General features: G+C 39.0%; 1 protein-coding gene and 2 non-coding genes across 3 annotated transcripts; 1 reads left to right on the forward strand and 2 right to left on the reverse strand.

Moving 5' to 3' along the window:
* Nucleotides 1–7,537: 7,537 nt before the first annotated feature.
* LOC129076090 (U6 spliceosomal RNA) lies at nt 7,538–7,640 on the reverse strand. The gene has a single exon (XR_008529704.1). It is a non-coding gene; the product is annotated as a U6 spliceosomal RNA (small nuclear RNA).
* Nucleotides 7,641–15,598: 7,958 nt separating this feature from the next.
* Nucleotides 15,599–118,553, forward strand: LGR5 (leucine rich repeat containing G protein-coupled receptor 5). Its single transcript, XM_054580233.1, has 18 exons — nt 15,599–15,810; nt 26,674–26,745; nt 46,107–46,178; nt 54,273–54,344; nt 72,740–72,955; nt 74,972–75,043; nt 77,771–77,839; nt 79,242–79,313; nt 82,594–82,665; nt 82,812–82,880; nt 83,022–83,093; nt 86,443–86,508; nt 87,432–87,503; nt 111,945–112,016; nt 112,782–112,907; nt 114,140–114,285; nt 115,832–115,915; nt 116,905–118,553. Exons 1-18 carry the CDS (start codon nt 15,599–15,601, stop codon nt 117,990–117,992), a joined length of 2,724 nt encoding a protein of 907 aa, XP_054436208.1. The 3' UTR covers nt 117,993–118,553.
* A 4,003-nt stretch (nt 118,554–122,556) lies between these two features.
* LOC129076070 (U1 spliceosomal RNA) lies at nt 122,557–122,717 on the reverse strand. The gene has a single exon (XR_008529691.1). It is a non-coding gene; the product is annotated as a U1 spliceosomal RNA (small nuclear RNA).
* Nucleotides 122,718–132,514: the final 9,797 nt, after the last annotated feature.

Raw genomic sequence — 132,514 nt, forward strand, 5'->3', positions numbered from 1 at the left:
ACCCAGAGCCAGAGTGGCATTCATTGCACAGAACACACACCTGCAAAGATGGCCAGCCCCCTTCGGTTCCTCCTTTCTCACCCAGATTATTGGAATGGCTCCCCTCAACTGACCGTCTTCCAGCTCATTCTCCAGGTTGTCACCCGGGCAATCTTTTTAGAAATTTCCTTCTACTGCCATGCATGTTTCTGCCAAAAAACCTTCAGTGTCTCCTGGGGTACCCATAACACCAGCAGTAGCTGAGTATGGGTACTTGGTCACGGAATCTAGAACATCTCTGCACATGGTGGCAAAGTTACTCCCTTTTCAATTCCCTTTCAGCCCTTCAGGCTTTATCAATGAGAAAGTCTCAGTGAAGACGACTTTGTCCTCAACACCTCTCTTACCCCCACTAAACTCCCTTCTTATCAAAGGGCAAACAGGCTTCAGACTCAGTTTGACTCGGCAGCTCTAACAAGGAATCTGACTAGAATTCAATAACATCTTTCCATTTATGACAGAGGACAAACTGGTTTTTTACTTATAGGTAATGATAAAAATTTTTCATTTTTTATTGAACTTACCTAGGTAATTTCAGTTAATTACTATATATCTATGTATCTAAAGGTATCTATATATATACATATATACACACATATATATGTATATATGAAGATACATAAAAGAATATAAAATAATAGTTCAGTTACTGTCCTTATATGGCAAAATAAGGAGTGGGTAGTTTGGGAAACGTGGAGTTCTGAAATAAAATCCAAACTCTTTACATGGCCTATAAAACCCACTATAATCTTTCTTCCACTCCTTTCTCCAGGCAGGTTCAACTCCCTCCACTGCTTCATGTGCACCTTGCACAGCCATGCTGGACTCCCTTGGAGGGCAGGTGCTGTCCCTATTACCTAGATTGTCTTCCTCAGCCTTCTCATCTAGATCATTCCTATTCATCTTCTCAAGTTTCAGCGCTAAGCCACCCTTCAAGGAAGTCCTTCTGTCCCGTTATTTTACCCACCTTTCCCATTCTCCCCTGGGCTAAATTAAGGTCCCTCCACTGAAGTCTCACAGCATCTTGACTGCATCTTTATTAGAGTGCATCTCACTTCTGTACGTCAAATTGTTTATCTCTCTTCCTAGTCTATAAACCCCATAGGGACAGGAATTTTGTTCAGCTCTCTGACACACCTGTCTGGAATACAGTATTTGTTCAATAAATGCTTGATGAATGAACACATTCTTTTTACCAGGAAGGCAAATAGCAGGATAGCTAATAACCAAAACCTTAAAAATAGCATAGTAAATGATATATAAATAATGCAGTCTGCATTGATTGATAAGACTAAGGGCTCTACCAAAATGTGAAAATAACCCAAATGTCCATTTGGATAAATACAACATGCTATAGCCACACAATGGAACATTATTTGTTGATAAAAAGAAATGCAGTACTGATATATAGCACAACACAAATAAACTTTGTCTATGAAATGTCCACAAGAGGCAAACTTATAAAGACAGAAGTAGATTAGTGGTCGCTTATGGTTAAGGGTATGGGAGGGTATTGGTTAATGACTGCTAATGGGCACAGGGTTTCTTTGCTGGGTGATGAAAATGTTCTAAAATTATGTTTTGGTAATAGTTGCACAACTCTGCAGGTGTACAAAAAATCATTGAATTGTACACTTTAAGTGGATGAATTGTATGGTATGTGAATTAAATATCAATAGCTGTTTGTTGTTGCGTTTTTTTTTTTTAAGAATTAGGTGCCCTAGCTGGATGGTTCCGTTCGTTAGACCATGTTTCCAAAAGGTTGTGGGTTCGATCCCCAGTCAGGATACATATCTAAGTTGCACATTAGATCCCCAAAAAGGGCGTGTAAGGGAGGCAACTGATCGATGTTTTTCTCATATCGATGTTTCTCTCTCACTCCCTTTATTGCCTTTAAAATCAAAAAATATATCCTTGGGTGAGGATTGAAAAAAAAAAAAAGAGTAAGGGCTCTAAGTCACATTACGTGACTTTGAGTCTTCCACAATTTATCAGCTAGTGATCATGGGCAAGGTATTTAGTTTCTCTGTGATTCATTTTCTTTTCTGTAAAAGAAAGGTAATAAGTGTGCTCATCACAGAGGATTGTGAAGATTCAATATGCCTACCACAGTGCCTGTGAAATAGTAGCACTCCAAAACACTAGATGTCATTATTGCTAGAAGATTACATAGCACATTCTAAACCATGGGGAAAATGTTACATATTTTAATGTACTTACAGTATTACCTTAGTTACTTCACAAAGGCGACATGCCTATACCATGTACAATATTTTTGGTTAATAAGCCAGCCTATATGTATTATGGAAAATTCATAATAAAATGCATGGATATACACACATTATGTTGCGATTTAATTCTCAGAACAACCCTGTAACTGTTAATATCCCCATTTTATAAGCAGAACAATGGATACAGATGGATAACTTGCCTTATCAGTGGCAGAATGGAAAGCTGCCGACCCCCCAGGCAGCGCCCTCCCGGCACACCAGGCTCTCCTCTGTGCAAGTGCGTCCATGTAAAAACTGCCTGCGCGGAGACGACGGGCTCCACATTGCTTTCCTATTTAAACACATCTCCCACATCAAACTGTCACAACAAGCCCTCCTGTCTTGTCTGAGTCTTTACAATAAGAAATATCCTTTTGAAATGGAAAATAGGCAGAGCCTTTGTCTCAAGAATGCTGTTAAATAAATATAACCTAAGAAAGGATAGGCCTGGGGGGTCTGTACCGCAAGGGTATGATCCTTGTCTCTCAACACCAGCATTACGATACTATTAAGGATACTGGCTAAACGAGTGCTTATAACATCTGACTTCAATCATTGTAGTCAGTAGCAAAAAATGTGTTACACATGGCATATGCATACCACAGCACGAGTTGATTGTATGAGGCACATCCTATGATCAAAAAGGACAATGCAAAACTAATCCTAAGTGGATAGCATAATTCACTTGGAACATCTGGGCACAAACGTCATGGTTTCAGGTTAAATTTTCTCTCCTAGAGTATTCAACGTATCCATAGGTTGAAGCTTCAACCCACATATACTATATTATAAATAATTCATATATGAGCATAATCATATTTGAATATTTAATTCTCACTAAATCTCTGCCATCAAAGAGATTACAATCTGGTCTGAAAGATTTTAATAGTGTCCATATTGGATTTTGCATTCCTGGTACTTTTTATGCATCTGGAACATAGAAGCTTCTCAATAAAGGTTGGCTGAGTCAATAAATGAGTGAATACATGTGAATTATGATTTGAGGGAAAATTAGATAACATGGTTATAAAGTAACACTTATTCAACATTTTAAAAAGTGTTCATTATAAATTCACCAACTAATGAATGAATGGACTTTAAATGAATCAATATGGCAAGCTGAATTTTCAGAAAGAGACTGCAAAACGAATGATTTCTTTTTTTATTACTTTCCCTTACCCTTTAAGATTTGGTTAAAAAAGAAGGGTAAATTTGGGGTGATAACCTAAAGCACTCTTAATTTTCAGAATATGATTATTCCATTGAACAGATTACTGGTGTTATGATATGAAACAAATGAAATTATAAAAGTTATATATAGGCCTCCAGACCCTAAAGTGATGCACTTTGTGTTCATCTGCACCCATAAAAGAGTCCGTGTCATACCCGGAAGATGAGTAATGCCTCCCTTTTGCCGGAGTCAGTCTTCCAGCAACCTCAGCCTCTTAAAAGTGAGCCAAGAAATGTAATAGGGCTCTAAGTGTCAGATATTATTGCACAAATCCCATACACTAAAGCCTCTTGAAAGAGAGGCCTTTGACTCTCTTCCATATCCTATTTGTTTTCTTGATAAGCTTGGTAATTTATCTTCTGAATGCACATTGAGTATAAATTGCACTTACATAAAAGCTACACATGAAGAAGTCTTTCACTTTTCCTTGATAACTGTCGGATTTATGAACTAATAACCCAATCATTGTGGAGGAGAAAGAAATCCCAAATTAGACCCCCAAATTAGAACAAATCTATCTGCCTTCATTTGGTGTGCAGATGAGGAGTCCTACAGATGACATTTTCAGTAGTTTCAGAAGATGTCCCAGTGCAGGTACTGGTATTTTTATAATGGCAGCCATGAATAACCAAGAAAAATTTAAATTCTTTTTAAAAGGCATTAAAGTACAGAATAAATTTTTTTAATATTTCTGTATGAAATTTTAGCATTGAAAAAATTGATGCATTTTAAAGATAAGATTGAATTTAGATGGGCAATCTACTCTAAAATAGATCCAATAAGTGGGGAAAAATTGTTTTTGTATTTAAGATATGTGAATGAGTGGTTTACTTCCAAAAATTTTTAAGACAGTAGATTAGCAAAAATATTACAAAGCAACATGTGTTACCAGACTCTAGATTATGTCCTTGTCTATATTCAGTTTTCACACGACAATATGTGGAAAAATTAATTTACTTTAACCTCGTAAGGTTTATTTTAGATGATGTTAAAAACTATAAACAATGTGGCAACTGCCCATCTACGAGAATGAGGCTGATAGAAAGTGAATTATATAATGGTTGAACTTGGAAAAGGAGGAAAATACATCATAGCATAGAGTTACTTTAAAGCTTTAATGTTAGCCAAGGGAGATTAAATTGCCTTTGGGGTGTGCAGATGCAGAAGATTCCATTGGTGTGCTTTTCAAAGCAAAGACAGATGATATTAGGAAATAAAGCATGAGGGCTTCTGCTTTAATCTGTCCACATTATTGTTTTGATCTATGACTAATTGGAATTGCAAGAGGGTTCAAGAAGATTCTTACAGCCAGTCTGAGACTAGCAGACATGTAAGTCTCCTAAAAATGCAACTAGGAAGATTGCTTGACCACAAAGGAAAGAACGTGTGAAGAATTGTTCTAATTTAAGCCTATTGGTGTCTAATTCAAAGTTAATATGGATATGCACAAAATGACCAAAAAAATCCAAAATGACAAAAAAAATTCAATGCTTGCTACCAAGAGAGAGAGAAAATGAACTAAAATATACTATACGATCACCAAAAATGATACATCACTCCCTGTTTATGCCTTTAAATAAAAAGAAAAAAAAAAAAAACCCAAGAGATTTACTAAATCCAAAGATGATGTCATATCTCTGCTAAAAATCCTACAGTGGCTCTTAGAGCCTCCAGAATAGTCTGAGCTTCTCAACATGACATAAGAAGCCAGCTTGGTCTGGTTCTGGCCCTTGATGCTTTTCTGGCCTTGTGTTGGGTCGTGTTGCAACACAAACAATTCCCATCCAACTATGCCAACCTATGTGTAGTTTCCGAAGAACAGCCTGCCCTCATGTCCTGATGCTTTTGTGCATGGTGTTCTTCCTCCAGAAATGCTCTTTCGTCTTTCACCCCTCCCTTTATCTTATCCAACCCATCTCTCTAAGGCTCATTTTACATAGCAGATCCTTCTTGGAATACTGTGATAGTGGAAACATTGTGATTAACTATTTAATGTACATAAAATGAACATTCTTTGTAAGTTTGGTAGAAAAAGAGATTAACTCCCAACCAGCTAAGATCTGGAAGGGATTTTTATGAGAAAATTGGTCTTATACTGGACCTTATAGGACTAAGGAAACTTTGCCATTTTTATCTCACTTAGAAAAGGAAGACTTTTATTCTGCACATCTCATTTCTTTCTTCATCATTTTAGTCCCACCTTGAGACATTAAGAGTTATGCTAATAAGATAGAAAAATCACCAGTATGTCCATGATTGAAACACAGGGTTCTCCTACTTAGGAAAGTTGTTCTCTTTGAGCACCAGGTCAGGTGGGGCTCACATATTAATGAGGGAATAATAGGACACTGTCACCAGCCAGATAGTAGGTGGAGAGCAAAGTTACCCAAACTCACCAGTTAGTTGGAACTCCCAACCATTCCCTCTAAACACCCTCCTTACCTCACTATGCTTCTTTTGATACTACTGAAATCTCATCTCTTTCAAGACACCCTCCCCAACTAATAATGGAAAATGTGTTGACATCTTTCTGGTTGTACAGTATTTAAAGACATACTCTTTGGAGGCATACGGACTTACAGGTGGGATCACCCTGGGTAAATCACTTAACTTGCACCCAAGCTGTCTCTACACTGGGATTCAAGCATGACTGAGGAAGGGTTTGTTTACATGGAGGACCCAGAACCCTTCTAAGGAGTATCTAAAGTGCCCAACTGCAAAATTGGGATCAAGAGCAGTGGCATCGCTAATTGTGGTGGCACTGGTGATAGTGGTACCAAGAAAGCACTGGACACATTTTAGTGTCTCTCAGGTGGAAAATGCCTGGTTTGAGCATCTGAAGCACCATTAACTGATCATTGATAGCATCTTAGCACAGAAGTCAAGGCAACAGCAAGAAGAAGATGTCAGCAGCAGATGCCATACTATGATCAAAGGAACTAGTTCTCGGCATACAGACGAGTCATCCCAGCCAAGGCTAGAACTTCCAGAATAGTTTGGGAAGGAAATTTATTGCAGACTAAAGTTCCTCAGTGTGACTAGGAACAATGCCATGCAAAAAAAATCACAGCTATTTTTACTCAGGCTGGTATGGATTGGAAAAATAAAGCATCGTACCTAAAACAAGTAGATATTTGAATGATTGGTATTGTAGTTTTAGCTTAAGAAAAATATCAGAAACACTTAGCAGATTAAACATGTGTTTATCTCAAGTGGCGGAAAAGTAATTTAAATAGCAAAAACCTACAAAGAGAAGGGGAATAGGAGAGTCAATTATAATAGACAGGATGTGTTAACAAATTTGTGAAGTGACTTAGCCAGGAAAAAATACAATAAAGGTTAAATAAAAAAAAGAAGTGACTAGCAGAGAAATGGCATGGGGGTAAGTCAAGAAGCAAGCCAATTCCAATGCAAAGCCCTAGAAAGGGGTACTTTTGAAGGTTCAAGTATTATTGAAAATAGAGAGAGTCGCTAAAAATCCTAATAATAAGCAATTAAACATCTCCCTTAACTCACAAAGCCAGACAGCTGTCTCCTCACCACCAAAACTCCCGCCACCAATATTAACCCTGGTAGAAGACTAGAAAGTTACAGTCGAAAAAAAGCAGCCCCTGAGAGAGTCTGGACCAGCAATTTTCAACCAGTGGCTGCAAGAATTTTTAAGACATGCTACTTGACCACTTAGTCAGGGGCACTGACCTCTTTTCCCTTAAATTGTCAAGTGAAAAAATGATAACAGTCAACCAACAATAGCCATCCAGTCTGAATAAATCAAAATTAAACCTTTTTTTTTTTTTTTTGTCAGATGGTCAAAAAATATAATATATATTTTGGTGTGCTGCAAAATTTTAGTAAGTAGTTTATGTGTGCCATGAGATAGAAAAGGTTGAAAATTGTTACTCTGGACTAAGAAGTGCAAATGGTTGCCTTTGGGAAGTAGGAGTCAGACATGGAAGGGTGGGGCATGGGCCTGGTGACTTCGTTTTGTTTTGTTTGTTTAAATATGGGACACTTCACAAATTTGCACATCATCCTCATGCAGGCTCCACGCTAATCTTCTCTATGTGATTCCAATTTTAGTCTATATGCTGCTGAAGCAAGAACTAGTTTTTGTGTTTGTATTTGTTCTTCATTATAAAACTATAGTCTTTTAAAGTTTATTTAATAGGTAATATAGTACACATATGTATATAAATACAAATGTAAGTATATATATACATATGCAATAACTTTGACGTAAAATAAGATTTCACTCTTAAAAAGTTAAAAAAAAAGAATAAAAAGTTTCTAGTCATGAAAATCAATTTAAAACTAACTACTATTTTATTAGTGGATAAATCCTTATCTTATCACTGATAATTAATTCAACTATCTTTCCTGAGAATTTTTGTTTAAATAATGGCCTCCTTTCATGAAAATAAACTGCCAAGAGCATAGTCAGCAGGACTGCCACGCACAGCCACACAAGGTATGAGTGCCCCAACACCAGGGCAGCAGGAGTTGGCAAGGTGACCATTTAAGTAAGTTTCCATGAGTGTCAGAGCTCTCTCTTTCTTACTGTTTAATTTGTAGTAAGATTTGTAAACTCACTTCCTCATGGCTGGTACAGCTCCTTGCCTTTGTTACTCTTTCAGCTTCATCAATACGCACTTGTCCAGTTCCCACACATGACTCAGTTCCTTAAGCATGATTCATGGTAAACATACAAGCATGGACTTGCCCTTTTGGCCGTTTCCCCATTTTTCTTCTCTTCCATCCTTTCTCAGTTAACAATTACAGATTTGCTATAGCTTACACTGATATTTTGAATTTCTGATTCTATATGTAGTCAGACTTGGTCTAAAAGACTCTAAATGTTATACTTTTTTGCGGCTCCTTAAGCTTTGTAACTCATTAACCAATAATAATGAATGATTACCCCTCTGGTTGTTTTTAGAAATTCATCAGTGACTTATTGGCTCTTCAGGCACTCATAATTGCATAAATGAATGTTTCCTAGCAGATGTTAAAGACATGCAAACAATTGCCTTTATGACAACAATAATTTGGAAGACAGATAAACCATGTTATTGGCACTAAAATTACGTTTTTCTCAAATCAATTCAGCATTCACTCCTTTCACTGTTGAATGTCTGAGTTTTTAAAATCGCTCTTTTAATTGTTGACTCTGCTCCCTCTACTGGAATCTTGGTTAAATTGAATAGGAAAACAGTTATCTGAAATTGAATAGTGTCTATCAGCCCCAGAATGAAATGAAGACAATAAGCTGCAAATCGTTCCCATAGCATAACTGAAAAGTGCTACTGCAATATGGAGAAATTTTGTGTCTCTCAGCTTTCCAGTGCAAGCCAGTGTTCATAGGATTATTTTAGTTTAAAGAAGAGTGTTTAAATCAAACTCTTGGGTGACTGAATTCAACTCAGGGTCCATCTCGTAGCATTTTGTTCTTTTGGATAATTACATTTCTGTTTTCACTAGTTTGTTTTGAGTTTAAAATGCTTAAAAGCATTGCAAAAATAACAAGAGCTCATTAAGTACATTGTAGGCACTTCAAAGGATCTCAGAATATACTTCATAAATATTGCATCCACAATCCCCATACAGCTGACTTAACAACAGTAAAGATTCTCACATTTAATGGAGAAAAAAAGTTGATTTAGGGAGAAGTTTACTTATCTATGAAGGCTCACATACTATTCCATAGCAAAATAGAAATAAAGTCCATGCTCTTCTATTTAATTTGGAAATACTATCATGTTTCTACATTTTCCACATTCAACTAGAAATTAACTCAAAAATTAATCAATGAGATTTGTTAGGTTTCTTTTTATTTCTTTCTATCCATTAGTATCTTTTTGATAGTTTAGCACTTACACTAGTTATTTTTTGTTTGTTTTTATTATTTATTTATTTAATCCTGTTTATTCTGTTATGGTTGTTTCGATTTTTCCCCCTTTGCCCTCTTCCACCCACCCCACCCCCAGCCCCAACTCCCAGTCAATTCCCACTCTATTGCCCATGTCCATGGGTCATTCATACAGGCTCTTTCTTTAGTTTCTTCCCCTTCTTTCTACCACTGTCCTCCTTCCCCATCCTCTCTGGTCACTTTCAGTCTGCTCCATGTTTCTATGCCTGTGGTTTATTTTGTTCATTAGTTTATTTTGTTGAATAGATTCCACTTATAGGTAAGATCATATGATATCTGTTTTTCACTGACTGGCTTATTTCACTTAGCACAATATTTTCCGGTTCCATCCATGTTGTTGCAAAAGGTGGGAGTTCCTTCTTTCTTTCTTTTTTTAAATGCCGATTGATTTTATTTTTTTAAATGTCAAAATCCATTATAAAATATTAAAAATTTTAAATCTATTCTAAAGTCTCAGAGATTAAAAAAAATGACACCAGCACAGAAATAATCAAGTACATCAATGAAATAAAATGAGCATTTTAGAAACAAACATACATATCTGTCTAACAATGTAATATATGATTCAATTGATATTTCAAATCAGTGCGGAAAATAAGGCTTATTCAACAAATAAGGTGCATGGACCACTCTTACTGGAAATAAAACAAATATAGAGCCCTATTTCACACAATATACAAACAATATTCAGGTGAATTAAAAATCAATATATAAAATCTAAGGAGTTTTAGGAGAAAATACAAAATAATATTTTTCTTACCCTGAAGTAAAATACTCAAACCCAGAAGCTATAAAGTAAAATATTGACAATATGACTATATTAATCATTTAAGACTATATAGTAATATACATATAAAAAATGTTAAAGGACAAGTAATAGAATAGGAAAGTATTTGCAACATGTCTAAAAAAGGGTTAATAGTTTTGGGGGTTTTTTTTTTAAGGGAAAAAGTTCTACAAACATTTAATCAAAAGATGGATAAAGAATACCAAAAGGTCATTTAAAATTTTTTAAAAATAATAGAAATAGGCAAGAAATACACAAAACAGGTTTAGTTTCAACAAATAATAAAGGAACAATTAAAGTACCACATCATTGTCACAATCAGATTAATAAATATTAAAAATATTGGTTATATCAACTATTGGTGACTGTGAAAGAAACTGGGTATTCATAACTCTTTTTCTTCATCTTCTTAAAGCAGTCCCTTTAGCATATTTTGCAGTGCCGTTTTGGTAGAGCTGTATTCTTTCAGCCTTTTTTCATCTGGGAAACTCCTTATTTCACCTTCCATTTTAATTGAGAGCCTTGCTGGGTAGAGCAGTCTTGGTTGCAGGCCTTTGCTTTCCATGACTTGGAATATTTCTTGCCCCTCCCGTCTGGCTTGCAGTGTTTCTGTTGAGAAGTCAGCTTCTAGCTGTACTGGGGCTCCTTTATGTGTGACTACTTCTTTTCCCCTTGTTGCCTTTAGGATTCTCTCTTTGTCTGATATTTGCCATTTTAATGACGACGTGTCTTGGAGTGGGCCTCATTGGGTTCTTCTTGAATGGGACCCTCTGTGTATCCTGGACTTGTATGACTTTTTCTCTCCTCCAATTAGGGAAGTTTTCCATTATTACTTTTTCAAACAGGTTCTCTATCCCTTGCTGCTCTTCTTCTCCTTCTGGTGTCCCTATTATATGGATATTATGATGTTTCAGGTTGTCCTGCATTTCCCTCCATGCCTCTTGGTGCTTTTGGAGTCTTTTTTCATTTTCTTGCTTTTCTGGGAGCTTTTTTCTACCTCATCATCCAGCTTGCTGATTTGTTCCTCTGCTTCATCTAGTCTGCTTTTGATTCCTTCTACTGTGTTCTTCAGTTCAGAAATTGTATTCTTCATTTCCTCTTGTCTCTTCTTGGTAGTTTCTATGACCTTGTTCATGCTGATATAGTTTGCAGTAAATTCCTCGTAGTTTTTCTGTAGTTTTTTGTAATTCTCTCTGAGCTCACTGAGCTTCCTTAGAACCATTGTTTGGAACTCAGTATCTGATAGTTTACTTGCCTCTCTTTCACTTGGTTCTCTTTCTGGGGATTCCTCCTTTCCCTTCGACTGGGGGGTGTTTCTTTGTCTTCCCAATATTTGTGAGACTCTTCTTTTTTGCTTCTGCTCCTTAAATGGATCTGCCTTGATTTCCTGACTTTGTGGTGTGAATTTCTATGGTAGGAGACATATGTTTTTTCTTTCTGGATCTGCCTCTGATGATGTCAGATGTTGACCCTGTGTGACCTCAGGCAGTCTGTTCGAGACTTCTAGGAATCGACTGTCTGTGGCTGTCTCCTTCAGCTGTTAATCTAGTCACTCTGCACTCAGCAGGTTTGCTTAGATGGGGGGGGAAGTGTCCTTCCTGGGGGCAGAGTTATTGGGTCCTTGTCCGCTATTGCCACTCAGGAGAGTGGTCTGCCTGAGCAAGATGGCTGCTGCCGCATGGGGGATGAGTCAGCTTGGGATCCCGCCAGCTACTTTCTGAGTTCTCTCCCCAAAGCCTCCTTCCCTAGTATCTCCTCTGGGGGCTCCAACTCACTCTATCCCACCTTTGCTAGAGACCATGGTAAGTGCCAGTCAGGGCAGTCTGGTTGTGCTAATGCTGATTTTTATGTCTGTCCAAGGTTATAAGGCTCCTATCTTGTGATTGTTCAGTTTTATTTGTTTCAGGTGATTTCTCCATGATTTAATTGTAATTCCTGATTGGTCCTGGTAGGAGGTCAGTGTGACTTCCACTCACTCCTCCATCATCTTGATTTCTCCTTGTAGAGTTATTTTTAAAGGTACATTTTAGCCAACTGTTTAAAGGAAACACAAAGAAGACACAGTATTTTTCTCATCTGCTTTCTATACTATCCTCTGAAACCAACGAAAATATACATAGTGAAAATAATCCTCCCAGAAATACAAAAGAAAGGGAATAATGTCAGAGAAGGCAGCATTCATTCAGCTGAACTGTCACTCAACAAAAGAATTTATTGATTCTTTTGTCAATCATGTGCCCAATGCCATGCTGAAAGCTGGCGATTGCGCACAAACCTGCCCTCATGGCATTCAAGAAAGGAAGGCAGAACAGCAAATGAAGATGTGACCACAAACTCTTGTAAGTGAAATTAATGGTGCTGGCAAGTTGGGCTAAGGAGGGAAGGAGGCAGGAGGAGGCAGAAGGAAAAGCAAGGAAAGGTGGAGAAAGACCTATTCTGGGTTGGAAGTTCAAGAGGACTTATCTGACAAAGTGATATTTAAGAATAATGACAAACTCTAGCTGGGTTGCACAGTTGGCTGAAGCATCATCCCATGCATCAAAAGAAAGCAGGTTCGATGCCTGGTCAGGGCACAAACCTAGGTTGTGGGTTGAATCCCTGGTCAGACATCTACAGGAGGCAACCTATTGATGTTTCGTTCTCACACCAATGTTTCTCTTTCTGTCCCTTCTTCTCTAAAATCAATAAACATATCTCGGGTGAGAATTATTTTTTAAATAGGATAAAGAGGAGCTGGCCTTTGGAAGGGAGGGTGAGGTGCAGTGGAGTGCTGTGGGCATGGGTAAATGGCACAGAAAAGGTCCCAGGAGGGAAAGCACTTGGGTGTGTGAGGAACTGCATGGCAGTAGGTATCACTGGTGAGCCAGGGACAGCAAGTCTGGGCAAGGATTGAGGGTTAGGCAGGAGCCAAATCAGGCAGGGTCTGTCAGCCGCACTAAGGCATTTGGATTTAATCTAGAGGCAAACAGGAATCCATTGGTGGATTTCAGACAGTGCTAGGGAATTATCTAATTCTGTTTTGAAAAGCTACGTTTGGCTGCCATGTGGAGCGTCGATGGAGGGGGCCAGGAGTGGAAGCAGGAAGTGGGAGAACACTTAGGAATGAGGAATGAGTGGGATCTAGGCAGGCAGATGTGACTAGGAGCAGATGAGGGCTGCTTCCTCTGGACCAGGCCCAGTGCCAGGCACTCGATGTGCAGTTTCACTAGTCTACGCAGCTCTAGCAAAGTCTGGGAGCAGGAAACCACAGCACAGGTCTCCTCCAAATCCCTTCCCTTGAACAGAAAGTTCATTGTAAATAAACTTCTTGTGTCAGTCTCAAAGACAAAACCCCAGGACACATCAGGAGAATCAAAGGCACTTCGGTGTGACTGGAATATAGACTACTTGGAAAAGTTTAGAGAGAGGTAAACCTAAGCCAGTGAATTAGGGCTGGACCATGGGAACTTCAGCCAACAAACCAGCGAAGCACTTTCCAGTGTCAGACACTGAGCTATGGGCATGCACCCACATTATCTGATTTAATCCTTACTGTGGCAGCATGAAATAGGTATTATGATACAACCTTAGGAAGTTCAGGCCACAAAAGCATAAAAAGGAAAAGTTCTGACAGCAACAAAGTAACAGAACCATCGTTTGAAACACTGGCCCCTTTTCCAAATCTAGAATCTATTCTCTTTTGCTCATTCTACAGCTAGATAACATCTAGGCTCCATCTTGCAGAAGTTGAGTAACCAGAAAACGCCTTTTGAACCTATAGGATAGGGTAGGATAATGGATCATATTCACCATTTTTAATAATAACTCAGTGCCTTTACATGTGCTTCAGGATATTAGATGGAATGTGGGTGGGAGAGAATGATTTCAACCTGTTGGCATGAAAGAGTCCCATAGTCACAGTGTTAACTGCAAGATATTTCAGCAACTTGCTTATCACACAGGGCAGGGAAAACAATGGGAATTTCTCTCTGAGAGAAATAAAATAGATGTAGTTCCTTTAATGAAAACTTTTGGAAGATTTTCTTTGAAATGTTGCCTTGGAGGTCTTTTCTGGGTAATTATCATGGACCCATTAAGCACAGCCACAGGCCCAGAATTATTTAAGAGACCCAATGACCCAGTTCCGGAGGCACTCCCTGGATTATGTAAGCACCACATACCTTTTTGCTCTGCCTTTTATTTTATATTTCTGTTGTCCAATAATAAAGAAATGAAATCATCTTCTAAAAGGTATTTATAGTGTATAAGAGGAATGTAGAGTGAAAAAAAATCATTGGAAACTTACTTTTTCTGTCATCACAAAAGGCAAAATTGATATAGGTTCCTGTGTGTAGTTTGTGGGTACTAGTTCAGTGATTCTCAATCAGGGGCGGTTTGACCTTAGGGGACATTTATTTGGCAATGTCTGTGATTAGTTTGCTTGGGCTGCCATAACAAAGCACCACAGGCTGGGTGGCTTAACCAACAGCCATTTATCACAGTTCTGGAGGCCAGCCTTCCAAGATCAAGGTGTCAGCATAGTTGTTTTTTTCTGAAGCCTCCCTCCTAGATTTGTAGAGAGTTGTCTTCTTCCAGTGCCTTCGCATGGTCTTTTCTCTGTCCTTGTCTGTGGACAAATTTCCTCTTCTTACAATACCAGTCATATCAGAATAGGGCCCACTCTGAAGAATTCATTTTAACTTAATTACCTCTTTAAAGATCTTGTCTCCAAATATAATCACATTCTGAGTTATTGAGGGTTAGGACTTTAGCATACAATTTTGGGGGGAGCAGGGATACAGTTCAGCCCATAACAGTCTAGAAAAGTTCTTGGTTGTCACAAGTAGGTGGGTAGAGGGGCCACTGGCCTCTAGTGGGGAAGCCAACAATGCTGCTTAACAGCCTACAACCCACAGGACAGCCCCCCACCCGAACAAAGAATGACCCAGCCCAGAATGTCAATAGGTTCAAGGTTGACCTATTCTAGTTCCAAAGCCAGTTGCTTTGTTTTGTTTTGTTTTGTTTTCAAGCATAAAGAAAAACAGAATATGTTACTCAAGTGGATGGTAATATTGTGAATTATAGCACAGTCTTAGTTATGACTCTGGAAATATCCATGTTCAAGTATCTCACACAGAGAAAAAATATTTCACTGGATTTTGAAACAACTTTTTGGACACATAGTTTAAATTATGCCCTGACATTTCTCCTTTTCTAAGAAAAGTTGGGAAGAATTTGTGAGTATGAAAGTGCTTTGTAACTGTACAGTTCTAGACCAAAAAATAAATAGAGTTAAACAAAAAAAGGAAGCAAAGTATAAAATACTAGTTCTTTTATCTTTTAGGGAAAAATTAAGATAACTTGAGATGGACTGGGAAAAGGGAGAGAATGAAGATAGAGAGGACCGTAGGAACTCATTGCAGCTGCTCAATATCCCCTCTGAGAATAGCGGGGAGCCCTGGGTGTCAAGTGGAATTCTGGAATCTGGGACGAGGGGAGAGATGGACCATGGAGATAAGCAGGACCCAAAAGATGATGTCCACAGGCTCAACGGACATAGAGTAGATGGTCCAGAGAGGTGGTCTGAATAGGCTCACTCCAGAGGAGACTGTCAAAGAAGTAAGAGCAGCTGGAGATGCCACAAATGTGTGACCCGGTTCAGAGAAGCGGACAGACTTGCTCTGAGGCTCCTCCCTACATGCATGGGATTTAAGAGTGAGAAGATCAAGCAAATATTAAGACGTACGTGTTAGCTATGGAAGCAAAAATTGGGAATTAAAGCATGAAGTCCAGAATACAGTGTAGCTGCAAAGGGACTGATTCCATTAACTTTGGAGTCAGACCGGCCTTTTTCAGACCCCAGCTCTGCCATTTATTGCTAGTGCCACCCTGAGAAAACTAAAGCTTTATGTGTCTCTGTTTCTTTGCCTATAAAATGGGTTGTTATCTGAAGGTTCATTAGATTGTGTTGGGGGGGAGGGATGTCATATAAATGTTAGTTATTATTATTCCAGAAATATTTCAGGGATACAATCAATCAGATTAATGACCATTTGGAAGAGAGTGGAGATGAATGATAGGATATTGAAAAAAAAGTAAATAAAGTATCAAACCCTTGGTTTCTACCTTGGTTGCTTGAAGAATGATAATGCATTAAACAAGATGAGGAAACAAAAGGAAAAGCTGGTTTGGAGAAAAGAGAAAATAATGAGCTCAGTTTGAAATGCATTGCATTTTAGGTGGCTGGTCAATTAATCACATGGAGAAATTTTAAAAGGAAGCTGATAGAAATACATGTCTGTAGCACAGGTGCAAATTAAAGGCTAGAAATTGTTCATAGAATGTAGAGAAAGGCAATAAACTCAAGACGGATAAAAGACTTAAATACAAGTTGCGACACCATGAAAGTCCTAGAGGAGAGCATAGGCAGGAAACTCTCAGATATTCCACACAGCCATATTTTCACCAATATGTCCCCTAGAGCAAGGGACACAAAGGAAAGAATAAACAAATAGGACTTCATCAAAAGAAGAAGCTTCTGCATTGCTAAAGAAAACAGCAGCAAAATGAAAAGGGAATCAACCATATGAGAAAATAGATTTGCCAATGATACCTCAGACAAGGGTTTGATCTCCAAAACATGTAAAGAACTCACATGACTCCACTCCAGGAAGACAAAAAATCCAGTTAAAAAATGGGCAAAGGACCTGAACAGACACTTCTCCAAGGAGGACATACACAGGGCCCAGAGACATATGAAAGGATGCTCAGCATCACTAGCCATCAGAGAGATGCATTTTAAAACCACAGTGAGATACCACTTCACACCAGTCAGAATGGTCATCATAAACAAATCAACAAACAACAAGTGCTGGCGAGGCTGCGGAGAAAAGGGAACCCTCGTACATTGTTGGTGGGAATGCGGACTGGTGCAACCACTGGGGAAAACAGTTTGGAATGGCCTCAAAAAGCTAAAAATGGAACTGCCTTTGGACCCAGCAATTCCACTGCTGGGATTATACCCTAAGAATCTCGAAACACCAGTTCAAAAGAACCTATGCACCCCAATGTTCCTAGCAGCACAATTGACAATAGCCAAGTGCTGGAAGCAACCTAAGTGCCCATTAAAAAATGACTGGATCAAAAAACTACGGTACATTTACACAATGGAATACTACACAGCAGAAAGAGAGGAGGAGCTCCTACCTTTCTCAACAGCATGGATGGAACTGGAGAGCGTTATGCTAAGTGAAATAGGCCAGGGGTTGAGAGACAAATCCCATATGATCTCACCTCTAAGTGGAACCCAATCAACAAAACAAACAAGCAAGGAAAATATAACCAGCAACATTGAAAGAAAAAAACAAACTGACAGTAACAAGAGTGAAGGAGGGACGGGGTTAACGGGGAAAAGAAGGGAAAGGGTCAAGTCAAGGAACATGTATAAAAGACCCAAGGACAAAGCCAAAGTGGGGAAGGATTGAGGGTGGGAGGTGGGGGTGGGTGGGGCAGGGGAAAGTGGTGGCGGGAAAATGGAGACAAATGTATCTGAACAATAAAGAAAAAAAGAAGAAGACTGTGAATGCTGGAATAACCAAGAAAGTATTTTTGGGAGAATGCTAGAAAATACGGAAATATTTATGGGTGAAATGATGCCTGAGATTTGTTTTAAAATGTTTTTAAAAAAAGTGAGGGGGAAGACAGTATAGGTAGCCCTCTGACAGATTTTCAAAATACTAAAAATTACTGAAATTGCAAAATACTGAAAATTATTAAAAATATTGAAAATTTTAACACAGAAATGAGTACATAAGGATTTGTTGTACTATTCTGTATCTTTTGAAGTTATTTGAACTTTTCTATAATAAAGTTTTATAGCAAAGTAAAAAGAGATTGTAGGCAAAGGCAGAAGAGATAGAACCTTATGTTATTCCTATATACTTAAACTTTTCTGATGATTTTTGGTGATTAGCTAGTCTTCTAGGATGTATAAAGGAGCTACACTGTCTCGGGGGGAAAATTGGTTCCGAATTGGTTGAAAGCTTTTGAAATATCTATAACTATTACAGTAAATGATCAAAGACCTATGCATTTTATGAGATTACTCTTATTATTAATTATTATTGTAGTTCTTACATTTGCATTCCCATATCATTACCAGCCTTGTTGAGTCTGCCTCCCACTGGTAACTTGTTGCTATGAATTTCAAAACAAAAAACTCGCCAAATAAAAAATACTTCCCTTATGATTGGGACCTTTTCCTCTAAGAAAAATGCATAAACATTCATGATTAACTTTGTGGGCTTTTGATTCTGACTGTTCAAAAAAGGGCTTGATTTGCTGTAGTTTTTTTTTTGTTTGTTTTGTTGTCTGCTTATTTTTCTGTTTTGGATGTCTTGTAAGCACGTGAGATTTTTAGATAAGTGGCCTATCCACAAATAACTACCTTAGTTCTTCTTTTGTTATTGACACAATATAAGGCAGATGAATGCCCAGTCATGTTAACTATTTCTATCTATAAGATGAAAGTAATAATGGAATTTTTTTTAATAATGTTTTTTAATTCCCCCTTGGAGGGAATAGAGAGTAGAAGGGAAAATAAGGGAGCTTCTGAGGTGATGGCCACATCCTATTTCTTGAGTACCAGGGTGTGTTCACACCAAAAATTCATTAGGCTGGACAGCTAAGATTCATCAGTTTTCCCAAATATGTTATACTTCAGTAAAAAATAATTTTCAAAGGTACATTTGGGAGTTAAAAACAATAACACGAGAAAAGTACCTGGAAATAACATAATTCATATTATCATAAAATGCTACTCAAGCCTGCACCTTTCCTTTTGAAGTTCACAGCTTATCTTCAGAAACATATTTGAAAAGTAATCAATTAAGAAGTGCTGGAGCAGCTCCAGCCTGGACCCACTGTTAACAAAGGTGTCTGGCAGGAAGCTCAATGCTACTGGCTCTCCCCAGGAAAGTTTTAAATGATTGTACTTAGAAGAAATAAGAATTTCACTGTGCTGCAAAAGAAGAAAATATTTGTCTTCAACTGTGACAGAGATTAAAGAACCATTTTTGTTGTTTTCTTAATTTGTTTAATACTCACACTATAAGAAACGGTCTCTTTGTTCACTGACTCATGTACCATGTCTCAAACATAGACAGGAGGGCTGGATTTTAAGATGGTGGAGTAGGTACCTACTGCAGTCATCCTTCCCACAAAATCCCTAGAAATGATAGGAAAGGTATTTTAGCAGGAGAAGGGAGAGAAAAGGAAATGCAGAAGGAAAGAAGAGAAAGGAGGAGGAAGAGGAAGAAAGAGAAGAGGATGTGAGGGGGAAGCAGTAGCCGCAGCGCAGAGGTGCTTGAACAGGGGGGAGAGGGGACGTTTTCAAGGAATGGGAATCTTTGAGCAATCCCTGGGACAGAAAGCAAATAGATGAACTGAAAAGAGAAACCACAACTTTAATGGTGACCAAAAATCCTTGTGGAAGGTGGGCACATCACAAAGTGGGGTTTGTCTCCAAAAATGTTTTATACCGGAAGGTATATACCTCACACTGAGGGACAGTGTAGTCTGATGATGAGAAACATGATTTTTTTTAAATGGGTACGATCATTTGCTCACTCACAGAAAGGAGGCAGTAAAAGAGGGTTCAATTCAAGATTCACTGAGTATCTTCTACATGGCAAGGCTTGGCTAGACCTTAGGAGTGCTAACATTTTTTTTAAAATGCCCATTGGTCATAAGTACACCCTACTGTGGGAGACAGACACATGAACATATCACTTCAATATGATGTTGTTAAATGTGTGCAGTGACACAGGAGGACAGGCAGCAAATCACTTACACTAACCTTAAAGGTCAGAGCGGGTTTCCTGGGGGAGGTGACACCTTACCTCAGAGCTTGAAAGATTAATTAGAATCAATATGCCAGGGTAGTGAAGGGTTGGTGTGCTACACAATGGAGCTCATATGTAATACTAACAAATGTGGATTTCATCTGTAAAGGTTTTAAGTAAATTAGTGATTTGGCTAATTTTGAATTTTTTAATAGCTTGTTCCCATTGCCCTTCAGAAGGAGGCCTACAGAAACAAGAGTGGTAGCAGGCAGCCACAGAATTGGGAGGTAATTTCAGGTGACTGGGTCAGAGGAGGTGAGGGCCTGCAACAGGGCAGAGTCAGGAGGCAGAAAAGGGGACAGGCAGAGATGATGAAAAAAGGGAGGAAGTCTTGACAGTATCCAAGATCTGGACTTTTTTTTGACAGGAAGACAGCTGCAGCATTAACTAAAAACTGGCTCTTCAGGAAAACAAACAAGTTTGGAACAGAAAATAATTATTCCCATTTTCAATATGGTGCATTCCCATAAGATTGCTAAGTGGACACATCCACAAGGAAATTAGTTATAGGATTCTGAAACTTAGGAGAGAGACTAATGCTAAGGATATGAACTGAGAAGGTTATGGGCCTTTAAGTAATACTTAAACCCGTGAGAGTAATAGCCTCCAAGAATAAAGGGTAGAGATTGAAGAGCACTAGGCCAAGGGCACAACTCCAGGGACTGACATTTAAGGGGTAGATACCAGAAAATTCTACAAAAGAGTCTATAAAGTAGAAAGGTTGGGAAAGTATGAAAAGAATCCTGAGAGAATGATGACTTGGAAACAATAGAGTATAGAGTTTCAGAAAGAGCACATCTAATGCAGGAGAGAGGCCCCGTAAGCCAGGCGCTCATTGGATTTGACAGTATGGAGGTCGCTGTTTCTTTGGCAAAAGAAGTTTTATTGGAGTGTAAGGATGGAAGCTTGTATGTTGTGCTTGGAAAGGGAATGGGAAGTGGAGACTACAATTGTAAATCAGAAACAACCCCAAAGGGAATGAGAAAGATTGGGTAACAGGTAAAGGAAGACATGGCATTGAAACACACTGTTTTCCTTTTGTTTTAGTCGTGGAAAAGACGTAACTATGTTTATACATTGAAACGGAAGAAGAGCTTTAAAAAATACAGGAAATCAAAGGAATTATTCATGGAGTAATATGCTGTAGCATCCTAGAGGGGAGGGGACGCAGTAGCAAGTCTGAGCAAGGAGAAAAGTATGGGTAGAGTAAGCAGGCCATAAAACAGAGCAAGAATTTGGCCTATTACATGTTTGGTGGTCTAAAGAATTCCATTTATTTCCATGAAGTAAGAGGGAAGGTGTCCCATAATGGGAGTGGTTGTTGATTAAGAGGTTTGAGGCAAGTGGTAAAAGTTGGCAATAGTCCCTGAGGGAGTAAGTTGAGCAATAACAAATAACAGGATTGTGCAGCAGTGTTGAGAACCCACAAAGACCATGAATTTATAGTCACTAATCTGCACATTGGTGAGTTTTTATTTTCTAGTATCACTCAGTACTCTGGGAGAGTAACAGAGAAAAAGAATTAGGGTGTTTTTCCAGAGCCAGGGCTTTGCCAGGAGAGTGAAACAGAAGATGGGGGCTGGGGAGTTGAGGGTGTTGGCAAGATAGTGATCCAGCCGATCAGTGCATTGTCTAAGCTAGACTGTTAGGCTAAAACAAGGCTTTGATACCAGAAGTATCAAAGGACTTGAGGTTGAAATAGAGAACAACTAAGCTGGAAAGATAAGGGTTTGTGTCCAAATCACAAGGGTATGTTAAGCTAGATCTTAAAGGGGAGAAGGAAGTGGGGGAGCACAGGAAGAGTCATTTGGAAATAGTGAGGCTAAGGCATTCTAGACAAAGAGAAACACGAGTGTAAAGACAGAAAGATGCAAAGGGGAACAGCAAGAATTTCGGTATAACTGGAGCACACATTGCACGGAGAAAAGTGGCATCAAATAAAGTTGGAAACAAATATGAAGCCAGACCATGAAAAGCCTAAGAAGCTTGGGCATTAGCTCTTCTAAGAGGCCCGCAGCCAGCAGAAGTTCTCAGACAGGGGAGTCCCATATGGCTACCTCTGAGCAGGGGCTCCTCCGTGGGGGCTGAACTCCAGACCAGGCTCTGCTCGCCAAGGTGTTCAGCGCACTCTGGGGCTGCTTCAGTGGGAGAAAGGTCTTCTCTGCAATTTACACATGCCTCCAGAGGAGGAGCCCTTTTCCAAATCATCCACCCGCAGAGGGGTGGCTGTCTCTCCCATTGGCTAAGAGGGCCTCTGAGTAGAGCATCAATCAGATGGACTCTTCAGGACCACTTCTCTGACCATGGTGTAGAGGATGACCTAGAATAAGGAGACACAGTGAGCAGTTATAAGTATAACAAGGACCGAGAGGCCAGGTCCAGAAGCAAGCCCTGTAGTAGAATTAACACTGGGCATTGTATGGATGTAGGGTCAGTGGTATGACTTGTGTTCCTAGACCTGCCCACAATTAATGTTCAATTAATATTTGTTGAATTAAGAAAAAATAATAGAGCTGTAAGCAACAACATCATTTTTAAGAGAAAGATACTGTCTGCTTGGATGGGGTCCTCTAGTCTTAGGAAACAGTACCTTCAATCATCTTAAACCTCCTAAATTTTGAGTGGGTTGCAGAGCTTAGTACACTCATCTAGAATTTTATAGTTGCTCCTGTGCAGTGGTTCTCAGCCTTGGCCGAACATTCAAATTACCTGAGAAGCTTTTAAAACTCCCAGGGCCCGTTCTGAAAAACTTAACTCAGAAACTCTAGGGGGTAGCACCCAGGCATTAATATCTTTTAAAGCTCCTGAGGTGATTCCACTATGCAGTCAACATCCCCCACAGAACGTTGCAACCCCCGTTCTAGATTGCTAGCTATGGTCATTAACACATAGACAAGAGTAGGGTAAGACAGGGCAGAACAGTTTTACATATTTGACCATCTTGGCACAATGAGTCATCCATTTCTTTTTCTGAGATCTTTTTACCTAGTGACCAGCTCTTCAAAATTAATTCCAATATCTTGGCAAAAAATGAAAAAATAGGGAAATCCATTCCATTGCCTCACTGATTTTAGGAAACTGAAGCATGGGCAAAACATGGTGCAACACAGAGCCATTTGTAAAAATAATAGTTTAAGAGGTAAATAATGTGCAGGGTTGGAAATGATTTTAAGACCCCCTCATTTGCTACTAAGGTTATATGTGTTCCAGGTGTTAGAAAGACCAAATACTATAGAAAAATGAAAAGAATAGTTTAAAAATAATTTAAGAGTCAGAATGAGGATATTTCTGTACAGAGTAGAAAGGTTGTTCTCATTGCATCATTTTAAACCCCAAGTTGAGTTAAATTACTAAAGTAATTTGTCTTACCCTTCTTAACACAAAGGCAAGAAGAGCAAGAAGAACATTGCTAACCTAGAGTGGTCTGAGACCCTGTCCTATCCATGGGTGTTTTATCTGATTCACAACAGATAAGAATTTGAGAGTAAACGTTTAGAAACTTTTATAGTAATTGCATAATCTCTGTTGAATCACACAACAAAAATATTGACTCTTCTATTTTGTATATCTTTGTGTTCTTATTGTGCTTTTTATAATTAATTTCTATTACATTTTATACAAATGTAAGCCTACAGCAAATTAGAAACTTTTAAAATTGTTCTTTCACCATGGATAGTTTGGGAATCACTGAGCTGGAAGACCACTACTACATTTGGACATCAGTGCAAAAGGTGCCCACAGAAGGAAAAAGCACATACAACCAAATTAAACTTTACCTAACCCACTTTGAATTTATATGAATTAATGTTTTAAAGGCCTGCTTCATTCTACCTTAGACTGTCATTATAAAAAGCTGTTTCCTGCCATAGGCTTGTATGCATCGCTGGAAGCTATTTAAAAGAAAACAGCCTGTGTTCAAAAACAAGGGATAAGTTTCGGGTTTAGAGGTACTAGCTCATTTTCTAAGAGGAACTGCAATGTCAAGTAACATGGAGAAGTTATTAATCCCTGGTAAGAAAGGGAGGTACTCTCCCTTTTAAGGAGAAAATTAAGCCACTCTCTTCTGATTGGAAACAGCTAATCGTAGGTTTCAAACTATTAAAGTAGAGATACCCTTGTTTAAATACAAGGACTCCTGCACAGGGAGGTTGATACTCCCAAGATCATGCAGCTAGTGAATGGAGAGGCCTGAATTCAAACCTTTACCCCAATAATGCTGCCCTCTTCCTGCTGGTCCTCTGTAGAAAATCCTTGCAGGGGAACCGTAAAGGGGATGCTCATATGTAAGCATCGCATCCAGGTATCTGAAATCTGGTAGTAAATATTAAAATAATGAGGAGTGCTTCTGAACCTCCTTAATGTGTCAACTTGCTCGTTCTAGTTAGAGCTTTCTGTGCATAGACAAGATTAATGTCTGTCACACACTGATTTGCACATCACACAGAAATACATGAGAGGAGAGCTGAGTCGGTGCTCTCTGCGCCAGCTGTCTCCATGTTGAGACTGGTTTGACCTGAGTTACCAATAAACATGCTCCAAGAGCAAACCACCTTGATTCTTGTTAGGAAATAATGCGATGTCAATTAAAAAATAAATGAATATCCCTGAGAAATATCAAGTCCATGCAGAGGTTACATGGTTACTGTGAGGAATCCAGAACTTGCATTGATTAATTTAATCCGTATCTATTCAGGGAACTAAACAACTTTGTTACATCAGATAATATATCTGCACAGAAAATTGAAAATGCTAATCAGTTATTTGGCTCTCTTATCTAGACAGTGCCAGAAAAATCCAGATTTTTAAAATGTGAACAATAGAAATTTTTTTAGTCTGTATTTTTGGCATTGTTTAGTTTTCGCTTGAGAGTATAGTCTTTAACTCATCTATGTTATTGTTAACCAACATTACAATGAATAATTCTGCTTTTTCACAACACTCTCAAACACTTAGCAAAATATTTAATCTTCCTTATACATACTACTGGCTTTTTAAATTAATTTTTGTAATAATTTATTTGAGCCAAACCTGAGGACAATTGCCAGGAAGCAAGATCTAAAATGCTCCCACTAGTAGCTTTTGAAGGACAAAAAAATGAATGGTTCCTCAATTCTTAGCCTCACTGCTTAAAAGTTAACATTTGATAAAGGAACAATACTATCAATACTGAAATCATCTGGTCAGGTGCAATGGATGTGGCTACTTCAGTAACAGGAAAAATCCAGATTTTTTTTAAAAAGCTCATGGATGTAACGGGTAAAGGTGGTCAAAAGATACAAACTTCCATTTATAAGATAAATAAGTCCTAGGAATGTAATGTACAGCATGGTGGCTCTCGTTAACAACACTGTGTTGTGTATCTGAAACTCTCTGTGAGAGGGAATGTTAAAAGTTCTCATCACAACAACAAAAAAATGTTTTGTAACTACATGTGGTAATGGATACTAGCTAAACTTACTGTAGTAATTATTTCACAACATATACCTGTATCAAATTATGTTGTACACCTAATACAATGTTATATACCAATTAAATCAATAAAAAAAGAGTAAGTATGAAGCTCATTGTGTTATCTCAAGATAAACTTTAAGTACGTAGGCCTGGTCTGAGATTATAATGGCATTAGTTCTGAATCTTCAGGTTTGAGCAACGAGTCTTTGAGTCAACCTTTAACTGACTGTTATATAAAGTCTTAGTTGCTTTTGATTAGAATCTGTCTAGCAGTCAGGCTTCGGGGAGCTGAGAGACAGATAGCATATACCAGTGATGCTATAGGATTATGTAAGACACAGTTAAAAAAAAAAGAAAAACAAAAACAAACAGAAAAGTCAAAACAAAATAAAATCTAATAACATGGAGTTTCGCTTAAAACAAAAATTGATTGAGTTCTGCCCAAAGTGGCTTGTTGTTTCCTGTGCCAGGAACTACTGTGCAGGCCCAGCAGGAAGTGTGCTACAGAGCAGGATCACATTACACCCTTGTTTTATGGTTCATTTCACTTATTTAATGCAATCTGAGAACCTGCAAAAGGAACATGTTAGAAGGAGGGAATAGGCTTTTTGTCTTGTTTTGTTTTGTTTTTTTAAGTTTCTTTGAATCAAGACTTTTTTTTACAGGGTGCTCATAGTACCATAGGAACAGGACTTCCAAGATTGCATGTTGAAGACATTTTCTTTTTGTCACAAAATTTAAATCAAGACACAAAGTTGAGTTATGCCTAGCATTGAGTTATGTCTTTCCTTGCTGTCCTATTCACATAGTTTTAACAAGAAGAATTACAACCATGCCCATGAATGGTCTAAATCATTCTGAATCCATATAAGCTCCTCCTAGGGTCTCTAACTTGATAGGGAGCCTATGGTGGTGGGGGGTGGGGTGGGAGGATAGGAATATGTTTAAGATGCAAAATAGCGATTCATTTGTCAAGCAAAAGAATGAGTTCATTTGGCTCTACTGCTTGAAAATGTGTGAATTGAACAGCTGGATTTCCTTGTGATGGCATACGCTGCTCCTCACATGCTGTCTCTTTTCCTCTCCAGGGACCTCAGTATGAACAACATCAGTCAGCTGCCCCCGAGTCCTCTGCACAGTCTCCGCTTCCTGGAGGAGCTGTAAGTATCACTGGAGTCATGATGCGTCCAGTCAACGCTGGACACATTCTTGTGTTTGTCTCTCATACTTTCTGTGGGAACCAGATAAAACAAGGCAGGAAAGCTGTCAGCACCAACAATTTTGGCACATGAGGAAGCACTTAGTTGGGAGGGGGAAATAAAAGAATTGCTTATGATTCTGGAAATCAACTTATAAAAGAGTTTACCATGAGGCTACAGCCTTCTAAGGTGAGACTGGGCCAAACAAATTAAAATTTTAAAACAAAGGCTGTTTAAAAGAGCTGGATGGCTCTTTGGAAATAGTTAAGCAGCAGGATATTAAAAGTTTGAATACTGGTTCATGTTTATTAAAATAGTAAGTAAACCTATAATCAAAACCAAAAACTGCTGCTTGGTTCGGCTTGTGACAAGGAGTCCGCATTACATAGCACCAAAGCTTTTTGTCCTGATCACTCTTAATTACTATTTTCTTGCTTTTAAATTTAGCTTCCCTTAAGGCTTGAACAGAAAAATATGAATCCACAGAGAACTGAAAACTGGGCTCTCCCAAACTCACTGTGAAAAAATAAAATAAAATTAGAAGGGAGGGAGCTAAATTGGCTAATGATGCACAGAGAAATCTTGATTAAGTCTAGTAATCAATTTCCAGAAGATGAAAAAGAACTATATAAACCAGAAATCTGCATTTAAAAATCCATCTGATCCTCTTACCCTTTTGAGTGATGGGGACTGAGGAAGTGATGCACCACGGTAGTCTCCATGAAGAAAGTTTGGCACCATCAGTTGAGTAAATCCTCTGACTTTTGATTAAAGGAATTGTTTAGGCAATGACCTCTTTTCAAAATACTTTTTTTAAAATAAGTCCTAAAGTCAGGTCCAATTTGGGAGTAATTTAAATTGTTGATGCACCACATGATCCACCATGGGAAGTGGAAAGAACGTTTCATCACAACCAAATTACACTACATCAATCTTTTTTTCCCCAAGAGGACAATATTCTCAAATTTCTCCCCTTTAGTTTATCTATATTTATTTTAATAGGTTTGTACTTTTAACAAATGCTATTGTTTTAATACTTAAATCAGCAGAATACGCCCAGATTGTTATGGAGGGGTTTGCTGGGGAGGCTTAGATTACTGGGCTGTACCGCAAGTTTTAATCACTCGATGAATGGATTTTCACTCTGGGTTGTCCAGGAGCCTCTTTTTTTCTTCTTTTCTTTTTCTCTGGACATTCTTGTGACTAGAATTTAACCCTCGTCAAGGCTAGGATCATGTCCATCTTCATCACAGATGGTATGTAATAAATAATAAATTTTTGATGAACAAAAGAATGAACTAAGAAAGCAAGACGTGTGAAAAGAGCTTCTCATATAAGTTAGCGGCCTTGGAATAAAGGAACAGATTTAGCTGACATGAGCCAATGATTTTAAAGATTAATCTTGGTAAATTTCAAACATTAGGGTTATTTTCTTATTTACATGCTTCTCATCCTCCCGCCCCTGCCATAATCAATATACATTACTTAGCCTTCTTTATCCCCATTTTTTTAAGGCATGCGTTTTCTCTTCTTTTCTCTTTAATTTCCTTATGGAATGGCAAAAGAACACCTCAGCTTTACACCATAAACTCAATCAATAAATAATTCACTTCCCTAAGGACTTTATTTAATAGAGTTCCTTCTTCAGTAACATATTCAAAATAACTCTTCTTTCTTAATGAGGTAAATGTTCATTCTGTTTCAAGGCCAGTTTTTCAAAAGATAATTGAGAACAATTAGGAAACAAAAAAGTGGAGGGAACTACCATTTGAAAATGCTGTTTTTCTGAATTGTCTTTTTTTATATTTCTGGAAACTCCATCAAGTATCTTGACAATGGAATCATAGAATTTCAGAAATAGAGGACACCTTTTAAAGACTGTTCATTCCATTTTCTCATTCTCTTCTTGAATTCCCTCTGCTGAGCTGGCCAACTTGCTGAATTTAAAAACGAGACCACTTCCCCATATATAATTCTGTGTTGCATCTAACTGATGTTCTGAAGACATCATTATTTATTTAGTGGCAAAAGGGGAGAGTATTTATAGAACCTGGAAAAATGATCAACTCTGCTTAGTTTATTTTTTTATTCCCAGAGCTAAATTTATGGGTTGCCTTTATTATGTCGTTAATTGTTTCTATTAGACTTAGCCATGTGTAAGTCTATGTTCTCTTCAAGAATATAAATTCTTCAAAATAATATAATTATAGTGACAACAATAGCTTACACTGTGCAAAACGTTTTACCCATATTATCCAACTGAATCTTCTTAACCCCATAAAATTAGGTATCATTATTTCCAGGTCACAGATCTTTAAAAAACAAAAACAAAAAACACTACGGTGCAAAGAAATGAGGAATTTACCCAAGAAAATGGAGTCAGAGCATGTCAGAGCTAAGATTCAACTCACTTTCAAAGCCAGACTCAGGAAGTAGAAAGAGGGTGCTTCGTCTGTGCTTTTCTTTTCCTCAACAGTACCTAGTACAGTGGCTTGCACAGTGGAGCACTTTAAAGCTTTTAAACTGAGTTTTGTAAAGATAGTGTGTATATTATGTGTCTGTGTATGTGTGTATGTGGGGGAATGAAAAAGAGCAAGTGAGAGAGGAAACAACAAAGAGCCACCTACCTAGCCAGGAGAGATTGGGTATCCAGATTATTCATTCACTAGTATCATATGTTGGCTATGAGAAAAATGTCATCAGAATTCTCAGGTGTAGAATTTCACCAACTTAGCATTGCTCAAAAAGTACAAAACCTAAATTAATGTTGTAGTATATACATGCATATAATTAAGCAGCATGTTTCATGTGGTATTCTGCTTGAACTAACAAATGACCAACCGTACAGCTAGATAGACATTTAGATACCTGTAATTTTGTGTGTGTTTATCTTGTATTATGACAATTGAGACATTGTTCTGAAAGTATTCTTTCATTCTGTTTATTCAGCTCATCTCTATGCTTTATCTCTTTATCCAACAAGTAGAAAACTGCTACTGATACCATCAATAATACTAACAAAACTCAATTTTTAAAAATCAATTGTTAATAAGTTGAAGTTACCAGTCTTTCCCCTAGTGCTAATTACCCAATACAGGGTAGGGCAAAAGTAAGTTTACAGTTGTTTGTATGGGAAATAATACGATAATTAACAAATAATAATATAAAAATAAACTGTTTTATGTAATCACAACTGTAAACCTACGTTTGCTCCACTCTGTATATCATTTATGGTTGTTCATATGGGATATAACACAATAATTAATAAATAACAATACAAGAATAAACTGGTCTTTGTGTAATCACAACCATAAACTGACCTTTGCCCCACCCTGCATATCATTTCCCTAATTTAATTCATTTAACTATATTTTAAACCCTATAGACAACCATGGCTCATTTTTCATCAATAACTGGAGCTTATCACCAGGGCCATAGTTTAAAATTCTCTAAGAATCAATAAAGCCCTAGAAGTATTCATTGACTTAATGTTTAAAAAAATTCATCATACCCCTGGAGAACGTGACTATCTGAAACAAGTATCTAAGAAGAGTAAAATCCATCACAGTTAATTGTCTCTTTCTCCTTCTCCTGACATTCTGAAGCACACACTCACTACCTGTGACACATGTTTTAGCCCATTCAGGTATCATTTGTTGTTTATTTTTTTATACATCTACAAGGTGACCAGACAAGCACAAGCCGAATGTCCTGCTGGTGCAGTGTGATAGCGCAGGAGGAGAGCCTTTTCCTTTCTGGACAGAGGGGGGTTGGAGAAGCCGTATCTGATCTGAGCGTGATGAGGCTGCACCATGCAGAGGCGGAAGCCGAGGACTCCTGCCCTGCCCTGCCCTGCCCAGGCTCTGCCACTTACTAGCTAATCATCCACTTGACCTCCCTGAGCCTCAGATGATGATGGTGAAAGCTGCCCTGACTGTGTTTTGAGATGTTTCTGAGGATCAAATGAAGTGATGATGAAAAAACTTTGGTAAACTAATTTACATACTGAGTCATATTAGTAAAATAAAAGCAGTTTCAAGAAGCTTGTAACTTCCTGTTTTTTCCTATTTCATGAGCTTGATTTTGTAGTAACCCCTGGTATCCAGGGCCTGTGAAGGAAAAGCTCTTTCCAACTATGAGCTTTAATAGATGTAGACAACCAATGCAGATAGTTCTTTACCAGATTTTAACATCCTGACAAATAATTGCATTTCTCTCCAACAATATCTCCCCCAGTTTTAGTTTTTCAGTTCTACTAGGAACTTCATGTTAACTTTTGCTATTTGGACACATAAAACATCCTACACTGGGTCCCTTAGAGGATGGTTCAGATGTTAGGAGCTAACTGTGCCTAATGCTGACATCTACCAGTTCCATTAAACTTAGGTTAGTAGTCTGATTAAACCAGAGGGGGGTGAATCGCCACCATTTTAAATAGTCTAAATTCTTTATTTCCAAGTAGTATTTACAGTATTCCCAGATTCTAGTGCTATTGGAATCAAGCACCCAATTTAGAAAAGGAACATGAGAGGCCCTGGCGAGGTCTCCTTCTAAGTTAATATTGTTCCCTGGTCCTCTTTGCTCATATCATGGTTGGCCTTGAAGAATCTTTATATAAATAGTAGGCATCTATTGTTGCATATGAAATTTATAACGAGAGATACCACCAAACTTCCTGAAAGTATAATCTATGTTTGTTACTTCTACTTCCTTATCATGTTGCTGAAAATGGCGAGAGCTGTCCTGCCTGTCTTTTGCCTTTTCCTGAAAATTAAATGAAATGATGACAGAATAACATTGATAAACAGTAATTTACATATTAGATTGTGTTAGTAAAGTGAAAACACCTTCATGTCCCAGGAATCATCTTCCAGCCCCCTGGCTGTCACTGTGCTTAATCTCTTGTCTTCATAGTTCTGACAATTGATTATAAATGCTGCTTCTTTAAAACTCGTTTTTGCTCTAGTGTTATTTCATCAAAGTTATTTTTGTTTCTCTTCCAAATGTCTATCCATACAGGATATAGGCATTTAGATATCTGTCCCTGTGTATGTGTGTGTGCATGAATATGAGAGTACTTATGTGTGTATATATACATATTTTATAATATAGATACATTTTTGTTATGTAATTAGGGCACTGTTCTGAAAGTGCCCTACCTCTCTGCCTCTCGTTCTTTTTCCCTTTAGCATTCTATTCCAACTCCAATGAAATGTAGACATCCCCCCAATTTCTGCTTTTATTTTTATTGTACCCTTTCTCGATACTTTTCAATTAATTCATTCAACATGTATTTTTTGAGCCACTGGGACCATCAGAATGCATAGGAGTTGTGATGGTTCATTCATTCATTCATTCATTCAAGAAATGCCCACCCTGGGGCAGTTTACAGCCTACAGGGGGAGATAGATAATAAGCAAAGAAACACGCACATATGATGTTTGATTGTGACAACAGTGATGGAGAACACAAACACAGGTAGGTAGAGAATAATTAACAAGGCATGACAGGAGGGAAAGTCTCTCTACGAAAGTGACATTTAAACTGGGATCAGGAGGATGAGGAGGAGATGGTGGTCTCAGAGCTGGGGTAGAGTGGTTCTGGCAGAGATGTAATGTGAGCAGAGTCCTTGAGGTAGGAAAGAATGTGACATGCTTGCAGATCTGAAAGAAGATCAGTGTGGCTCGAGCAGAGTGAGAGAGAGGGGCAGTGACACGGGACAGGGTTGGAGAGGAGGCCCAGATCATGCCGGATGATTCCGACAATGTATAGAATGAAGAGCTGTGGGAAGCCATGGGAGGGTTGTATGCAGCTTATTGAAACAATAGGAGTTTTGATTTTTTAAAATTTCTCTGATTTCTGTATGCAACTTATTTTGGAGAATTATGGAAGCAAAGAGACCCATTAGGAGGCTATAGACCAATTAGGAGGTTATTGCAGTTGTCTGGGCAGGAAACCCAAAATTTGAACTATTTCTGCTATATCAATGACCCCCACATCAATATTTCTAGTTTAGATCTCTTTTCTCTTTGACTGCTAGGCAGACCAGTAAATCTCAAAGTGTCGCCACCACCTGTGAGCTTGTTAGAAATGCAGATTCTGTGCCGTACCTCAACTTAATGAAATAAGAATCTCAGGATCTCCAGGTGATATTGATGCATGATAGTTTCAGAACCACTACTCTAGAACAGTGGTTCTCAAATTCTAAGTGGTTCTCAGGATTACCTGGAGTGTTTGTTAAACCACGCCTTGCTGGGCCCCTCCAGAGTGTTTTCAGCAGGTTGGGAATAGGAGGGTAGGATGTCAAGAATTTGCATGTACAGCAAATTCTCTAGGGGTGCCCATTCTGCTGGTAGAGAGAACACACTTCGAGAATCATCAGCTACCTAAGTGACACCTCCACCTCCACCACAATACTTTAAAACTTAACAGCATGGAACAGAATTCATTGGTGCCTCCCCCTCAAAAGCTTTTTCCCCTGCCTTTCCTGTTTGCCATCAGTTCTTATTATCCAGACAGAGATTACTGTCTGTCATTCTCTGTCTCTGCCCTCTCTATCAGCCAGTTCCCAAGTCCTTAAGCTCATCATTCGACACTGTCTTTCCATTTGTTTACTCTATTTTTATTACCATATAGTTCATGTTCTTTATGTCTCTTCTGGATAACTGTTAAAATCCATTAACTAATCACCTCTCCCAATTCTTGCAACAATTGAGTGAATCGTTGTCTCGGGATGGAGCGTAAAAGTCTCTAGGTTAATTTATCAATATTAGGCTATGTGAGAACTATTTCAGAGTTGCCTACCTTGAATATGCATTAGAATCACCTAGAGCATTTTCAAAACTACTAATTATCAGGGCTTATCCCCAGAGATTCTAATTTAATGGGGCTCAGTGGGAACCTACACATCACTTTTTAAAGTCAATGAGTGGGGAGACCCACTGGGATATATGGAAGCATCGCAGCAGAGGAAGACAGTCAGGGACTCATCAATTGACTGAATGTCAGAATGTCAGCACTGAAAAGATGGCTCTGAATAAGGTTTTGAGATCTGATGCCAGGAGACTGATGAGGCCCAGTCAATAGAAAGAGGAAGTTCAAGGGGAACAACTGGTATTTCGAAGGCAAGAGGGTGTCTGGTTCTGGATATACCAAGTGTCAGGTGCCAGCAGGACAGCCAACTGCAAATACCAATAACACAGTAAGAATGGAGGTCTGAAGTATGATGGGCCTGTTCTAGAGATAATGATGTAATCGTTTACAAAGAGGTGATTGTGAATGGTGCTGGGGTAAATGAGGACTTTGAGAAAGAGTATAAGTCTGTTTCCCAGTGTGTTTCTCTTCCCCTATTAAAATCACCTGAACTGCTTATTTAAAATGCAGATTCCCAACTCCTCCCTCCAACAAACTGATTCACTAAATCTGAATTGAGGCCTGGGGCTCTGAATTTTTTATGGCTCCCAAGGCAATGGCAATACACACTCAAATCTGACTACCACTAGACAGAAAAAAAATTGTGAGGACAGAGACCTGAGGATCATCTATGTTTGGAGGACGAGAATTTAAAAGAGAGCTAGGAAGAAAAAGAAAGAAAGACAACCTGTCAGTGGTGAGTGCAGTAAGATTGTATGGAATCTGGAAGCAAATGGGAGGAGGGCTTTGAATAAGAGGCAGTAAGCCCTCACCAATGTTGCTCACTTGGTTGGGCATCTTCCCAAAAACCAAAAAGTCACCAGTTCAATTCCTGGTTAGGTCATGTGCCTATGTTGCGGGTTCCATCCTCAGTCAGGGTGTGTATGAGAGGCAACCAATCAATGTGTCTCTCCTTTCCCCTCTCTCTAAAAACAAAATTAAGTAAAATCTTTTAAAATAAATTTTTAAAAAGCAGTAAGCAACAGTTTTCTTATGGATAGTAAATGATTCAGCCATTTGTGTCCTTCTGTTATTTCTGTTTTACACCAACCCAAGCTCCAGACCAACCTACTTTTAACCAAATCAATGGTTAAAAACCCAAATTTCAGAACCAAAATTCTATGTTGAACTAAATTCTTGTGTGTAAACTTTTCTAGGTAAGCATGAGCAAATAGCTTGACCTCTCTTAGGCTCACTTTCCCATCTGTAAGGGGAGAGTAATCATGTCACTTGTTTAATATAATTACAAAAATTAAATATCACAATGTATATAAAGTATTTAACATTGTGTGTAAGACTTATAGATTGTTTGATAAAAGGTAGGTACTATTTGTAGTCTAAAAGCATTGTGCATGCTGTGTTTAAAGTACTCAAAGAAATGGATGGATTTAAATTTGATAAGTAATGAAGTAGGAGTATTCTTCAGCTGTTTTCTGATCTGGTCATGTAACAACCTGGGAGCCTTCTTGGAATAACAATGCCAGACCTGAAGCAACTATAATACTATGGCCAACTAACTGTCTTTGGAAACAAGAGCAAATGGTCAATCAATAAATATTGATTCAGCTTCTTGCTCTGGGCAGGCAGTTAAGATTCTTGACCTTAGAAGGCTATAATTGAATTAGGTGGACTATATACAAAAGGGTATAATTAACTTTTATAGACAGCATTGTATAGAATACATCCTACAGGAAAGTTGACTGTGGACCAAGGTACTTAAGGAAGACTGCAAAAAGGAGTTGAAAATTGAACTTCCTTAGTCTGTGGTTAAAAATATCACTGGGCTGTATGCCCATGAAAGGATCCCCTATTATCCTGAAGAGTTTATTTATTTAGTCCAGTGGCTTTAGCCCTTGGATCTTGAAATCTGACATTTTTTTATCCTATCTAGTAAAAACAAAATGGACAACTCAAGAATATACTGTTTAAAAAAAGGAAGATTTTTTTCACCTCCTCGTCATAGCGTCAGTGGCCAGCGCAGAGCCTTCAGGACAAATCATGGCATACAGCCCTCTCTCCTGGGGAGGAGGAGGTGGCCGGCAAGTGCGCTTGTGCACTGCGCAATCTTTTTTCATGTTCACATGTCTAGGAGCCTGCACTGCCAATCTCTACTTGCAGCCTTAGTGAGAGAGTGTGGTAAGAAAGGCAGTGTGGAAAGACAGGAGCTTAGAAAGTTTCTTTCCTCTTTGAATGAGTATTAGTTGAAAAGAGTGTTGCAGAAACTGTAACCAAAGGAGGTATTATGCTTCCAGAAAAATTTCAAGGAAAAGTACTGCAAGCAACAGTAGTAGGTGTTGGCTTGGGCTCCAGAGGAGAGGGTGGAGAGATTGAACCAGCTAGAGTGGAAGTTGAAAATAAAGTTCTTCCAGAATATGTAGGCATCCAGGTAGTTCTGTAACAGAACCACTGAGTTCTATTGCTCTGGGTTCTACTGCCTGCTGCCAGTAAGAACCATGACTCCTAATGCCAAGGTTTTATGAAAAGAAAAGGAACTATTTATTCAAAAGTTATACAGATTTAGCATAATGGCAGAATTCTGCCATTAAATCCCACTCCCTTTAGAAACAACAGCAACAACAAAAATATACACACATAGTCCTGCTCCCCCTGCCACCACCACCCCCTGCCCACCACGTTGTCAAACCATACCAATCTGAGGTACCTTCTCTCAGGAATAGAAATAGAAGTCTACCCTCTTCAACAAATGTTGTTGGGAGAGCTGGACAAGCTACATGCAAAAAAATTGAAATTTGACCATCAACTTCCACCATACACAAAAATAAACTAAGATGGATAAAAAACTTAAATATAAGTTGCAACACCATAAAAGTCCCAGAGAACACAGGCAGGAAACTCTCAGATATTCCACACAGCCATATTTTCACCAATATGTCCCCTAGAGCAAGGGACACAAAGGAAAGAATAAACAAATAGGACTTCATCAAAAGAAGAAGTTTCTGCATTGCTAAAGAAAACAGCAGCAAAATGAAAAGGGAATCAACCATATGAGAAAATAGATTTGCCAATGATACCTCAGACAAGGGTTTGATCTCCAAAACATGTAAAGAACTCACACGACTCCACTCCAGGAAGACAAAAAATCCAGTTAAAAAATGCAAAGGACCTGAACAGGCACTTCTCCAAGGAGGACATACACAGGGCCCAGAGACATATGAAAGGATGCTCAGCATCACTAGCCATCAGAGAGATGCATTTTAAAACCACAGTGAGATACCACTTCACACCAGTCAGAATGGCCATCATAAACAAATCAACAAACAACAAGTGCTGGCGAGGCTGCGGAGAAAAGGGAACCCTAGTACATTGTTGGTGGGAATACGGACTGGTGCAACCACTGGGGAAAACAGTTTGGAATGGCCTCAAAAAGCTAAAAATGGAACTGCCTTTGGACCCAGCAATTCCACTGCTGGGATTATACCCTAAGAATCTCGAAACACCAATTCAAAAGAACCTATGCACCCCAATGTTCCTAGCAGCACAATTGACAATAGCCAAGTGCTGAAAGCAACCTAAGTGCCCATCAAAAAATGAGTGGATCAAAAAACTACAGTACATTTACACAATGGAATACTACACAGCAGAAAGAGAGGAGGAGCTCCTACCTTTCTCAACAGCATGGATGGAACTGGAGAGCGTTATGCTAAGTGAAATAGGCCAGGGGTTGAGAGACAAATCCCATATGATCTCACCTCTAAGTGGAACCCAATCAACAAAACAAACAAGCAAGGAAAATATAACCAGCAACATTGAAAGAAAAAAACAAACTGTCAGTAACAACAGTGAAGGAGGGACGGGGTTAATGGGGAAAAGAAGGGAAAGGGTCAAGTCAAGGAACATGTATAAAAGACCCACGGACAAAGCCAAAGTGGGGAAGGATTGAAGGTGGGAGATGAGGATAGGTGGGACAGGGGAGAGTGGTGGTGGGAAAATGGAGACAAATGTATTTGAACAATAAAGAAAAAAATGTTTTAAAAAGAAAAGAGAAGTCTGTAGCTTAGCTGGGTGGATTCCTGTCTGTATCATGGCTTCCTCCAGTTGTCCATGTTCGGCTAGCTAGGCTCCTGCTCTTAATCCCAAACTACATGGTGGGCCAGGAAATCCTGCTGCATCCTTTCAAGCCATGTGACCAAGACCCTGCACTGCTGCTACATGATCGAGAGGCTTCTCCTTCCCCAGCCACATGGTCAAGAGCCCTGCACGACTGCCACATCCTGCCCTTCTGCTCCTTTCTAAGCTGCAGAGTTAAGAGAGCCCCCTCTCCACTCCCAAACTGCATGGTTAAGCCCCAGCATGGCTGCCACACCTGGGTTTAAATTCCAGCGTGGCTATTCCTCCGTAATCCCATCTCTGACTCTTCCCACTCTGGGTTACACCTGCCGGCACTCTGGTTTCTTCTGCCTTCCTTGGCTGCCATTGTTAGTCTGGACAAGCGTGGTCCCATGACGTAGGAGCTGCCTCCAAGTTGCAGTCAAAGGTGTTGCTACCCCCTCCAACTACATCGCATCAAGGGTTGGAGTCACACCCATCTCCCTGGTTCCAAGCAGGCACAGCTTTTAACTTTACTAAAAAACTGGCCAAGTTCTGTAAATATACAAAGTAACTCTCAATGGCCCTGCTCTGCTTACCGCATCCCCCAAGTGATAACTATAGGGGTTTTCTCCATTTGGGACACCTCTAGCTCACCACCCCATTGAAGTTCTATATGACAAAGATTAGTTTTTACTTAGAGATGGTAATATTTTTGGAAAGTATGTACTGAAATAAATCAATATAAATGGCATCATACGAAGTTGCCCATTCTACTGAAGTTTTGAAATCATTCCTGCAAATAATTTTCGTGTCTCTTTTATAATAAACTAATGATACCCAGAAAGAAAAAGATTTTTGTCTGGATTTCACCAACTAAATTTGCATAACTCACTGTGAGGGATATACCACAGTTTTGAAAATTGCAATTTTTTTAGGCATATTAAGAAAGACACTTTTTCTTCAATGGGAAGAAAAACAGTTGATAGAATGTCATAGCCTTTGTTTCCAAGGCTGCTGAGTAGGCTTCAGCAAACCTTAAAAATGACAACTGCAGAGGAGAATCAAGATGGCGGAGGAGTGTGTGGAGGTCACACTGACCTCCTCCCAGGACCAATCTGGAATTACAACTAAATTGTGGTGAAATCATGTGGAACAAACAACTGAACAATCACGAGAGAAGAGCCTTATAACCTCAGACAGACAAAACAATCAGTTTTAGCACAACCTAACTGGTAAGGAGTGCAGTAGAGACTACAGAAGGCAGGCAGGGAGCCCATGGGCGGCAGCACAAGAAGGACATTGAAACGGCCAGTTGGATCCCCCTGAGCTGAGTGAGGTCTAAACCATAAGTGGGGATCTCCAGCCCACAGCACCAGAACCCAAAAAGTATACAGATAATGACCAGCTGCAAAAAGCAACAGAGTTGCTCTCTGCCAGGGATGGGAGGCTGGAGACACAAAGAGCCATTTAAAGGGCCAAAGCATAATTTTTATATGCAGCCATTTACCCTGGTCTCTGGCAAAGGCAGGGCAGAGTGGGCTGGAGACACCTGGGGAGAGACTGGGGAGGAAGGCTTCAGGAAGAGAACTGAGAGAGTGGCCTGCAGGATTCCAGTGCTGACTCATCCCCCATGCGGCAGCAGCCATCTTGCTCAGGCAGACCACTCCCCTGAGTGGCAACAGCGGACAAGGACCCAATAACTCCGCTCCCCAGGAGGGACACTGCCCCCCCATCTAAGCAAACCTGCTGAGTGCAGAGTGACTAGATTAACAGCTGAAGGAGACAGCCACAGACAGTCAATTCCTAGAAGTCTCGAACAGACTGACTAAGGTCACACAGGGTCAACATCTGACATCATCAGAGGCAGATCCAGAAAGAAAAAACATATGTCTCCTACCATAGAAGTTCACACCACAAAGTCAGGAAATCAAGGCAGATCCATTTAAGGAGCAGAAGCAAAAGAGAAGAGTCTCACAAATATTGGGAAGACAAAGAAACACCCCCCAGTTGAAGGGAAAGGAGGAATCCCCAGAAAGAGAACCAAGTGAAAGAGAGGCAAGTAAACTATCAGATACTGAGTTCCAAACAATGGTTCTAAGGAAGCTAGTGAGCTCAGAGAGAGTTACAAAAAACTACAGAAAAACTATGAGGAATTTACTGCAAACTATATCAGCATGAACAAGGTCATAGAAACTACCAAGAAGAGACAAGAGGAAATGAAGAATACAATTTATGAATTGAAGAACACAGTAGAAGGAATCAAAAACAGACTAGATGAAGCAGAGGAACAAATCAGCAAGCTGGATGATAAGGTAGAAAAAAGCTCCCAGAAAAGCGAGAAAATGAAAAAAGACTCCAAAAGCACCAAGAGGCATGGAGAGAAATGCAGGACAACCTGAAACATAATAATATCCATATAATAGGGACACCAGAAGGAGAAGAAGAGCAGCAAGGGATAGAGAACCTGTTTGAAAAAGTAATAATGGAAAACTTCCCTAATTGGAGGAGAGAAAAAGTCATACAAGTCCAGGATACACAGAGGGTCCCATTCAAGAAGAACCCAATGAGGCCCACTCCAAGACACGTCGTCATTAAAATGGCAAATATCAGACAAAGAGAGAATCCTAAAGGCAGCAAGGGGAAAAGAAGTAGTCACACATAAAGGAGCCCCAGTACAGCTAGAAGCTGACTTCTCAACAGAAACACTGCAAGCCAGACGGGAGGGGCAAGAAATATTCCAAGTCATGGAAAGCAAAGGCCTGCAACCAAGACTGCTCTACCCAGCAAGGCTCTCAATTAAAATGGAAGGTGAAATAAGGAGTTTCCCAGATGAAAAAAGGCTGAAAGAATACAGCTCTACCAAAATGGCACTGCAAAATATGCTAAAGGGACTGCTTTAAGAAGATGAAGAAAAAGAGTTATGAATACCCAGTTTCTTTCACAGTCACCAATAGTTGATATAACCAATATTTTTAATATTTATTAATCTGATTGTGACAATGATGTGGTACTTTAATTGTTCCTTTATTATTTGTTGAAACTAAACCGATTTTGTGTATTTCTCGCCTATTTCTATTATTTTTAAAAAATTTTAAATGACCTTTTGGTATGCTTTATCCATTTTTTGACTAAATGTGTGTAGAATTTTTTTTCTCTAAAAAACTATTAACCCTTTTTTAGATCTGTTGGAAATACTTTTCTATTCTATTACTTGTCCTTTAACTTTCCTTCTATGTATATTGCTACATAGTCTTAAATGATTAATATAGTCATATTGTCAATATTTTACTTTATAGCTTCTGGGTTTGAGTATTTTACTTCAGGGTAAGAAAAATATTATTTTGTATTTTCTCCTAAAACTCCTAGATTTTACATATTTATTTTTAACTAACCCAAATATTTTTTGTATAATGTGTGAAATAAGGCTCTATATTTGTTTTATTTCAATTAAGAGTGGTCCATGCACCTTATTTGTTGCACCTATAAGCCTTATTTTTCTCCATTGATTTGAAATATCAATTTAATGATATATTACATTGTTAGACAGATATATACATTTATTTCTAGAATGCTCATTGTATTTCATTGATCTACTTGATTATTTCTGTGCTGGTGTCTTGCTGTTTTAATTGCTGAGACTTTATAATGGATTTAAATGTCTTAATATTTTATAATGGATTTTGACATTTAAAAAATAAATAAAATCAACCTGCATTTAAAAAAAGAAAAGAAAAAAAGAAGGAACTCTTACCTTTTGCAACAACATGGGTGGAACTAGAGAATATTACGCTAAGTGAAATAAGCCAGTCAGTGAAAGACAAATACCATATGAAATCACCTATAAGTGGACCCTATTCAACAAAATAAACTAACAAACAAAATAAACCACTGGCAAGGAAACATGGAGCAGACTGAAAGTGACCAGAGGGGATGGGGAAGGAGGACAATGGTGGAAAGAAGAAGGGACTAAAGAAAGAGCATGTATGAATGACCCATGGACATGGACAATAGAGTGGGAATTGACTGTGGGAGAGGGAGGCACGGAGGGTTGGCTAGAGGAAGGCAAAGGGGGAAAAACTGAAACAACTGTAATAGAATAAACATGATTTAAAACTTAAAAAAATAGGATAGACTGATGAATGGACATGTGAGAAAACAATTATAATAAAATAATTTTAAAACCTAGAAAAAAAACTGCAGAGGATTAAATTTTAAGTATCTGGGTCCTGCTGACGAGCAAGGGAATGGGAATCCAACCTGCGGCCACGGGCTGCATGCAGCCCAGGATGGCTATGAATGCAGCCCAACATAAAATCGTGAATTTGCTTAAAACATTATGAGATTTTGTTTGTGTGTGTGATTATGTGTCACAATGTATTTAATGTGGGCACAAGACAACTGTTCTCTCAGTGTGGCCCAGAGATGCCAAAAGTTGGACACCCCTGTTAAAGAAAACCTACTACAGATGGGCTTGGTCAATTACAGCAATGATGCACTACTGCCAGCAGAGGCAAGATTGGTAGATTTCAGCTGACTTTGTACTTGGTCCTATTTGTGCCTAACTCTTTGATGACCCAGACACTTGGCTTCTATATGGATAAACCCAAAGCCAAGCCTGTGAATGTGGCAGTCCCCTCAAAAATGAGAGCACTTAATCAATTAAATAGAATCATGAATAGCTTATGTTAATTGACTATTTTATTTTTTATTGTAGTGTATTTTGAAAGTCCCTAATTACAATATTATTATGGGTTTTTTTTTATGGTTTTGGCTAACTTCATTTTAGGAGAATTTTTTTCAAATGGGAATATTTTGACACCAGAAGAGAATAAGATACTTTAGAAATTTTATGTTTAGATGGTAGTTTACAGTTATTAGGTGACTTGTAACACAGGAGAGTGAAAGGAAATTCAGAAATAGCAATGGAGTCACTGAAATTAATATTGGAAAATTACAGAGAAGGAAAATAATATCAGAAAACTGGAAATAGGCAACATTCATCCTGACGTTAGCCCTCACCAAATTTCTAGAACAAATTAATTGAGCATATCTAGAATATGCACCCTCTAAGACTTATGTAGTTTGTAAAAGTTAGAAAATAAAGCAGTAATTTCTAGGAGCCAGGATGAATTTGCTAAGTAACCTGAAAAGTCTTCTTTTAAGTCATAAGGATATCATATTCAAGTTCATTCTGCTGATTATTTAAGTAGCACTATTGTTACATAGTTTCCATGCTCTGTAAGAATAAAGCTAGACTACTTAGATGCAATTGGAAAACAACAATGTTTTTTGTTTTATGTGAAACCTTTCTGAGCTTTGGTATCTTTATCTACAAAGAGTAAATAATAATAATCTCTGATCAACCTCCTGATTTAAAGTATGGCAAAGTGTTTTTTAAATGTTATTAACACGCAATAAGGAAATCTTATAATAAACAAGAAGGAAAAGCAGGGTGGATGAAAGAAAAGAATATGGGTGAGCAGGAAATACACATATAACATAAAAACAGTTTTAGGGCAGAAAAAAAGACCTTAGTGGAAGAACCCTATTTTTTTTTTTAATAAGAGAAATGAGATTCAGGAAAGTAAAACAACTTGCACTAAGTGTCACAGTAAATTCATTGTGAGAAGAAAGAAAACCAAAAAGGGAAAGAAAACCAAAAAGGGAAAGAAAAAAAAAACAAAACAACTAAGAGAAGTCAGAAGAGTTCTTTCAAGAACTGAAGTAGGAGGGCTGATAATACAGGTCAGTGGTTTCCCAAATTAGTTCTGAACACAGACACTTACTCCTACTTCAGTTCTTGAAAGAACTCTTCTGACTTCTCTTAGTTGTTTTGGTTTTTTTTTCTTTCCCTTTTTGGTTTTCTTTCTTCTCACAATGAATTTAGCCCCTCACTTAGCTCTGAAAATGTTAGTCTGCCTTCAGGTCTTGGCGGAGGCTACCCTTGTTGGACCATTGTTCCTTGCACAATAATTTTCCCAAGGGTTCCAATCAGAAAGCAAGGTCAAGCACCCCCTTCTGCTATCAGTGATCACCCCATTTTAACCACACTTATCTTTCTCTCTTCAGGCCGATGTCCAGAGCAGAGAAATATGGGTCCACATGATTCCTCTGTCCTTGTCCCTCCATTTTACAAAATGAAGCTACCAAAACAACAACAACAACAAACCCTTTAGATTATTTTAAAGATCCAAATTACTGTAGAGATTTTTTAAAAAATACACTCTCAAAAATATTTTAGTTGGTACAGCACTAAAGCATCTAATTGTTCGATTCATTTGAAGAGGAATGTGTCTAGTGACATTTTTCTTTTTAATGGCAGTTAAGTCAGTAAAACTAGTAATGGTGGCACAGTATGGGTCTTATATAAGAAGCAGGATCTTTTTCACATGCAATAAAAAGATTTTCTTCACGAAGTTGATCTTAGTGGAGAAATGAAAATGATGAAAGAAAGAACCCCATAAAATAATTTTAGAGACAGAAAGAAGAAAAGAACAACCTCTCAGCCAAGTTGTGTGTAGTTCTCCGGGCTCAGAATACATTTGCCCAGGGATTTGTTGGTTGACATTGTCACAGGAAAGATTTGTGTTCAGTCCTCATTATTTGTGTACTCATTTGAAAGTCTTTTTTTCCTATAGTTTAAAATTACTAAAACCATCCAACATGACAAATCAATAAGAGAGGAAGGAAGCAATGATTTCGTTAAATTGTTGTTTTTGTCAATGAGCTAGATCTTCCATCAGCCTAGCGTACAGCCAACAGCACATCATAAATTCCTTTGCTTTAAGAAAAACTCCCTTGATAATACAGGTCAGTGGTTCCCCAAATTAGTTCTGAACACAGACACAGGGTCTTTCAATGTCCTTGCCCAGAAAGAAAAACAATTCATGTGAAGTGAGTTATGTTTCAGGAAATGTAACAGAAGGGTTTTAGTTTACAGTAACTTAAACTAATAAAGTAAATAAACAAACAAATAAATTTAATCTCTCCTTTTCATTTTCAAAGTCAGTGTCTCAGGAACCATCAAAGTGCCCGATACCATAGCCACAGTGAGAGCGAAGTCCCCATGTCAAGGCTATGTTCTGGAATTCAAAAACGTACTGTTGAAGTCATGGCTGTGAGCAGGACAGCTAGGGGCGTTTTGGGCTGTCCCTAAACAGCTGCTCGTCAGTTTAGTGTGATCAGGTTAGCCAGCTGTGATCATCAAACTAGCCTGTGTCTTTCTTAATTCAATAAGCAACTCTTTTATGTCATGGTCATATACAATTCATTAATTATTATGTATAGTACTTGGGATGACTAATCAAATGCCTGAAGGTTATCTTTAATGTAACCTTAAATATAAAACGTTACTCTTTGTTGGTAGCTTACATTTCCCCTTGATCCTAGTGGTTTGTCGGGTTGGATGTTTCTTTCCTCCACAGCCAATTCCGCACCTGTCGCCACCCGCACCGAGGAGGCTGCGCCTGCCCCTCGCGTTTTAGCTCAGTCGTATCCGCGCTTTCACTCTTACCTCCATCCTCCCCTCGAAAAAACCTCCCGTCTTAGTAAAGGACATGACTGTCAAACCCTTATGCTGAGCATCTGAAATTAATACGAAATAATATTGAATGTAAACTGTAATTGAAGATTTTTTTGAATTTTAAAATAAACAAGAAAAAAGGTCCTGCCAGAAGGACCCCTTTAAAACCCAGATCTGATCACATCACTCCCCTTCCCCAAGCCCTTACTCTGGCCTCCAAAGCCCTGCGTGGAACGGCCCTGGACGCCCCCCAGCTTCTCCTCCGGTCATTCTCCTCCTTGGTCATCCCACTGCGGCCATGCTGGCCTCCTTGCAGTTTCTGGGCCCCAGCAGGCACACTCCCAGCTCAGAGCTCTTGTGATGCTACTCTCCTCACGTGGATGCCTGCTCTGCCCGAACCTCTGCTGAAATGACCTCTCAGCAGAGGTTTCTCCCGCCATCTTATCTGTAATAATAGCCCTTTGCCTTGCTACCGCCTCCCATTGCTCCCTGTTCCCTTGCCCAGCTTTGTATAAAATATTGTTAAAGGAGAGTTTGTATATATAAACTGTGTGTGTGTGTGTGTGTGTGTGTGTGTGTGTGTGTGTGTGTGTGTGTGTACACGGGCTATTAAATGATTTCTGTCAAATAAGGAATTTATCATGTATCTTCTTAGGCACTTTTTTACCAGCTTTTTGATTAGAAATTATTCACAAACGATAACAAAACAAGGTTTTTTTTAGAGTTGTTTTTGGCATTTGTGGTTTGAACACAATTGTATTGTATTTTTTAACAACTGAATGAATTCCACATGAAGAGAACTATGCTCACTCTCTCTCCTCTCCCTTAAAACCCACAGACGTCTTGCTGGAAATGCTTTGACATACATTCCCAAGGGAGCATTTGCTGGTCTTTACAGTCTAAAAGTTCTGTAAGTAAACCGGGTGTTATTTGTTACATTTCTGACTTTAGTGGCAAGTGGATGCTCATTAACTTGTAAAGACTGAGTTTCTCTTATAAGCTATTTGGAGCTATGTGATAATTCATCTGAATTCAAGTCTACCTTCATTGGTACCACAGAGCAATATTGTACCTGACTGGATTTGTGTGGAAAAAAAATTCACCTCTCCTTTTCTAAGTTTAACATCTAAAATGGTTTGTCTATAAATAACCAACTTATCAACTCAAACTTTTAAAAGCACATTTCCTTTTCTGTGTGTGTATTATGAAGTTGGGGAGAGTTTCTTGAATCATTTGGATCACCAAGTGAATAAATCACCATGCTAACATAGTAAGGTCACATCTTCAAGCCATTTGCAAAGTTTGTTTCCTTATGAACAGGATTAGCTTAAAAAATACATATATATACATATCTGTACCAAGTTTATGTTACAATTGTGAATAGATGTGAAAAAGCCTAGTTATTGTAGATAAACTGAGTAATTGTTTGAGAAATGTTAATTCATTGAGACACGTAAAGGTGGGTTTTCTTATTACTTAATGTTCAACTTCCCAATCTGTTTATCAAAAAACTCATTTATTATTGACCATCTCCTTCATCTAGTACCCATTGCTTAATTTTATTTCAGTTTATTCTGTGTAGGAAAAAAAGAGGCACCTAGGTAGAAGAGAAAATTGGTAATAAGTTGAAAGTCATAACAGGAAAATTTTATCTCAGAGAAAGTATCCTGATTTTATTTCTTTTCTTTCAGATAAAAGTTAATAAACTCTAAAAAGGCATTTGATAAATTTTGCTTAATGGAAATTACATTTACTCACCTCAGGGATACATAGACTATTTAAGTTTAGTATTTGTTAAAGGTCAAATTCAACAGCAGAACCATTTTTGGTCTGCTTAGGTGGTTGAGTTTGATCCTCTCAGCCTTTAATTATTTTTGCTATTTGGTAGAAATATTTTTAAATTGTCATAGTGCCAAATCCTAATGATAATTCATTATGTGGTAGAATTCTGAACTATAGCACCAACTTCAGCACACATATGTCTCCATGAACACAGCAAAATATTTGGAACCCTTCAAAATGCATCACATAAATCAAATTTGGAACACATAAGACAAATAAGCTGATGTGTTTCCTATGTCAATCTATGTACCACTAAGAACTTGGATACTTGTTAAATTAATTATACTGGAACTGATTAACAAAATGTAAATCATACATACTGAGCCAAAATGCTTGTATGTATGTGTGTCTGTGTCTGCATGTAAAGTGTATCTCTGGCCATCATAATTACTTGTGGATTGTGAACATATAATGTGAAAACATAGAAATTATATAATATGAATATCTGGGTAACATATGCACTAGGTATGATAATTATATAGAATTATTTTACAGTTTTGAATTCTCATATTTGAATTGCTCAGTTCCAAGTGAGTTTTTTATAACATTTTTAATTTTCTAATAATATATTTATAATTTTATCATACTACCCTAAACATCCATGAAATTGGAGATATTGTCTGTCTTGGCCACTTGTCTATCCACATCTCCTAGAATAGTGCCTGAATCATAGTAGACACTCAAGAAATATTTGTTGAATAAATGATCCAGATTGATGATACAGAGAAAACAAGGGGTTTCTAGACTCATCAACTTTTTTTCATTTTGTATGATGTAGAACTAATGCTATATGTATATTAATTGATTACCTGTTGTATTCTAAACAAAAATATGGGCTTCTGCCTGTCAGCAGGTTTTATGTGCCCAGAATACTTCTGCACACACTTTGCTGCTTCCTGTGGTATATTTAGCCTGAACACATCAGAGGGCTTTTGGAGTAATCTGAAATAACAATGAAAATCATAGGTTAGAGCTCAAGCTTCTCATTTTTACATGTACCTTTTCCACCAGAAAAAATAATGAAATGCATTATTTAGTTAGACACTCTCACTTGTCTCCTCATAGCTAACCAATGTCCCTGTCTTCTATACAGTCAGGGGTTCAGCAAACCCTGGTGAGTGTGATACTCAAAGTATCATCGAACAAATTACTGATGGACATACACTAATCAATAAGTGTGGTCCATGCCCTAAAGAGCTTAAAATCTAGTGGTAGATCATGGGATGAACACAATGGGACCAAGACAGGCAAATAGATCACCTTTGATTCTTCTAGAAAATGCATCTAGAATTGTGTGTAGGTCCATGTCTATTCTAGACTGTGGACCTACAGGGTACTGTGGAACTACAGAGGTTGGGAAGAATTTAGTCTGGTCTGATGGTTAAGATTCAGCTTCCTAGGAGAGACGTTTTTCCAAAGAGATGACCTAGGAGCTGAATCTTGAAGCATAACTAGGCATTAGCCAGACAAATAATGTGGCTGACTGAGGGGACACTATGCACAGAGATACAGTGGCAAAAAATACCTGGGATGAACAGGAAGCTCCAAGCAGGTTGCTGCTTGAGCATTGAGGTGACAGTGGAGGGTATCTAGAAAAGGGCCCAGTGAAGTAGAAAAAGTCCTGGTCGCAGGAATTACACATATCCTGTCAAAAAAACAAGGCCATTATTACGTTCTAGGCACAAAGAGAAGTGACGAAAGAGGTGTAAGCAACAGAATGGCGTGTTCAGACTTTTCCGTTTAGCTAGATCACTGTCACGGTGAGGAAGATTCAAGAGGAGTAAGACTGCTGCCAGGAATTGTGTCCACTCTTCCCCTGACTTTGCTGCCTTAAAGATTAACATCCAAGGAGCAAATTCAATTGCCAAATATTTTGAAAGGATATCAGTGTTAAAGCAGTGGTTCTCAACTATCGTGGTGGTTCTTGCTGTAGAGTTTTGGAAATTTATGAGCACATTTTTGGTTTTCCACCTGATAAACATGTAGTAAACTGTCCTGTGATAAACTGTCCACAGCCCAGCACAAAGAATTCTGTGTGCCACATCATACTGGACTTCAGACTGTCCCTCCACACCAAATGTAAATCAATAAAACTTTCATACCTAATAATACTGAAAGGTGTCCCAAGAAGTGCTGCATAAGACTAATAATTTGTATGGAAAAAATAAATGGAATAAATGTATTCTCTCAAAATGACTGAAAAATTAATTCAACTTTTGCATCATGTCTATTCTAGGTATTAGATGATTTCTAACCACATATTTCACTGAAAATGCTGTGAGTGCAGTAGAACAAATACCCCAAACACCACAAAACTATTCAAGATATATAACCATGGAGATGTTAAACTTCTTAAAAATAATTATCATTAAGTGAGCAGGGAGACATGAAACACAGAATTTTATTAACAAAGGTGGCTGTATAAATGTTTTGTATTATGGCCTTTAAAAAAATTTGGAGCAAAATCTATATTGTAACAATTACATAGTGCTCCACTTATTTGGGGGCAGCCTGTTGCTTTTTTAAAAATCTTACTCTTCCAGTATCCTACTTCTGTAAGCGCAGTTTCATGCCTCCTTCTTTTCCCATCACAGCCTCGATTCCCCATTGCCTCTGGTGAGCTGTATTCTCCAGGCCTTTCTAAAGGGCCAGATGCCCATGTTCTCCTCAGCATACGATGGAATTTTGAGATGGGATAAATGTTTTCTGTGATACTTTGACCCTGTCTTGTCCTGAAAGACAGAGAATTATTTTGATGCTACTCTTTGATAAGAAACACTTATTTGTGAGAATATCCATGTGCACTTGTAAGAATGTCACACTTCCTCATTTCTCCACCACAGCATCTATAATTTGTCTTGGCATCCTATATTTATTTTAATAAGGGCTATTTCCTCCTTTTCCTTATAATACATGTGTTGTGTATGATACATCTGAACTCTACTTCTTACCCTAGTGTCTGTCTATACCTCTATTCTCATTTCCCTATTCTTGTACAGAGTAGCTTCTGGTCACATTGTTTTTCTCACACCCGACCTTATTCATTAGAAGTAAAGACAGGCATCTGACTCACTCAGAAAAATGCTCCTAGGATAGTCCCATATAAGCATCATATATCACTTAATTATAAATTATTCTTATTCCTTATAATGTAGTTGGAGCAGCACACTATGTTGACTTTTCTCTTTGAAATAATGTATGTAAACAGGTTATATTTTTATTAATTTTATCTAGTGTAACAGATGAAGCATTACAAAATAGTTTGTATTAACGGGAAAATTGAGTCTAAAACTGTTGAGAACCACAATGCTAGAGGTAAAATGCTAAACAAGACAGGCCTGTCCTTGCCCTCGTGGAAATTCTCAAATGTTTTATAAAGTCCAAAAGTTATGGGGAGAAAGAAATAACTGATTATATTGTAGCATGGTGAGAAAAATAATGTAAAATTAGTATTTGTCTGGGACCCTGACCAGTATAAGGAGGGCAAGGAGAGCATACGATAAAAGAGAAAGACAATAGTAATACAGTCCACTGAGATGGACAATGAGAAGAGCGACAGCCGTCCTTGACTCGGGCTGTTTAATATACAAACGTGTTCCTGTGAGCTCTAGAAGATCACTGATGTTTAAGATTATTATCTCTGTAAATATTAACCTTCATAAAAAGTAAGTTATTAGTCCTGTATTCCAAAATACCCAGCCCAGTGGGATACTGAACCATGCTATTTTCAAAAAAAGTTCATGTTTCATGTAGGCCATTTGGTCAAGAGTGGCTCATTTCCTATCACCCTCTGCCAGAACCCAAGCCTCATAGAGGTGATGGGTAAAAGTAACCATAGAAAGGTCACAATTAGCCAAAATTTCCTCATTTCTGCACAGGCCCAAAATAGAGCCTTAATAGTTCCTTGATACCTAAACACAGGACAGTTAGGCAGAGGAAGTACCAAAGGATCAAGCCATCAATTGTTACAAAGTCCCCATTTGATATTTTACCTCGTCTCCCTCTGCTTCACTCACTGCCCATATTCTTGCTTAGTCCTACTGGCAAAAAAGATAACAAAAAACTGTGCTGTTAGAATCACATGGGGACTTTGTATGGAATAGTGAATATTTTAAAGCTCCTTGAGGAAAGAAATCAAGAAACAATGAAGTCATCCTTTGTCTCTAGAGAAAGTGTTCCATTTTGTTTTCCTCCCCATATGTGAATAGAAAAAAAAATGAAGTTTTAAGTGTCTAAAGCCCTGTTCAACTCATGTACATTCTGCTTATATCCAATGTATTAAATAAAAGAGTATTTGCAAAAGAAATCAGCAGACATGTTGGGAATGCTTTCTGTTTTAATTGCACTCCATGGTGCTGTAAATCCTTTAATTGTTTTGTCTCTCACTGGAGTATCTTAAACAAAAATACAATTTTCTAATTAACTCACTGGAGACTTATAAGGATGTAATGGAGATAACTTGCTCTTGTTTTGTCATTTGAAAGTCATTAAACAAAAGTTCTTTATTTAGGGAAAGATCAGGACTTAATTTTTTTTTAATTACACTTCTAGTGTTTTACTGGTAGAAATATTTGAAAAATTAAATTTTGGGAAGGTAAGTCAAGAGTAGCTTTAAAACTTATTAATAAGCTTGCTTAAGTTCCATTATCTGGGTCCATATACATTCAAAGTTACTGAGAAATTTTGAAACAATTCAATGAAGAAAAACCATCTAAATATCTACTGTCCTCTACCCCGATTTTACAATATTTTAGGAAGACAACATATTAATACTTTCACTGTTTGTTTAGCAAAGCACAGAACAATTCTATACATACTTTGTACCAGTAATATACTACCTACAAAGTTTAAACATTGATTAAGTTCATTATCTTTATCTTATCATCACTTAAATTTATCATTCAATAATGAATGATGTAGAAAACATTTCTATGAATTTAAAATTATATAATAAATTAAAACAGCTCAGAAAAGTGTAAAATAATAGAAATGTAAACTTTTGATGTTCAAGCAAATTATACAACATATAGAATTCAAGCTACAATTTTTCCAGCTTCCTAATTGGTCAGTGAAATGTGAGATCTCTTAAAACTTGATTTTGTAAGGAATTAATATATTTTGAGACTCTTAATTTATGAAAAGCTAGTTGAATTCAAGTTTAACATACTGAAATTATTTGAGTAAAACTATTGAAATACAAGTGACTTAATTACATTCCGTAGAAAACAGAATCTCAGCCATGGTGAGAAAACCATACATTCTATAACCCCCAGATATTTTTCACATTTTATTTGTATATGAGCTTATATTTGCATATATGAAAGTATAATAAACACCTTTATATTTTAATCCTCAAACACTTTATTAATCAGATATTTCATTCCCATTACACAGATAAAAGATCAAGGGTCAGCGAGCTTAAATGATTTGCTTCCCAAGACTTAATATTTAGGACTTATCTCCACGCTCATTGTAGCCTCAAGTTCTTGTGAAAATATTCTGTCAGAAATACTTAGTATAGCATAGGGTGGTTCTCAGTGTGTGGTGCCTTGCCCGGTGGCACCAACATCACCTGGGAATTGGTTAGAGATGCAAAATCTCTGGCCCCTACCCAGACGTACTGAACAGAAAAAACTTTGGGGATGTGGCCCAGCAAACTATGACTTCAAACTTTCAGTGGATTCTCATGTACCCTTGTACCCTAAAGTTTAAGAACCACTCCGTAGGTTTTGGTGTTGTTGCTGCTGATTTTATTTTCTCAATTAAAATGTCACATTCAGTACAATCTCACTCTATCATTAGTTTTGAGAAGGGGTATTGCTCTATTTACTGTCGCTCATTGGATGGTCCCAATAAGCCCGCAGTGAAGGGTGGGTATAATTACTAGAAGGGAGAGATTGACTAGAAGGAGTCACTGAGAAGGGGGAGATTGAGTGATTCGCCTCAGGCCACACTGCCGGTAGCAGGGAGGAGATACTCAGTTTCAAGAAGCCATGCCATACTTTAATCATACCATACACCATACAGCCCGAGATTTGTGCAGTAGGCAAATATTCCTCAAGAGTTAGACACACATGGAGCTGAATCCCAGCTACTCATCTAATGAAAAGAAACTTTGTGGAGATAAGGGAACCAGACAGATTGTTTCTAAAATCCAAATATAAGTTTGTGACCTAATAGGCAGAAAGTTTTCTTTAAAATGTCTGCTTTCCTAAAATAGTCTTTTGCCTCTGGCTTACTTGGATCATGAAATACTCAGGGGGGTGGGAGTGGCTGCAATGTTATTGTGTTATTTTATGAATAAGGTAGCAAACTATAAGGAATCTAGTGGGAATTTTTTCCATGCTATTTCCCTACTAGCAATGATATATTTTTATTACATTGTTGCCAGGTGTTTCCATTCCTTAGTCCTAAAATTCTGAAAAGAATTGTTGAACCCAGGTGAGCAAAAGTGGAAATGCTTCACAAAAAGAATGTAATATCAAAATATGAGCATGAACAAAAAGGGAGATCTTTAGTAGCTTCCTACTGTTATCCTTAATTCCATTTTATCACCAGAGTGATCCTTTAAAAACATAAATAAGATCACATCATTTCCCACTAAAATCCTTCAGCAAGAATTTCTCATCACACTTAAAATAAAGTCTTGTCATGGCCTGCAAGCTCTCCCTGAGATGGCCTCAGGTCTCTCTCCCAATCTCTTGCTCTCACTCATTCCGCCCCAATTACAGTTGATCTTTTGCTGCTCCTTTAAAAAGTCAGGCAAGCTCCAACCTCAGGACCTTTGCACTTGCTCTGCCCACTTCCTCAGTAGCTCCCCCCAGATATTCTGGTCTCTACTCAAATATCAACTCCTAAGACAAACCTTCCATATCCACCTTTAAGAAAAAAATTCTCAGTCTTTGTTACAACCTATCCCAAATCTGGGCTTTTCCTTTTTTTTTTTTATAGTACTTATCATTTGTTTGATGTTATATAATCATTCATTAATTTTAATTATCTGTTGTTCCCCACAGGAATTTAAGCTCCCCAAGGGGCAAGGGTTGGTCTGATGCTCTGCTGTTTCCCTGACACCCAGAACAGGGCCTGAGTGCTATGGCCAGTTATTGCTAATAATTGTTACCTTTCTTTAATATTTCTCTTTATTTGTTTTAATGTGCAGCATGCTGCAGAATAATCACCTAAGGCAGGTACCCATGGAAGCACTACAGAATTTGCGAAGCCTTCAGTCCCTGTAAGTATAGTTGAAATTGCAAAATGTTCTCAGGATAATTTGGGAAGGAGCATTGAAATGTCCAAGCAACCCTTTTAGTAAACTCTTTGATTCCTTTACTTAGTTGTGAAAGAGAGTTTCCATTAGAGCAGCAGTTCTTTGCGTCCTCATTAAACAGCATGTGTGGGAGGGACTAGTGTTGGAGTTGGGGGTTTCAGGGCAGAGACTTAATCTCAACACCTCTAGTCAAAAGCCTCTTATATATGCTGGTATCTCAGGACAAAACATGTACCTCCAGCATTTTGTCCTACGTTCCCCTGCAATTTGAATTTCCTGAACTGAAATCAGGAATTATTACTTTCTCCTCTTCTCTACAAAAAGTGGTGTCACAATCTAGGCATCTTTCCATCTTCCATTTATTCTGTTTTTAGATGATCTGAGTGGCCTTATAATGAAATTTGCTGAGTCAAACAAAGACAAGCTTTTAAGTTCTGTATGTACATCAGGGCTTCTCACATCAAGAAGCTAAGGTCTAAAAGTGTTATCACCTTAAAGCCTTACTGCCCAGGTCTGCAAACCAAGTGCTTCCCCATCACCACACAGAGACATACAAACAATCCCACAGATACACACGCACCGCTCAGATTCACACATCACACAAAGACGTACAGACACACACCACACGGACACACACACACACACAAACAGACCCAGCAGTGGTGTTGGCGTTTCCTACTCTGAATCCACAACTGTTCCAGCACCCTCCACTAATTTTAAACCTCTGAATTAATAAAAATTAGTTATCAGATGTTTGGGGGCTTGGATTGTAAGCAGTTGTTTACAGTGATTATTTGGCAAGACTATGCCATGAGTATTTGGTCAGTAAATCTTTTTCTCATCAGCAGGTATAACTGTTTACAATATATTGCTTGTTTTCCAATGTACACAGGTGTAACATGCGCTCTCCTCTTACCCACACAGGAGAGCCTCATCCGTCAAACAAAACACTGGCTTCTGGTCTAGAATGATGGGGGAGATAAATGCATTAGAAAGGCAAATAAATATTGTAGACTAGTTGAAAATCACTGTAAAAATTCCACCAGTTAATAATTACACCGAGTTTGCTTAACATCTTTTATTGAGGTGACAGGAGAGAAGGAGGAACGTGAGATTTGGAGATGATACTTTCTTCCTTTGATCTTTTTTTTTTTTTTTTATTCTTTGAAAGAAAGCAAATCTGTGCCTGAGACCATTTGAAGCTTTTCAGTCCGGTCAAACAAAGTGACTTCCTAGGTTTTCACCATCCTATAGATAAACAAGCCCACAAGGGCTCCTTTGTGGCATGGGACAGGTCTGTTGCATTTTCAGGAGCTCCTTAATGACATAACAGTATCACTCCTCCTTTGTTGCACGAGCCTTTTCCTGAAGGAAAGAAGCAGTCAGAGAGGCAAATGCTCTCCAGTTGGGTTGTCTGTGTAAGGGCAGGGGTCTTGTGGCTGAATTGAAAGTGAGATAATAGCGATGGCCAATAGGAACTTTAAACAGCTGTGAAGCAGGCAGAAGATAGAAGGATAAGAGTTTGTAACCAAAAGCCACTATCAGCCGAAAGAAGAGCACAACCAGAACACACACAGAAGTGAACTCTTTGAGAAAAAGAAAACCATGAATCTTTTGTTCACTCGAACTGGGTGGTGCCTCTCTGATAAAGGTGTTCAGATTTAGTTTCTTAATGTCTAGATATTTACTATTCACCAGGTGTCTCTTGCATTAGGTTTCTGGTTCACTAAAACAATTACCTTTGAAACTTTATAAGTATGTGCTCCCTGTAAAAAAGCCAAGGGTTAACTTTCGAGTATGATGGTTATCACATCCAAACTGAGGCATCTATAGAGACACTTGGCCCCCAGTGCACACTGGATCGTATCAGCTGGTTATGTCTTGTTTGTCCCTTCATCCAGCGTGCAAACAGACCCAGGAGAGGTGCTGAATGTTGGCAGTGTGTGCTGCCATACGCCACTTACATTTCTTCAAATATATTTTATTGATTATGCTATTACAGTTGTTCCATTTTTTTCTCCTTTGCCCCCCTCTGTCTAGCACCCCCGCTTCCCTTCAGCAATTCCCACCCCCCTTCATGTCCATGGGTCATGCATATACGTTCTTTGGCTTCTCCATTTCCTATACTATTCTTGGCATCCTCCTATCTAGTTTGTACCTACCAATTATGATTCTTAATTCCTGCACATTTTCCCCCATTCTCTCCAGTCCCCCTCCCAGCTGATAACCCTCCAAATAATCTCCATATCGATGATTCTGTTCCTATTCTGGTAGTTTGCTTAGTTAGTTTTTTTTTTTAGATTCAGTTGTTGATAGTTCTGAATTTGTTAACAGAACCCCGCCTATGCTGTTCTGGAACAGATGTGGGGTCCGATTGCTTGCTGCCAAAAAGCATGACTCCTAATTCAAGAATTTGGTGGAAAAGGAAAGGGGTTATTTATTTAAAGGTTATACAGATCCAGGATGATGGCGGATTTCTGCCATTAAGTCCCACTCCCCTTTAAAACACCCAGAAACACACAATCCTGCCTCCCTTCGCAAACCAGGCCAGTTTCAGAACACACCAGTCAGAGGTACCATCTTTCAGAAAAACAGAGCTCTGTGGCTCAGCATTCCCGGTCACAGTTCAGCATTCCAGGCATCTCCCATGAATCCATGTTTGGTAGGCAGGTCCTCACAGGTCCCAGCACCATCAGCCATGCCACCATGTTCTCCAGGCAGGTTTCCCAGTGCATCTCTTCTTTCTTACTCCTGGTCTTAATCCAAAACGACGTGGCTTCTCCTCACATACCAGACCTCATGGCAGACGGGGAGGCCCTTGTACATCCTTTCAAACCACATGGCTGCTACCCTCATGGCTGCAAAAGTTTCTTTTGAGAAATCAGATGATAGTCTTATGGTAACTCTTTTCTAGATAACTCTCTACTTTTCTCTTGCTGCTTTTAGGATTTTCTCTTTATCTTTAACCTTTGGCTTTTTAATTATGATGTGTCTTGGTGTGGTCCTCTTTAGGACCAAATTGTTTGGGACTCTCTGTGTTTCCTGGACATGTATATTTCTTTTATCAAATTAGGGAATTTTTTCTTTCATTATTTTTTTCAAATAAGTTTTCAATTCCTTGCTCTTCCTCTTCTCCTTCTGGCACCCCTATGATTCAGATGTTGGTTCATGTAAGGTTGTCCCAAAGGTTCCTAAGCCTGTCCTCGTTTTTTTGAATTATTTTCTTCCTGCTGTTCTGATTGAATGCTTTATTCCTTCCTGTGTTCCAAATTGTTGATTTGATTCTCTGTTTCATCCTCTCTACTGTTGATTCTCTGCAGATTTTTCTTTATTTCACTTAATGTAACCTTCATTTATTCCCTTATATTTTTGCTGCACTCAATGAGTTCTCTGAGCATCCTGATCCCCATCTCTGCTCTGCATCTGATAGGCTGGTTATCTCTGTTTCATTTTTTTTTTTCTGGAGTTTTGTTCTGTTCTTTCATTTGGGCCATATTTCTTTGTCTCCTCAATTCAGCAGCCTCTCTGTGTTTGTTTCTGTGTATTAGGTAGAGCTGCTTTGACTCCCTAGAAAAGGCACCTGTAAATTGGATGGGGTGGAGGCTTAGGTGATCACCAGGACAGGGGAACCCGCCTCACTGCTTTGTGGCTCTGTGGGTGGGGGAAGGACTTGGAGAGAAGGACAATGCTGCTGCCTGGCTTCTAGAGGTTTGCCCTACACTCGCCCTGTTTCCGGTCACTTTACCCATTTCCCATATGTGACTGGCACCCTTCCAGCTGTTGCCCTGGTGGTTAATCCCAGAGTGTGTTGGTTTGCATAGGCCCCTTAAATGAACTCTCCTGAAATCTGACAGTTTCTTCCGCTGTCTCAATCCCCAGTAGTTTTTACAGAGAGAAGTTGTGGGGATTTATCTTCCCAGCACTGGAACCCTGGGCTGTGAGGTCTGGCCTGGGGCTGGGATTGCTTGCTCCCAAAGTATCCCTCCTGATTCTTATCCACCACACGTGGATGTGGGACCACTCATTCTACTGCCGCCACCTCTCCACGCTACACCTTATCTCTGCGAATCTGCCCCTCCTATACATCTGGATGAATGTGGCACCTTTAAATCCTTGATTGTTGCACTTCCATACAGTTCAATTTTCTGACCATTTTGGTTGTTATTTGTTTTGAGAAGTAGTTGTAATTCTCTCTGTGGCTGCACAAGGAGGCAAAGTGTGTCTACCTACACCTCCATCTTGACCCGAAGTCCTCACTTACTATTTTTTTTTGGTGCTGCTTTGATACAAGAATTAAGATTTAACAAGAAAGCATAAACTTAACCACCAACCACACAGACACCAAATCATAGCACCCAAAGTTGCCCTCTACCCAGTTTGTGGGTCTGACAATAGTGAGGCCCTTTAAAATGTTACTACTGCCCCAGATTTAAATTGTTTAATAGTATTTCTCCTGCTTTTAAGCATTAATTTTGAGCCTAATGGTCATTCCAAACATGCATTCCTATCCCGTCTCCATTTATTTTCCATGCTGTAATTAAGCCTTCGTGCTACGTGTGTATCAGTATGAGTAATAAAGAGGGTGAGACTTGTCTCTTCCATGCTTCCCACACCTGGGAGACGCCCATTTGGCCACCCAGCTCTTCTTGGACTGCTGCAACCCTTAGACCATTGCCCTTCACCTAATGGTTCCTCTCTTTGTTTCTCCCCTGAATTTGCTCTATTTTTATTGGCATTACTATTTTCCTTGTAATACACATGCATTCTCTAAGGAGCACTCTACCCTGCCCAGGGGAGTGAGTGCATCACCCCTAAATACTTGCCTATGCATCTGGAAGGTCCTCAAGCCTAGGCTGCACCCCCAGAACAATTAAATCCAAATGTTGGTGTTTTCTAACTGGTTTTATTATATAGTTAAGAGCTTCTTATATGAAGATCAGTAAAACTAGTGTCCTGAAACATTCTTTCAGCTGATATGTAGATATTCTCCTGAACTCTTTTTAAACATAAAATAATGACAAAATCCATACTTTGCGTTCCAGTATGAACTAATAATGTACTTAGCATGTGAAATAAAAGTCAGGGTTGCCTTGTTTGTGTTTAATTGAAACAGCTTACATCTGCATATTAACTCTACTGACAACCTGAGGCAGGTGGAGTTAGGGGAGGCCACATGCTGTATTCCCCTGGTATGCAAATGTGGTCCAGCAGCATCAGCACCTCCTAAGATATGCAGAACTTTGGGCCTCTTCTCTGTCATAATTGGAAACTCCGTTTTAGCAAAATTCTCAGGTGATTTGTATAGCCAGTGCATTTGAGAAATCAACATTTTAGTGTTCTGTGATACCAGCAAAATGGTGTACAAGCCAAAATGATTGAGAACTTCTGAAATAGATCATTGGTATATTTTGTTCCACTCATATAAACTTGGCTTCATTGAGTCGTGTTTAAGAAACTTGATATATTGAAATTGGTAACACTGCTATGAGGAGGAAACAGATTGCACTCAGGTTTCAAGAGAGGTAATTTTCCATTTGTTCCACATAAACAAAAGATATTTTTGCTTTGTTTGTAATGCAAACGGATAGGTGCATTTGTGTTCTTTTAACTCTCTCCTGATGCTTACAAATTGCTCAGCTAAAGAAGAGGTCAAGCCCATGTGCTACAGCCTCGTAGCCCAGGGCCGGCCCCTGGACAATATGCACATTTGGCTTCCGACGTGGTCATGACTGCCCAGACAGCAACTGGGTTTTGCAATGTAATCAAACATAACTTAATTTCCTTTCTGTTTTTTTGGAAGGGAATAGGAAATGTAATCAGAATTCACAGTGAGTTGTATTTCACCAAGAAACTTTTGGCATTATAGTCATTTCAGGACTAGGGTCAGATTACAATGATTTGATGGAAACTCAAAACTTAACCCTCCCCTCCCCTCACACCTTGTATTGATAGTTAAGAAACTGATCTATTAAGAAATCTTTGCTTTATTTGCTGATGGCCATTAACGATGTTCAAGCATGTCATTAGTGAAGTTCAAGATGATCAAAGAAAATGACACATCCAGTTAACCAAAATATTATTTAATACATGCTGGTTTTTATTCCAAGTCTACACTGCCAAAGTTAATTCTGGACTATGCACAATCACAAAAGTAATAGTTTGGTAAGTAGAAAAATGAAAGGAGAATGAGACATATCTTCAGCACATCTCTATTCTCCAATTAGCGAATATGCACCTTCAGAGTATCAGACTATATTTTAAAATCTATGAGGAGTGTATAGTTCCTGCCTGGAACATGATCTGCCCATGCCTCTTACTGTCATACTAATTTCAAGGTGACAGACCCCACCTGTGGACCCTGTGAAATGTCAGTACCTTCACCCAGACTCTTTATAGTGGAGCACTGCTGATAATAGTCCAAAAAGAAAGTCAGCAAGAGGAATGGGTGAGGAGGAAGCAGTGGGACTCAAAGTACTGAGCAGGAAGTAAAGCGAGCCCAGAACCGGCAGCAGTTTTCTCCCGTTAACATCCAGAAGCCTATTGGGTTTCCAGCCCTGGAGAAAGAATGGGAAGGAAGTAACAGAAGACAAAGAGGTGTGAGCAGACAAAAAGAAAACAAGGTGAGGTAGCCAAGAGGATAAGATTAAAGGATCAAAGAGGTTTAAAAACGGGGAAAAAAAGTAATGGTTTTAGTATTAGTGACAGTATTTCTTCCACTAAAATACCCTCCAGAAAAAGAAATTACAAACATACTTAATAAAAATACACCATAGTTTTGGTTTGTTTTATTTTTATCACAAAAGTGCCAGCATATTTTGTGGGATGGAGGTGGACTTAGAAAGGGGTCAAGGATTTTGGTCTATTACACTAAGAGTTCACATCAAGGAATGGAGTACAAACCAGCACCCAATGAATTGTTACAAGAAGTTTTGCCTTGCCCCCCCCACCTCATTTAAACATTACAAGAAAATTATTTTCCAAGACAAAGCCCTTTCTACACAATGTTTACAAGAAGAGAGCTCAAATTAGAGCATTGTCCTCAGAATCATATATGAAAAAATGTGAATACTTCATGCAAGACCTCATGCAGGAAAGCTCCTACATCGAGTTATCTGCCAGCGCTACGATAAATCACACACATGGCAGTCATAGCAGAGAGACAGATACCTAAAAGAGAACAGGAATGTTGTGGAATGAGAAGTAAAATAAACTTCTTTTAGCCTTGTGAGGTGAAATGAAGGTTAACTTTGGAAAGTAGATTAAACTCTTCGGAGAAGCTAAGGGGTGGCAGCTAGGGGGAAGCAAATTGTGAATGGGCTAGGGTTTCCCCTTTTCAGGATAGAAAGGGTCTGTGATGAACTGGGAAAAGGCACAGCAAGAAGCAGTGGAGTGTGGGGGCACTGCAAGAACAAAATCAGAAGACGCAGCTGTTTAAACCCCACGGGTATAACAGCAGTAACCATGGGTGTTTGTTAAGCACCTTTGCCTGCATTGTCCCACTTCGTCTCACGGCAACGTCAGTGACGAGGAAGCAGAAAGCTCAAAGAGGTTCATTGACCTTCTCAAGACCACATGGCTGGTAGTGGAGTCAGCTTCATGAGTCTGGAATAAGTATTCTAGTGTTTCTGGCTCCAAGAGCTGCCCATTTTCCCACCGCACTATCTCACCTCCCTCTGGGAACACCTTGCGGAGCGCAGGCACACAGCAGAAGCACTAATGCCAGGGGAAGCAAGGAGCTCGACCCAAACACTTGCTCCTCTAGACATATGCTTGTGAAAGTGTACAAAAAGAGAGAAAAGTTGTAACGCTGCAGGACAGAAACAAATACATTGAAGGAGAAAAGGCAACAATATTTTTTAGAGTGTGGCCCGTCAGTGTTTCCTTACGCATTTGGTCATCTGATCCCTCATTACCTGTGAGGTTGAACTCGACTCCACTTTGCTGACGAAGAAACTGTAGGTGGGAAATGGTATCTTATCTCTGTTGCAAAGGTGAAAGTTGATTAGACAAAGACAAGAGGGACACACATTCCAAACAGAGGGAAGTACATGTGTAGAATCTTGTAGCAGGGCCGGGGTGGGAGGTGAGGGGGATGGGGAAAGCTGGTACCTCAAGAAAGAGAGGAAAGATCAGAGTGGCTGAAGGAGGAAGAGGGAGGTGGAGAGAAGTGGAAAAAGGGTCCTGGTGAGGCAGGTGGGGTCCAGTTTCTTTGAAAGATATTTAAGAACACGTCAAGAATGTTAGTCTTTATTGTAAAAGCAATGGGAATCCACTGGGGGATTTTGGGCAGGATAGGGCATGGTCAGATCGCAGTTACTAAAATTGTCTGGGAGAGAAAGGAAAATTTTGTCAGGGCAGGGGCAGTGGAGATGTAGAAAGGGAGATCGATTTGAGAAATACTTAGATGCAATTAATAGTATTTGGTGATGAATTAGCTATGAAGAATGAAGGAAGAAGAGGTATCAAGGATAATGCCCGAGTGTCTGGTTTATATAACCACATGATTAATGAGGCCCACTGCTGAGATAAACGCTGGTAGAGGACTACGTTTGGGGAGGGTGGGGATGGAAGATAAAGAGTTTACACACCTCAAACACATGTGTTCGAAGAGGACGACTAAGTAGGGATTACACATAGACAGCTTGAAATCCAGATCTGGATCTCAAAGAAAAGTGAAATTTAAGTTAAATCCTCCTACCATGCATTTCCCATCACCTAACATTTTATTGTAATGATTTAATTATCTGACTGCCCTGCAGAAAGCACGCTCTTGAAGGTGGGGACGTCTGCCTGGTTTACCGCTAGACCGCCAGCACCAGGTACAGCAGCTAGCCAAAAAAAGCACTCAAGAAATACTTGCTGAGTTGAAGCTCTAATCTCTAAGTGATATTCTAAGCTGCTGCTCAGCTAATCTCCCCTAGTTTGACTGAAGCCTATATTCTCTCTGATCTCTGGGCTTCAAATTCTTGTCTCTAGACCCTGGCTTTTCCTACCAGCATGCCTTTCCTGAGCTGAGAGTTGGACCCTAGTGGTTTCTCCAGGAGTTTGGCATTGATCTATCTATAGGAATTAACTTTTCCCTTGTCTTAGCTGAGGACTTTCTACTTCAAGAGTATGGTCCAGGGAAGAACCATAATATTAAGTCTTAGAGAGTTGATGCAGTTTGCATAGGTAGGAGGTAGGGGATGCTCAGGAACACAAGGCCCAGGAGTACTGTGGGAGGGACTTGACTGCGACAGAGAAATAAGAGAGGAGTTTAGCGAGGTGAGGTGGTGAGAGATTTGAATATCAGAATGGGAAGTTTGGGTGAAAGAAATGGTAATGTGGAAGAACTAAGGACTCCTGACAGGTGAATAACCTACCGTATTTTGCCACGTATAATGCCCTCCCATGTATAATACACACCCATGTTTTTGGCCCAAACTTCCAGGAAGAAAAGCTTTCATTTTAATTTTTTAATTCAATTGTTTATCTATTTATATTTAGAAACAAAACCAATTATACTGTTCCAAGTTATTATTTTGCATATAGATATCATTATTGCTTTCTAGAGTTATGCTTTCAACACATAAGTATAAATAAAAGAAGTAAAAACATTTATATAGATACAGAATTAGTCCTACCCATGTATAATGCGCATCCTTATTTTTCCCTCACAAATTTGGGCAAAAAGGTGTGCATTATACACAGCAAAATACAGCAAATTAGGGAAATTAACCTGGCAGCAACCCACAAGATTAATTGAAGAGACAAGAGATCAAAGGCAAAAAGGACCAGCTCAGAGGCTGTTGTTGTAAAACAGGTGTGAAAAGATAAGCAGCTGAACTTGACAGTGGAAATGGAGAGTCTGAGATGAAGATAAATGGAGAGAACTTGATGAATGATTGGCTGGAAGGCAATGGAAGATTCAAAAATGACCCGAAGGTTTCAAACCCTGGTGGTGCCTGGAAGACTAATGGTGTCCCTGATGAAAAGATCGTATTTATTTTCTATGGAGAAAAAATGAAACTGAAGAAGTTAATGCTCGTGTTACTTTGGCTGTAGATCATCTCCATTATAAAATCCACAGCAGCAGTGGTCACCTCTGAGAAACTGAGCAACTTAATGTAAATTGACTTCAAAACATATTTCTCCCTGGAGACTTGCACCCCCAATGATGCCAGAGAGACAGTGGTTCCGCTCAGTTGGACTTCATCTGGCTGCTGGTCCAGCCAGCTGACTAGTCTCAAAACTACTGCACTTCGTTGAACCTGCTGCCTTTACCTCTCCCCAAGCTGTAGAAGTGGGGAAAAAATCCTTTTCACTTTCTCAGTGGTAAGTCTAAAGCAATAATTTTTCTTCCTGGTTTTCATTAAGTTTACCAACAAATAAGGTGGAGACCATCTGAGAAACAAAAGCAGAAATTCCCATATAAGCAATCATGATGTTTATATATATTATTATGCTTAGTGTCTTCCCAAGATATGGGTGGGAAATGTCATTAAAATTTCACATTGTGGCCACTCCATTAATATTTTTTAAAGCCATACTAACAACAAAAGTGACTCATATTATGCTGAAGAATTTATATGTATCAATATGGATTCAATCTATAGAAGTTCATATAGATAAAATTCTATCCTGATAATATTAGTATACTGATCTTCTGACAAATTTAACTGCAATGATCCATTGGTTCCAATGCAATAAAACTTAAAACAAATAAAATTTCATCATAGCAAAGACTTAGGGTACCTCCTCAAATTGTATTTTTTAAATCATTTTTTATTTTTCAATTACAGTTGACATATATTACTATATTAGTTTCAGGTGTACACCCCAGTGAGTTAGCATTACATAACTTACTAAGTGATTATCCCAATAAAACTCACACCCATCTGACACCATACACAGTTATTAGAATATTATTGACTATTCCCTATCCTGTATTTTACATCTCCATGACTATCCTGTAACAACCAATTTGTACTTCACCTTTTTCTCACATTCTCCCCCACCACCCTCCCATCTGGCAACCATCAAAATGTTCTCTGTATCTATGAGCCTGTTTCTGTTCTGCTTGCTCTTTTATTTTGCTTTTTAGACTCAATTGTTGATAGATCTGCATTTATTGCCATTTTATTGTTGATAGTTTTTATCTTTTTTCTTCTTCTTCTCCTTAAAAAATACTCTTTAATGTTTCATGTAATACTGGGTTGGTGGTGATGAACTCCGTTGGCTTTTTCTTGTCTGAAAAGCTCTTTATATGTCCTTCAATTCTAAATGATAAAGCTGCTGGGTAGAGTAATCTTGTTTGTAGGTCCTTGTGTTTCATCACTGAATATTTCTTGCCACTCCCTTCTGGCCTGCACTGTTTCTGTTGAAAAATTAGATGACAATGTTATGGGTTCCCCCTTGTAGGTAACTAACACTTTTCTCTTGCTGCTTTTAAGATTCTTTGTCTTTAAACTTTGTTATTTTAGTTATGATGTGTCTTGGTGTGGACCTCTTTGGGATCATCTTGTTTGGGACTTTCTGTGCTTCCTGGACTTGTATGTCTATTTCCTTCACCAAGTTAGGGAAGTTTTAGATTATTTTTTCAATAGGCTTTCAATTTCTATATATTCCTTCTCCTCCTGGCACCCCCATGAATGTTGGTACACTTGAAGTTGTTCCAGAAGCTCCTTACATTATCTTCATTTTTTTAAATCCTTTTTTTCTTCTTTCTGTTTCTGATTGGGTGTTTTTGCTTTCTTATATTCCAAATCACTGATCTGATTCTGTGTCATCTACTCTGCTATTAATTTTCTGTAAATTATTCTTAATATGAGTTAGTGTATTCTTCATTTCTGCTTGGTCCTTTTTATGATGTTGAAGTTCTCACTAAGATCATTGAGCATCCTTATAACCAGTGTTTTTACTCAGCATCTAGTAGATGGCTTGTTTCCATTTTGTTTAGTTCATTTGGTAGAGTTTTATGTTCTGTTCATTATTTGGGACATGTTTCTTTGACTCTTCATTTTGGCAGCCTCTCTGAGTTTGTTTCTATATATTAGGTAGAGCTGCTATGTCTTATAGGCTTGGTAGAGTGGCCTTATGTAATAAGTGTCCTGTAGGGTCCAGTGGCACATCCTCCCTGATCATCCAAGCTGAGTGCTTGATGTGCATTTGCCATAGGCTGTGTGCACCCTTCTCATCTAGTTGAGCCTTGATTGCTGTTGGTTCATCAATGAGAAGAATTTACCCCTATGCTCATAAACTGCAAGGGCTGGCTCTCACTGATCACCATTAAGGATCAGCCATGCGGGACCCACCCCACAGAGCAGACTTACTTTACCAGGGTTCTAGTGCCTGCTGGGTCCACCCCTTAAGTGTATTGCTTGTGGACATGGTTGAGTGGTGGTGCTTCACTGTGGTCTGAAGCTGTGCAACATGCACTTGCTCTGGGGCTTTACAGGAGAGGCAGGCCAAGACCACTGGCATTAACTATAATATGATTTGTGGATGGCTGCTACTTGTGTGAGGCTAAAAGGTGCTCAGGGGAGGCCAAGGTGGAAACCAAGACTGATTGCTGCTAGTGCCGAGCCTGGGGCCCCTTAGTGAGACGTACGGGGCACACTGAGGCCAGATACTGCTATCTGAGAGTTTTTAGAAAAATCTGAAGCATCAGCCAAGACAGGCCATTCATATGGAAAAGCCACTGGAAACAGCTTGGGTAGGCCGGGAAGTTGGGTGTGGCAGGCCTCAGGGAATCACCAGTGTGGGGCAAACAGTGTGAGCCAGGTTGATAGAGACTTGGATTGGCTCTGTGAGTAGAGGGTTCATCAAAGAAACAATGGCCTTGCCAACACTTCTGTCTGGAAGAAAGCTGCCCCCATCTTTCCCCTTGAAACCGGATTCCTTGTATGTCCCTGGTTCCTTTTCAGCTGCTGCCTAAGCACTGAAGCTCAGAGAAATAAGTCTGAGTAAGTCCATGCATGGGCCCTTTAAGAGGAATTGCCTGGGACTCCAGGAATCATCCGTCACACTCAGCCACAATCCTTGCTGGTTTTTACAGCCAGAAGTTGTGGGGACTTCTTCTCCCGGCACTGAATCCCTAGGCTGGGGGTGCTGGTCTGGGTCTGGGACCCCTCACTTCCCGTGAGGACCTCAATAGCCAAGATATCCTTCCCAATTTTTACCCACCACACACAAATGTGGGACCAGCCCATTCTGCATCTCTGCCCCTCCTACCAGTCTCAATATGGCTTCTTCTTTAATTCCCTAGTTGTAGGACTCCCACTCAGCAGATTTCAGGAAGTTCTGAATGATAGTTCTGTAGTTCAGTTGCAACTTTGATGTGATTGTGGGAAGATGCGAGTTCCACATTTATCTATGCCACCATTTAAGCATAGTGTCAAATTGTATAATACACAAGTTTGAAACAACATGATTTCATTTCATAGCAAAACTAAAATCATAATTTAAAATGCTTTTATTTTTTAAGATATTATAAATAAACTAAATCACTGTGGTCTTTTGACTATTCATGAATTGTTCAAAATGGTCTCACAAAATGTACGAATGTATGTACAAGAAAGATGGTCATTCCTTTAAAACTTACGAAGAAAAATGTTCATCCAAATATAAAGTAACAATGTCAGTCATGAAGATGCCATGAGTCATAATTGAAAACAACACTCATTTATTGAAAGAACCCTTATAAGCTATTATACCTGCAGCTGCAACATTCTTCACACCTTGGCTTTTTTTTCTTGAGTCATCCTTGTTAATAATTGACATACTACACTCACCTCAGATATGAAATTAGCCAAGATCAATGGCTTATCTTTTGACTAACGCTTTCTTCCTTGTAGTTAATGGCTCATCAAAGACATTCTCAAACAAAGATATAAGTTTGTGTGATACATTGGCAAGGAATCATATAAAAGATATATGTAAAGGACTATTTTTCCGGAACAATAGCAAGGGTGAGGTCATAGATTCTCTAATCCTTACAATAATGCCATTTAGAAATCAAAAATTCCTTTCAGGGGTGTGGAGCAGACTGGCAAAATATTTTTTCATTGTTTTATTTTTTATTCATTGATTTTAGACAGAGAAGAAGGAGGAAAGGGTGGGGAGAGAGAGAGAGACATCAATCTGTTGTTGCACCTATTTATGCATGCACTGGTTGCTCCCTATATGTGCCCTGACTGGAGATCAAACCCAAAATCTTGGTGTTTCAGGATGATGCTCTAACCAACTGAGCTACCTGGCCAGGGCAAAATATTTCTTTTAAAAAGGAAAATTTGTAAATTAACCTTTTATACAGGAAAACATTATGGAAAAAAGTTCAGACAGAAAGTAAGAAAATGATCACTTGTTTTTGCCGTTGCCTGACATAAAAGATTGATTCTTTCTCTTTGCCTGTGATCTTTCCTAGTCCTTCATCATACAGTATGCATTGATATTAAATAACCACATTCACAGCTAACATTCAATTCTGTTTTATTTTTATTTGTATAATACTGCGTAACATCCATACCTGCTCTTACATGGGCTCCATCTCCCCAGTTGCCCAGGATGAAACATTGAGTCACCATAGCTTCCTTGCCTTCCCCTTTGGCCACATCTGGCAAGTCCCATGTTCTCTCAGGCTCACTTACTTAGCGTCCCTTCATATCAGACTTTCCTCTTCATTTCCATGCTTCTTTAGGCTCTCATCTTCTCTCACCCTGATGACTACCACTGCTTTGGCCACGTTCCTGCCAGTTCCTCCTGTACACTGCTCTCAGAGTGATTCCTATTGTTAAAGTGCTTTATTTTGCAGTGTCTAACTGCATTCGGGTTTTGTACTTCCTTGTCACATTATTGATGGATACTTAAATGCCAAGATCATTGGTGGGAACTTTCTCTGAGAATGTGACATCTATCACATGTCACCACTTCTTTGTCTTTATAAAGAAGAAGGTATAATCCAGTAATGTATCAGGAACAAAAACACTCATGGACACATACACATAATGATAATACTGAAGGCTAAAGAATAAGGGTGACTTCTCTTAAGTCTAATTGCAGACATCTCTTAATTATTTCTGTTATGAGGGATGAAAGAAGTAGTCTGCACTTCTCAGAACTGAAATTCACTGACAACTTAGCATTTATTTTAATTAACTTTTGACTAAGGCAAAAATTTGAGTTTATATCTTTTCTTCTGAATTGTTTTGATGGTGAAAAGACAAAAACACAAACTGTTAACCAGCTTCAAGCAATAGTAATTTAAGATCATTAAGGTGCACTATACTTCACAAAGCTCTGTTGTACTTTTTTCTTTAATAAGCAACCCTAAATGATAGAGAGGTGTTGTCTCCATTTTACAGATGTGAAAGCTGAGTCTTTTGACCTGGCCATGGTCACAGAGCTACTATGCTGACTTGGACCCAAGATTTCTCATCCCAAATCTCTGCACCAATTCACAGATTCCGAGCTGCCTGTACACACACGCACACATGCACATTGTGACTTACATGAAATAGAAATAATAACAAAGAAACACTTGGAAAATGAAGCTGTACAATGTGTTCTTTTTGTTGTTCTTAATCATGTTATAGAACCACCTTTTTATGTGTTTTCATGTTCTGTCTGGTGGTGTTTTTCTTATACCCCACTGCTTAAATATTGCATTTTCCAAACATATGAATAGAAAATGTCCAGCTACCCAAAGAGACCAGACTGACATAATATGAGCTCTTTGTTTACTCACAGAATAGGCGCAAGTTGTGCTCTGACAGCTGCTTTGTCCACAGTCTTAACCTTGTTCTGCAAGAACCACCTGTATGACTGGCCAGATAATTAATTCCATACTCCGGTTTAGCCTGGGGACCTTCTGTTAAGGTTAAATCAGATTTTGCCTCTGAATGTGAATAATATACCACTCTCTGAATTAGGTTTCAACCACTGAGTCTATGTGGGCATGGACTTCAAAACACTGCATTTAGAAGGTGTAGCATTCATTGGGAGCTTCTTATATGAAAAAACTGTTCAGGCAGAGAAATGTTTCAGTGCTGCTCTCAGGATACCTAGGTATCTGATGTGGAAGTATTAGTACTCCGAATGGTAGCATTATGAAGAGTTGCCCTGTCTTACTCATTTCATTCAAGATAGGAAATTGCTATAAGATCACAGTGTAGAGGCCAGATTATACTCTTTTATTCTGGGGTGGGGGGGCGTGCAGGGAGTGATTCATAAAAGACATCTATCCAGAGAAATGGGATAATTAACATTGGAAACTGATCCCAGGGTCACTTCAAAATCCTGCAGAAACTTTGGTAGTACCTTAAATATCAAAGTAAACAAACCTATGACTCAATGCTGAGAGAGCCTTTTCTTTCTTTTTATGTACATCTTTTATTTATTGACTTTAGAGACAGAGAAGAAAGGAGATAAAGGGAGAGAAACATCAGTTTGTTGTTCCACTTATTGATGCATTAATTGCTTGATTCTTGCATGTGCCCTGACCAAGGATGGAACCCACAACCTTGGGGTATCTGGACGACACTCTAACCAACTGAGCTCCCTGGCTAGTGTGAAACAGCCTTGTCTATAAATGTACCTTAGGGTTTGCACTCAGCTTTAAGGATAGTTATTTTCAGGAGTCTTAAAAGCCACTAGGCATTTCAGTGCATAAGCAACTGGCAATAATCAGGCAATATGTCAACTAAAACACAGAAGCTGATATCATTTAAATAAAGTCTTCATTCTTTAATCCATACAATGATTAAGGAGAGTTTACGTATGTGCTTTACTTCTAGTTGAACAGTAACAATCACCTCCTCATCCCTGATGAAATTACACCTCATTTGAATATGGGCTGAGCATGTTGTTGTGGAGGAAAGGGGAAGAGATGGAGTTGAGTTTTCCTAACAGTTGCCGCTCCATTTGTTGACAGAAGCTTGAGCTGTACGGGAGCTGTGACTCCACTGCCTACAGTAGTAGTTGTTCACGGGAAGTTTAACTGTGTGTGGGCTCTACCACTGCCCTCTTAAAATTCTTCCCAAGTGACCTTACCTCCATTGCTATCAAAATCTGGCCCACAGCCTTGAAGATACCACTTGTTCTCATCCATTCAGAAGCAGGAGCCAGAGGGTGGACAAGTGAAACGACATTTGTGACCAAAAGTGAGGAAGCTGCTTTCCATAGCTCCCTTTCACAGAAAATTCTCTCTCATTTCTAAATTGTTTAAATTTGGTGTCCAGGGGATTATTTCCTCATCCTGGTGTGCTTCCTACATCTGTTTAGTCTTAAATGCTTCCTAAAATATTTTTCAAAATCCATTTGTGATTTTCTAATCCTTCTTAATACATGGACTACTTAAAATGCAACTCTTCTTTTTTTCTTTTTAAATCCTAGCTTTGAAAAATGCAAACAAATGTGTGAGCCTTAAGAACAGATTGGAAAAGTAATGAGTGAGGGCTGTTGGAAGCATAGCTGAGTGAAGATGGTTCTATTGTTCATGCCCATAGAGAAAATTTTCATTATTTATCTGTCTGGTCACTTCAGTAAGAACAGTTAAGGCACTGCAATTACAGCCACCATTTGTGTTGGATTCGGGGGGGAAATAAACGTATTGCACTCCCTCTGCTGTCATTGAAGTGGCAACAGCTCATTGACCAAACCTGCATTGAGAAGTGTTTCCCATTAAAAAAAGGGGAGGGGGGAGTGGAAAAATGAAACAAAAGCTGGGAGTATTGTTAATTTTATTATTCATTTAAAATGTCAGGAAAAACAAGCATGTGCCCAATTCCAATGGTTAGAACGAACAAGAAAGCCAGCAGCTTTTAGGCATTCCAGCCCTGTACCTAGAAACGGGAGGGGTTCCCTTTCCTCTCTCCGGCAGCCTTTAAAAATTACTCTGTCTGTCCCTTTTAAATACTGACACAATCTTTTCCCAGCATTTAATGAACAAACAACTGGATTAGTATGGTCAGTATGTTCAAAACAGTCCAGGGAACACAAAGCCATGTATTTGGCTTGGGGTGGGAGGGAGGGGAGAGAGTGTCTTTCTCTTGGTGTCAGAAAGGAAAACTAAAAGATCCTCAGCTGAATCTTTATACCTCAGGGGAGCCCACTTCCATGCGTGTAAGCATCCTGCCCACAAGCCTGGAAGAGAATCACAGCACCATGGAATTCAACGGCCAAGGGAACCTACAAAGCAGTGGCTCTACTCCTCAGTGAGAAAGAGAGCCTACCAAGAGCACCAATGCTCCAGACACCAGGGGATCCCTGAGGGCCCCAGCCCTGTTTGACTCATGTTAATCAGCATACGGAGGGTTTTCTTGTAAGGCCCATCTTGCCTGGGCTTTGCTCTCTTTTCCACTCTTGCCTGCTTTCCTCCCCAGGCGTCTGGATGCCAACCACATCAGCTTTGTTCCTCCCAGCTGTTTCAGTGGCCTGCATTCCCTGCGGCACCTGTGGCTGGATGACAACGCTCTGACGGAAATCCCTGTCCAGGCTTTCAGGAGTTTATCAGCGCTGCAGGCCATGACCTTGGCCCTGAACAAAATACACCACATACCAGACTATGCCTTTGGAAACCTCTCCAGCTTGGTAGTTCTGTAAGTTCTATTGATTTTTTTTTGTTTGTTTCTCTCTCCCTTTTAACAGTTTCTAAATTCATGCTAAGACCTTGACCTTAAAGTACTGGCCCTTCAAACCTTTAATAGGGACATTTTAAGGTGAAAGCCCCCTGAACCCCTCCCCAAAATGACTCATCAGTGTTCTAATTGTATAAAATAATGAAACAACGTTAATAGAATGCCTACTAAGTGCCAAGCACTGCTGGACATTCAAAGATAATAAAATATCATCTCTGCCCGTTGTATATTGTGCAAATAATCACCACACTGTACAATTAGTAGAGTTAGTAAAAATGCCTTATTTCTGATAATAATTTATAATTCAGGTCAAACTGAAATATGCCTTTCTTATTATTTAATATATTCTTCTTGAACCCTTACCAAGGAAAGAGAAGCAAGAATGAACCCAACAGTGAGCTGTGTATGTGTATGCACCCCCATAGGTCTAGGTTTCATTGTTTTAGTAAATCAAAATGATTCTCAAGTTTGAAAAATAATCAGTCTTCTTTAAGAGCATAGCAATATGCCCAGGTGTCAATCAATGCTGATATAGGAAAAGAGCAGCTGCTTAGAAGGCTGTAAGGTCAGTTCGCATGGGAACTTTGACCAAGGCCTCTTCTGCACTATTTCTCCCTTCGCTCCGCACACGCCCTCCTGCCCACTGCTGCCTTCAGTCATGCCCCTCGACCTCCTTGCCTGTCTGTCTCTTGCTCTGTATTACATATTACTTTGAGAGCTGACCAGCATCTTGTCCACTTTTTAGGTTCCCCTCAACCTCCTTTCCCCATGTGTTGCATGTAGAAGATCCTCAATAAATATTACATAGATCTCACAGGAACCCAAAGTATGTTTATTAGACTTGCAAATTTTTGGTGATATTAACAAATTCCTAAACTGAATTTCACATGCAAAGATGATGCTCCAGACACACTGGAAGCTGGACAGGTGCTTTAATTTTTCTTCCACTAGAGCAGTAATTTTTCAGCCTTTTTTATTTCATGGCACATATAATTACTGAAATTCTGCAGCACACCAAAAAATATATATATTTTTCTCGATCTGACAAAAAAAAAGTAGGTATAATTTTGATTCATTCACCCCAAACAGCTATTATTGTGTTGGCTGATGTCATTTTTTTCTTTGACAATCTAAGGGAAAAGAGGTCGGTGCCCCTGACTAAATAGCCAGGTATTGAATGTTTTAAAAATTCTTGAGGCACACCAGTGTGCTGAGGCACATCGGTTGAAAAATCGCTGCACTAGAGGAAATAGATTTACAGAGGTCCAGCTAGTCTTTTTCACTGTCTTCCATAAGCTTATTTTCCAAAAGTCTCTTTGGAGCTTGTTTGTTATGCACACAGTGCTCTCATTGGACTTGACCTAACTGACTTACCATTGAGCCAAAGGTGATAATTATACACACTAATACTGTGCCCAGATAACTAATCTCCTTGGGCAGTCTAAGAATCTGATCACCATTTTCTGCAGTCAAAATTGCTGTTTCCTGGTAACCTGTGGCCCCACCCTGGGAATGTAGCCATTATAGGCCGTCAGCTTCAATAGGAAATATGCTTAATACACCTAGGACCTTTCCTCTATTCGCTGTTAGTCAATCACTGACAGTATCTCTGCTCATCACTCTACATCCCAAAGCCATGCTAAATAGTCCATGTGGGAAGATATGCAGAACAACCACACTGAACAACCTAAATTCACTCTCATCAATCATGTTGCTCATATTGTGATACATTCTCTGATATTTCAAACCCAAAAGGTAAAACTGGGACTGTCTATTAAATTCTATGGTATAGAATCTTCTATGGTGAATGGAGCATATAGCACTTTTTTACCAAAAAAAAAGTTAAACAAACCACTTCTTATATATAATGAGTGCATTCTTAAGTGTAAGTTTCTTTGGATTTAAGCAATCGAAATGTTGTGCCTAAGTTTCCCTGTGCAGTGAGCCTTCCTGACTGTCGGTAACGTTGTCCTGCAGGCATCTCCATAACAATAGAATCCGCTCTCTGGGAAAGAAATGCTTTGATGGGCTCCACAGCCTAGAGACTTTGTGAGTTGACCCTTTATTTGTTTCCCTTTTTCAGTGTTTTCGTGAGTATTCTGAAGGAATCAAAATAGCCTTAAAGTCAAACTTGCTGTTTTGTTTGGTTAATTGCCTGAACGTTAAACAGATATTCACAGTGGCTTTATCTTACACACAAACACACTCTTCACAAAGCTAAACAATAAAACAGATTTTATTGTAATTCACCAAGAGTGATAAATTAGTTAGAATCATGATAAGGTAAAAGAGATGCTGTCCACTGAGCGGTGGCTGTTTGCTTAGGAATGTGTATTCCCTGTCAAGGATCAGTTCTATATTGTCACTCAGGCTCATTCCCCACTGAATGGGAGCCTACAGACCAGGTTACAATCAAAGATGAACAGGTGTCTCATTAAGAAACAGCAAGGGTTCATGCTAAAAGCAAATCTGCAGACTGAAAAGATGTATTGAGTGTGTCTATAGTGAATAATTGCAGTAGGCATTTGGCATATTTTGTTTCCTATGAGAGCAGACATTACTATCTCACCTTAGGCCTAATATTATTAATTATTGTACCAACATTACATAGCTGGTCATCAGAATAACTGGGATTTGCTTCCTTCTCTAGTTTGACTCCGAAATCCATGTTTACTGTTATATTCTACCTCCAAAGAATAGGTCAAATATTTAGCTTTGAGATGCTACCTCTAGTGAAAATAGAGAGTCCAGCCAGCTGATCATAGCCTAGAGTGTATCCCAGAGCCACTTGGAGAAGGGCTTCTTATGGGCCACACCAGGCTGAGCCTTTTTGCAGGTGAGGAGCTGCTCTTTGTTGTCCTGCTGAGTGGGAGAGGGAGAATGAAGGTGGGGTGACAGGCAGTGAGGGTTCTGAGTGTGCTTGGAGAGGAGGGTGGCTCCTGTTGAGGCCCTGGCCCAAAGCCCCATGTTTTTAATACTCAAATACCATAAAGTGCCCAGGCCTCTGAATCTACACCGCTGGCTCTGACCAGGACTGCAGAAGGAGTTGACCAAAGACCCCCGTCCTGTGGCTGTGGGGTCCATTATTCATTTGCATACAGATCTTAGCAATCTGCATGTGATCAGTTTAACTTCTAGCCAAGTCTATGTCCACTAATTTCCTTCCAGGCCGTCTATTGCTGGTGGTCTTCTTGAAGCCGATCAGCACTGACAGCTCTCCTTCCAGGGTTATTTAAGTCACTCCGTGTTTCCTCTTAAAAGAGAGGAATCATCCTCATAAAGAGATGCCAATGATGAGCTTGTCCAGGCAGGACTCTGATGTCAACTTAATGGCATAGGCAAGCAGTTTCCATCAGCTGCTAGGAAAAACTGAGAGCTTCTCCCTTATCTACACAGGGCTGGGCTGGGGATCTCAGCAATGGAAAGCACCTCCCAGTCCTTTTGAACTCAATAGGAACACAAACAAGGTGGACTTTGATGAGTATTTCCAGAAACAATCTTTTGAGGACCCAGGGTTGCATATAAATACTGTAGAATAAAACATTTCAGGAGACACTCCTATGAGTCTTGTTGCGCACCACCCCCCTCACCTTGCCCAGGGCTACAGAGGATCAGTAAATTGGTTACTCCCAACCTCTTCCTTTCCCTCTCTCGAAATCCAAGTAATTTATAAGGGCCCAATCCTTTTTTAATCAAAACTGAGCATCTGGAGAGATTTACAAACAGGAAGAAAATTTATGTCCACAAAGACACAAGTTTCCTGCCTGCAGTATAGCTTAAGGATGGTTTGTGTCAGACAAGTAGGAATCTTGATTCATGTTTAACTCAGTTAAATTATCTCTCTCTTAAAATTAAATAGCAATTCTTCTCCACAGAGGAAGATCTAACCACATCTGATTGCCTGACCAAAAGGTTTTTCTGAGTCATCTGGGAAATCTGCCATTCCCAGAGACCAGGCGGCAATTACTTTTTCATATGAAGATGTAGATAGAAGGTGGAGCAAATCTATAAAGCTCTTGTGAGTAATAGAACTGAAAAGCCATTTGTCTCATAACAAACAGAGAAATTAATGATTTGAGATTGTTCGACTATTCCATCTTTGGTCGTGAAAGATAATACAGAGCTTTGTCTCACAGACCAAGGAAAACATCACATTTCTGATCCAAATCATTATTTGTGTCCCTGAGAAAATTATAGACTTAATGTCCCTCCTGAGAGTACTCTGCATATATAAACCTCTCCAGAAACAGGTTGTGTTCCTGGACCTCAGGCTGTGAGGGATACAGGCCCTCCACAGGAGTCAGGGACAAAGCAGCTCTCCAAGATGCCCTCTCAGGTGAGACTGTAAAAAAGCAGGGGGGGAAAGATGAAGGAGGGAACAAAGAAGGGCACGCGATTCAGGAGCCCAGAGCAGTGCAGTGCACGTAGGATCTGGCGGCTCAGTGAGCTCAGTTAGCCACATTAGTAAGCTGCCAACGCCTGGCTGAGTATCCCTCCTACTTGGACACTGGCACTGCTCTATGTCCCCTCCCTTTTTTGAAAATTGAGCCTTGACTCTTTGATATTTCTCATGATCAATCTAACGACCATTTGATACAGATACTTGTGGAATGATGGTGGTGGGCAAGCCAAGCAAATCTCTTTCCATAAAGAGAAGGAATGAGAATTTTCATCGATGATACTGGTCCATTGAAATGGCATATTAACTTTCCTTGTAAATGTAGTATATATGAATCTGTAGATGAAAAACTGAAAATACTATTTACTTATTTTCAGAGATTTAAATTATAATAACCTTGATGAATTCCCCACTGCAATCAGGACACTCTCCAACCTTAAAGAACTGTAAGTATTTAGGACAAATATAATGGGAAATCTCTATTCTTTGTGAATTTACTTTAAAATATGTTTGATCACTGTACCTAATGGGACTTACTAGAAAAATTTTTTTAGTTCACACAAATGACAGTCAAGTACACTTGAAATATATTTTAATTGATTCTATTACCAGCAAACAGCAGATAATCTCTTTAAATTTATAATAGGTTTCTCTAATATATGTATATTAGAAAAAAATATACATATTTCTCTAAGCCATACTCCTTTCCTAACGCACATTCCTCCAATATTTATATACTTTATAGATTTGTACAGAACTGTAATGGAATTCAGTTATTTGCTGATCATTTTGAAAAACATTTCTAGGTTGCATAAGCCACTGCAAACTAGAATAAAATGTGTGTGCCCTAGTACAGTGCTAGATGCTTTCACATACATTATTTCACATTCTTTAAATACTTCATGAATCTTACTTAATTAAGAAACCCACAATTTCACTAAAGTAAAGCTAACTTTCAGCTATTAGGTTGCATATATTTTCTTTTACATACTATAATTAGTTTTTCATTGCACTTAAAAATAACCTATGTAAGCAGTGTTCTAACACTTGGAAGGGAAACAAGCCATAGAGCCTAGTTTCCTGGCAGATAGAAATAAGAGACACAGCCAAAGGAGGTAGACAGCAGGACTTGTTTATTTAATAATAATAATAATAATAATAATAATAATAATAATTTTAGAAGGTTCTGCCTCAGGAAAACCCACTTGTGGCCTAACTGGGAAGTAAGTCATCATCGTTGCCTGTGGCTGGGCAGACGGAAGGCCACCGCTCACCTCATCCACAGGCCCCTGTGGGACCCAAAGACCTTTGACTCTTCCTCCTCTGCCATTCAGACAGCATTAGCATCAGGAGATGAGAATCAATTTGGTATTACAGATTCACTAAGCACCTTCCATCAGCTCAGGAAATTTTGTCCCCATAAGGAGCTTACTTAAGTCTCTATTTCACTGAAGTTGAACTCACTTTCTCTTCTCTTAGCTTCAAATGGGATCAGGGGGAGTGATCATAATCCCCATCTCAAGTTGTTATACAATGGTGCTCTAGCAGATGTTTGGTGAAGTTGCTAAAGACAGATGAATTGTCTTTATATAACATTAGACTGTAAGTTTCCATAAAGCACACTTATTATTTTCAGATTCTTTATTTCTCTTTCAAGATGACAGCTTGTGATTTCTTTTTCTCCTAAAGAGCCAGTAGGGGCACATAAGCTCTGAAATGCATAGATGACGTAACCCTATCCTGTAGTTACTAAAGGTGCTGGTTGTTGCCATGGGAGAGGGGTGAGGACTATTAAATAATTTTACCCCACCCATTTTTTTTATAAATTGTTTTTTCTTCTCTTTCTAGAGGATTTCATAGCAACAATATCAAGTCAATACCTGAGAAAGCATTTGTAGGCAACCCTTCTCTTATTACAATGTAAGTGGCTGTAGTTTTTTTATATTTTTCTATCCTCAAATATAGCATGTATTGCTCTTTTAAATATAATACAATGAATGTTCTATATTTGCCCAAGTTTTTTTTTTTCAGTCAATGGAAGATTCCATACAGAGAAGTTAAAGAGAGATGCTCTGCCAGGTTTTAGCTGAATGCTAAAATAATATAAAAGATACTTTTTTCTAGAAACTTCAATGTGCATTGTATATGCTTTGTATCTTCAGATGCCTTGTCTCACTTCACAATAATCATGTGAAATGCTTTGCTTCTATTTTCTAAGGAATAAAATTGATATTTAAAGTATCAGTATCAAGCCTAGCTAGTCATTCAGAAGATGAATTCAAGTATACTAGACATGTAAAATATTATATACAAATAGGAGTTCTTTACCACAACAGACTCCAGCCTCAGTTGATGGTGGAGAATGGGAATACGGTTTTATGCTGTCTCTATATCCATTCATTGCTAAGCCCAATCACTGAGTCACATTTCTACAATTACAAGCTATTTTGTAATTCTAGAAAGATGCATATGTTATAGAAAGGTGTATATGATGATTTATGTACTTTAACAGTGTAAAATAGACTTACAACTATAAGTCTATAGACAACTTAGACTTATAATGTATAATTCTATGTTTCACATTTAGCACAGACACAAGATTGATCATATGTAGATTTACAGGAAGATGAAAATAAGTTAGTGTTAGGCTGGCTTTTAGTTAAAAGACATCTGGTAGTTTAGGACATAGGCTTGAACTGAAGTCATGGGTGAGGAGTCTTGGATATGGAGGATAAGAGTAAGGACAACTGCTGAACATGACTCGAGGAGCATTTCTTGGCAGATATCCATCCTGTGCCAACTTAATTGAGAGGCTTTCTGGAACTGTGAAACATTTGTCACAAATGAGCTGGAGTCCATCTCAATTAGCCCTGACAACTGGAAAAAAAAGTACCATTCATCATTCCTGAAATGTTCTGACAGTATGTTGGAAAACTAAGGGTTTTAAAGTTTATTGCCAATAAATGTTAGTCCTCATTAGACAGTATTTACATAGCAAGAGGTTGGCAAATGGCATTGGCTTTGCTTCTTTTGCCTAGCAGTCACAGGACCAGTTTTTTAATCACTCTTTTGATATGCTAATACAGCTTGAGGAGGACTAACAGCCCCCCAGATTTAGTGGTGCTCCTCTCCAGTATGTGATGTTGAATGAATCCCCCTGAAATTCTGCTCTCCCTGCTTCTGCTTCTGTTTCCATCTCTTGTCATCGCCACCCCCATCCTTGCCCCCCGCCCCATTCCTGCTTTCTGTAAAGGGAAAGGCCTCCTGTGTCCCTTGGCTTCCCAGGCCTCATTTCCACCCTCTGTAGTCCCAGCCGCCCATCAGCCTCTCTGCTAGCCATTACCTCTGGATTGTTACCAGCCTAACGCCCATCTCCCTGCTTTCACTATCTCTCTTGAAACACAGCATCCATATTGTCACTTTCTTGCTGTGAAACATACAGAGATTCCAGATCATTTATTTACATTAAATGCAGTCTCCTTACCCTGACATTCACAGCCTTCCACATCGCCCAAGCCAATCCTCTTGATCAGTTCCCCAAAACTCAACTCTATTTACCCTACGCCACAGCCCAGACCAACTAAGCTAAATGCATGGAATGAATGTCTTTCCTTATTTCCTTTGCTCCTATGATTCTATCCCCTCACAATGCTTACAGAAATTTTGTTTTCCAGGGCCCATTTCAAATGACATTTCCATGAAATTTTTCCTGACCTCAGGAGAGAACTCTCTTCTCAGAACCCTAAAGCTCCTTATTTGTATTTGTGATACTTCTGCCTTATGTATATAATAAGCATGTGTTTCATCTCTGTCCAGTGTGTACATATATATGAACATATATATATTCATATAATGTAGATAAAGGACAATGCAATATATATGCATATAATGTAGATAAAGGACAATGTAATATTAGGAGGAAAACTTCTTTTTAAATCCTATAACCTATATTCCAGCTCTAGCTCTTTGTCTTAGAGATTATTAACCCATGGGAAAAGAAGAGGTCAGAGGCTAGAAGTCCAGAAGGGGACTTAGGTTTGTTAGGTGCAACTACATCCCAGGTGGTGTGTCAGATGTTACACATGCATTAGCTCTTTCAATGCATACACAGACCCTACAACTAAATATTATTTTTTCAGTTTAATAAATTAGAAAATCAAAGCTCTGCGAGGTAATGAACTTGCCAAAGTATCTGAGCCTCAGTTTATTCCTTCAAAGCTAAGGAAAATAGTATTTAAGTGTCTACACTACAGACCTTATTAAGTGGTTGGGTGGATCAGTTGAAAATGCTTTGTCAACTAGAAAGTGATATAATATTATTTATTTGTTTAATCCCAACTGATTTCAAACTTCTTTAGGGCAGAGACATTTTATCGTTCTTCATCAAACCCCCAGCATGTAGCATGTTGCCAGGTATATAGTAGCTACCCAACAACAGGCTCCATAATGGATCAGTCTCTTGGTCTCTGCAGTACCTACCCTTATACTTTGAGCATAGTTGTCACCGATAAACATTTACTGAGTTTCATTGAACTAGAAGGATGTCACCGCTCAGAACTATTTCTGAGGCCCATTGACTAGGCATGCAAACACCATTACATTGAAAATATCTGTAAAACAAAATATTTTTAAGCTCTACTAATGTCTTACCTTTTAAAGTAATAACTATTTTCAAAAAATTCTGACATTGTTTTTTTTAAAAACCCAGAATAGCTCATTTCCTTTCCAATAATGTGAGATGCCCCTTTTGTGTATTATGATAAGATTTGCCCAGAGGATATAATCTTCATGTAGATATATAGGACTTCCCCTTTCTTTAATTCATGATATGCTTGCGAGCACCTTGAATTACCCTTTTGCCATTCAGTTGATAGTCCACAGATGTTGGGGGCAGGGAAGAATTTTAAGTGATACCTACAGTCAGTTCACTTGCTTCTCTCCTTAGTAACTATCACTCATATATGACTTGCTGTCAGAAATTTTCAATTTTATATAGTATGGCTTTCTTACCAAAAGTCTCATAATATGAGTCAAAACATTTTTGAGGTTTGCCTAAAACCATGTAATCAGGAATGTTATATAATATAGTATAATCAAAATTACATGAATACATTTAATATTCTTATTGATATTTGAATAGATATTAATTTGCCAGTCAAGTTTTACACTAAGACATCGATTTTTGGATTTTTTTTTTCAGACATTTCTATGACAACCCCATCCAGCTTGTGGGAAGATCTGCCTTTCAACATTTACCTGAACTGAGAACACTGTAAATTTTTCTCTTACATATCACTTCCCCATTGTTGCTGTAAAAACCAAATGAATGTTATAAATTGAAGTGCTTTGAAAATGGGAATAAACATTAACCCTTTCTAGAATCTTCTGCCAATAATACTCATGTACCCCTCCTCCTAGGACTTTGAATGGTGCTTCACAAATAACTGAATTTCCTGATTTAACTGGAACTGCGAGCCTGGAGAGTCTGTAAGTACTTGAGAAGGCTCTTGACTTTGACCAGAACAGGCACTGTTTTTAAAGCCTGACCAGTCTGAATGTTAGTGAATCAAAATATGTCACTGTACGATGCTTGAATAAAAGAATCCTGTCCGGTTTGTGTTTCAACAGGACTCTAACTGGAGCACAGATCTCTTCTCTTCCTCAAACTGTGTGTGATCAGTTACCTAATCTCCAAATGCTGTACGTATCAGGAAAGAATAATGTTGTATAAACAGACACCTTGCATTTAGGGGTGAAGTGGCAGACGTTATTTCAATAATCCTTTAAAAAGGGAGAAAGTTCTTTCCTCACAGGCCTCCAGGAGGGCAGGACTCCTTTGCCCACCGTGGGCCAGGAAAACGGCTCTGATAGGACCCTGGTAATGAGGGCCATGCAGCCTGTTTCCAAACCCCAAACATTCTCCCGTTAGACTTGCAACTGGCACACATTTCCTTTCAGAAAATGGATATGAATGAGCCCAACTTGCTTCATTTCCCCTTCTAAAGGCTTTGCTGAGTAGGGAAAAAAAACAAGACAGGTTAACAACCCACTACGGATGCCAAAATAAAAAATTGAGCTCTCAGATCCACACAATCCCTGATAAAGACAACCAAACATTGTTCAGGTGTAATTATGGGTGTCATGTTCTAATGTTTCATCTTGTGGTCCAGCTGTTTGCATATGTTAATTCTGTTGGCTTGGAGGTTTTTTTTTCCTCTGCTTTTATCATGTTTTATGAAAATTTGTTTCAAGGACCTTGAAGAGCTTTATTTTGACCTTCCATTTTCAGCCCTGTCCCTCAACTTCCACTCAACCCTATTATCCTCCTCACAAAGCATGGTTGGGACTTAATGAAAGGACCATCTTTTGCCATGGCCCTGTTCTCACATAGTAGACGACTGTGGAAGCTGAAAGCCTGCAATTCCACCATAAGCTCTACCTAGTAGCAGAACTACGAGAGCGCTCCAAATGTTAAGTGGAAGAATGGGAATGTCTGCCATGGTTGGTCTGCCTTCCTCTATTCCCGCCACAGCTGCTCAGTGATAGGGGGTTGCAATGACAGCATGTGATAGCCCTGGAGTCAGGCATTTGTGTTGGAAAGAAAGGCACAGAACTCGTCTCCTCTTCTTCACTCCACATTTCCCTGGGAAGTATACATAGAGATGAAAAAACTGAGAATTAGGGAAGTTAAGTGCATTTGTCAGTCATGTTGCAAAAAAGTAGCAAAGTCCAAAATTTAAATACAGGCAGTTTGATTAAACAGCTAAATGAAAGTGTAAGTATAGCAGGTGGTGGAAATCTTGGGGTCATTTTAGAATCCTGTCTACCACACCCAAAATAGATACAATTGTCCTCATTTCTTGAGGAAACTGGCTCAATAACATGACTGGGATTTCTCATCCTATAATTAATAAGTAGGGAGCCAGTTTAAACTGCAACTGTCTCCACTGTCTCACACAGTAAATGGGAAACCACCCAGGTCTAGAACTGCGTAAATGGAGGCTGACCGACAAATTGGTTACGAACAATGGCTCGGGGGTCTGATTTTCTGGTTCAGGTCCAGTCTCTGTATATACCAGCACAGCATCGTGAGCAAGTTATTTATTCCTTCTTGGTTCTGTTTCCCAATCTATAAAACAGAGGAAGTAATTACTTCCTTCAGAGCATCATCATGAGGATTAAAAGGGTTACTACATGAAAAATACTTGTATCAGCACTGGGAACATTGTAAACTCTTAGGCAGTTCCTCATCATCTTGTTTCTCACTTCCTTTACTCCATTATTCTTTCCTCAAGTTGAAACTAGAAAGGCCTGAAAAAACACAAATGCATGAATGGCAGTATCTTGCCATTTTCAAAGCATTTCAACCTACAGTATGATATGTTCTTCATAACAGCTCTGCAAGATCAGCAAAGCAGGTGTCTTCTCATTTAAGAAGAAAAATGAGAAAGATCTCAATGCTTTGACCAGGGCATCAACCACGTAGAATCAGTTGAAACTGAGAATAGAACTGGGGGTCCTGACCTCTACTACAGTCTACTTTAGGTTCTAAAAGCAGAGGTCAGAGAGCTCCCCTCTTAGGATGAATCATCCACTGAGCCCTTGCTACATGAGGAAATTTCACTGTATGTGAGTGGTTTTGCTCGCAGGTTGCCTCACCTCCATGGGAATTACTTGGTTGTGTGTGGCTGTCCCCACCTATTAGCTAGTTGATGATCTAAGGCAAGTCATTTCACATTGTATGGGGATAATCATAGTCTCTCTCATAAAATGACCACAAGGATTAAATGAAATAGTTCAGGCAAAGCTGTAAACATGGGATCTACATATAAGAAGTGCTGGATAATTTAACCATGAAAATCATTACATAAACGTTAGGTAGGAGGTAATACTGTGTGTTTATGTAGAAGAGGATGTTGTGTACCCTCTACCAGGAGGCACACAGGAAGGAGTTATCTCTTCAAAGTCTGTGGAGATGAGTGAACCAATTATTATCAGCTTTGACAATATGTGTGTCCATTTTTTTTCACTCACTTTTTCAAACTTACATATCATATTGTTAATCAGGTATATTTGTGCACAGGTGAGAGGTATGGTTTTGTTATTTTGTTTATTGATTTGGTTTGGTCTTTGAAAACTCTACTATAAACTGCAAATTTGTGTTTGCAAACAGCTTTATCTGAACTATTTATGTGTAGTAAATGAATTGTGTTTCTATATAAATTCCATTTATTCAATGAATATAGAATGAAGTGATCAATTAAAGAGTAAAAGAACTTAAAAACTTCTTAGAAAACAGCATTGATTTTTTTTAGTTGCATAGTGGTGATCTGGTTTTAAGATTAAAATCAGGCATGAGAAGGTGTTAGCTGATTAGCTGATAACTTCTGAAACATGAGACAAGTTTCATATATATATATGTATATAATATATATATCAATGTTACTTTATCTACCAGCTTTCTTTTTTTTAAGCTTTCTGCAAATTACCATAGCTTGTTTTAGATTAGTTATATTATACTCTAAACATATCCAGATGTTTTCGTTATTCTGTAATTTGTTGAGTTTTGGCTGAAGATTTTTTAGATTCCCGCCCCATCCCTCGTAATGATTGACTTCAAAGTTAGTACAATGTTTGGAATTGTTGGGATTTTATTTTAGTTGATTAGAAAAGAACCAACAATGATTCCTTTAGCTGTAGAAATATAGCAGCTCTTAGAAATGGAGGCACAATTATTTAATTTGATTTGTATTCATTTCAGTAAGATAATAGCTGGAACATTGAGATCATCACTAACAAAATATAAATACATTCATTAAGTAAATTATTTAAATAAATTAAAGAGGTATAATAGTTGCATTTTAGTAAACATTTAAACCTACTGCTTAATCCAATAACACTGGTAACTACCTGCTCCATGTCAAGGATGGAGACATGTTCAGTGTCAGCCTTTGGGGATATGTCATCTTAGAGGGGCGAAGGGAGCAAGGCATGTTCCCTTACAATTAATAGGTAACAGATTCTCCCTTTTGTACCTTCTGTTTTTCAGAGATCTATCTTACAACCTGCTGGAAGATTTACCCAGTTTTACAGTCTGCCAAAAGCTTCAGAAAATGTATGTCTATAGAGTCTCTAAGTCACCTAGTAAAAATAAGAGTCCAAACCCACCTTTCCAGGGGTTACTAAGGAGACATTTGATGTGTTCCCTTCTTGCACACACAGATATGAATATAGGATGGCTATAAGGTTGGGAAAACAGATAATATTTTTTCACCATGCATCGTCTGATAAGTAAACTATTTATTGTTTCCCTTTTGTGTCATGAACTTGGTGTAATAATGAAGTACGTTTGTTTGCACTTTGGAATTTTGCTACACTTATTTACCTTGTACGTGGTGTTGTTTTTTGGTATGGGTGACTCAAGTTTGCTGGTACATCTGTTTCACAACAGTCATCTTTAAAAGAGGTGCCATATTTGCCATATATGAGGTGTCATTGATGCTTCTTACACATGAAACATTTTAGAATTCCTCTCTTAAAATTGCCTCTTCCTGAAAACATCAGCCTTGTTGCTGTATAGTCATACTTTGGTTTTGATCAAAACAGTATTAACCATCTATCCTTTTCCACTTAATTTTTTGTGTGTGAATGCCTTTGGCCAATTAAAGGGAAAAAAGTATTCCGTCTTTGAAAGGTAAAGACTTGAAACTCCTGAAGACCCTCAAATACAAGAAAGGCTCAGAAGGCACAGCCAGAAGAGGTATCCTGAAAGTGTTTGAATGAAGATGGCATTTGGAATATAGCTTTATATTCACTCAAAGAGACTGGCTGCTTTGAAAGAGAAACAGAGAATGCTTACGTGTGTAAATTACAATGTTCTTTTTTAAACAAAACAAAACTATTTTAAAGGCCACTTGATAGTCTCATTTCATGTGTTCCTTTGATTGAGAGCAGGTAATCACTCTGTAAAAGCTCTCTGAAGACTAACTTTTGAAACCAGTGACTTTGAAACCAATCTTTGGAACTCTGTCATTTCAGAGATCTGCGACATAATGAAATCTATGAAATTAAGGTTGACACTTTCCAGCAGTTGCTTAGCCTCCGATCTCTGTGAGTATTGCCTCCCAGCACCTTCCCACCGCAGAGCACTTTCTTTCTTGAGTCTTTCCCTAATATTTTCTTTTCACTGTATATGTATATTGTTGGGCCTTTGTGAATGAATTTGCTATGAAAAGGCAAATAATTTGCTTGTGATCCTTTCCAGAAATAACTTATAAAATTATGAATTTGCAATCTGTTCTCTGCCAGTCAGCAGATCTTAAACTTTGATAAAGAGGAAGGAGGCCACACTGTTGAATAGCTGACAAAATGTGTTACTGTTCATAGCCTGGATTGTCAGGGATTGTTTTGCATGCAAAAATGAAATGACCACAAAATTCTTCCTGTGGTTTTTTCTTTGGTGGTTAATCAGTTTTTCTTTTTTTTAATCATTTTTTATTTTTCAATTATAATTGACATACATTATTATATTAGTTTCAAGGGTGTACCTCAGTGATTAGATATTCTATAACTTACAAAGTGATCACCCTGATAAACCTCATACCCATCTGACATCATACATAGTTATTAGAATATTATTGACTATATTCCCTATGCTGTACTTTACATCCCCACGATTATTCTGTAACAGCAAATTTGTACTTCTTAATCCCTTCACGTTTTGTACCCATCAACCACCACCATCCCATCTGGCAACCAGCAAAATGTTCTCTGCATCTTTGAGCCTGTTTCTATTCTGCTTGCTCTTTTATTTTGCTTTTCAGATTCAATTGTTGACAGATCTGCATTTATTGTCATTTTACTGTTCATATTTTTTATATTTTTTTCTTCTCCTTAAAAAAAAATACCCTTTAACATTTCATGTTATACTGGTTTGGTGCTGGTTAATTCCTTTAGCTTTACCTTGTCTGGGAAGCTCTTTATGTCCTTCAATTCTAGATGATAGCTTTGCTGAGTAGAGTAATCTTGGTCATAGGTCCTTGCTTTTCATCACTTTGAATATTTCTTGCCAATCCCTTCTTGCCTGCAACATTTCTGTTGAGATATCAGCTGACAGTCTTATGGGAGCTCTCTTGTAGGTAACTAACTGCTTTTCTCTTGCTGCTTTTGAGATTTTCTCTTTGTCTTTAACTTTAGGCATTTTAATTATGATGTGCCTTGGTATAGGTTTCTTTGGGTTCATCTTGTTTGGGACTCTCTGTGCTTCCTAGACTTGTATGTCTAGTTTCTTCACCAAGTTAAGGAATTTTTCTGCCATTATTTTTTCAAATAGGTTTTCAGTTTTGTGCTCTCTCTTCTCCTTCCTGCACCCTCATGATGCAAATGTTGGTATGCTTGAAGTTATCCCAGAGGCTTATTACACTATCTTTATTTATCTATTTATTTATTTATTTATTTATTTATTTATAGTTTTTTTTCTTTTTGCTGTTCTGGTTGGAAGTTTTTTTACTTCCTTATATTCCAAATTACTGATCTGATTCTTGGCATCATCTACTCTACTGTTGAGTCCCTGTAAAGTTTTACTCATTTCAGTTAGTGTATCCTTCATTTCTGCTTCTTTTTCATGGTTTCTACATCCTTTTCCATGTTGTTGATATTCTCATTAAGTTTCTTGAAGTTCTCACTAAGTTCCTCAAGCAACCCTATAACCATTGTTTTGAACTCTGTATCTGGTAGTTTGCCTGCCTCCATTTCATTTAGTTGTTTTTTGAGAGATTTCTCCTGTATTTTAATTTGGGACCTGTTTCTTTGTCTCTATTTTGGCTACTTCCCCATGTTTGTTTCTCTGTATTAGGTAGAGCTGCTATAGCTCCCGGAATTGATAGAGTGACTTTGTGTAGTAGGTGTCCTGTAGGGCCCAGTGGTGCAGCCTCTCAAGTCACCCTAGTGGGTGCTCCAGGTATTCCCCTGTGTACATTGTCCTGATATAATTGATCCCTGATGGCTGTTGGCATCACTTGTAGGGATTGATCCTTAGACCCACTGGTTGCAAGGACCAGCTGTGACTACAGTGGAGAAGTTGCTGTACAAGTCCTACTGTGCAGGATTTGCTTCAGTGGGATTTTGGTGCTCACTGAGTCTTCCCTTGAATGTGTCACTTGTGGAGGTGGTAGGGTTTTAATCCATTATGGTGTGAAGCTGTCTACTGATGCAAAGGTGCAAGGTCAGACACCACCTGAACCCTGCCTGAGGCCACCCAACATGACCTACAGAACAATCTTCAGATGGCTGCTACTTGTGCTGGGCTTAAAGGTGCCCTGGTGAGGACACAGTGTGAACCAAGACTGGCTGCCATAGTGCTGAGCCTGGAACCACTTAGCAAAAGGCACAAGATACACAGAGGACAGGTGCTGCTTGTTTGAGAGATTTTAGGCAAGTCCTGAAGCATGAGCCAAAAGAGGACATTTGTATGGAAGAGCCACTGGAAATGGCTTGGCTGGGCCCACAAGTTGAGTTGGGCAGGGTCTCAGGGAATCACCAGAGTGGGGAAAACAGTGATGGTTAGGTTGATGGAGACTCAGATATGACCCAATATGGCACCTGTCTACTGGCTCTGTGGGGGAGGTAGGGGTCTCAGAAAAGGAAGAATGGCCTCTGCCAGAACTTTTGTCAACTGAGAGCTGCCCCCCAACAGTCCTTGCCCTGATGCCAGACAACTGAGTTCCTCCCCATATGTCCCTGGTTCCTTTCAAGCTGTTACCCCAGCACTGGAGCTCTGAGGGAATGAGTCTGAGTAAGTCCATATGTGGGCCCTTTAAGGGAAAGTGCTTGGGACCCCAACAACCTTCCTTCTAACTCAACCACAATTCCTGCTGGTTTTTAAAGGCAGAAGTTATGCGGATTTTTCTTTCTGGCTCTGGCACCCTGAGCTAGGAACCAGGCATGGGGCTGGGATCCCTCACTCTTCAGAAGGCACCTCCACAGCTGAGATATCCCTCCTGATTTTAAACTACCACACATGGGTATGGGACCAGCCCATTCTGTGTCACTGCCTCTCCTACCAGTCTTGATGTGGTTTCTTCTTTAATTTCATAGTTGTGGAACTTCCATTCAGCTATATTTCAGGTGGTTCTGAATGATGGTTGTTCTGTAGTTGAGTTGTAATTTTGATGTGGTTGTGGGAGGATTCAAGTACCACATTTACCTATGCTGCCATCTTTACTGGCAGTCTAAACAGTTTTTCAAAATGTGTCTCAAAGTGTTTAAGAATCACCTGGGGATGATTGTAAAAAATGCAGATCCCAGGTCTTCTGCCTCATAAGTTAGAATCTCTGGAGTGGAGCCTGAAAATCTGCATTTTAACAAGTACACTAAGTTTTGAGCACAACTGTCTTTAAAAATGTTTCTGTTGCCCTGATTGGTGTGGCTCAGGGGGTTGAGCATCATTGGGTAAACTGATAGGTCGTCATTTTGATTCCTTGTCAGGGCACATGGCTGGGTTGCAGGCACATAAGAGGCAATTAATTGATGTTTCTCTCATACATCAATGTTTCTCTCCCTTTCTTTCTCCCTCCCTTCCTTTCTCTCTAAAAATAAATAAATATTTTTTTAAAATGCTTCTATTGCTCAGACAACTAAGATTTGTCAATATTTAATTCTATTTTATTATTGAAAACCCACTATATAAGCTATAAATGAAAAAAGGAGTGGTAACAGGTTTTCTTTCTTGGTGACAGTTAAAACTTTTCCATCCCGAAACTGGACCTCAGTGTAATTTTGATGAATGATGATAATATTCAATGAATGTTTAAACTATGGTATATTGTTAAAAACCTTTTATTTCCTAAATGGAATCATGTTACTTTTCTGCTTCAAAAAACTTTATTATTCTCCTGTTGTCTTCAGAATCAAGACCAAATTTCCCAGTACTGCTTTTTAAAATCTGATCCCAACCTCCTGGAACACTCTCATCTCTCATTCACGCATTCCCAGTCTCCTGATGCACAGACACTCTTTTTCCTGGTCTTATGGCCTAATGGATTCCTCCCCACTCTTAACTTTCCCTCATCCATCCTGTAATAACATGAATCTCTCATGCACTTTGCACATTCTCTGCTGCAGGACTCAATACCTCACTGTTATCAGGTAGACCATGCCCTACTTGAAAATGACAAGAACTTTTTTTTTCCTTCCCCTGCTCCACACGCCCCCGCCCCCCATTGTCCTTGTCCATGGTGAACTTTTTCATTTTCTTATCCCAGGGTCCAGTGTAATGGCTCTCTCATTATTTAAGAGCTTCGAACATGTTCTGAGCAAAAGATCAGCACTCCAATCTTTGTCATTCTAACTCAACATTCAAAATCTGTTCAATTTCTCAGTCATCTCTTTTCGCATTTGCTCGTGCCCATTAACATAAAAAGAGATGATTGGTTCAAATGACCCATAAGACCCTTGAGTACAAGGCACTGAGTTGTACTTAGACATAGTCCCTACATATTTCTATTTTAGCCTTGTAACTAAAGGTATACATAGGAAACATTGAGAGCCAGTTGGGTAGTGGAGCACTAAATTGCATTGTATAAACAGAGAACAGTAAAGTATGTTAAGTTGGTACTTATACAGTATAAAGAATAAGCACAAAACAGGTACATAAAAGAAATTGGTGAAGGTTGCTGTCTAAGCCATGAAATTGGAATGAATGACACTTTTTATCCATTTTTACACTTCCATGTGAGATATAATCTCTGTTCAGATAATTATGTGGCCCAATCTAACTCAATTTTAGTAAAATAAAATAACCCCTTTAATAAATTAAATTTGTTTTTGTTTGGGGATGAAGAGAAATCTCCATTTTTATATATCCCCAGGGGCCTTCAGAAGTGCACCCAGTTTTCATATCCTACCCTTCCCTTTTCAGATTTTCCAGGAGCTATGGTGTGGTTAGAACTCTGGCCTTAACTTTGTGTCTTACAAACTATGTGGCATTTTGAGTTTCAGGTTCTCTATCAGTAAATTGAGTGAAATGTAGAAATGAATGTGAAAACTCATTGAGAGCTGAAAATCACATGTGAATTGTGAATTATTAGTATTTTAGGGAGGAGCATGTCATCAGATTGTGAGCCATGGAGATAGTGATAAAATTAGAAAGTTCTAGGTATGGTCTGGATGTGGGAAGATAATGATGATATTCTATTAAAAGCTGACTGAGACCCTAACAACCCAAACTGTGATATGTATGTATGTATGTATATATGTATGTATTTATTTATTTTTAGCACTTACTCATCTATTTAACAAATAGTTACCAAGTGTCTTAAATGAGCGTGGCACTGTGCTGGATGCTGGGATTAGAGAGCAAATACGCACACAATCTTTGTCCTTGTACAGTTTAGAGAGAGAAAAAATAATCCAAGAAATGAAACTAATAAATATATATTCACAACTATAATAGATAGTTTGAAGGAAAGGACTATGTTATTATAAGAGTACATAAGGAAGAGATGGAATGTTTGACCTGTTGCACAAGGTCAAGGAAAATGTCCTCAAGTGTGGTTGCTTTTGGACATGAAATATAGAGCTAGTAAGACACATGGAGGAGAAAATAAGAGTATTCCAGGCCCAAGGATGACCATCTTCAAAAGTCCTCAGGCAAGGGGAAGAATGACATGTTCAAAGGTCTCAAACCCTGCTCTTACCATACCACACTCCTCCCTGAAAATTTTGGTAAACCACAGAAGGTACTAAGCATGTCATTATGAAAACAGTCATAGGTTAGCAGGTTAGACATGAACATAGTTGCTGCCCAACCAGTATCAAGTAGAAGTACTCTTCTAAACAAATGATGCATCCTATTTCCTTTTCTACAATCCCTGAAAAATTCTGATGCCATTTTTAAAAATAGGGGATTCTGACACAGCATACAGAACCAGTACCTGAATGCAAAGATGTGTCCATTTGTAGAGCTTGTAATGACCCTCCTCTATACACCAGAAACCTATCTGTTTGCATTGTGCTCATATAAGTGACAGAAAAATGAATATTTCCATTTGTTTGGATTTATCCTTTAAAGTATGCCTTCTCTTAAAGAGAAATATGTGTTTTCTTAGCAAGCGTATATACTATCACATGCTTTGCACTCAGGGTTTGTTCAATAAAATATATGATGTCGGCTGACTAGGTGATGAAGAGTTGCTTCTTTCAAGTCAAGACCATCAGGCTGTTTGCCAATCAAAAAGAACAAATAGATATCCTGTCAAAAGCTAGAGAAAACACTGAAGTAATCAAAAAGCCACATATTTTGAAATGCCAAACATTTTCTTTATAGTACCTTAGTCTCTGTTTAGGATGCTTTGCCCAGAGTAATTTGGTGGTTCAACTGTTTTCTATTACATCATAATGTTCAACAGTATAGTGTCAAGGTGATGAATCAGAGGGACAGGAGATAACAAATCAATCCCCAGGGACTTTGCATTCCATCTTTCAAGCCAGCATGAAGTGATAGGCACCTCATAAGACAACTAGTTCAAAAGCTGAGCAAACTTTGGTATGAAAAGCGGAAATGTGATCTAGGGCACTCAGTGGCCAATGAACCCAATGAGTAGGTTGGCCCGCTCCATTCACACAGTTCATGTATGAGGAGACAAGAAGAAATCCCAAGTCCTAAGGCTGGGTAGGGGGGGCCTCGCCTGTGGCTCCAGGTGCAGTGTTCATCTAACCAGAATCATGGATATGGTCTAGGGAGCACCCAGTAATGAGCTAGTGTGAGCTTATTGATGGCATTCAGCGCTTAACCTGGAAAGAACTCAACTCTCACGGCCTCTGAGCAGAAATTTCAGAGGTAAAGCTGTTAAAGAAAATCCCAAAGAGGTAAGATGAGCAGATAAAGAATATCAAGATCTGGAGGATGAGTCCCCAGGACTTATCTGGATCTCTTGAAAAAAAGTCAAGGGGCTCAGTTCTCTTTCTGGAAGAGCCAGGCACTGTAAAGCAAATAAATCCCACCTATTTCTGAGAACAAGCAATAAAATTATTTATTGCCCACCTCCCTCCCAAAGTCAGCAAAATTGCAAAGTCAAGAAAAACATTTAAAAAGTTATATGGTCATTTGGGCACAATCACAAGTATATAATTGATGTAGCATATTGAAAAAGATCATTGCCTGTTTCTCTTTTTTTTAAGCTTGACTTTTGCTCTGACAGTTTCACATTAAATGCCTTATCTTTGAGCGTGTATTTTCCTTGCTGAAAGAGATCATTATGCTAAGAAACTGTTCTCTTCTATTGGTATCATTCCTTAAGTAACTGTTAATACTGTAAGTGTAAATGGATATAATTAACTTACAGCCTGGAGCTTTCTTTGAAATTCTGTTTCTTTTCTCCTTCCTGAGCTTATTCTAATCTCTGACTATAATTTGTAAACTTCTGTCTGGAATTGATGAAATGACCCTGTTTGGGTCCCGATCAGCTCAGCAACAAACTGTCATGTTTAGGAACTTAGCATCACTGATGTAAGGTAAAAATTAACTAGACTAGGAGCTATACTCGAGTGTTTCAATTTCACCAACATTTATACTATTTATTCGTTTATGCATTAAACATATATAGAATATTTTCCGTGTGCAAGGAGACATGACATTAGACCTAGGAATGCTGAAGTAAGATTAAGACACAGTGGTCAATGAGACTGGAAGACTGCTATATAAAGACAGTGCCCTACATACACTAGACCTTCAGTAAGCACCTATACACTGTAGTTCGTGCCTTCAAAAAATTTTGCAAATGCATAGATGCCATGTTTGGTAATAGGCATTTATGATGTTACTCATGATAAAAGTAGAAGAAAAACCTCACAGACAAGCCTCTCAAAAGAGTCTCTTTACACAAAGCAGAGACTGCAGATGAGATATGTTAAAGGAAAATAATTACTAGAATAATATGTGATTAAAACACTCAATGTACTGAAAGTAGGGAGATTTCGCAGAAGATTAATTTGAAATATAATGTGCCAGAGGTTCCCCCTAAGTGTCCTCAAGACAGTTTTTTTTTTGCCTCCATAAAAGGGTGGAATTTGACCCAATGTATTGCCCCATCCTTTGTACCTCTGCAGGAATTCTTTTATCTACAGATTTCTAAGTGTTTTTACGAATGTAAATTAACAAGCCTCATTATCACTTCTCTCTACAAAGATGGTTCACTTAAGTAACACAGAAATTTATCTAAATGGCCTACTCAAGGTCATGTGAGAAGCCCTTTGTGTGTAATCTGGAGATGGATATTCAAAGTGTAAAAATATCGCGCAGCCTCCTTGCTGATCCAAATTCATTGTATGCTTTGGCAAGTACCACTGGAGGGACAAATAATCTTTAATCTTTACAGCACGGCTCTTAACAGTTGATCTTTCCTCACCTCATCAAGCATTCACATACCTGGAAACCCAGACTTCAGTCTTCCTCTTTCCCATCTTATCTGCCCCAAAAGCTGAGTGAGGACAGAACATGATTGTTTTTTAAGATTTTTTTATGAATTGCTTTGATTAAATAAGTAGTTGGCCATATCTCTTTTTGTTTTCCCAAACTCTCCTATTAATCCAGTCAACAGATATTTATTAAACAATTTGGTTGCCACTCACTGTGCTAAAAGCCACGAACACCACAGTCATGCTCCTGCCTTCACAGGAAAGACAATCCATAAACAAGAATCAGACATGTGGTCAGTGCTATGAAGATGACAAACGAGATGAGCTCCGTGAGGCGGGTAGGAATGGATGGATCAGGGAAGCCCCCTCTAAGCAGGTGACATTTAAACTGAGGCCTGGAGCATGAGAATAGTCAGACTTTTCTTTTTTTTCTTTTATACTTTTGTATCTTACAGATTTTTATTCTAATAAAGTCAATAATCATCTTTAATATCCCACATAAAAAGCTCTTTGGGTTTCCTTTTTCTCCCCCAGAATAAAGGGGTCTTGGGACCAAAAAGTAAGAAAATCACTCTGGCTTATCCTCAGCCGTGATGGTCCATTTCTTACTCTGACCTCATAAGGTGCCACTGTGATAGAATTACAGACCACTCCTGTATAAGACCCTGGTTGGGCTGAGGGTTTTTTCCATTATAGCCCAGGAAGCTGATTTGTGGTAACCTGTTGGGCCTGGACTAGTTAGCTTGTTTTCTTCTTTTTCTTTTTCTTTTTTTTCTTATTTTATTCCTCTTTTTCATTTTTCTTTATTATGTTCATTCTTCTTATTGTTTTCTTTTGTCATTTTTTCTTTTTCATCTCACTTTTTATTTTTTCTCGATTTTTCTTCTTATTTTTTAAATTATTTTTTTCTCTTTTTTCTTTAGAATTGTTTTTAGTTAGTATAGTTAGTATTGATAAAGTTCATGTAGTTAGCATTATTTATTAGTATTGGTAGTTAGCCTTGTTAGTGCAGTTAGTAGAGTTAATATTGGTATAATTAGTATAGTTATTGTTTATTAGCATTGTTAGTATTAGTTACCATAGTTTGTGTAGTTAGTATTGTTAGCATAGTTAGCACTCACTGATAGTATCGTCAGTTAATGTAGTTAGCAAGTCGCCATGTCAAATGGACTTGCAGCCGCCTCTGCCTACAAGGAGCCCCTCATTGGCCATTACGAGCTCCCGAACACCATTGGCAGGGAACCTTTGCCAAGATGAGGTTGGTCCAGTACATTCTGACTAGAACAGAGGTGGCTCCTCTAGACTTTTTAGAGAAGTTCACTGTATGAAGGCATCGAATCACCCAAATATCATAAAGTTATTCTAGGTGAGAGCCACCCAGGAAACATTATTCCTTTTTATGGAGCATGTGGGTGGAAGGGCTGGTTTAATACCTGGATGACCACAGCCACATGACTGAGGAGACCCTAGCCATGTCCCAGCAGCTTGTATCAGCAGTGCTGTGAACTGCCACCAGAGGGGCATTGTCCACAGGGACCTGGAGCCAGAAAGTATACCTACAAATGCTGAGCTGAATGTCAAACTTGCAGACTTTGTCCTCAGTAGTAATTTACTGGCCATACACTGACGTGTTCTGTGGCACTCTCTCTTATGTCGCCCCAAATGTCTTCCATCACCAAACCTGTGATTACCCTGGGCTTTATGTGTAAAGCCTGGAGGTGGTTCTTTGCCAGAAGGTGACAGGGACCATGTCATTTGTGGGAGAGGAATGTGGGGAGTGAAACAGCAGGAACTGAGGGGGAACTTCTATAAACCATGCTGTGTGAATAGAAGATCAAAAACTTTTTATAAAAATTAATGACCCTCATCCCCACAAAAGAAGAACCCTGGAAGGCACAATGAGAGACCCCTGGCTCAGCTTGTCTAGCAGTAGGAACTCAGGCCTTACAGCAAGCCTCCCTGTGATGACATGGACCTGCAGGTGACAGAATTAATGAAGAACCTGGGATTTATGCAAAATGAGACCCAGGAGTCAGTAACAGGAAGGCAATGTGACAAAGTGATGGGTACGTACCTGATCCTAAGTATCACAAAACCAAGGTGAAAGGCCACATTATCATTAAGGCCCCGCCCCTCCCTGAATCCAATAACTTCAGTCCTTCCCCATCCTGGGAGGTTCAGCCATGAGAGCAGAAGAGAGAAGAACCTGCCAGTCCCTCAGCCAGCCTGGCATCTAGGACAACCATTCCCCAGCCAGCCTAGAGTTGAGGACCTCCACCCCCAGCCCAGCCTTCCAGCATGGCCCTGCGGGCTCCTCCTTCACCTACAGCAGCAGCAGCCACAGTGGTGGAGCCCCAGAGGAAAATAACAACGGAAACTCCCTTCATGCTGGGCAGCCTGATGGTGATACCCCAGCCTCTCCATCTGGCCACAGCCAGGGCTGGCAGGGAGTGACTAGGAGGGTCTTAAAAAATTGTGAATGGCCAAGACGGGGCCACAGCAAAGGCTCTGAGGAAGATCAGGCTACATTCCCTGTATTTTAAATGCCAAACTTGAAGGTGGTGGGCTCCAGGGAGGTTGGCCACATGGTGCAGGAGATTGGCCATAGGCTGGATGCAAACAGCTATGGGTGAGGACAGTGCCAGAAACACACGCTGTGTGATATGCAAGGACCCCTGGGTGAGAGCACTTGGTCTAGTGGATAGTGGGGGTGTGCAAACTGCCTTGGTGTTCTCTTCACGGGAATCATAACAGGAGGGTATCTGGCAGCCCCTAGCCTTCAGAAGCATCTTATTAAAAATACCCGATGAGTTTGGAGGATGGCCTGGAGCCTCCTGGGAATCGAGAGGAGAGGCCACCCTGGCTGCAGGTCCACCCTGAGCTCCCACCTGAATGAAACTTTAGAGACTAAATTGTTTTTCCTGGAGGCCTTCTCCTCTCTGCTGCTCATCTTTTCATCCATGTTTGTGTGGGTTCTTTTTTGTTTTAATCCTTACCCACAGATTATGTCCACTGACCTTAGAGAGGAAGGGGAGGGAAGAGAGAGACAGAGAAAGAGAGGGATGAGGAAGGGAAAGGGGAGAGAGAGGGAAAAAAAGAGACAATGACGTGAGAGAGAAACACTGATGTGAAAGAAAACCATCGATAGGCTGCCTCCTGTGCATGCTTGATCAAACTCTCAACCTAGGTATGTGCCCTGACCAGGAATCGAATCCCCAACCTTTTGGTGTATGGGGCAACACTTCAACCAATGTGTGGGTTCTTATTAAAGTATTTGGTTCTTCCAAATTTTGTAATAAACTTGATGCCCCAGAAAGATGTATTGGATACTCTGTTTTTCATCCCCCCTGCACAGAGTTGGCTGTGCATCCTCCAGTTTGAGAAGTGTGCAGTAATGTAGACCTTGGACTTTATTATAGGAACTCCCAGCAGCAACGAATGTGGTTCCACAGGAAAAAGGCCAGCACCCAGCATGGGTGGGGGTTGGGGCGGTTCCAGACACCAGGGCACGGCAGTGGGTGAGGAAAGCAGGCAGAGGTCTCCGTTCTCCGCAGCTGATAGTCTGCCCTATGGCATCAGCAGGGATCATCTCTCATGACCTCTTGGCTTTGCTTGCTTCCCTCTGTGCTGATGTCATTCTGAGGTTGGCCTGCCCTTTATATAAGTCAGACTTTAAAGTCCTGGAGAAAGAGTGCTTCAGGCAGTGGGAACAGCAAAGATAAAGAAAAGTGCTCAAGTAGAAAGAACTTGGCATTTTTCAAGGTGGCCAAAGCTTAATGAGCTGGCATGAGAACAGCAACAGGTGTGGCTGCAGAGGAAGGGCAGAGCCTGTGCGCCTTGGGAAGGGCTGAGGATTTTATTCTGAGAACAGTGATCAACCCATGAAGGGTTTTAAGCAAGGAAGTAACAAAATCTCCAAACCTTTTTACCTATTTTTACATACTACAAGATTCACCAGGCAGGGCAGCTTTTCTTATGCCTTAGAACCAATGACGAATATGAGTAGGAAACTGCATGTTTTTCCCACCATAATCCTTACCACACCAGTTCCCTGAACACCTAGCAATGTACATTAAAACATTGTTTTAGCCCTGGCTGGTGTGGCTCAGTGGATTGAGTGCCAACCTGTGAACCAAAAGGTCAGTGGTTCGATTCCCTGTCAGGCACATGCCTGGGTTGTAGGCCAGGTCCCCAGCCAACATTTCTCTCCCTCTTTTTGTCTCTCCCTTCCCTCTCTCTAAAAATAAATAAGTAAAATCTTAAAAAACAAAAACAAAACAACATTGTTTTAAAAGGGAAAGACCTACTTGCCTCTGTGAAGCTAATTCATTGGTCGGTCAGATTAGCTGATCTTGCCCTTTTCACTGAAGAGCCTGTGGTTTTCCTTTGATTCCTCTGTCCCCCTGTGATCCCAACAGCAAATGGCATAGACTTATGAGTGACTCTCATCACACTCTGTATGGCCATTAAGTGGTTCCCTTCCTCTCCTTGCCCTGATCTTCCATTCCTGAGTTCTTTGAGGACTGGGAACTATCTCACTCACCTTTGTTTCCTGTCATTATCACAGAGCCAGGTCCAGAGTAGGTGCTCAGAAAATGATGGAGAGATGCACATCAGTGTGGTGACTATATAGTAAATTGTCCCCAATCATTAGAGTGTAAAAGGAAATGTGATTAATGATTATGCTGGGACAACAATGTAAAGATGGACTGGGATTAAACTAGGACGTGTGGTCACCTTGATAATCATTGTAAAGTATAATGAACAAAACTGTGAACCCTTCAATTGTGAAGATCTTTTAGGAGGCACTAATACTCCATTTGCCTGAGGTGGTTTAGACCAATAGTTCCCAAAGTACGTGGGAGACATAACAGCATAGGAAATACTTGTAAGTAGCAGGGCTTCAAGATTAAGTGATATAGATTCACACTTTGATAATGTGACTCCCTTTTTAATTCTACTTTAGCATTTTTAATTATTACAAAGAGAAACTCAGTTTGAGGCTAGGTTATCTTGAACCCCCTCAAACTTCTGCTAATTTCCCTTTTAAAACAAAAAGTGAACAAACCTCAGGATCAGAACACTTGAATAAGAAATAGTATTTTGCCTAGAATTTAATATTATTATGTTAATTATATTTATTAACATAGTAATATTCCTTTTCTTCATGACAAATTATGATCATTTTCTAGGTAGGATTGGGATATAACATCTCACTTTTAATTAAGCTTTTGAAGTAAAAAAGATAAGATTTAAATTACATATATCATAAAGGTCACACAAAGATTTTAGCAAAAAAAAGCATGAAGTTGATGTACAAATGACTGAAGTTTGGAGACAGTAAATCAGATGATTCCAGCTCTTGTTTCCAAGCCTACCTTGAGGATCCACATTTTTCTGAAAATATTTATATAAAATTAATTTAAATTAAAGTAATTTATAAAGTGAATATATTATAAATATATAACTTTTACTTATTTATACAATATTTTTCTCATTATAAAAACTATATATGCTTGCTGTTGGAGTATGACCCTGGAAAATACATAACAGTGTAAAGATATTTAAAAAATTAAAAATACAAGTAACACAATTCAGGAAAAAAACACATTTAATATGTGATTTTTTTCCTATTATCTATTTCTAGAAATAAAATTTTGAATCTCAAAATGTTAATACATATGTAACTCTGAATTTACATAAAAGAAATAAAAGGATTTTGTTTACTAAAAATAATTAACAATAGAATGAGTTTAAGTATCAAAACCTCTTGTCTACTTAAAAGCTTAATTTACTCAAAAGTTATATGCCTATAATATTCATCCCCATACTTAGCTAGTAATTTAAGATACATCTTTACTAAATAAAATTTCATACAATTTCAATCAAATATAATGAGACAACTGAAGCTCCCTTTCGGAAATTGTGCCCTTAAACTCCTGCTTTTTTTACTTGCTGGGGACCTACATTATCCAGCTCTTTGTAAAATTTCCTTTCTGCTATGGAAGAATAAAAACAGCACACTGAGTGGTATTCTAATTTTCAATGAGTGGAAACAGCTTTGGCTGTATTGCCATACCAAGCCCACAGGTGTAGGCAGATAATTACCTACTTTTAAAAATGGTACAGGTGGTGAAAATATCTATTTACATTTTTCCAAAGCAGACTGTTAGCATAGTATAATATTATTACTTTAATCACAAACAGGCAAGGTGCTTAGAAAACAATGACTACAACAACAACGACAACATTAGCAACCACTCCAAACCAAGATAATAACCTGCTGTTCCACCGGCAGCTTCATGTTCCACTCCCTCCCTAAATATTTCTCTTCAGGAGAAGGAGAAGGACTACACAATCACTTAATTTTCATGTTGCAAGGTAAGAGAGGCTGGGATCATATGATTTTATTAGAGCACTTCGTCGGAAACATAATGAAGCTAAGAGAATAATCTATGATTTTGAAACAAAGTCCTGTCCATTCCCACCAGCTCCACTCAACCTAAATGCCAATTTAAAAGACTATAGTCTCACTGAGAAAACAGGCTCAGAAATGTTGAGTAGTGTATCAAGTTCACACAGTGATGGGACTAGAATTCAGAGTAGATATGTCTGAGGCCAATGCTTCAGTATTTTTCTCCTACAGAACGGAAAAGAGCTACAGGATATCAAAAAGGGCTTCATATATGGAAAAGGAAAAGTCTGATAATGCAGATTCAGATTCCTTTTTTTGAATAAATATCTTTATTTTTTTTATTACAGTGTACCTTCAATATTATTTTATATTACTTTCAGGTGTACAGCACAAGGGTCAGAGAATCATATACTTCACAAATTGTTCCACCAATACTTCCAGCACCCACTTGGCACCATATGTAGTTATTACAAAATTATTGACTGTATTTCCTATGCTGTACTTTATATCCCCATGACTATTTGTAACTGTACTTCTTAATTTTTTCACCTTTTTAACCCAGTCCCTCAACTCCCACCCATCTGGCAACCATCAGTCTTTTCTCTGTATCTATTGAGTCTGTTTCAATTCTGTGTGTACATTTATTTTGTTCTTTAGATTCCACGTATAAGTGGAATCATATGGTATTTGTCTTTTTCTTTTTTCCCATTCTGAAATGAATTTTTTATTGTATTTTTTCCATTACCACTTTGTCCACTCATACTCCTTGCCCCCAAAATCACCACACTGTTGCCCATGTCCATGAGTCCTTTTTACTTTTTGCTCAATCCCTTCACCCTCTAACCGTCCCCACCCCTAACTATCGTCCTGCTCTCCATCTATGCATCTGTCTCTATTTTCATTGTTAGTTCTGTTTCTTCATACATTCTACATATGAATAAAATCATATGGTATTTGTCTTTCTCTGACTGACTTATTTCACTTAGCATAATATTCTCCAGGTCCGTCCATACTGTCACAAAGAGTAAAATTTTCTTCTTTTTTACAGTCAAGGACTATCCCATTGTGTAAATGTCCCATAGTTGTTTTATCCATTCATCTACTGATAAGACACTTGGGCTGCTTCCATATATTGGTGATTGTAAATAATGCTGCAATGAACATAAGCGTTTTAATGTTCTTTTGAATTAGTGTTTTGGGTTCCTTCAGATATATTCCCAGAAATGGGATCACTGAGTCAGCAGGCTGATCCATTTTTAATTTTTTGAGTTATTGCCGTACTGCTTTCCACAGTGGCTGCACCAGTCTGCATTCCCGCCAACAGTGCAAAAGGGTTCCCTTTTCTCCACATCCTTGCCAGCACTTGTTGTTTGTTGATTTATTGATGATAGCTATTCTGACAGGTGTGAGATGATATCTCATTGTGGTTTTAATTTGCATTTATCTGATAATTAGTGATGTTGAGCATCTTTTCATATGTCTTTTGACAATCTGTATGTCCTCTTTGGAGAAGTGTCTATTCAGGACCTTTGCCCATTTTTAATTAGGTTGTTTGATTTTGTTGGTGTTGAGTTTTGTAAGCTCCATATAAATTTTAGATATTAACCCCTTATCAGATGTATCAGTGAATATGTTCTCCCAATCTGTGTGTTGTCTTTTTATCTTATTGATGTTTTCCTTTGCTGTGCAAAAACTTTTTAGTTTGATGTAGTCCCATTTTTTTCTTTTGTTTCCCTTGCCTAGAGACATTTATTTGATAAAATATCACTATGAGCAATGTCAGAAATTTTGTGGCCTATGTTTTCTTCTAGGATTTTTATGGTTTCATGTCTAACATTTACATCTTTACTCTATTTTGAATTTATTATTGTGTGTGGTGTAAGAAGATGGTCTAGTTTCATTTTTCTGCATGTATCTGTCCAGTGTTCCCAACACCAGTTATTGAATAAACTATCTTTATTCTTTATATGTGCTTGCTTCCTTTGCCAAATATGAATTGACTATAAAGGTGTGGGTTTATTTCTGGGCTCTCTATTCTGTTCCATTGATCTATGTGTCTGTTTTTATGCCAGTACCATGCTATTTTGATTACTATGGGTTTATAGTACAGTTTGATATTAGGCAGCATGATTCCTCCAACTTTGTTCTTCTTTCTCAGGATTGCTAATGCTATGCATGGCCTTTTGTGGTTCCATAAAAATTTTTGAAATATTTGTTCTAGTTCTGTGAAATATGTCATTAGACTTTTGAAAGGAATGTGTTGCATCTATGAATTGTTTTGGGTAGTATGGACATTTTAATGATGTTCATTCTTCCTATCACAAACATGACATATGCTTCCACCTATTTGTATCTTCTTCAATTTCTTTCTCCAATGCCTTATAATTTTCTGAGTACATGTCTTTTACATCTTGGTTAGGTTTATTCCTAGGCATTTTATTCTTTTTGAAGCAATCGTGAATGGGATTGTTTTCTTAATTTTCCTTTCTGTTAGCTTGTTATTGGCATACAAAAATGCAACTTATTTCTGGAAATTAATTTTGTATTCTGCTACTTTGCTGAATTCATTTATCACTTCTAGTAGTTTCTTGGTGGAATTTTTAGGGTTCTCCATGTACCATACCATGTCACCTGCAGATAAAGACAGTTCTTTCTTTCCAATTGGGATGCCTTTTATATCTTCTTCTTGTCTGATTGCTGTGGCTATCTAGTACTATGTTGAATAAGAAAGATGAAAGCGGACATCCCTGTCTTGTTCCTGATCTTAAAGGGAACACTTGTAGATCTTGCCCATTGAGTATGATGCTGGCAGTGAGTTTGTTAAATATGGCCTTTATTATGTATACATATGTCTCCTCTAATCCCACTTTGCTGAAAGGTGTTTTGTCATAAATAGGTGCTGGATTTTATCAAATGCTTTTTCTGCATCTATTGAATGATCATGTGGCTTTTATCCTTCATTTTGTTTATGTGGCAAATCACATTTATTGATTTGTGGATGTTTTACCAACCTTGAGCTCCCAGAATAAATCTCACTTGATGATGGTGTATGAACTTTTTGATGTACTGTTGTATTTGGTTTGCTAACATTTTGTTTTAAGATTTTAGCATCTGTGTTCTTCAGGGGTATTGGCCAATAATTTTCTTTCTTTTTAATGTCTTTATCTGGGTTTGTAATTATGATAATAGGGCTTTGTAAAATGAGTTTGGGAGGCTTCTCTCCTCTTGAATTTTTTTGAAATAGTTTGAGAAGGAGAAATATTAGTTCTTCTCAGAATATTTGGTATAATTCACCTGTGAAGCCATCCAGTCCAGGGCTTTTGTTTTTTAAGAGGGTTATGTTGGGTTTTTTTTAATTACTGCTTCAGTTTTACTACTGAATACAGGTATAATCTCTGTATTCAGATTCTCTGAATCTTCCTGATTTAGTTTTGGAAGACTGTATGTTTCTAGGAATGTATCCATTTTGTTCAGGTTGTCCAGTTTGTTGGCATGTAGTTGTTCATAATATTTTCTACAATTCTTTGTATTTCTTTGGGGTCCATTGTTATTTCTCTTCTTTCCTTTTTTATTTTCTTTATTTGGATCCTCTCTCTTTTTTTCTTGATGAGTCTGGTTAAAGGTTTGTCAATCTTGTTTATCTTTTCAAAGAACCAGCTCTTGGATTCATTGATCTTTTGTATCACTTTTTTAGACCCTATTTCATTTATTTCTGCTGTGATCTCTATTATTTCCTTCCTTCCACTCACTTTGGACTTTGTTTGTTGTTCTTTTTTCAAGTTCCTTTAAGTGTAAACTTAGATTGTTTATTTGAGTTTTTTCTTGTTTTTTGAGATGGGCCTATAAAGCTATGACTTTCCATCTAAGGATTGCTTTCCCAGTGTCCCACAGATTTTGGATTGTTGCTTCATTGAACCTACTGTTTAATCTGTTCCAGTGTATTATTTATTTCAGATATTGCATTCTTTATTTCCAACTGGTCCTTTTTTTATTGCTTCTGTCCTTTTTCATGCTGTTGAATATCTTTATAATCATTACTCTAAACTCTCTCTGGTAAATTGCCTACCTCCATTTCATCTAGTTCTTCTTCTGGAGAATTCTCTTGTTCTTTCATTTGGGTTCTGTTTCTCTGTCTTCACATTTTGGCTGCTTCTTCATATTTGTGTCTATGTAGTATGTAGATCTGCAATGACTCTGGTGTAGGACTTTGTCAGATGCTGCTTGTGACTGGCCCTGGGCAACCTGTTCGGAGCTATCAGCAATCCACAGCTTGTGGCTCCCTCCATTGGAACTGTTCGTGTATGGAAAGAACCAGGCTGTGCACCAAGGCTGGCTTTTATCAGCACCAGGCCCTGGGAAGGATCAGCTAAAATCTCAGAGCTCCCAGAGATCTGCCTTAGTTGTTAAAATATTCACTGATATAGCCTCAAGCTGTACTTAGCAGCCCACCTTAAACACCAGAGGATGGGGCAGAGTAATTCCTGAGCTGGAGCTATTGCTTCTCCTCAAGCTGATGCCACTTGGAGGGGAGTGCTCTGCCTGAGAAATATGACTCCTGTCGTATAGGGAATGACTTAGCACAGGGATCCTGGTGGCTGTTTCTTCAGTTCTCTCCCCAGAGCCACCAACCCCAGACTCCTCAAGCATCTCTAGCCCACTCTGCCTTCCCTCTGCCACAGCCCAGTGTAAGTCACTGCAAGTGAAATTTTGTGTGTTGGCCCTTTCAGAGCCTCTCTGCCTCTCCAGCCATCTTTTCCTGGTGGACAGAAACTCTTTTGCTTTTCACAGCTGGATGTTATCTGGGTTCCTTTCCTAGCTCTGGTGCTGTAGGCTGGTGAGTCTGGCTTGGGGTTTAGATACCACACTTCTCAGGGAGAATCCACCAGCTGTTGAAATATCCCCTCCAGAAATTCAATGCCCGCCTGTGGGAGCCCAGCCAGCTCTCTCACAATTCCTCTCCACTCTCTACCAGTCACATTGCAGTGAGATGGTTTCTTTTGTCTGTCCATGGTTATAAAGCTTCTCTCCAGTTGGTGGTCAGTTGGTTGTTCAGGATGATTTCTATACAATGTAGTTGTAATTCCATATTGGCCCTGGGAAGAGGTTAGTGTAGCTTTCACTTATTCTTCTGCTATCCTGGGTGGGTATTTGTCTTTTTCTAACTGACTTATTTCACTTAGCATAATAGATCCATCCAGCTGTTGCAACTGGTAAATTTATTTATTTTTTTATGGCTGAGTAATATTCCATCATATGTATGTACCATCACTTTATCTGCTTGTCTATTGACGGCACTTGAGTGGCTTCTATATCTTGTCTATTGTAAATAATGTTGCAATGAACATAGGTTTGCATATATTTTTTGAATTAGTATTTTGAGTTTCTTCGGATATATTCTCAGAAGTGGAATTGCTGGGTCATAATGCAGTTGCATTTTTTTATTTTTTGAGGACCCTTTATACTGTTTTTCATAGTGCAGCACCAGTATGCATTTTTACTAACTGTGCATAAGGGTTGCCTTTTGTCCACATCCTCATTAACACTTGTGATTTGTGTATTTATTGATGATAGCTATTCTGACAGGTATGAGGTGATATCTCCTTGTGGTTTTTCTCTGATGATTAGTGACATTGAGCATCTTTTATGTCTACTGGTCATCTGTATGTACTCTTTGGAGAAGTGTCTATTTAGACCCTCTGCCCATTTTTTAATTGGTTTGTTTGTATCATTTGAGTTGTATGAGTTTTTTATAAATTTTGGATATTAACCACCTATCAAATGTATAATTGGCAAATACATTCTCCCATTCACTGGGAGAATTTTTTGATAGTTTCCTTTGCTGTGCAAAAACTTTTTAGAGTTTCAGTAAAGATGGAGGTGTAAGGAATATCTAATATAATCAATAACCCAACCCTTCACAAACCCTAACCCTAAAACTCTGTAGCTTGATTGTCTCATTTGTCAATTTTTTCCTTTTGTTCCCCTTGCCTGATAATATATTATATATCAGGAAAAAATTGACTAAGAGAAATTTCAGGGATTTTACTACCTATATTTACTCCTAGGAGTTCTGTGGTTTTGAGTCTTATATTTAAGACTTTAGTCTATTTTGAGTTTTTTCTTATATATCATATAAGAAGGTAGTCTTCTTTCATTTTTTGCAAGTATCAGTCTAATTTTCCCAACACTGTTCCATAATTGTCAGACTTCCATTCAACCTGCTTTCTGACAGATATGAGTGATGGTTGTCCTATATTTTAGTTGCAATTTTAGTGTGGTTGTACAAGAGGCAAGCCATACCTACCTATGCCGCCATCTGACCAGAAGTTGTTTATTCGAGTTTTGTCTTATTTTTTGATGTAGGCCTCTAAAACTGAATTTCCCTCTTAAGACTGCTTTTCTTGTGTTCATAGATTTTGGATTTTTGTGTTTTCATTTTCATTTGTCTTAGGGTATCTTTTGGTTTCTTTGTTGATCTCATTGTTAACCCATGCATTGTTAAGTAACATATATTTGGCCTCCACGTTGTGGGTTTTTCTGGGGGGGTTTTCTTGTAATTTCTAGTTTCATACCATTGTGGTGAGAGATGATTGTTGATATGATTTCAATCTTAAGTTTATTGAGACTTGTTTTGTGTCCTAAGATGTGGTCTCTCCACAAAAATGTTTCATGTGCACTTGAAAAGTATAAATATTCTGTTGCTTTGAAATGAAATGCTGTGGAAATTCAATTAAATCTATCTGGTATAATGTGTCATTAGGCTACTGTTTCCTTGTTGATTTTCAGTCTGGAAGAGCTATCCATTGATGTCAGCCACGTGTTAAAATCCCCCACTATGACTGTATTACTGTCAATCTCTCCCTTTATATTCATCAAGATTTGCTCTATATATTTATGTACTCCTATGTTTACAAGGGTTATATCCTCTTGTTGGGTTGATCTCTTTATCATTAAATAATGTCCTCCTGTGCCTATTTTAGTCTTTGTTTCAAAGGTTTTTTTTGTCTGATATAAGTATTGCTATCCCAGCTTATCTTTTTATTTCCAATGCATAATATATCTTTTTCCATCTCTATGCCTTTAGCCTGTTTGTGTTTCATTCTGAGATATGTCTCTTGTAGAGACCATATATATGGGTCTTGTTTTCTTATCCATTCAGCTACTCTATGTATTATGATTGGATATTTAAGCCATTTACATTTAAAGTGATTATTGATAGGTATGTATTTATTATCATTTTATTCTTTATAATTATGTTTCTCTATTTTTTTTATTTCTTCTTCTTAATCAAGTCTCTCATATTTCTTAGTATACAGGTTTGGTTTAATGAACTCCTTTAGTTTTTTTCTTGTCTGAGAAGCTCTTTTCTTTCTCTTTCAATTTAAATGATAGTCTTCTGTGTAGACTAGTTTTGGTGGGAAGTTTTCAGTCATTATTTCTTCAATAGGTTCATTATTCCTTGCTCTTTTTCTTCTCCTTCTGGTACCCCTATGATGCGGATGTTGTTACACTTGATGTTGTCCCAGAGGTTCCTTAAACTATCCTTATTTTTTCCTTCTTTTTCCTTTTTTCTGCTTTGATTGGGTATTTTGTGCTACCTTGTCTTCCAAAGTGCTTATGTGAATAAAGTACTAGGACTAAATTTAACAAGGAGATAAAAGACCTGTACCTGGAAAATTATAGAACACTGAAGAAAGAAGTTGAGGAAGATACAAATAAATGGAAGCATACACCCTGTTCATGGGTGGGAAGATTCAACATCATTAAAATGCCTATACTCCTCAAAGCAATCTATAGATTCAATGCAATTCCTATTAAAATACCAATGGAATATTTCACAGAACTAGAAAAAAATATTCCAAAAATTTATATGGAACCAAAAAAGATCCTGAATAGCCTCAGCAATCTTGAGAAAGAAGAACAAAGTTGGATGGATCACAATACCTGATATCAAACTATACTACAAGTCCACCATAATTCAAACAGTCCAGTACTGGCATAAGAACAGACACATAAATCAATGGAACAGATAGAGAGCTCAGATATAAAACCATGCCTTTATGGTCAATTGATATTTGACAAAGGGAACACAAGCATACAATGGAGTAAAGACTGTCTCTTCAATAAATGGTGGGGAGAACTGGACTGGTACATGTAAAATATGAAACTTGACCACCAACTTACACCATACACCAGAATAAACTCAAGATAGATAAAAGACTTAAATATAAGTTGTGATACCATAAAAATCATAGCAGAAAACACAGGCTGTAAAATTTCAGATATCTCACTTAGCAATATTTTTGCCAATATATCTCCCAGGGCAAGGGAAATAAAGGAAAAAATTAACAAATGAGACTACATCAAATTAAAAGGCTTTTGCACAGCTAAAGAAAGCAGCATCAAAATGAAAAAGAACCAAGTATATGGGAGAACATATTTGCCAACAATATGTTGGACAAGTGTTAAATCTCCAAAATATATAAAGAACTCATAGGACAACACCAGGAAGAAAAAACAATCCAATTAAAAGTAGCCCTGGCTAGTGTGGCTCAGTGGATTGCATGCCAGCCTGTAAACTGAAGGGTCACTGGTTCAATTTCCAGTCAGGGCACATGTCTGGGTTGCAGGCCAGGTCCCCAGTTGGGGCATGTAAGAGACAACCGATCAATGTATCTCTTGCACATCATATTGATGTTTCTCTTCCTCCCTTTCTCCTCCCCCTTTCCCTCTCCCTAAAAATAAATAAAAAATAAAATTAAAAAAATAAAAACATACAAATTTTAAGTTCATTGCTCCTTTTTTTAATATATAGAAGTTCTTACTCCTGTGAAATTATCTACATATCACTATATATATAAAATCTGTGGCAGGGAGGTATGTGGTAATTTTATTTTTCCATAAATTGTAGATTTTCTTTGTTACCAAAGGATTTTATTTCCAACATATGCTAGCCCCTCTTTTATTCATTTCCCAATCAAGAATTTAAACATCAACCCTGGCCAGCATGTCTTAGTTGGTTGGGCGTTGTGCCAAAAGGCAAAAGGTTGCTGGTTCAGTTCCGGGCAGGGCACATGCCTGGGTTGTGGGCCCTCATGCAAGAGGCAACCAATTAAAGTTTCTGTTTCCCTCTTTCTCTTTTCTTCCCCCCCCTCACTAAAATAAATAAATAAAATATTTTTTAAAAAAGAATTTAAACATCTGTCTCCTTTACTGGGATTTTTTTTTTTAAAGCTTCTCTGTTTCTCTTAAAGCCTGGCATACATGAGCAATGGAGACAAATACACAAATTCTTATTGAATTTGATTACATATCCAGGGACATTTTATAACTTAAAATGTACTTGCTTATCAGAGGAAGAACCACAGAAGTTCCTATCTCTTCTCACTCCCCTACCCCCATACATCTTAGAAATGCCCTAATAAAATTTACAACCATGTTAAAGTCAACTTTTTAGCAAGAAAAGGGTAAACACTAAAATATCCACCTGAATAATTTTCCTTGAATGATTTAAACAAGGTTGCTCTAAAATTCTCTATAAATTAATCATTTTATACTATTAATATTTTTATCTGAAAGATGAGAAGTTAATTGTTCCTGTCCTGAATTAAAATTAAATTTGTTAGAAGAATGAATATATATGGTAAAACTTAACACAGTCATCATTTTTTTAATATACAACCATCTCACTTTTTCTTTTTTTCACTTTTTCTCTTAAATAGGAATTTAGCTTGGAACAAAATTGCCGTTATTCACCCCAATGCATTTTCGACCTTGCCATCTCTAAGAAAGCTGTGAGTATTTTATTACTTGTTTATGGCAGGTCTTTTAATAATTAGGGACCATCTAAGTGCACAGTGCCGCGGGCCCAGCCCTCAGTGCTCTCCACACCGAGCCGGATCAGACCGCAGCCCCCACCCCCCAAGGCCATGTGGGACATTGCGTGGATAACTGGCAATCTGGGTGATCGCTGGTTCTGGTTCCTGACGTGAAATTTTCCATTTTTTCTGTGCTCAGGAAGAATGGAATAGTAAGATGTCAATTTTTTTCCTAAAGGGCTTTCATTTTATAGTTGGCCATCCTGACTAATAGAACTTTTCTTCCCTCCCTTCCCATCACTTGCTCTTTCTTCTTTCCACCTCCCTCATCTAACAGAGAAAAAAGGAATTGGTCAAACAAAAGTTAAGGGGAGGAGGAGAAGAATAAACCCCCAACAACATTTTTCCCATCACCGCTAACTTAATCCAGTCAGCATCATTTTTCAAAGTAGATGTAGCCCCTGCCACTTCATTTTCAATCCCCCCCCCATGCGTAGCAAAACGGAGCTGAATATAGAAATTCCTGTTTCGACGGGACCAACACATTTTCACCCTGTAATTCTGATTATAAAGAGAAAAGGTATAGGAACAAAAAACAAGATGGTTACTTTTACCATTACAAGGGAGGACCCTGCTTAGGAGTTTTTATGGAACGGTTTAATAATCTTAAGGTTACTTTTTTAACATAAACATTTTATGCTAACACAGACTAAAAGCCAATTGTTGTTTGATGTTTTGCAGGGACCTATCGTCCAACCGCCTGTCGTCTTTTCCTGTAACTGGGTTACATGGTTTAACTCACTTAAAATTAACAGGAAATCATGCCTTACAGAGCTTGATATCATCTGAAAACTTTCCAGAACTCAAGTGAGTTTATCATTAAAACTAATAAGATACATTTGTGGTCATGTGAAATAACAGACGTGTTATAGTGGTTTTCAAAATTTATGAGGTCATGGGACTCTTTTGAATTGCATTTCATGCCCTCCAGTCCCCTACCCCCGAGGCATTATTAGGACAAGTCCCCAAGTGGGAAATGGGTCTTCCTGACCACACTTCCTGTTTCTCAAAGACGCCTCCTGGAATCATGGAGTTCATGGAAAGAGTTTGAAAACCATTGCTCCACGGGATTTAAACTAGGACATGGAATTAAATAACATTATAACATTATCATTCTCCTGTTTACATTTTTAAATTCATCTAGCTTGTGTATACAGTCTAATAAAATGTACTAAATTAATATTTGATTGAGGAAGTACTGCTCTTTAAAACCTGTTATAATTATTATCGATAAAGACATCCCTTGAAAGATTATATATACATATATTCTTTTCAATCAAAGTACTCTTTATGTGCTTTTAAAACTATAACCCCAAAAGAGAGTTTGGAAAGTGGAAGAGGGGAAAAAAACTAAAAATATCCTTAAATAGCTCTTTATGTTATTTCCTTCCAGACTTTGTTTCCAATGTACGTTTTTAAGATTCTATTTATTTATTTTTAGAGAGATGGGAAGGGAGGGAGAGAAACATCAATGTATAAGAGAAACATTGGCCAGTTGCCTCTCACACAACCCCAACTGGGGACCTGGCCCACAACCCAGGAATATGCCCTGACTGAGAATCAAACCAGCGACCCCTCGGTTTGCAGGCCTATGCTCAATCCACTGAGCCACACCAGCCAGGGCTCCAATGTATTTTTAATCACTAGAATCATAGTATGTACATGAACTTATATGTTTTCATCACTTAATATTTTGTCATATCATAAGCACTTTTAATGATGCTACAATTTTCCTCGCAGTCATTTCTTAACTGTTTTATTATGGAAATTTTCAAACATAAAAGTAGAGAAAATATACCTATCACTCAACCTCAGCAATTATTAACATCTCAGAGCAACAATTTTTAATAAGTCCATTGTTATAAAGCGCACTGTAATAAAAACATCTTTATGCACATAGTTAATATTTATTTTTTTAAGGCTTATGTATTAAGGCTGAAATCCAAAAGCAGAATTATTGAGTGAAAGAAGATGAACACTATATTTAACAATTTACTTTTTTAAGTGTATTTTTTTTCTTTGGTTTTGTTTATTTAAAGGGTTATAGAAATGCCTTATGCTTACCAGTGCTGTGCATTTGGAGTGTGTGAGAATGTCTATAAAATTTCCAATCAGTGGAATAAAGGTGACAACAGCAGTACAGATGATCTTCATAAGAAAGATGCTGGAATGTTTCAAGTTCAAGGTAAGACTAACTGTCCTGCAATGAAATTGTAGTATCTGGAACGGTCTTGAAAAGCCATCAAACAAATCAGCTGAACTCCAGACACTTCCCTGCGTAACGACCGCAGCAAGCTGGGAACCCATCCCACTTTTTAAAGACTCCCAGGGAAGGAGAAAGCTCCTTGTGCATTCATTCTAAAACTGTCTTATATTTATTAGATCTCCCTTAGCATATATTATATGAATATAGGGTAATTGTTAATAATGATACCAATATTTCCATAAATTTTTAAAAGGGCCTTATCTCTGTGGATACTTCCTTCAAACATGCTTCTGGGGTCTTTTCTCCAGAAGATAGACTCTGTTTTCATTCTTATGTACAGGATACAGGCATTTTAGATGCCTCCATACTTCAGCAGACAGCCTTGAGAATCCAACTTCTTATCTAATTCCAAAACATTCTCCCCTCCTACCCCCCACAGGGGTATCTGTCAGGAAGGTAAAATGAGATAATGTCTGTAAAACACTTGGCTTTCCTTGAAGTAAGATCTTACTTAAACAGACAACAATGTACCTCAAACCGCACCTGTGGTCATGAGGAGGCGCTCTGGGCAGCCTCTATTTTCCTTTTCCTGCCAACTTTGCATGTTTGCACAGAATCTAAACAGGGTGGCTTTTCTTCCTTTGGGCCTTAATGATCCGTTGATTCCCAAACAAGTATGAGTCAGCCTCTCTGCATGTAACCTTCACATTTCTTCCTACACACGTATCAGTTTAAGAAGCTGATATTTTTGGCCCTTGGCTTTTTTGTTTTAGGCCACAGCAAGCATCTTGCACTTGTTCTTGCTTCAGTATTTTTGCTCTTAAAAAATAAAATAAAACAATTAGAGTGCCTACTATGTGCCAGGCAGTGTTCTGAGCACTAGAGGCATACAGTGAACAAGAGACACAAGGATCTTCGTGGAGTTTATTTTCAAGGACAGTGATTCCCCACCTTGGGCCTCATGTTGGAATCACATGGAAGCTTTTAATACTCATACCCACACCCCACAATAAATTAGCACCTTTGGTCACAAAGTGTGTCAGGTCACAAAACTGTTCCATGCATCCCTAAACCAAGCACCCTCCGAGAACGTAGCCCAGAACACTTGCACTGTAGCCATCTGTTAGAAAATCGGATAAAAATGTTCTTGCACTGGTGAGGCCCACAGCCTCTTTCTAATTTTGGTCAGTGCAGTTCGGGGCCATTGTGAGCTCCAGGGAACAAGAACAGCTTTTAGATGAACAGACTGAGAGAGCTTAGATGTTAGGACCAGGAGTCCGAGGTTGTTTTCCCTTACCCCCAGTTTTGCTCAAATGCTCTATCATATAGTAGCCTGAGTAGAACATCCCAAAGCAACAATATAGTAGACTTACAAGAAAGCCAGAGCCCAGGAAAGAGCAGGATGTCTGACTTTTCATTCCCTTTGTGACCCTTCATATTTAAAAGCAATCCAGGACCCTCCTCCCTGGTATTTGGTCCCCTGAAAAGAGAGAACTAATTATTCCAGGACTTCTCATTCCTGCAGATGAGCGTGATCTTGAAGATCTCCTGCTTGACTTTGAGGAAGACCTGAAAGCCCTTCACTCGGTGCAATGCTCACCTTCCCCAGGTGAGAAAGATGCCAGAACTGCCTCAGCCGCAATCCCCACCATCGACTCTGAGGCCATCCATGACATGCGGCTACATTCCAAAGCAAAAGCTGTAACACCTTTGTGGCTTTTCAATATCTTTACCCATGGGGACCTTTAAAATACAACCCGGAGTTGGTCTCCATTCATAAATAAAATTTTTTGTGGGAGACTTTGATTTAGGTTAATGGAAGCAATAGCTAAAATCACATGTAATTTTTTAAATGATATTAGCAATTTGGCCTCAACTTTTTCCAGTCTGAAATCCTGTAACCACTGATTTTTGAAAGTGGTTTCTTCCCTAAATAGCTATTTGGTTAAATCAAATAATGGTTTCTCCATATAAGTAAAAAATATCTGTATATGTGGGCTTCATAAATTGTCCCATTGCCAGAAATAGGATGGGCCAGTGGGGGGTGGGGGGGGGCGGTAGGACAACTGGGAAGGTTAATATTTTATGTTCAACCCTTAGAATGTCCCTTGCTCTCCCACATCAATTGCCATTCTAAACCTAAGATGAGATTTTCAAGAAACATGCCTTCATTCTATGCAAATATCCTCTTCTAATATCATTCAGGATTTGCCTAGGATTCTCCTTCTCTGCTTACAGAATCTTGAAGCATTTTTAAAAAGAAGGGAGAAAAAAACGTAATGAAAAGCCCAGGAGACCTGGCCTCTTACCTGGCTCCAACACTTCTGTGTTTGGGGGCCCTTCATCAAGTGATTTCAATTCCCCATCTCCAGGTCTCTGTGTATGGCTGAAAACATGAGCACCTGGCGTGCTTACCTCGTTAGTGCCACGGAGGCAGTCCTGACAGCGGGGGAAGAAAGTGGACTGTGCCACCAGGAAACTGGGTGTTACTGTGGCTATTACTGGCCACTGTCTCTTGGTGTCCCAATAAAAGAAACGAAGAGGTAGTGTGGCAAAAGTCGCAAGCCATAATGTGATACCCAGTCTTTTTCTTCCTAGGCCCCTTCAAACTCTGCGAATACCTGTTCGGTAGCTGGCTGATCAGAATTGGAGTGTGGATCATTGCAGTTTTGGCCCTCATTTGTAATGCTTTGGTGACTTCGACAGTGTTCCGAGCCCCTCTGTACGTTTCCTCCATCAAACTGCTCATTGGGTTAATCGCAGCGGTGAACATGCTCATGGGCGTCTCCTGCGCCGTGCTGGCTGCCGTGGACGCGTTCACTTTCGGCAGCTTTGCACGGCACGGGGCGTGGTGGGAACAAGGGGTAGGATGCCAAGTCGTCGGGTTTTTGTCCATTTTCGCTTCGGAATCATCTGTGTTCCTACTGACTCTGGCAGCACTGGAGCGGGGGTTCGCGGTGAAATGCTCTGCAAAATTTGAAGCGAAAGCTCCTTTTTCCAGTCTGAAAGCGGTCATCTTGCTCTGCGCGGTGCTGGCCCTGAGCATCGCTACGGTGCCCCTGCTGGGCGGCAGCGAGTACAGCGCCTCCCCGCTCTGCCTGCCCCTGCCCTTCGGGGAGCCCAGCACCACCGGCTACATGGTCGCCCTCGTCCTGCTCAACTCCCTTTGCTTCCTCGTGATGACCATTGCCTACACCAAACTCTACTGCAACCTGGAAAAGGGGGACCTGGAGAATATTTGGGACTGTTCTATGGTGAAGCACATTGCTCTCCTGCTCTTCACCAACTGCATTCTCTACTGCCCCGTGGCTTTCTTGTCCTTTTCTTCTTTACTGAACCTCACGTTCATCAGTCCTGAGGTCATTAAGTTTATCCTCCTGGTGATTGGCCCGCTTCCTGCATGTCTCAATCCCCTTCTGTACATCCTCTTCAATCCCCATTTTAAGGAGGATTTGGGGAGCCTGGGAAAGCAAGCCCACTTCTGGACAAGATCGAAGCACCCAAGCCTGATGTCTATTAACTCGGATGATGTGGAGAAACAGTCGTGTGACTCAACCCAGGCCTTGGTGACATTCACCAGTGCCAGCATAGCCTACGACCTGCCTTCCAATTCTGGGTCACCGTCAGCTTATCCAGTGACCGAAAGCTGTCATCTTTCATCTGTGGCATTTGTCCCATGTCTCTAATTAATATGTGCGAGAAAAAAAGTTTCCAAAAATTGAAAACCCCAAAATGTGAGATTGAGTACATCAGAACAGTAACTAAAAAGGGCCAAGTTGAAACTTGATTTTTTTTTTTAAAAATCTCTCAGTGTGAAAAAGCTGAAAACTTGTCGAGACTGGAGAGTGAAAAATAAGTCTAAATGCTGCTTGTATAATTTTTTCAGCAAAGAGATAGATCGGACACATTATTTAGGTAAGCCCAGAATTCTTTTTTTCAAAGCAGATTGAAATGTTCAAAAAAGATTCTCCATGATTTCAGTTGAATTGTTTTAAAACTCACCAATCTAATGGGGGCAGCGGGTGGATCTTTGCTCATGAAAGAGGTTTTAAAGCCCCAAACCCCTTAAAAGATGGTTGGAGGTATTCGGACAGTAAGAGTTTTAAATGGCCTCTAGCACCAAGTAAGTGAAGGTTGTGACCTATAGGGTTTCATTTTAATGACCACACAGAGATGTTTCAGTCCTCCTTCTCCTTTCCTCAGAAAGGATCCTTCCAGGTCACCAATCCCCCCAGGAATGGCTCCTATAAGGCATTATTAATTTACTCATATTCACATCATTTTTAGAAATGTCAGATTTTATTTGTCAGCACTAGATGGTTCCATCTTCAGTGGAGTAAAACTGCTTACAAATATTTTTAAAAGAAAATGAACTTAAATTCTTAAATTGTCATGAAGGCAGCCCTCTACAGGCAAGCTTTGCATGTTGAACTCATTTTTAACTCCCTGGTGCCCAAAACTCAGAAGAAAAGTCCTTTGCCAGCAACGGACATACCTAGTGAAGATGGTAAGCACCCTGGGATTTTCTTTTCTTTCTCCTGGGGGAGTGCACATTTTTTTGCAGAAGGTTCTATCAGTTGATTCAAACTGATGTACATCCTAAGGTAACAATCAAGTGCATACATGACATAAATTAAATCCACTGACATAACTTCTCACACCATGTATCTCTAGTCGCTCTAGCAACGATGTCTGAAATCACTTTGGACTCAACAGAGACTTGGTAACATATTATCTTGTTTATTTAGCTTGGTTATAGTTGTGTTGTCTTTGATCAACCCATTTGACGTCAGGAACATGACTTTTCTGCTTATTCCATATTTAATACATGTGTTAGGTATTTTAAGAGGCAAAATTATTAAATACTAAAGGTCAAAGGATAAATTCGTAATTTTATTATACTATATTAGCCTCAATACACCTAAACCAAAAGACTGTTAGGTAGATTTATTTTTGTATAAGCATGTTTATTTTGATCAGATGTTTTAACTTGGAATTGAAAAAATACATTTATGAGATGTTTTATAAGATGTGTAAATATAGAACTGTATTTATTACTACAGTAAAAATTCAGTAACACAAAGGACCATGATAATAAACCATGTACAGTGGCATATTCTTCCATATATATTGTGTTTCCCTGCCTATTTTCTTTAAATTCATTAACTGTATATAATATATGCAAATGTATAGTACTTGTAAATAGAATCCAAACTTGCTTTTCTATTGGGTACAAAATAAAGAAATTTGTATTAAAATGTGTGACTGTAACACAAAATATTTTCAAATATTTTATTAAGTCCATAGGTAAATATATGGTTTCCTAAATGTTTTTTCTTTTTGATGCATACGTACATTTGTTATCTAAGTAGTTACACTTCAAAATGTTAGATATTCTGGACTTACCTTAAGAAGTAAATCTTTCACAAAAACAAAAGAAAATATCTTTACCAAGTCCTGGACTGTTTTAACTGTGATTGATAAGCCATTTTCGTCAAATGACTCGGTGAAGTTTATTGTCCCCAGTGATAGTTTGGATCTCATAGCCATAACAAATCCATCTTAAATTTATTCAATATGAACACGACTTTTCTATCATTTTTCCCTCTAAAGGAAATATATTGCTTTTTTCTCTGACTTTTCAGTGAGCTAACAGGAGCCCCATGTTGGCTCACTTCTTTCCTGTTACGTTTCTAGGGAACCAAAGCAGAGCACCACCTAGACTTTCCTGTTGCTTCTTCTACCTTAAGTCCTTTGTTTCACTGCACCAGTTCTAAAAAGCTACTCTCAAAATAAAAAATAGAAACATATTACTATAGATGATGTATTATAGAATTGTACACTGGAAACCTATATAATTTTATTAACCAATATCACCCCAATAAATTCAATAAAAATTTTTAAAAACATATTACATGACCATGTCAAGGTCAAAACATAAGGACATGCAATCCCCAGGGCACAAAGAAACATGCCGTTCTCCTTCAGCTTCTATTCCCCAAAATGTTACATATGAAATGACTTTTCTAAACACCTCCCAACTTCAATGGTGATTCTTGATCTCCCCTTACAGGTTGTAATATGAAACCATCAACTACTAGTTGGAGGCCCAGCATTATTATTAAGATCAACCCTTATTTACTGAGGACCCACAGGGTACCCAGCCCTGAGTTTCCCAACCAGCCATCAGATATAACCACCTACTTCAACCTAACCTAGTTAACAGGCATCCGATGGAGTCCTACTGTACTTCCACGCTTGATTAGTCTTCGGCTGAAAGGAAGACTACAACACAGTCTCACTCCTCTTAATAACTCCTCTTAGCCCAGGCAGTGGATACAAAAGTTGCCTCCAGAGCAATGGATTTCAGTTTTCCCTCTCAACATCCTTGCTTTTGGGTGCCCAAAGTTAAGAACATGTCCTGAAAGCCCACCCCTTTCTCTTCCACCCAAGAAAAGACAAGTCAATGATGTAATTTTTTAAAGGGAAAAAACCAAATCCACTCAAATTTATTTCTTTAAAAATCCCCTAACTCTATTATTTTATTAGCAAAATCTAGTTATTATACACCTTCCACAAAACACTGCTCTATTAAGTGTCTACTAAGTGCTCTACACAACAATACAGTAAATCAGAATGACTGGAATTATATCCACAAATAAAGAAATCTACAGTGAGAAGAAGAAAAGATATATAATAAACATTTGACAGGCTAAAGAACAGCAAGAATGAAAAACAAAACATAACATGAAGTAGTTCACAATGTTTTACGCTTTCAAAAATGAATTCATTCAGTCAACGCATATTGTGTGCCTACTATATGCAGTGTATACTATGCACACAGAATAACAAGACAAGGTTTGGAATTTGTATTCCAGTGGATGAGAGGCAATAAGCAAATAATATAAACAAGGAAATATCTGAAAGGAACATGAAGAAAATGAAAATGAACAGCATGACAGGGATAGGCATGTTACTTCAGATACAGAGGTCAAGAAGGATCTCTCTAAAATCTTATTCAAAAAGAAGCTACCTTTGCTTTAACATTCAACCAGTTACATCAATTAAACTCATCATTTTTGGTCACCTACATGCAACAAATATTTCGAATGATGTTTTAATACAAAAATATATTAAGTGGCTGTTATTACACATTTTTTCTCTCACAAGTGTTACTGGAGAAAACTATTCTCATACAAAATAGAAAACATCTTTTCATTTTGTTTTGGCCAAAAATAGAAAAACATGTAATTAAAGGCAATAAAATTAGCAATACCCTGTTCATTTAGAACCAGAAAATCTTGAACATCTAAGAAAAGTACAGTCTTGCTTTTTTGTTAATCTTATCATTACATGTAGCACAGGGGCCTATTGGCTTAGACAGGGCTCACTGTGATCATTCTAGCTCCATTCATGCTCTTCAGAATTCAGAAATTTTATTTTATAGGTCAGCTACATCAGAAAAAGAGACCATCTCCCTCCAAGCCACTAAACAGCAACAACTTTCTCTCTTGGGCATTAGAGGCACTAAAGTTCAGTCAGGTTATGGTAGCGTTTCCTTGTACATAAAGTGGTCAGGGGCTCTGTGACCACAACCTTATTTCAACGTCCTTTTTGTGAACATTTCTGAAGATGTTGAACTCAGATTCTATACTGGCTCATTCATCTCAAACACAAGTTCTAGCATGTCTGACCCTTGTAGCCAATTAGATAAGATTATAACAAAGATTTAGCCTGTCTGGATTCAGAAACTGGGAGAAAACAGGTGTGAAGAGCTGGGAAGCACTGTGGAATACAGGTCCTCCAACTCTAGTCACATTAGGACATGACTTCCCATTCCGGTTTCTACATTTTAAGTGGGACATTAAAACGATGCTACTCCATGAGGACAGTGAAGCTAATGATATGGGACAGGGAAATAATAACTCACAAAAAAACAATTGAAAACACCAAAACTTTTCACCTGAAGAAAAAAAAGTCTAAAGGAAATATTTGAATAATTGAAGTGTACTTTTTAAAAATTTTATTTATTGATTTTTAGAGAGAGAGGAAAAAGGAGAGAGAAGGTGGGGGGGCAAAGAGAGAAAGAAACATTAATTTGTTGTTCCACTTTTTCATGCATTCAGTGGTTGCTTCTTGTATGTGTCCTGACCAGACATGGAACCTGCAACCTTGGCGTATTGGGACGACACTCTAACCCACTGAGCTGCCTGGACAGGGCATTTCTGGTTTTAGAACCTGAGAAAACCAGAGGAGAGTGCAAATGCAGTCCCCCACTACCATGAATCATGCTGTCGGGTTTCCCACATTCAGGCAAATCTCAGGGGTCACACATCCAGAGTGCAATGAATAAGCCTCTCCCTGGGAAAACCACCTCCATGATCATGGCATCTCCCCCGCCAGGTAAGTATGTAAGTGCTTTCTTAAGTACCAGCTCATAGCAGGCCAAATAGTAAAATGGTCAAGCCCACGGGCTTGCTGCCAGACCTGCACTCAAATCCTAGGTTTAATACTACCTTGCTACCTACTACCTACTCAGCCCCAATCTTCTCTTCAGTAAGAGTACCACCAGTCTTATAGGACTGGAAGTATGAATAACTCAGTGTGTATAAAGTTCTCATCACAACACCTGGAAAACGGTAAATATTTGATCAATGGTTACTGTCTTTTTCCCCTTTCTCAATATGAGCAAAGCAGGACTGGCCATTTTACAGATGAAGAAATTGAGAGTCAAAGTGGTAAGTGACCCCCTGAGGTCAAAGATGAGGAGCTAAGTTTAAAACTTGGGTTTTATTTAATAGAACGAGAAAGGCAGTCATGGAGTAACCTGAATTATCCTTTCAGCGAACAAGTATCAGTTGGTGAATGATTCAGGGAGAGAACTGAGGTTAATTTTAAGCAACATTAGTCATCAGATGTCTTGGATACCAAAGAAAGTCCATTATAGTGAGTGAGAAAGTAGATCAAATAATGGTTAACTTCTCAATTCTCAATGTTTGAAATGAATTATTGCTTTAGTTTTCTTCAAAGGCATGATATTGTGATTGATACAAGTATATTTTCTTTTGGTCCCCCTCCATGGCACAGAGCTTCTAAAACCCTTTGAATTTCCCACCCTGGCCCGTGTGGCTCAGTTGGTTAGAGCGTCATCCCATGGACTGAAAGGTCACAGGTCTGATTCCCAGCCATGGCACATACCCAGATTGCGGGTTCCATCCCCAGTCAGATAGCGTACAGAAAGACTGCCAATCGATGTCCGTTTCTCACATTGCTGTTTCTCTCTGCCCACCCCACCTCTCCAAAAAAGGGCAATTAAAAAATGCCCTTGGGTGAGGATGAATCAATCAATCAATCAATCAATCAATCAATCCCTTTGAATTTCCTAAATGATGGGAACCAGGAAGGTGTTATGTTAATAAGGTGAATTTTGGGAAGTCCCTAGGTCACGGTAAGGATTGCCAGGGAAACTAAGCCTGTGATTATAGGGGTGGAACTTTCAGCCTCACTGCCTCCCCTACTAATCCCTCCTTACCCCCAACCGCCAAGAAGGGTAGAGGAGCTGGAGACTGAGTTTAATCACCAACGGCCAATAATTTAATCATCTGTGCCTGTGTAATGAAGCCTCCATAAAAAACTAACGGACAGAATTCGGAAAGCTTCCCCGTTGGTGAGCATGTGGAGATGCGGGGAGGGTGGTGCATCTGGACAGCTCATTGAAGCTCCCTGCCCCATCCCTTGCCCTGTGCATCTCTTTCATCTAGTTGTTTCTGAGTTGTATCCTTTTATAATAAAACAGTTATCTAGTAAGTAAAATGTTTCTCTGAGTTCTGTGAGCCACTCTAGGAAATTGATTGAACCCAAGGAGAGGGCTTTTGGAACGCCCCATCTATAGGCAACTTGTCAGATGCACAGATAACAACCTGGGACTTGCAATGGGCATCTGAAGAGGTGGTGTGGGGACCCTCACATCAGAATTAGTATCAGAATTGCAGAAAGAATTTTAGGAATTTAGTAAATTGCTGGGGAGGGCAGTAAAATCTTCAATGAACATTCTGAAACCTAGAGCACATAGCTCAGTGTCATGAGTGATGGCTATTCAGTGACGACGAAGGTAAAGACTTGGGCCTTAAATTCCCTTCTTAGAGACTTTGGCGCTTGATAGCCTCTGATTCTTTCCCAAAGCTACTGATGAAATAATAGCAACTCTCCAAGATTATAGTGTTATCTGCGATGTTGGCTGTGAAATTGGACCTTGGTTCTTGAGTTCAACGAAGAAAACTCAAAATTATAACTCAGAGCCAAAAACTCAAATTATAAGCTAAAGTTTATTTAGAAAGTTACAGAGGTAGAAGAAGTCAGCCAGGTGGGCTGCATAAGCTCAGGAAACGAGTTGCAGAAGCAAAAGGAGAGCCCTTGGAGCTTAGGGGAAAGGCAAAGGAAATGCTCCTGAAGGGAAGAAGAGCGGGAAAGGAAAAGCGCGGTGTGCTCCCAAGAGGGGAGGTGGGTGCAGGGTCCTTCATCCTGAGGGTTTTAAAGCCTGAACATGTAGGGGAGGTCTTAGGGGAGGATCTCAATAAAATAGTCATCAGCTTTATGCTGATGCATGAAAATGAGATTTCTCCCCCTGACTTCATCAGTCCTTGGGTGTGTCTGGCAAAAATGGCACTAGCTGGATTTCTGCTATCTCCCTGAGTAGGGTGATTTAAGCTATTTAGCCTCTACTTGGGGAGAAGTAGAATCCATTTCTCTATTAAAAAAATTTTTTTATTTATTTATTGTAGATAAAGAAGAAGGGAGGAGAGAGAAAGAGAAACATCAATCTGTTGTTCCACTTATCTATACATTCATTGGTTGATTCTTGCATGCGCCCTGACATGGGGTCAAACCCACAACCTTGACGCAACAGGACGACGCTGTAACCGACTGAGTACCCAGCCAGGGCCATAAACCATTTACTATTAAGTGTCCTTGGTTAGGGAAGATAGGATTTTGCAATTTACTAGATGGCTGTAAACTGCTTGGTCATTCATCTGTCTCAGTTCCCCTATTTCACTTGTCCTGGCTTACTTGCCCGTCTCAATAGCAGGTTTAAAGTCCATTCTTTCTCCTCTCTCTCCCCAGGTAGTGAGAGGGGCAGGTAAAGGCTGAGGAAGCCAAAGAGTCACAGCACAAAGTCACAGAATATACCAGGCCAAAATGCATGGACAGATAGCCAAGTTGACACTCCACTTGTCAATTTTTCTGTTTAGCAGTTTCAAGTACTTATACATCTGTCTTTCACTTACTTTCTGTCTTTCTTCTTCCTTCCCCCTATTTTCAATCCTAGGCTGTACCTATTAGAATACAGAGGTGACGTATTCAGTAATTGTACTTAGTTAAGCTTCCTTGATCATAAGTAATGAAGGAGCATGAAGAATAATTAAAAGGACACATGTGGCGATAAGGAAAACAAGAGTCTCAGGGGAACACAGGGACAGTGGAACTGACCTCACTCAGGACCTCAGTATGGTGTTGGAGAACTGGAGGATTCCAACCTAACTCTAGGAATGGAATGTTCCTGATACCCCTCCAATTTATGGATCTCTTACCGCAAGAGTGACCCAGGGATTTTTTTTTTTTTTTTTTTTTTTTTGCTTGTGTTTGCTTCAACCACTTCTATTGCTACCATCTCTGTTCTGTTACTTTTCTCTAACTCAAAGTTATTTGTATTTATAACTTGGTATTACTCATGACTTCAGCCCACATTCACCTCAAAGACACCCCACCTCCTCAAGGTTTCACTTTAGGACCCTCACTTACTACTATTGTCTTGCCTTTTCCTGCAGCTTCTACTCCAGCTCTAGAAGGAAAAGAATTTGATTGATCATTGTCCCTGTCGGGCAGAGCTTTGGGGGCTAGACCAACTCAGGCCACTGCCTGACAATGGATAGGCTCTCTCTTGGTCACATGACATCTTCTGATTCAATTACTGATGGCGGTGAGAGAAGGCAATCAGGATCACATGGTCAAAACCCTGACCATCTTACGCTTAAGCAGCCAGCCAGGGTCACCTCTCTCTCCAGGCAACCATGGGCAGGGATCTTTTAGGAGTCTGGGGGTTCTTGATTGGCCTGTTCTGTATATGCAACTAATTTTGACTTTCCTTACTAAGGGAGACATATTGGAGGTACTTGGGCAGCCCAGGCATGCCCCATATTTGCAATTGCTTCAGAGCCACAGCCCCTTTTAAATTTTTTTTTTCTCAAGACAGATTGATCAGATCCTCTTTCCAAAGGATTTGGAATTAGGACACTAAGACAACCTAAGTCAGGTGATAATGGGATGGAGGCTTGAACTGAAACATCAAACAGAATTTTAGCTAGCACTGACACTGTAAGAAGCCAAAATTGCATATATGTTTACATTTGGGGAAGCAGAAATAGCCACTCCGCAGAGAAAAAAAAAAAGATATAACAAGCAGAAAGGTGTCAAGCAGCCCAATGAAAGATGGTCTTTCTGGCAATTTCCATTTCCTGGGTGGCCTGGTTGTGCTTTTTGTCTTGTTCTTAGAGATGTCCATGATGTTCCTTATTGTATCCTCCCAACTACCCAACCCCTTTTTTTCACTTGAGCTAGTGTAAAGAACTTTTTGTTGAGGTTATTGTCACTCACAAACAAGCTCTCTTCAACTAAAATGCCTACCTGCACTGTACAAAATGATTTTTTTAATCTTTGCCCAATGATACATTTATTGATTTGAGAGAGAGAGGGAGAGAGAGAGACATCAATTGTTGCCTCCCATACACGCCCCAGATGGGGACTGAACCCCAAACCTAGGTATGTGCCCTTACTGGAATCGACCCGAGACTTTTCTGTGCTCGGGAAGATGCTGCAGTAAACTGAGCCACAGTGGCCAAGGCCAAAATGTTTTTAAATACAGCTGTATTTTTTCTTCAAAGTGCCTGGGTAAGATCTTTTTTCCCTCTCTCCCCCAGGTTCCACTGGTACATGAGGAAATCCAGCAATGAGCCGCCAACCCCTCCACAGATCACCATTTTCTCCTCCATTTATAACGGTCACTTCTTGGTTTATTATATTAATTACTTTGGACTACCACAGACCTCTCCTCCTAGGTGTACGTTGCTATGAAATAATAACAGGGAGGAACAGAATCAAATGTATCCTTGAGGGCACTGATAGAGGAAAGAAGGCTGATTACTTATAAATTCTATGAAGATGTGTTGCTCATCCTGCCCACAGGAAAGTTCCATGAGAGGATGGAATTCTATATATAGTTTTACTATAATAGAGTCCCCCCACATGGAAGGAAACACCAGGAGGTAGGAGGGAACATGATTTCTCTCAATACCCTTCACGATGTTTTCTTCTTTAAACTCAGTCCTTTAGGCTGAAGCAGCTGGGCAGTGAGCAATGAGAATGGCTGTCCCCTCAGGGGAGGATAGGAGATGAGGAGGCAGTTGTACTCCCACCTTCACAAAACCCCAACCTCCTCCCCACCCCCAGCCCTGCCCCCCACACACAGCAATTCCTTGGAGATACCTTCCTGGGACCACTGGGTACAGGAGATTCTATCTCCAAAAGGTTTTGCCAGGACATCCTTTCCAAAATACCTGGTTTTTTCTGAGCTTCCAAATGCCACAGACTTGCTTAATACCAGTGCAGCCTGTATGAAAAAACACATTCATCTGTGGACACAGCCTCCATAAAACTCAGTAATCTGCCAAGGTCAAAAATACTACATTGCTGAAGGCTCAAACCTTATATTGGATTCGAAGGGTTCCAATAACCAGCATCCTTTCTCTTGGTCTGAGTTCTGAAGAAGTGAGGAAAAAAAATAAGGCAGTCATGATCAACCTGTCATGTTTTTCTAATAATAAATTTAATACTGCAGGCTGTGGCTTAAATATCTCAGCAAGTATGCTTTCCAGAGTTAGCCATCTTGTTTCCAAGACACAGGCATCATTGGGTGACCACAACCTCCCCACACGGGGGCCAAGCTGTCTATAGTTACTCCGTGGAGCAGCTGAATCGATAGTTACTATTTCCAAATTTTTAAAAAGAAAACAGGGGTTACTCAAGCAGGCCAGATGCCTCTCCTAAACTTGTCAATAAGATCTATTATTCCACCCTGGCTGGTGTGGATCAGTTGGTTGGAGCATCATCCTGCAACCTAAAGGTTGTGGGTTCGATTCCCAGTCAGGCACATACCTAAATCCCCAGTCTGGGCCTGTGGGGGAGGCGACCAATCAATGCTTCTCTTTTGCATTGATGTTTCTCTCTCTCTCTCTCTCTCTCTCTCTCTCTCTCTCTCTCTCTCTCCCCCTTCCTCTTTCTCTAAAAGCAATGGCGGGAAAATGTCCTTGGGTTGAAGATTTTAAAAAACGGTAAGATCTATCATTCCTACTGCCCTGGGAGAAGTCACTGAGCGAGCGGAGGGTCCAGGATAGTGACAGTAATGGAGCTCCCCTTTATTGAAAAGGAAGAATTAAGAATGAGGAATTTTTTTATTGGTAATAGATATTAATTTATCGTTAAATATATTTTAAGTAGTTGCATGTCTGGAAAATGCAGCTCACTATAATAAACCTTTTATTGGAGACATTAGTCCAGGCAGTATCAAGTGCTTTTATGTGCAATACCTCATTTAATTAGGAGGCAAGCCTATAGGGTGGGTCCTCTCATTATCCTCATTTTGCAGATCAGAAAGCTGTAGCACAGAATTTTGATCAAAGGTTTGAGCACATACCCAGTAAATAGCGAAGGTGGGTCTCAGTCATTTCTTTGAGCAACTACACTAATGATGCTTGGGCTTCACTCCAGACCTACTGAATCAAAACTCTGGAGATGGAGCTTAGCAATGTGTGTTTTAACCTGACAGGGGAATTGAGCTATCACCCCTAGGGCAAGGGAGAAAGGGAGACCAAGGGAAAAGAAAGGTAGCAATCCTGAGTGCAGAGAAAAGCAGAGTTGTGGAGGTAGACAGAGCATTTATTCCAAGTTAAAGAAAACTGAGTGAAAATCTTGGCTAAAACATTGACTAGGAGAAATATTTATAAAACTCTGTAGATATCTCCATTCTTTGTTTACATTTGTCCACAAAGAGTTTGTGTAGCACACATGTAGATTAATTCAATTGTTTAGTAAACATGCATTGAGTGGTTACTTTGAGGAGGAATATAACATAATGGTTGAACATTCAGATCCAGAGGCCAGGTGGCCAAGGTTCAAATCCCAGCTCTAACGCTTAACAGTTGTGTGATGTTGGTCAACTTTGTTCACATCCCTTCTTCAGAGTGCTCATATATGAAATGGTGTTAACAAAATACCCACAGTATACTGCAGGCATCAACAATGTTTGTTTTCCAATTCACTGTAAAAATCAAGAGTAAAATGGGGCATAGAGATATTAATTATAGGAAAGGTTTCATTTCATTGAAGGGATTTGCAGCTCTTGTGTGTCTGATACTTATCTGATTACTCAAATGTTAAATCTCCATTCCATAGTAGAAAAATATCTTGCTTGACATCTTGGTTAAAACTTGCTAACCACTGAGAGGTTTATTGGAAGCAACAATAAGGAAGTTGTCCACAAAAAAAGAAAACAACCTTGTACTTTTTACCCAAGGCTTTTGTCTTAATGAGCAGAATTGGCCCTCTGGGCTATGGAGAAGGCCTTTGATCTAAGTAGACCAAATGTCATGATTTCTGATTAACATAACTTTATTTTCCAATAGGACAGTAAGTATTCTTGATCTGTTGCTCTGGTACAATTAGAAAAACAATGAGTACCCGATTTTGCCTGCTATGATCACTGGAATATTGTTTTCCCCCTGAATACTTTTGTAATGAGGAATAAAGTTTAAGTATTTTTCACATATGACTGAAGGTATCTATCCAGCCAAAATTCAGTGGAGGTGGACAACAGTATCTTTTCTGCACAATTTTTTGTCAGTTTTAATAGTTTATGGAGAATAGGATGTAAAGTGGGGTAGGTTGGTTACGTGCCCGGTTCATTGTGGGACACTCCATGAAGATGTACAGGGCTGATTAAGAAGGAGGTGGCATCACCTGAAGCAGAAAGATGCACTATTATTTCAAAGAGAAATGGTACCAAAGTGATAGAAGGCTATTTCACTACCTGAACGCCTGCTGATAAGTGGAAGATTTTCATGGTTCACCATTAAAAAGTTTTTTGAGGGGCTCTAGCTGCTGTGGCTCAGTGGACTGAGTGCTGGCCTGCTAGCCAGCAAAGGGTCACAGGGTTCCATTCCGGGTTGGGGCACATGCCTGGATTGCGGGCCAGGTCCCTGGTTGGGGGCGTGGGAGAGGCAACCACATATTGATACTTCTCTCCTTTTCTCCCTCCCTTCCCCTCTCTAAAAACAAATAAAATCTTTAAAAAAAAAGTTTTTGGCAGGGAGGGGGGGGAGGTTTGAACAAACCAGGTTCAAGCCACTAACCTCATCCTATACTGTGTACTATGTTTGATGGTGGTGTGGCAGAGATGTTTTGCTGTTCCTAAATATGTATTGTCCTTCATTCTTGAATTTTTGCTGTCCACATTACCATCCAAAATAAAGGTATTTCCAAGCCTCCTTTGAAGGAGCCAAATGTCAATGTTCTGAACAATGGGACAAAAGCAGATGTAATGTTTAGCTTGTTGGATTTAAGTGAGATTTGTCCCCGTTTTTCCTTCCTGCTAAGTGGAATGTAAACAAAAGAGTTGGGACTGGAAAAACTGTCTTGAATCATCAGGATCACTGCCCAAGTCAGCTGCTGAGCAATTTAGAAAACGGCCCACAGTCCCCTAAAACCTGGGAGTCCAGGTAAAACCTTTGTGTGAATCTTTAAAACCCCCTGTCCACTCTTCTTCCAGGCCAACTCAACCAGGCGCCCTACAATGCCTGATACGCTGATCATGGGCTTAATTTCAGTCCCCACTTCTTCATCTGGGGCCCTGGCTGCACTGTTGAGGTCACACAGAACAAGACAGATGGTTCCTAGGTCTCTTGTCACCATGGAGTTCTGTACCATCCACTTAGATTTTTACTTGAGACAATTCTATCTTGTTTAAGCCACTGCTATTTTCATTTGTGTCAGTCCTAACATAGAAAGCTCATATGTAATATATGGAAGCCCTGGGTTTTACTCTTGGCTTTTTTGACTAATTACTCTTCTTCCTCCTCCTCCCACCCCACTACATCACATTGCTTTTATGAGTACCTCATCAAAGTGAATACTACCAATTATAATCTGCTCTACATTCTGTGATTTTTCTTTCCTCCACTAGGACCAGAGCTTCCACCAGGCTGGGCCTCATTATAGTAAAATCTTCATATTGATCCCATTTGACTTAACGTTAAGACCATCTGCTAACAGTAGTTTTACCTGTTGTTTTGGACAGTAATGCCAGGAATGATCCACTGAATTTAGATGGCAGTGCTCTGTTGTGTTTCTTGAAACTGAGCATTGGTAGGATCATATGCTCCAAAAGACGTTAACGGGATTACATCCAGAAAAAGCAAACATCATTTTGTAGCATCTATTTGCTCTCTTTTGGAAAATGACCCAAAAGTCGAAGTATTATGTTTTAAAGGTAATTTCTAGTATATGATCTCTCAACATCTGTGAGGTAAGTGCATGTATTTCCATATTTTGTAGGTGTGGAAATAGACAAGGAGCAAGGAAATGGCATGTCATGATTACACAGCTAGTTAGTGGAGCTAAATCTAATATCCCGATCCCTTACAGTATGTTTTCACTACTCACAGTGGTTCACTCTTTTTATGCCCTGAAACTATTTCTTTGTAGCGCCATTTCACACCGGCATGAAGTGCCAACCCTACCCACTGGCAGTCTCATTTTTGACAATGATGTGCCAAGTTGAGTGTTTGTTTTGGTCTTGGCAGCAGATGCCCTGATTATCTCCATTACTGCAAACAGCTCCCAGTCCTCTGTCGCTCTTCTTAATTGGTTCTCTGCCCAGGGCTGTTGGCTATCATTCTCTTTCCTAAGGCTTACATCACTAGGTAAAGGACATTTGGAAGATTTAATTTGCTTGATTGACCAAACAACATTGTAAGCCCATCTTTGATTTTGACTGAGTCGAACATCTTGAAATCTTACAAATTACCAAGTAAGGGACAAATGCTGGACATTCTATCAGAACAGCTGCACAAACAGTTTTCATGTCTGGATTTAGACTTTT

Source organism: Pteronotus mesoamericanus, unplaced genomic scaffold (genome assembly GCF_021234165.1).
Source record: "Pteronotus mesoamericanus isolate MK-2021 breed Mesoamerican mustached bat unplaced genomic scaffold, CSHL_Meso_final contig_56, whole genome shotgun sequence".
Classification (NCBI taxonomy): domain Eukaryota; kingdom Metazoa; phylum Chordata; class Mammalia; order Chiroptera; family Mormoopidae; genus Pteronotus; species Pteronotus mesoamericanus.

Excerpts from the sequence above, each read along its gene's own strand:
- LGR5 (XM_054580233.1), top strand. The coding sequence starts at position 15,599 with ATGGACTGGGAAAAGGGAGAGAATGAAGATAGAGAGGACCGTAGGAAC. Across the intron at positions 82,881-83,021 it reads ACTGCGAGCCTGGAGAGTCT|GACTCTAACTGGAGCACAGA; the intron begins GTAAGTACTTGA and ends GTGTTTCAACAG. Across the intron at positions 115,916-116,904 it reads GCAATGCTCACCTTCCCCAG|GCCCCTTCAAACTCTGCGAA; the intron begins GTGAGAAAGATG and ends TTTTCTTCCTAG.